The sequence below is a fragment of the Haliotis rufescens genome, unplaced genomic scaffold (assembly GCF_023055435.1).
Source record: "Haliotis rufescens isolate VD_foot unplaced genomic scaffold, xgHalRufe1.0.p SCAF_4, whole genome shotgun sequence".
Classification (NCBI taxonomy): domain Eukaryota; kingdom Metazoa; phylum Mollusca; class Gastropoda; order Lepetellida; family Haliotidae; genus Haliotis; species Haliotis rufescens.
In genome coordinates, this window is record NW_025964112.1 from 60,576,010 (window position 1) to 60,720,188 (window position 144,179).

General features: G+C 40.8%; 2 protein-coding genes across 3 annotated transcripts; both read left to right on the forward strand.

The window, feature by feature from the left end:
• Window positions 1-18,011: 18,011 nt before the first annotated feature.
• On the forward strand, window positions 18,012-115,114 carry LOC124113338 (bone morphogenetic protein receptor type-2-like). Of its 2 annotated transcripts, XM_046473623.2 has the most exons (9): window positions 18,012-18,339; window positions 37,366-37,590; window positions 87,909-88,091; window positions 90,078-90,629; window positions 98,432-98,601; window positions 99,207-99,354; window positions 100,433-100,569; window positions 101,721-101,853; window positions 106,492-115,114. In XM_046473623.2, exons 1-9 carry the CDS (start codon window positions 18,285-18,287, stop codon window positions 108,036-108,038), a joined length of 3,150 nt encoding a protein of 1,049 aa, XP_046329579.1. In that variant the 5' UTR covers window positions 18,012-18,284; the 3' UTR covers window positions 108,039-115,114. The 2 variants fall into 2 exon arrangements, with proteins under 2 accessions (XP_046329579.1, XP_048238242.1); XM_048382285.1 differs by lacking the exons at window positions 18,012-18,339; window positions 37,366-37,590; window positions 87,909-88,091; ... (3 more) ...; window positions 100,433-100,569; window positions 101,721-101,853 and adding an exon at window positions 105,066-106,244.
• Window positions 115,115-124,752: 9,638 nt separating this feature from the next.
• Window positions 124,753-136,774, forward strand: LOC124115304 (actin cytoskeleton-regulatory complex protein PAN1-like). Its single transcript, XM_048381605.1, has 12 exons — window positions 124,753-124,866; window positions 125,283-125,332; window positions 126,109-126,154; window positions 127,513-127,620; window positions 128,379-128,486; window positions 129,245-129,352; window positions 130,111-130,218; window positions 130,977-131,084; window positions 131,843-131,932; window positions 132,336-132,438; window positions 133,423-133,480; window positions 135,872-136,774. The coding sequence occupies exons 1-12, from the start codon at window positions 124,836-124,838 to the stop codon at window positions 136,772-136,774; spliced, it is 1,821 nt and encodes a 606-aa protein (XP_048237562.1). The 5' UTR covers window positions 124,753-124,835.
• Window positions 136,775-144,179: the final 7,405 nt, after the last annotated feature.

The following is a 144,179-nucleotide window of genomic DNA, read 5'->3' on the forward strand; positions in this document are numbered from 1 at the left end:
TCGTTGCCAACGTCGTACGGTCCGGGCCCATCTCAATCGCAGACGACGATGTTGCGCTGTCAATAGCTGTCCTCTGTATGGTCTAAAAGCCCTCATTCCATGAGCCCTGAGTCTCCTGGCCACTGTCTGTCGTCTAACCCTGTGACCTAAGGCATTTGTCGCCGATGACGTCACTGTCAGGAAGCGATTACGGAGGTGCAAGGTACGCAAGTATCGGTCATCATGGGGCGTGGTCACCCTGGGTCTGCCTGTTCTTGGCCTGTCAGCGGTCCGCCCTGTCTGTCTGTAACGTTGCATCAAGTTGGTAACGGCAACAGGGGAGCAACCGAAGGTTCGTGCAATATGGGCGTGGATGGCTCCCATCTGTACCATACCCAAGGCTCGTTCACGTTGTTCGACTGTGAGTCGTGGTATTTCTTTTGTGTGTTTTTTATCACTGTGGATGTCTGACTTGCCGTTGCAATCGTTTTATACCCTTACCCGCACGTGCATTTGCAGTTGTCCGTGGTGCACGTGTTTTTCACTTTTTCGCGTGTTATCTCGCAAACATGTAACAGACGATTAACAATTTCTGCATACACTATTGTTGTATTAAGCATGGGCGGATACAGCTTTTTTGAAAAGGGGGTGGGGGTGGGGGTGGGGTGTGTGCACAATTAACATCTATTTATTGTCTTTGGTGGTAATTTGGTGGTGACATGTGTTATATTGACAAAGGCCAATAGATTTACTACCAAATACCGAATACGTTATTTCCACATGCATATTACAATATAAATATATAATAAATATCATAACACGTGTAACATTGATAAAGGCCGTTGGATTGACTTCCAATATCCCAGCAAAAGCACAGCCGGGAGGGGTGGGGACAACAGAAATAAGCTTCACTCATGTGGGGAAGCAAACCCAGGTCTTCGACGCGCCATGCATCTGAAAGTGTGATGCCCATTTCTGGTGTCCCCCGCCGTGATATTGCTGGAATATTGCTAAAAGTGGCGTAAAACCATACTCACTCCACTCACTCCACTCCATGCATCTGAAAGCATACATCCTGATTGAAGCTTAATTATTATAAAGATATCAATCTTCAATTCATTTTCTACATTTCTTCTGAATGTCAAACCTGGAAGTGTCACACTAACACCTGTTGTCAGAACAGTACGCTCATCATGGGTATTCATCCCTAGCCTTGCTTCAAGGCTGTGCTGAAAGATAAGTCAATGGATGTGTAGTAAACCTATCTTCCTATTAGGCAAGTCTAGATATGTGGTGAGGTGAAATGGGGTTAAACGTCGCGTCCAAGAATATTGCACTCATATAGCGTGTGTGTGTGTGTGAGAGAGAGAGAGAGAGAGAGAGAGAGAGAGAGAGTGAGTGTGTGTGTGTGGTACTGATCCCGATTTATAGTGTTTAACATGAATACCCCACTCAGACACAGTATACCGACTCCGAGCCGACCAGTTCTTGTTTAAACCCCTTAATGTCGAGCGCCAGACAGGGTACCAACAAGTACCATCTTTTAACGACTTTTTTGTATGATACCTTCCGCTTTCCGGGCGGACGCTCTACCACTAGACCACGGAGGCGGTCCCTAGATATGTGGACAGTACCCAGTCTCTAATAGGGACAACTTGTTCTAATTATTTACATAATCTAGAAATTGTGATTTTACAACTATTGCCTTAGAGACTTGTGCAAGTCTAATTCATCCACCTCAATATTTTATTCTTCAAAACTAAGGTGTTCAAATTCTGAAGACGGTAACCTTAACAGTTTACAATATGTAGAGCTCCTCTTCCGACCGGTTGATGATGTCGCATCATCTAATGTCCTCAACATAGTTTTATCCATCGGTTACGCGATCTGCCATTTCTAATTACACGATTATAAAATCCCTTCATCTCGGGTCGTGTCCTGGTAACAGTTTTCATGCTGATCACAGTGTTCTACTCATCGGTCTCTCGTAATTCAACTCAACCAGTTACCCAATGCCTGCAACCACCCACCAGTTGGTCTGCTGACCCACCTCCAGCTAGCGCTGGTCAGTTCAACACATGTAGTGGTCAGTGCCGGAAGAGGGACATTGATTTAATTCGTCTGCCAGACGACTTAGTTAACCCTTTAACGACCAACAGCCTATTCCCATCCACCGTCTTTGTTTGTCCTTCCAATTTACCAGTGTCACCGTTAGGGCGTATACTCGTGTGTACACTAACATTTTCAAACCAACATGATTCAGTGTAATTTAGGCTCCCTCGTAAGAACCTGCTCAACAGGATAAAAAAAAAGTCAGAGGACACCGACTCACTACCTCACTCGTACACTCACTCAGCCAGTCAGAAGCCACCAACCCACTCACTCGCACACTCAACCAGTCAGAGGTCACCAACCCACTCACACACTCAACCAGTCAGAGATCACCAGCCCACTCACACACTCAGTCAGTCAGAGGTCACCAACCCACTCACACACTCAGTCAGTCAGAGGTCACCAACCCACTCACACACTCAGTCAGTCAGAGATCACCAGCCCACTCATACACTCAACCAGTCAGAGATCACCAACCCACTCATACACTCAGCCAGTCAGAGGTCACCAGCCCACTCACACACTCAGCCAGTCAGAGGTCACCAGCCCACTCACACACTCAGTCAGTCAGAGGTCACCAACCCACTCACACACTCAACCACTCAGAGGTCACCAGCCCACCCACACACTCAGCCAGTCAGAGGTCACCAACCCACTAACTCACTTAGCCAGTCAGAGGTCATAAACCCACTCACACACACACTCAACCACTCAGAGGTCACCAGCCCACTCACACACTCCGCCAGTCAGAGGTCATAAACCCACTCACACACACACTCAACCACTCAGAGGTCACCAGCCCACTCACACACTCAGCCAGTCAGAGGTCATAAACCCACTCACACACTCAACCAGTCAGAGGTCACCAACCCACTCACACACTTAGTCAGTCAGAGGTCACCAACCCACTCACACACTCACTCAGCCAGTCAGAGGTTACCAGGCCACTCACACACTCAACCAGTCAGAGGTCACCAACCCACTCACACACTCAGCCAGTCAGAGGTCATAAACCCACTCACACACACACTCAACCACTCAGAGGTCACCAGCCCACTCACACACTCAGCCAGTCAGAGGTCATAAACCCATTCACACACCCAACCAGTCAGAGGTCACCAACCCACCCACACACTCAACCAGTCAGAGATCACCAGCCCACTCACACACACACTCAACCCGTCAGAGGTCACCAGCCCACTCACACACTCAACCAGTCAGAGGTTACCAGCCCACTCACACACTCACTCAACCAGTCAGAGGTCACCAACCCACTCACACACTCACTCAGCCAGTCAGAGGTTACCAGGCCACTCACACACTCAACCAGTCAGAGGTCACCAACCCACTCACACACTCAGCCAGTCAGAGGTCATAAACCCACTCACACACACACTCAACCACTCAGAGGTCACCAGCCCACTCACACACTCAGCCAGTCAGAGGTCATAAACCCACTCACAGACTCAACCACTCAGAGGTCACCAACCCACTAACTCACTTAGCCAGTCAGAGGTCGAAAACCCACTCACACACTCAACCACTCAGAGGTCACCAGCCCACTCACACACTAAACCACTCAGAGGTCACAAACCCATTCACACACTCAGCCAGTCAGAGGTCACCAACCCACTCACACACACACTCAACCAGTCAGAGGTTACCAGGCCACTCACACACTCACTCAGCCAGTCAGAGGTTACCAGGCCACTCACACACTCAACCAGTCAGAGGTTACCAGGCCACTCATACACTCACTCAGCCAGTCAGAGGTTACCAGCCCACTCACACACTCACTCAGCCAGTCAGAGGTTACCAGGCCACTCACACACTCAACCAGTCAGAGGTTACCAGGCCACTCATACACTCACTCAGCCAGTCAGAGGTTACCAGCCCACTCACACACTCACTCAGCCAGTCAGAGGTTACCAGGCCACTCACACACTCAGCCAGTCAGAGGTCATAAACCCACTCACACACTCAACCAGTCAGAGGTTACCAACCCACTCACACACTCACTCAGCCAGTCAGAGGTTACCAGGCCACTCACACACTCAACCAGTCAGCGGTCACCAACCCACTCACACACTCAGCCAGTCAGAGGTCATAAACCCACTCACACACTCAACCAGTCAGAGGTCATCAACGCACTCACACACTCAAACAGTCAGAGGTCACCAGCCCACTCACACACTCAACCACTCAGAGGTCACCAACAAGAGGCAGGAGAGTACGGCAGTAGAGACAGGAGAGTACCGCAGTAGAGGCAGTTTAGGCAGGAGAGTACGGCAGTAGAGGTAGGAGAGTACGGCAGTAGAGGCAGGAGAGGCAGTAGAGGCAGGAGAGTACGGCAGTAGAGACAGGAGAGTACTGCAGTAGAGGCAGGAGAGTACTGCAGTAGAGGCAGGAGAAGACGGCAGTAGAGACAGGTGAGTACTGCAGTAGAGACAGGAGAGTACGACAGTAGAGGCAGGAGAGTACTGCAGTAGAGACAGGAGAGTACTGCAGTAGAGACAGGAGAGTACGGCAGTAGAGGCAGGACAGTACTGCAGTAGAGACAGGGGAGTATGGCAGTAGAGACAGGGGAGTACGACAGTAGAGGCAGGAGAGTACTGCAGTAGAGGCAGGAGAGTACTGCAGTAGAGACAAGGGAGTACTGCAGTAGAGACAGGAGAGTACTGCAGTAGAGACAGGAGAGTACTGCAGTAGAGACAGGAGATAACGGCAGTAGAGACAGGAGACTACTGCAGTAGAGGCAGGAGAGTACGGCAGTAGAGACAGGTGAGTACTGCAGTAGAGACAGGGGAGTACTGCAGTAGAGACAGGAGAGTACGACAGTAGAGGCAGGAGAGTACTGCAGTAGAGGCAGGAGAGTACTGCAGTAGAGGCAGGAGAGTACTGCAGTAGAGGCAGGAGAGTACTGCAGTAGAGACAGGGGAGTACTGCAGTAGAGATAGGGGAGTACTGCACTAGAGGCAGGAGAGTACTGGAGTTGAGACAGGTGAGTACTGCAGTAGAGACAGGAGAGTACTGCAGTAGAGACAGCATAGTACTGCAGTAGAGGCAGGAGAGTACTGCAGTAGAGACATGAGAGTACTGCAGTAGAGGCAGGGGAGTACTGCAGTAGAGGCAGGAGAGTACTGCAGTAGAGACAGGGGAGTACTGCAGTAGAGACAGGGGAGAACTGCAGTAGAGACAGGAGAGTACTGGAGTTGAGGCAGGAGAGTACGGCAGTAGAGGCAGGAGAGTACGTCAGTGGAGGCAGCACAGTACGGCAGTAGAGGCAGGACAGTACTGCAGTAGAGGCAGGAGAGTACGGCAGTAGAGGCAGCACAGTACGGCAGTAGAGGCAGCACAGTACGGCAGTAGAGGCAGCACAGTACGGCAGTAGATTCAGCACAGTACGGCAGTTGAGGCAGCACAGTACGGCAGTAGAGGCAGCACAGTACGGCAGTAGAGACAGGAGAGTACGGCAGTTGAGGCAGCACAGTACGGCAGTTGAGGCAGCACAGTACGGCAGTAGAGGCAGGACAGTACGGCAGTAGAGACAGATTCAGCACAGTACGGCAGTTGAGGCAGCACAGTACGGCAGTAGAGGCAGCACAGTACGGCAGTAGAGACAGGAGAGTACGGCAGTTGAGGCAGCACAGTACGGCAGTTGAGGCAGCACAGTACGGCAGTAGAGGCAGGACAGTACGGCAGTAGAGACAGCACAGTACGGCAGTTGAGGCAGCACAGTACGGCAGTAGAGACAGGAGAGTACTGCAGTAGAGGCAGCACAGTACGGCAGTAGAGGCAGGAGAGTACTGCAGTAGAGGCAGGAGAGTACTGCAGTAGAGACAGGAGAGTACGGCAGTAGAGGCAGTAGAGACAGCACAGCAGGGCAGTAGAGGCAGGAGAGTACGGCAGTAGAGACAGCACAGTACGGCAGTTGAGGCAGGAGAGTACGGCAGTAGAGACAGGAGAGTACTGCAGTAGAGACAGGAGAGTAATGCAGTAAAGACAGGAGAGTACTGCAGTAGAGGCAGGAGGGCACTGCATTAGAGGCAGCACAGAACTGCAGTTGAGGCAGGAGAGTACTGCAGTAGAGGCAGGAGAGCACTGCAGTAGAGGCAGCATAGAACTGCAGTTGAGGCAGGAGAGTACGGCAGTAGAGGCAGGAGAGTACGCCAGTAGAGGCAGGACAGTACTGCAGTAGAGACAGGAGAGTACTGCAGTAGAGACAGGACAGTACTGCAGTAGAGGCAGGAGAGTACTGCAATAGAGACAGGAGAGTACTGCAGTAGAGACAGGAGAGTACTGCAGTAGAGACAGGAGAGTACTGCAGTAGAGGCAGGAGAGTACTGCAGTAGAGACAGGAGAGTACGGCAGTAGAGACAGGAGAGTACTGCATGAGAGTAATGCAGTAGAGACAGGAGAGTACTGCAGTAGAGACAGGAGAGTACGGCAGTAGAGATAGTAGGGTTATGCAGTAGCGACAGGAGAGTACTGCATGAGAGTAATGCAGTAGAGACAGGAGAGTACTGCAGTTGAGGCAGTAGAGTACGGCAGTAGAGGCAGGAGAGTACGGCAGTAGAGGCAGTAGAGACAGGAGAGTACTGCATGAGAGTAATGCAGTAGAGACAGGAGAGTACTGCAGTAGAGACAGGAGACTACGGCAGTAGAGACAGGAGAGTAATACAGTAGAGACAGGAGAGTACTGCAGTTGAGGCAGTAGAGTACGGCAGTAGATACAGGAGAGTACTGCAGGAGAGTAATGCAGTAGAGACAGCACTGTTCTGCAGTAGAGGCAGGACAGTACGGCAGTAGAGACAGGAGAGTACGGCAGTAGAGACAGGAGAGTACGGCAGTTGAGGCAGGAGAGTACGGCAGTAGAGGCAGTAGAGACAGGAGAGTACTGCATGAGAGTAATGCAGTAGAGACAGGAGAGTACTGCAGTAGAGACAGGAGACTACGGCAGTAGAGACAGGAGAGTAATACAGTAGAGACAGGAGAGTACTGCAGTTGAGGCAGTAGAGTACGGCAGTAGATACAGGAGAGTACTGCAGGAGAGTAATGCAGTAGAGACAGCACTGTTCTGCAGTAGAGGCAGGAGAGTACGCCAGTAGAGGCAGGACAGTACTGCAGTAGAGACAGGAGAGTACTGCAGTAGAGACAGGACAGTACTGCAGTAGAGGCAGGAGAGTACTGCAATAGAGACAGGAGAGTACTGCAGTAGAGACAGGAGAGTACTGCAGTAGAGACAGGAGAGTACTGCAGTAGAGGCAGGAGAGTACTGCAGTAGAGACAGGAGAGTACGGCAGTAGAGACAGGAGAGTACTGCATGAGAGTAATGCAGTAGAGACAGGAGAGTACTGCAGTAGAGACAGGAGAGTACGGCAGTAGAGATAGTAGGGTTATGCAGTAGCGACAGGAGAGTACTGCATGAGAGTAATGCAGTAGAGACAGGAGAGTACTGCAGTTGAGGCAGTAGAGTACGGCAGTAGAGGCAGGAGAGTACGGCAGTAGAGGCAGTAGAGACAGGAGAGTACTGCATGAGAGTAATGCAGTAGAGACAGGAGAGTACTGCAGTAGAGACAGGAGACTACGGCAGTAGAGACAGGAGAGTAATACAGTAGAGACAGGAGAGTACTGCAGTTGAGGCAGTAGAGTACGGCAGTAGATACAGGAGAGCACTGCAGGAGAGTAATGCAGTAGAGACAGCACTGTTCTGCAGTAGAGGCAGGACAGTACGGCAGTAGAGACAGGAGAGTACGGCAGTAGAGACAGGAGAGTACGGCAGTTGAGGCAGGAGAGTACGGCAGTAGAGGCAGGAGAGTACGGCAGTAGAGGCAGTAGAGACAGCACAGTACGGCAGTAGAGGCAAAGGAGTACTACTGAGGGGAGGCGGGGACTGAGAGGGTTAATACCGCCCGGCTTCAAGCGATGTCCGGCTTCATTAACACGTCGTGTGGTCGGCACATAAAACCATACCATGTCTCATGTATAATACACTCACTTGTAGTCGCCACTTGTATCTCGACTACCGCCGTTACTTATATATAGCCATCTTAGCTGGGCTAGTTAATGTTTGGAATTAATTTTATTTCTATACATCTTCGCTGGGGCGTAAGAGCACAGTCACTCTATAATCTGCTGAATTAACTATTTAACGCGGCACGGTCTGTCTTTCAAGGTAGCGGAAGGGGATAATGACTTTCCAGATGCCGATATGTTGTCTGCACTTAGTCTTTTAAGATATTATATATTTGCAAAGTATGTTTAACATGGCGGTTATGCACACTCATTACGATCGCTGCTGATCGTGAGGTGACTGAATATTCCAAATTCTGAAGTGACCACTGTTTCATACCGGAAGTCCTATGGTCACCCACTTGTCATATATAAAGTCCAGTAATAAAGGGAGGGTTAGGCCCAGGTCAATTGTCAGTCACCCCGTGAAGATCCGGGTTAGAATTGGTCATCAGCAACCCATGCTTGTCGTGAGAGGCGACTAACGGGATCGGGTGACTAGGCTCGCTGACATGTAATCGAATTTCAATTGCGTAAATCGATGTTCATGATGCCAATCACTGGATTGTCTGTTTCAGACTCGATTATTTACTGACCGCCGTCATATAGCTGGAATGGTGCAGTGTGGCAGTTTACAACAAACAAACAAACAAACAAACACACAAACATTTAAGCTCATATTTTATGATATACATCAGTATGACAGTTAATGATTTTTCTGTCCCCAAGAGGCAGTATTACACTTTGTCACAAGCAACTATTAAATGCTGATTATGCTTAACCATGTTCTCTGCCTAGTTTAAAATAGTGTATTTCGTGCTCTGCCTGAAAGTGAGACATTGTTTCTACGTAGCCATGCTTATCATTATCTGAAAGATTGATATCCATCATGACATTATCTCGGAACACGAACACTCGTGTTTGGGGGATTTCAATCAAGTTTGCTGGGACTGGCAGTTAGACCGAGCCAAGTTCCCCTTTAGCAGCGTCTAGATCTCATACTAGACGGGTGGACCAAGAGTATACCGGGCTGCAAGGTAACCTTGACGTTGTATTTGGTGTGAAACGGACACAAAAAAACGTTAAAAGATGGTACTACTTGTTACTCTGCCTGGCGTCAGGATACTGTGTCTGAGTGGGGGCATCCACACACGCTATATGAGTGCAGTAATATTGAAGGCGACGTTAAACCCCATTTCACCTCACCACACCTCACCTCACCTCACCTCACCTCACCTCTTCTGAATTGATATACAACATAGCTGTTGGAATGTAGAGAGACGAGTGAGTGAGGGAGTTGAGATTTATTCAACTTACACTTACATTGACTTTACACATTGTATACGAGTGCACGCTACGACGTCTATAAAACCTTTAAATATTGTCTATCAGAGGTTTACCTGCATACTATAACAAAAAGAAAAATTAGAGACACATTTATTAGACTTAGGCTAGGGTTAAATGATTTGATGTGCAACAGGGGTCGCTTCTCCTCTATTCCTAAGGATATGCGTTTTTGTCCATTCTGCGAAAACCATATTGAAAACGAATTACACTTTTTGTTTATATGTCCAATTTACGACAACCTAAGATTGAAATATATGCCTGATATCACTAAGAACCACTATTCCATGAACAAAATATTGTCTTTTAATGGTATCCCTAGTCAAAAATTAAGCCTTTGCGACGTAAAACTTCATATTTCCATTCCAATCCGTTTGTATTCCTTTTAAATTTGTATTCTTTACTACTACTGCTGCCTCTGTGGTTATTACTACTGTTATTACAATACCTCTATTACATGTCAAGCATCATATTAGTTATCCAATAATTATATAATGCGCTGTACAGCTGTAAATGATATTGTTTATCTGTATGTGTATATGGGCCAATGGCCTTTCATACAATAAAGATTGATTGATTGAGTGAGGAATCGAACCCGGACCTTCGGCTTGAAGAGCAAGCGCTTTAACCACAGGCTTACCCACCACCCCTTAGTAAGTCTTCTCCTAATGCTGCGAATCCACAACCTTTACTCTTTCCCCTGTAATTGTGTCTAATTGTGAAAACAATATACCACCGTAAGCGTTTGAAGGAGTACTAATGCTACAATATTAGTCGTGTGTTGACATCCAGAAATTCACATGACTCAGACAACACGTGACGTAAAAATCTACATGCACCAGACATTTTAAGCTAATTGAAAACGCTATACATAGTAAATGTTGAAACAAAATGTCACGGGTGACAGTGTTCTGCAACCAACGATAATCACGTGTTGCGAGTCTCGTGTCACACCACCAGGTGCTCTACAGGTAGTCAGGATGATTGGAACTAATGGCGGCTATGTCTGGGCGTTTATGACCCTCACTTCTGTGAGGCAGCTGAGTCTCTGATATTCCACCCGACTGCCTGAGATACGGGTATCACGGTACGCATATCTGAGGCAGTCGGCATTGAGGCACAGAGCTGATGGATCGTGTATCTAGGGAATTGTGTGTCTGGCATGTTCATGTTAAAATGTGGCCAACCATGAGAAAAGGGACCGTGTGGGTGAAACATCACATTTTGACTTTTCATTAAATTTTAAAACTACAGCGTCTTCGGGATACAAAAATACATTTCACAAGCTTCAATTCATATTTATTACAGAGATACATGACACATATCGATCTTCACTGAAGTAAGTTGACGTCAAACGTCTTTATGACGTCATAGCACAATTGAACCTAGCACCCATAAGCTAGGTCCCCTTTCTCCTGGTGGGTCACAAATATTGTTTGGCAAAGCGAACGCGCTGATTTTATTGCTCAGGGTTTTTGTTTTATTTGTTGCATTTCGTTTAAAAAGAAGCCACTTTCATTTCTTCATAGCGTTTTTGTTCATGTATATTTTCATCGGGTTTCGATATGATCCCATAGAAAACTTATCTTGAGTTTGACATTGATTTCCATTCAGTATTTATGGCTGTAACTATATAATTGTACAACAGAAGATCATCATCCGCATCACGCTGTACCAGAAGATGAAACACGTAGCAGGTTGTACCAGTGCACACACTCTGTACCACGCTATAGGAGTAAAACACCCCTCTGCCCTTTCTGTACCAGAACAAAACACTCTCTACCACTCTGGTGGACGCAATGCGCCATTCGTGATGCTTACATACCTGCTGGTGGCGTCAGATGTGCTACTTGTGTACCTGCTAGGGGCACAACATATGCTACTTGTATACCTGCGGGGAGCGCCACATATGTTACTTGTGTACCTGCGGGGAGCGCCACATATGCTAGTTGTGTACCTGCGAGGGGCGCCACATATGCTACTTGTGTACCTGCGGGGAGCGCCACATATGTTACTTGTGTACCGGCGGTGGGCGCCACATATGCTACTTGTGTACATGCGGGGAGCGCCACATATGCTAGTTGTGTACCTGCGAGGGGCGCCACATATGCTACTTGTGTACCTGCGGGGAGCGCCACATATGCTAGTTGTGTACCTGCGAGGGGCGCCATACATGCTACGTGTGTACCTGCTAGGGGCACAACATATGCTACTTGTGTCGCTGCTAGGGGAGTCAGATGTGCTATACATGCTACGTGTGTACCTGCGAGGGGCGGGGAGCGCCACATATGCTACGTGTGTACCTGCTAGGGACGCCATACATGCTACGTGTGCACCTGCTGGGGGCGCCACATATGCTACTTATGTACCTGCTGGTGGCGCCTCATATCCTACTTGTGTACCTGCTGGTGGCGCCACATATCCTACTTGTGTACCTGCTAGCGGCGCCACATATCCTACTTGTGTACCTGCTAGGGGCGCCACATATCCTACTTGTGTACCTGCTAGGGGCGCCACATATCCTACCTGTGTACCTGCTAGGGGCGCCACATATCCTACTTGTGTACCTGCTAGGGGCGCCACATATCCTACTTGTGTACCTGCTAGGGGCGCCACATATCCTACCTGTGTACCTGCTAGGGGCGCCACATATCCTACTTGTGTACCTGCTAGGGGCGCCACATATCCTACTTGTGTACCTGCTAGGGGCGCCACATATCCTACTTGTGTACCTGCTAGGGGCGCCACATATCCTACTTGTGTACCTGCTAGGGGCGCCACATATCCTACTTGTGTACCTGCCGGCGGCGTCAGATGTGCTACTTGTGTACCTGCTGGGGGCGCCACATATCCTACTTGTGTACCTGCTAGGGGCGCCACATATCCTACTTGTGTACCTGCCGGCGGCGTCAGATGTGCTACTTGTGTACCTGCTGGGGGCGCCACATATGGTACTTGTGTACCTGCTGTGAGTGCCAGATATGCTACTTGTTTTACTCGTGTTCCTGCTAGTGGCGCCAGACATGCGACTAGAATAACACCCCAACACTTCTACCCCGCGACTAACTTAATTTCCTCAAAAACTGATCTTGTTTGGAGGGTGTAACTGGAAGACGTGTCACGTAAGTTCAGAATGGGCGCATCAGTATCAAATCTTGCATGAAGACAGGCAACAATGGCGGTAAACGTGTTACATGCATCAGTTTAATCGTAATGAAAACATTACATATAAACATTCAGGGTCTAGTTTGTGTGTATGAAGATGATAGTGTTGTCTTTGTTGATATTTCAGGAAGAAAATATTCACTGCATGCATTATGGTGAGATCTGGGATAGTGGAGATGGTTTTGCTGAAGAGATCCGTTTGGAGATACTCATTTCAAGCGCAACGGCTGTGGTAAGTCTATATGTGTTCAAGCCGGTCGTAGCACATTTAGAAGTACCTCTGAAGATTATAGGGGCGGTCGGGTAGCCTAGTGGTTAAAGCGTTCGCTCGTTACGCCGAAGACCCGGGTTCGATTCCCGACATGGGTACAATGTGTGAAGCCCATGTCTGGTGTCCCCCGCCGTGATATTGCTGGAATATTGTTAAAAGCGGCGTAAAATCAAACTCACTCACTCACTCACTCTGAAGATTATATACTGTCTCCGTGGATAGAGCGTCTTCCCGGAGAGCGCGGAAGTTGTTAGATTCCCGGTCGAATCATAATAAAAGACGTTAAAAGATGGTACTTGTTGTTACCTTGCATGGCACTCGACACGAAGGGGCTAAAATAAGGACTGGTCGGCTGTGTCTGAATGGGGTGTCCATGTTAAAACTGCGAGTTGGTACCTCCGTGGACGTAACACTTTAGGAAAACGTCATAAGTACGAACTAGCACGCCCAGACACGCGCGCGCGCACACACACACACACTCTCTCTCTCTCTCTCTCACACACTCACACACCAACATAAACACACGCACGCACGCACGCACGCACATACACTCACACACACACACACTCCAGTACATAAACACACACGCACGCACGCATGCACACACTCTCTCTCTCACATGTGCACACACACACTCATACACCAACATAAACACACGCACACGCACACACACACACACACACACACACACACACTCTCTCTCTCTCTCTCTCTCTCTCTCTCTCTCACACACACACACACACTCACTCTCCAGTACATAAACACGCACGCACGCATGCACACACACATACACGTGCATGTACATCGCAATATTAGTGCAATAATCTTCAACGCATTTCAGCTCAAAACCTCTAAAGATATGTTATGCCTGCTTTGTGGGGTGTCATGGACGGCATCGTACCTCGACCCGCCAAGATCTGGGTTGGAGTAGATCTTCAGCAACCCATACTTGCCGTAAGAGGCGACTGTGCTTGCCGTAAGAGGCGGCTATGCTTGCCGTAAGAGGCGGCTATGCTTGCCGTAAGAGGCGACTATGCTTGCCGTAAGAGGCGACTAACGGGATCGGGGATCAGGCTCGCTGACTTGATTGATGCATGTCATCGCATCCCAAATGCGTAGATCGATGCTCATGTTGTCAGTCACTGGAGCGTCTGGTCCAGACTCGATTATTTGCAGACCGCCGTCATATAGCTGGAATATTGCTGATATCGGCGTTAAACAACGAACAAACAAAATCGTAGTACCTCAACTACGTCGACTGTACTGGGGAGTGGATGGTCACATGAAGTGATTTGGCTCATTATACTCGAATATACTCGAATGGCACGGATCGTTGTTCATGGTATCAACCACTGGTTTGCCTGGCCCAGATTCGGTTATTTAGAGGAGGTTGTGATACAGCTAGAATATTGCTGAATGTTGCGTTAAATAACATTCACTCGTTGCCTTCTCTGAAGTGAGTAAATGTTGTTTAAGGCCGTATTCCCGACTAAGCCATACATCTTCTAGAACGTCACTAGCATCTGAATTCAACAACAGTATGTCATCAGACAACCATTCAGTCTGTTGCAGGCAGTTTGTTTGTTTACCCAGCAACATCAAGAGTACATCTTGGCACAGGAGAGCAATCATTAACACAAAAATACGCCATGGGAAATAACGCATCATATATCCCGATTGAAGTGAAGTTGTTTAATTATATACACTGCCTCGTGCGGGATATAACCTGTAATTCTGGATGTTGAGTAGTTGGTTGTTTACGCTGCACCAAAAACATCTCAATAATGTAAATTTGTACATAAACCCCTACTATATGGACAGATCATGTGGTCGTTCAAATCTGCACCCTGAACCGTGCTAGGGACCGTTGGTCGTGTGTTCGGATTCGCACTGATTGTGATCCTTGGTTTGTCAGCACCATACCCATGCTCGTGGGAGTCGCTAAATTGGTAAATGTTTAGGACCTGCATCACTTTGGGTTTTCCTCCCACAATGGGCTGGGGTGGCGGGGAAGCCCAGATGTTAACGCGTCCGATCGTCACACTGAATAACCCGGGTTCGATTCCCCACATGGGTTTAATGTGTTATGAGAGTTAGTGAGTGTGGTTTTATGCCGCTTTATCAATATTTCAGCAATATCACGTCGCGGGGCACCAGAAATGGTTCAAATGTGGGAAATCGAACCCCCGCCTTCGGTGTGACGATCGAACGCGTTTAACCACTAGGCTACCCCACCGCCCACAATGTGTACAGTCTGTTTCTCGTGTCCCTCGCCGTGATATTGCTGTGCAGGAATATTGCTAAAAGCGGCGTAAAACTATACTCACTTATATCTGACTGACAAAGCGGCGCTAAGCACCGACTCACTCACTCACTCACACCCAAGGCATGGATAAATGGTATGGCTATTGACCACAGGTTTGCCTGTACCGACCCTCAAGTGAGAAGTATTGATCACCGGTTTGCCTGTACCGACCCTCAAGTGAGAAGTATTGACCACGGATTTGTCTGTACCGACCCTCAAGTTAGAAGTATTGACCACGTGTTTGTCTGTACCGACCCTCAAGTTAGAAGTATTGACCACGTGTTTGTCTTTACCGACCCTCAAGTTAGAAGTATTGATCACGTGTTTGCCTGTACCGACCCTCAAGTTAGAAGTATTGATCACCGGTTTGCCTGTACCGACCCACAAGAGAGAAGTATTGACCACGTGTTTGTCTGTACCGACACTCAATTTAGATGTATTGATCACCGGTTTGCCTGTACCGACCCACAAGAGAGAAGTATTGACCACGTGTTTGTCTGTACCGACCCTCAAGTGAGAAGTATTGACCACGTGTTTGTCTGTACCGACCCTCAAGTGAGAAGAATTGACCACGTGTTTGCCTGTACCGACCCTCAAGTGAGAAGTATTGACCACGTGTTTACTTGTACCGACCCTCAAGTTAGAAGTATTGACCACGTGTTTGCCTGTACCGACCCACAAGAGAGAAGTATTGACCACGTGTTTGTCTGAACCGACCCTCAAGTGAGAAGTATTGACCACGTGTTTGTCTGTACCGACCCTCAAGTGAGAAGTATTGACCAAGTGTTTTCCTGTACCGACCCTCAAGTGAGAAGTATTGACCACGTGTTTGTCTGTACCGACCCTCAAGTTAGAAGTATTGACCACGTGTTTTCCTGTACCAACCCTCAAGTGAGAAGCATTGACCACGTGTTTGTCTGTACCGACCCTCAAGTGAGAAGTATTAACCACGTGTTTGTCTGTACCGACCCTCAAGTGAGAAGCATTGACCACGTGTTTGTCTGTACCGACCCTCAAGTGAGAAGTATTAACCACGTGTTTGTCTGTACCGACACTCAAGTGAGAAGTATTGACCACGTGTTTGTCTGTACCGACCCTCAAGTGAGAAGCATTGACCACGTGTTTGCCTGTACCGACCCTCAAGAGAGAAGTATTGACCACGTGTTTGTCTGTACCGACCCTCAAGTGAGAAGTATTGACCACGTGTTTGTCTGTACCGACCCTCAAGTGAGAAGTATTGACCACGTGTTTGCCTGTGACTATACCAAATTGGAAATTAAGATTTGACCACGGGTTTGCCTGTACCGACCTTGGGGCGGGAATTAATTATCACAATGTTGACTGCAGTCGTGTAACGTGACACATGCTACGGATACTGCTTCCTATATTTATACAGTATAATACCCATTCAATCACGTCATTACAGACACTTATCCGGCTGCGTTGGCGTTACGAAGGTATATTTTACGACTGAAGCTGTTTTGAATGTGGAATATGACACACCTTTCCTCTAGTAAAGTAGCATTGCGCTGTAATAGTCCAGGCATTTTGCGCATGCACGACGTATGATGGTATAACAGTTAACAGGTGTTCGTGACAAACTCACCAATAAGAAAATATGTGATATCACTCAGCGAGAAATCTTGTCCCTTCCCAGGTGCACCAAGACCGCCTCCGTGGTCTTGTGGTAGAGCGTCCGCCCGGAGAGCGGAAGGTCCGGGGTTCGATCCCCGACCGCGTCATACAAAAAGACGTTAAAAGATTGTACTTGTTGTTACCCTGTCTGGCGCTCGGCATTAAGGGGCTAAAACAAGGACTGGTCGGCTCGGAGTCAGTATACTGTGTCTGAGTGGGGTATTCATGTTAAACTGCGGCATGGTATTTCAGTGAGCTAGCACTATAAATCGGCATCAGTCCGGACTAGTACAAGCAGCCACACAAACACACACACGTACATGCACGTCGCTATATAAGTGCAATAATCTTGGACGCGACGTTAAACCCAATTTCACCTCACCTCACCTCCCAGGTGCACCATGAGTATGTGTGCACCCGCATCTTCCCGAGGCAAGGGAGTTAACTTTTTTCTTTGGACTTTTACAGTCAGTTAGCTCCTTGCCTCGGGATGATGCGGGTGCACACATACTCATGTCAAATAAGGATCTTCAACATTTTATGTTTATTTAGTCAGTTGTGTCTTCTAAATTAGGAAACTGAGAAGAAAACACTTGAATTTGAGTCGCCGTTCATGCTATCAACCACTGGTTTGCCTGGCCTAGACTATTTACAGGGATGTAACATGGCTGTACTGATTGCGGCGTCAATCAAAACTTATTCTGGAACTTTGTGTCGGGCTTCGTAAACAGCAGACACCTAAACGCCGATGATATTGAAAATAACAATAACATTTGAAACTAACGAAATGAACATGTATTGAAAAAAGGGGTTAATTTTAGAATAAAATGACCTTGCAGAAAACACAAATTTACAAATATGATAAGAAAGTGCTTCCTTCCCTATTCCTTTCGAAAGGCAAGTTTGCGTAATTCCGACATTAATAGTACACACAGTCTATGATAGCGCAGAATGGTTAAGTTATGTGCCCGATAATACAGGCGGAATTTGACCAGCATAATGCCGATAGATCTCTGGTCCGTGATATATACACGAAACCCGGCAATAAACAAGCGTGCAGTATGCTCCCATATCGCACGGGACGAGTACTGTTATCGCTGGTGACCGTTATGTCAGATGGGTCACATAACAGCCTTCACCCCCTATGATAATGCGCTCGCCCGATTAAGTCATGCGTGGTACAGTGGCGTCACTGGTCCGCCTGGAATAGACTGGTCCGCTAGTCTAACAGAAGACTGCAATGAGCGCCGTGTCGTCTGGCGCAGTTGTAGGTGCAGACGTCTGCACGCAGAGTATCGTCTGTTGTCAAACCTGGACGAATGTTGAGATGTAAGGAACTATGGAGTCCAATTCATATCGGAGATGTTGCGTTCAGCTGTGTTAGTCCAGCCCGCCATATTGCTAACGCCTTGATACAACACAAGTCAAATCTGATGCTGTAATGCAGGAACGACCGTCGAAATGATGGCTATAGTCGGAGTTACCTGGCTGTCAGTCTGGCTGTCCGTGCTGTCGGGTAGGTGGCCCACTTTCCGTCCCTGTTCTTGTGTGTCACAGTCGACACTGAAGCCGCGGGGTCAGGGTAACCCGCCCGTATGTCTGCTCCACATACACAAGACGATCCCAACTAACTATAACCCCTGATTTAAGCGAAGCACGTTACTTGCCGATTCACCATTATCTTGATATGATTGCATATTGTTTGTTCAGGCCATATACACGACTGGTACGTTGATTGACCCATGTAGGAATGTATAATTGTGAATTTACCCCAGGCGTATAGCCAACATAATGAGGTGCACGGCGAGACTAATTTAAAAACACTCCACATTCTGACACTGTGCCTCAACTAACAGTGCTAATCGCAATAATTGATTATGTCATAATTTATACCAATGACGCTATGCGACGCTGGTGAATAATTATTTTAACCAGCCGACCTATATATATATATCTATATGTATATGAGTCCTCAACACCTCTCTGTGTCTAGGGTCATCCTGCACTCACAAATAAACTCCGTTCCACCTCTACAACTTGCCCAGGTTATGTACCTTAAAATTGATAAAGTCAACTTGTAAATGCTACCAAACACTTGGCAATTAAATTCTTGTTCATGTGTTATGCAAAGTCACCTTTGTGTAAACATGGTAAACAGTGACACATATATTGGACAGGTTTACAATTGCTATGTTAAATGTCACCATAGACTATGATAAAATCTACATTAAGTCATATCCAATATTTTAGCCATAACATGGTCTTATATCTAAGCTTATTAGCTTAATTCAGTTATTTACATAAGTATATGCTTATCCTTTACTTTATGATATGACATAGGGAAATATGTTAATTCAGACTTTATATCTGATTATTAATTGTGGAAATAAAGGAAGATATCAATGCTATTCTATTGTGTTTGCTAAATGTGACACTTTGTATGATAAAGTTGATACTCTTTTGTACTGTGTATATCAACTAGGGCTGTTCAGGAGCAACCGTTATTTTGTGTTATAACCTGAGGTGTTATAATAGTATTGCCAATGCATATGAGTAAGAGTTTAGTTAATCCAGTGTGATACAATATTCAAAGTTTTCTTTTGTCCTTTCAAAACCTGAAGGATTGTTGCTACTTTTCACATTGTGACACAACAGTTTGTGCACCCCAGTGTGTTAAATGTGGCTTGTTTACCAAGCCTAGCATTGTTTGATAATTGGATAACACGATTAATTGATTCTGATTGTTATAATAGGTTATTTCATGTTAGGTCACTATTTACAAAGTATTCACAATTACTAATTGAGTATATGTGATCTCCTGCTGTCATTTGACCATTCAGTATTCAATCTTGTTTGATGACAGTACAAGGATGTACACCTGACTGTTGCTGTAAAAGTATAGTAAAGAAATTGTTATCCATAAGTTGTGTCTACTTTGTCATCCGTTAACTTCAAGGGATTCAACATGAAGTATGGAAAAATGTCTGTGTTTTCTTTCAAGTTTGTTGTTAAACAAGGCAAAGAATTAACATTAAAGTTGGTAGATGAAATAAATTAGTGTCATATCTATTACGTTAGTGGACAGAGAAAGAATATGAAAAGTTTGAGATTATCAAATATTTCAGGGCCTCATTTTGCAAAGCATGAATGGAAAGGTCAATATTCAGAAATCATGTCACCACTTTATGCTTGAATTCTTGCTTATACGGAAATAAGATTGAAGAGATATTATTTCACTGAAATTTGCTTTGTGTGTGCGTGTTCATAAATCATGTACAAAGCCTATGATCAGAATATTTATTTAAAGTCTGTATCTGTTTAAAATGTAAAGGTCAGAAGGTTCTTATTGTTAATTTAAAAGTAATAAAAACTACACGTTATTTCCCCATTACTTTTGTGATGCAGAAATTTCACAGATGTCTGTTTACCCTGTGTACAAAGCTAGTGTACTTCTCTGTATAGGATATATGTTCAGTAACTCCTGGTCCTTATTTTAATTTCTGTAGTTTCCCTGTTTATTTATTTTTTCTTTCAACATGGTTTGACATTTTTTAATTGACCTCTGAGTATGTCCTTCGGGTGTGTTGCTGATGTATTTGAATCTATCGACCCCCAATTTTAAATACTTTAAACATAGGGCTATGACAAAATGGACAAGACACTGTTGAATTTTATGCATACATTGTGAACAGTGTATATGCTCATTGCAACCAGGGTGCTGTAGTAGATAGAGTGTATGCTCATTGCAACCAGGGTGTGTAGTAGATAGAGTGTATGTTCATTGCAACCAGGGTTTGTTGTAGATAGTTTGTATGCTCATTGCAACCAGGGTGTGTAGTAGATAGAGTGTATGCTCATTGCAACCAGGGTGTGTAGTAGATAGAGCGTATGCTCATTGCAACCAGGGTGTGTAGTAGATAGAGCGTATGCTCATTGCAACTAGGGTGTGTAGCAGATTGAGCGTATGCTCATTGCAACCAGGGTGTGTAGCAGATAGAGCATATGCTCATTGCAGCAAGGGTGTGTAGTAGATAGAGCGTATGCTCATTGCAACTAGGGTGTGTAGCAGATAGAGCATATGCTCATTGCAGCAAGGGTGCTATAGTAGATAAAGCGTATGCTCATTGCAGCAAGGACTCACGGTTGATTGTTCAACATAATATTTGTGATCTCTCTTGTTGGTGTTCCTCTCCTGATGTCAACATTACTCACACTCTAATGTAAAGATATTCAGGTGAGCTGCAGGGCCTCCTGCCTATGTTTTTAAAAGTCAGCATTTGATTTGTTTTTGTAACAGTTTGAACTTTTTAAGCATTTGTCATGTTCTTTCATCAGAATTTGTTTATATTTCCTGCCTGTGAGTTTGTTTGCAGCTGTGTTTGTAGCCTGTCAAGCCAGCACTACCTGAGGACATTCAATCCATAATCAGATCTTGTTGTGTCTGGCTCAACCTGAGTCATGCGTCATTGCAAGAATGAACTCATGGGCTGCATACACTTGCCCAATCATTCACCTATCATGAGGGTGTTCCTGTCGTATGCCTGAGGGGGTCTTTATTAACGGACTCTTGATGGAATAATTGGAAAGCTCTGAATTGGGAATAAATGATTCAGCTAAACACCACGATGTTGGTAGTTAGACAAAAATGATATTAGGTATTTTTAAGAATTACATAAATGTAATGGATAACAAATTCTTTATTCTAATAATAATAAGGAATAGCATTTTGTTTTCATGTTTGTCCAACGTCTAAATGCTCTTTAATGACTACAGAAGTGTAGACCAAAAATAAGATAGTATGTACATTGCTGTTTGCATCTATCATTTTCTATAACTAATGTACAGTAGAAGAATAATTTTTATTATATTTTGTAAATGATCCTTTATATGTACTGATTCGGATTTATAAAATCTTTACCTCTTCTCGATATCATATATTATATTATATATAATATGGATGACAGTTATCAGTGGGAGGAAATGTCAAAACGCATCTCCTCCAAACTTGGTACGCTTCTTGCATGCAGATCTGTCACAGGGTTTGATAGAGATACTGGACCACTAGACTGGTGGCATTGATCCAGAACAGTAATTCAACGTTCATGCTGCACTAGCTGGCACTGGAAATGAAGGAGGGTTGTTGTTGAACTGCAGGTCTTCACCAAGTCCATCCAAGTTTTTTAGACTGATTGAAAACAGAATATGTTTGGAATTTTTGTTGTTGAATGTCACACTCAGTACCGGTAATATTCCAGCTCTTTGATGACGGTCTGGAAATAATTGAGTCTTGACCAGACAATCCACTGATTGACATCTTGAGCATTGATCTATGCAGTTGGGATACAGTGACATTCATGAACCAAGTCATTTGTTTGGAAAACGTTTTGCTGGAATAGTTTCTAGATTACAAAGTAGCTCTGTAAGCATACACTTCACCATTGTTCACTGACAGATGATATACCGTAATCGACGTAATATGCGCCGAGGGCGCTTCCAAAATTAGAAATAGGGGTCTCTTATTAGAATATAATTTTGGAGAGAGAAAAACAGAGTTGAAAGATCGTAAATTTCGTGTTTTATGCTGACAGCCTGAAATGATACAAAAGAAAAGTTATATTTCCAGATATATTTTCCAGAAGTGAATTGCCCATAATTAAGGGTGCATATAACACACGAGTGGGTATTATACACGAATAAATAAGTGTACACTGATCAATCGAAAGGGGTGCTAATTGGGATTGTTCACTAGCCAATATATCAGCAAATATATCACCATGGGCGCTTATTAGAGCGGGACGCTTATTACGTCGAATACGGTAGGGAAACTTGCCCTGTTATGTTATTGAAATGTATATCATCAAATGAATCGAAAGGCTGCCCAACTAAATGACATGAGTCTGCTTATAAAACACTGGGTTTGAGCCTCTTGTACATACAACAATTAAATTAATTTTTTATAATGTATATGTTTTAGAAATGTGGAAGCATGTTGTCTAAGGCAGCTGTGTGGTGCTTATTATTTATGTCTTTGAGCTGAGAAGTCCTTATGATAGCAGCAACAGAGCTATTGTCTGGAATGTTGCAGGTGTGTGTGTGTGTGTGTGTGTGTGTGTGTGTGTGTGTGTGTGTGTGTGTGTGTGTGTGTGTGTGTGTGTGTGTGTGTGTGTGTGTGTTGTTTGTTTATTACTGCACTAGGCAATAGCCTGTAAATAATCAAGTCTAGCCCAGACAATCTAGTGATTGATATTATGAGCAATGATCCCCGCTGTTTGGGTACAAGGACACACCATCAGCAAAGGCACTGAGCCGACCACACTATATACGTTGTTACCTCGTACAACCAATTTAGCATTCTGGGGACCAGTTCTCACCAATGATGTTGCAAACAGTTTACAAACTGAACGTATTGGTTGTTGTTACATCCAAACATAATTGGAGATACGGTAAACATCACTTTACACAGCTTCTATCAGGATTATATGTGCATTAACTCAAGACTTGTTTCATTCTGTCAGGTCCATGATATGGTCTGTACATGAGTATACATTTTATTGCGACAGAAACTAACTGTTTCAGTCAACTTGTCCTTATGATGATTAAGTTTAGCGAAACCCTTATTAATGGCAAATTTATACTAATCCTTATGATACCTTAACTATTGGGCAGTTTGGTGAGGACTATAAGACTGTGCCAATTTCTAATGCTCACAAAGCCCACTCCTGTTTTTATTAGCACCAAATACAGCCAAAAGTATTCTTCAAAGTAGTTCTGCAAGGATTTATCATGTATTCCAAACTAAGTCCCCTTGACTATTAAACTGGGACGGAATATGATTATTTTGTTCAACTTTGTGACTTTTGAAAATGTTTCTTTATTCATGAATTCAGAATGTAGCACTGCATTCCATGCATTTATGTAAAAGTATTATTAAATCTCTTCCACTGTGGTCCTGTTTCCAGGGTAACACAAATCATATCGATAACACCGATTACATCATGAGTAGTTGTAACTGGAACAGAATTAATTGAGAAGTTTCAAATTGCAATTTGGAACTTTATTGACATTTGTTTTTGTGTTTGAATTTCGGCTTGTGCGTAGGTGTAAATAAACCCTGGTTCCGCATTTCAGGTTCTCCATTATTCACTTAACTTTGTTCAGTATTTCACTCGGAAGAATTAGGGGACTGGTTGGATGTGTCGTCTACAGATGACTCTTGTTGATGGTTGGATTATTGTAGTGAATGTAGGTCCCAAACAACTAATGCTTTGTCATAAGACATGACAAAATGGATCTGGGAGTCAGGCTGTGACTTGGTTGATTCATGTCATCGGATACCAATTCCGAGGATTGTTGCACATGATACTCAAGGTGACTAGGAAGAAAATCTAATGTGTTTATTTATTAATTTTATTTGATGATCACACTTTTGGGGGAAAATTGTTGATGAATGTTTGGGAGCAAAGGGGTACCCTGCGCTGTTTCCAAGGTACCAGTACATTGAAGGGCGTTATATCGAGAGTTCACTGGATGTTATGGTTCCAGATGTGCAATCATGCTTGAAATTAAAATTGCAAAACCCAAATGATATAACACAAATATAATTTATTTATTTTTTTCAATTTTCTGCTGAATCAAGCCATCAGGGACTGGAGAATGCATTTTATGATTCATATTTAATTGATGAGTATGTCCGGTACACTACGTGATAAACACATGTGCTCATGGCATGAATAATTTCAAGGGCCTGATACCATGTCTTTCATAATTAGAGCAGGTTGGAAGGCAAACCATGTTGTTTGCCAGTATTGTGTCAGCTGTGTCGTAACATTCTGGTGCTGATAGGGGTGGAATGCTATGGTGAGTGTGCAATATGACATATATCACACTACAATTTGTGCTTTATGGTACATATCCCAACATGCAATATTTCATTTTTCAACAAGTTGTTCTTCAATCTGAATGTGATCCATTTCAGAGTTTTTCAGTATATATAGTGTTAACCACAGGAGACAAAATGAGCAATGTTACTAGCTAAGGAAAAATTTGATTAAACTCAAGCTTTGGAGTTGTGAATAAAGGCCCAGACTATGATGATTTCATTACTTCCTAGCCGTATGGTCTGGCAGTTGTCAGTGACAGATCAGCTATCATTTATCCTGCCAGCACAGAGACATCTGGGTAGCCAGGTGGTTAACAGTGTTACTCCATGCCGATGGCCATGTCCGGTTCCACATGGGTGCACTTTGGGAGACCAATTCCTGATGTTCTCTGCACGGTTATTGCTGGAATATTGATAATGACGTGTAAAACCCAACAAACATGCATGGAAGCAAGAGCTTCTGTCGTACCTTGGAATTGCAATAAGTAAATCATTTTGAAAATATTCACACATACTCTGCTCAACATCTGATAGACATACTGAGATATTGTATTCAGTAAACTACAGTTGTAACGAACTCAAATAGACCACTAATTTTAGTTTGTTATAACTGTAGTATGTTATAAGCATATATATAACATCTATTCAGCAAATGTCCGGGACTAAAAATTAACTTTGCAATATCCGCCATTTCATTAAAAGCGTGTTTATTATAAACACAATTACTGTGCTATTTTCGGACCATGAGAACAACTTATAGAATTTGTGCGATGTTCAATTAACTTTAAAGAAAGATGAGCATGCTTCAGTTCCTTGACAACAACAAGTACTATTTGTATGACAACATCTCTAGGTGATCAGTCACTTTCACTCCCGACCTGGACACTCAGACATTGAGCAGTAGGTTCCTTTCCACCCTCATGCCTACATCAGTGACTTCTTTGCAGGGTCTTGTCTCAGGGCTTCAAGTAGACCAACATCTAGTCTCTGAAATAACCATATTTTACATGAAGAAATCAGTTATTAAATTACCTCAATGATATTTATTGAAAATAACCCAAGGGACTTTCTTTATTTTCATAGTCATCAGGCCGAAGATCCAGGTTCAGTTCCCCACATGGGCACAATGTGTGAAGCCGGTTTCTGGCATCCCTCGCCGTGATATTGATGGAATTTTGCTAAAAGCTGCATAAAACCATACTCACTCACTCACCCATTTTCAGAGAACCTGAAACTGCCATAATCTAGACTTGACAAATATAATGGACTTGAATGGTCTGTATTCGATATGTTTGTTTCAGGGTCTGTATTACAGACTAGGGTTCAACTGTTGTAACTCCCATTCTTTGACACAGACCAATGACAGTCATAGCACTAAGATGGCTTTGCGGAAAGGGACTCTGGTCCCTCTGCTTATGAAGGTGGCTATAGATGGCTGCCTGAAATCGGAATCGGCCAGCCCCATCTCTTGTTGTCATGCTGTTGATGTGGGCACAGGGTGGGGTCCTTATCTATAGTGGCTTTCACTGCCCACTTCACACTTGCATTGTTTTCTTAATGCAGGAAATAGGCTTTAGGTGTGGACTGAAATTCACTTATATTAATCATGGACTATATTTAGACGCCTGAGAAGTGTCTGGGCAAGCCACTTGTCATTGAAGATAAATACCATCGGTTACATGTGTCAATTTAAAAATGATTTATGTTCATTTTGTTTTAATTTGTGGGAGAGTCTATTTCTTCATTTGATTATCATGGTTATGGTTACCATGATTACAAGCATAGCAATATTCCTGGGGAAAAAAGTCACAGGAACAAAACTCCTGGTATATCCATTCCACCAGAACAATTGTTCAGGGGGACATATTTATTCACAAACTTACACTGTATACCTGAAATATGCTTGTGACTGTTTTTACCATGAACTGAAATAATAACACATTAACAAAATAACACAATGGACATTATCAAAGTTTGCTTTGTAACAGGATACCAATCAACCATCAATATAACTGTTAGTCATACTTTAAATTATTAATCCACTTTTTAATTCAAACAGAATCATGTTCATATAAACAGAACTATTCTTGGAGCGCCATCACTTGATCATTTTCAATAACGACGCAGCAATTGTCACCCATATGTGGCAGTTGGGCGTATGGTTTCATATGCGAAAGAATCTTATATATATACCTCAGCAAGCATTATGTGAAGGATAAAGCATGACACCCATGTTATGGTCAAAGAAGTAAGACCAAGGCAAGAGGGTATTGGCAATGTAAGACCAAGGAGCAAAGCTCAAATGTCTTACATTGCCTATACTCGATTGCCGAGGTCTTACTTCCTCGACCATAACCAGGGAGGAGTGTTTTATCCAACTTACGAACCATCTAGATGCAAGAAATACCCGAAAAAAATAAGAAATCATAAAAATACCTTATAGCATGGACCTAGATAACGAGTCCGTGTTTATAGTGAAACAGTACCATGGACCAACTACAAGGTCACAGAACTCTTCTTTGTTCTGGAGGAGTCCTTCAGTGCTGTGAAACAAGATACTTGCCTGTTGATTCCGAATCACTAGAAAATACTTTTTTTTACCTTTGTCAAGATTAAGATAGTATCAGACTATCCTCAAAAGAAAATTCAAGGTTTACTCTAATATGTAGTTCTTTGCAGGCGACACCTACACTGGTCCATTAGCCAGGGTATCGTGGATATTCAAAAGTCTGTGACACATATGCCAGTATGCACGAGTAGTTAATAACAAGAAGGCATGTTCTGTTTTATTTTGTCAAGAGTAAGCTTGGCTATGCAAAGTCATACGATGGCATGTGGTCCAGTGTACAGTGCATAGGCCACAAATCAGGTAAGTTAAGTAGTGTTGGTTACGGAGAGTAGTTGGATGAGAGACTGTGTTTGGAATGAATACCCAGGTGGATAAGATGGTGCTGGAATGTTTAACCCATTAGCGCATCACAGGCAGTATGGATTGTAAACTTCCCATGGAGCCACTAGGGGCGTGGGGTAGCCTTGTGGTTAAAGGGTTAAATCGTCATGCAGAAGACGCAGGTTTGATTCCCTACATATGTATGATGCGTGAAGCCCATTTCTTTCTAAGGGGTCTTCTGTCTTCATGGCTGAATGCCATAGTACAATGTGTACAAACTACTACAGTTTGGTTGTTTCCAAGGTCATGGAATGTACTTTCACGCTTACCTTGTTGGAATTAATTGCTCACTCTTCCTTTAGTGTCACTGGTTGTCTTCTTTCATTCGCTGTTTGAAAACAAGACCATGTACACAAAAATGTGGTTAAGTTAAATGAAGAAATAAAAGCCTGGTCCCCTTGCCCTTTATAAAACACTAGAATTGGTGAGAAACATTTATTTTTATTGTGGTGTAATGTCCAACGTAATTTCTAATCGATACATGTAAATACATCTGCATCATGTACACCATCAAGATAGAATTGATATTAAATTTAATTGCAGTTAGTTTTTGTTTTGAGATAAATCATCAAACCATTTTTGGAGAAATGTATCATATAATTGTTACCTGGAAATAATACATGTGGATGTCGTGCTTAACCTTGTACAGGTACGCAAAGCTGCTATGAGTATTTTCCAAACTGCATTAGGGGCATGTGGATACAGACATAGGAGGGCTGTTCCTGACTGCTGATATTAGCCACCTCTATTGTTACCAATGGCAGGTGCTTGCCGCAAAATACCCTTAGCTTTTAAAAAACTTGTGGGATCATCTTACTTGAATTACTCTATTCTATTTTCAAACAATGTCCTTAAAATTGTGGTCAGACCCACAGAATTTTAAATGTAGAATCCTATTTCGTGTATGTTGTAATTATGGATGTTAAGCTCGCGTTATGAGCTGACGTAAAGGCATACATTGTGAGTTGAACAATGAATTTCAACTCAATTAGTGCAACAAGAGTTACCCAAATTTCTGTCAAAACAAAAAGTGTAATATATGGCGGCAGAGGCTAGACTGGCAGTGAAACAAGTGATTGCCAAACTCCGCTATGATTTGGTTGCCAGGGGAGATTCATATCAGGCATGTTGTTGTCGGCCATTTGTAACAGTATCTTTTTCAACCTTCATGTCATGAGAGCAACAGTGGTGTTCATTTGGAGTACTGCTTCATGGGGGTGTTATTAGGTGGTGTCTGATTCAGCTTCATCACAGATATTGCCTGAAAGCTGTACTTGTTTACTTTTAACATATTGTCCTTTTGAGAGTTTTATCATATGATCAGAACTATTAATCTTTATAGAATTACTGATAGAAAAGTGGACTCATTTTTTTGTGCTGGTGTGTCTGAGTGGATGGATATGATGAGAAGTAGCGTGTTTAGTTTTTGCAACTTGGGAACAACGACTTTGATGAAATGAAGGATTCGGGGATACTTATCTCTTGAACCAGAAAAGAAAGTGTCTTTTTGATGGAAGCACAATCAGTGAAATCATTCAACCTTTTTGGCCTGGATTCAGGGATGGAAATTAACCAAGAATGTCAACTAACCCCCAAAATATCTAAAATTGTACTTGCCCTTAGGATATCTTTAACATTAACAAAACTGATCCTGGCTGGCTGGATAGTGCTAATTTCCATCCCTGTGTTTCCCAGATATTGACTGATTGTCACCCACATTGTCTTCAAGATAATTTTCTGATTTGATAATGATCCTGATGATATGGAAGAATGTTCTATCAAGGTCGATAAAGTCATGAAAATGTATAATGCTATTAATCTCGAGCACCATCACTGAGTGGGGGGGGGACATTTGTGGTGTTAGCAGAACATGAAGAAGTCTTTGAAGTGAGCCTGTGATACGTATATGGATTAACTACACATATACATGACGCATGTGATGGATCAACTGACGCATAGCTGTGGATAAGCTGAGATACATATCTTTTATAAGGTGAGACACATAAATCAACATCAACATGTACGGATCAACTAGGACCTTCAGATCAGTATAGTGACGTGTGTGAGGATAGCTGAGACATATGGAACCACCGAGTTGTATCGGAAAATATTAAATTTCAAACTCTTTACTTCAGAAAACACAAAGTACAAAGAAGTCAAATTATATCCTTATTAACATTCTGTTACATCAGCAGATCTGGTAGCACCATGAATTAACTTTCAGAGTTTTGTCCAGATGGCAATGACTTCTGTGGCCACACTACCCCCAGGGCCTGATATTTGTAAAGGCTGCTTATTTGATTTACAACTAATTTCCTCTTGTCTCAGGCGCCACAATTTGCGTCCCCAACAGAACCTTTGATTGTGGGTTTATGTTTCTAGGTTTGTGAGCTCCATACCTGTGCTCGTAGGTTTCACCTAAGTGGTAAATACAATTTTATGGATAACAACATGCTTGCTTGACACCGGTATAAGGATCTATACCGAACATCGCTTTTTACAGTATAAAAGAAGTTGTTATCCATAAAATTGTGTCTACCTTGTTTATCCGTCAACTTCTACGTAATGCCTATCATAAATGTTTGAGACCTGGATTACTTTTGGCTTTAATCCCACATTATGCTGACATGTCATGCTAAAGGCAACTCTCTCTCACTCACTCACTCACTCACTCACTCACTCACTCACTCACTCACTCACTCACTCACTCACTCTCACTCACTCACTCACTCACTCACTCACTCACTCACTCACTCACTCACTCACTCACTCACTCACTCTCACTCACTCACAGACAGCTGCAGTTTTAGAAACCTTGACATTCCGAGTGATTAAATGTTTTAGAAAACACAATCATTTGTTTTCAATAATGTCCCTTAACTACAAATAAATGTGATTGTCTGGTCCAGACTCGATTTTTTCCAGACCGCCATCATATAGCTGGAATATTGCAGGGTGCGGCATTAAACAACAAACAATACATGTAGACATTCCAATCAGTCGTCATTCAGACATGAAATGGAAATTATTCTGTACAATCCTGAACCATGTCTGGAATTGCAGATGGTTCTTATAAACCAAACTGCATGGAAAATGTACTGGTGAATTGTTTATTATTGCACGTATTCCAGCTTGGTAATATCAAATGATAGATGTGATCTCTGGAACAAATGTGATGGTGGTTTTGTTGGCATGGCTAGGTATCCGTTTGTTTTCAAGTTTGTTTTCTTCATGAAACCAGGCACCAATAGCAGTTTTAATTTTTTTTCACTTTTCAAAAGTGGTCAATATATTCGGGACTTATCTTGGATTCCAAACTAAGTGCCCTTGGCAAGCAAACTTCGACAAGATCATTATTTTGTTCCAAATGTGATTGTTTTAATGTTCTTATTTTCGTAAGTTCTGAGAAATTGGGAATTTTTTAGTTCAATTTGTGAGTTTTTACTATCATTTGCTGCATCCTTGGGGCGAATATCGGCCTCTGAATAGGTCTAGATAAATACCTGATATTATTTATTTCTCTTCAGGTTTCAAATATCTACAGTGTTTTTCTCAGATTAGATTCTAATCTTGCTAGAAAACTTTTCACATTAACATGATTAAAACTACATTCACTCTCTTGCAACTGGACTCTTTAGTTTCAATGAGTCTTTGCTCCCATGGTAGAATCCTGTCCTTGAAAACTACAGAAATCTCTTTTGTAATTTTGTAATTGGTTATTTTTCGTAATTGTAATGAATGGCTGGAATGACAATTACCAATATTCTTCTGTGAAGACATGTTGTACCATTCAATTCTTGTTAAGCTTCTGGTCCATGATGTCCCATTCTGGCGTTGACTGAGTCATTCCGAGTATTCAAGGAACAATCTGCAAGATCTTATTTTTTTATTTTTTTTGGTACATGCTGGTGCCTTAAATATTCCCAGTGCCTCAATTATTAAGACATAAAACAAGCCAACACTACCATTTCTATAGTTGTGTGACTGACAACAGGACTGGCACTCACTTGCATAACAATCCAGAGATGTAACACCTGTTGGATAATATCAAAACAAACAGCATCAGCTCAGAACATTTCGGAGAGAACTAGCGTTTGTTTGTTTGTTTGTTGTTTAACGGTGCACAGAGCAATATTCCAGCTATATGACAGTGGTCTGTAAATAATTGAGTATGGACCAGACAATCCAGTGATTGACATCATGAACATCGATCCACACAATTGGGATATGATGACATGCATCAACCAAGTCAGTGAGCCTGACCATCCGATCCTGTTAGTCGCCTCTGACAACAAAATATGGTCGCCTTTTACGGGAAGACCTATTCTAACTGGGGTCTTCACTAAATGTACAGGGTATGTCAGATTTGATTGCAACAAACAAACCAAAATCTTTTCCTTTTAAGTCTTAAACTGCAGGATAATAAGACCAAGTGAAATCGCAATTATAATCTTTAAATGGTAGATGTGGTCATCAATGAAATGAAAACATGATGATGTTATCTCATGTATGTTTTTGCTATCTCTGAAGACCTATATTGTAGTTGTGTCTAGGCCATGGTCAGAGCATGATGGAATTATCAATTATCAATTATATTCAAATTAAAAGTATTAAAACTAAACATGTTTAAGGAGTATTTCACATGTAGTCAGTGGATTGCATTATTGTAACTTGGCATACATGTACTGATACAAGTAGTCAGAAACACACACACTAGTGTCTTGTGTATGCAAATAAGGCATCTTGTGCTCTCCTAAATTACAAAGAATACCTCCTCTTCAACTTATTTACCTCGATGCATCACGACCATTGCATCCATGACCTTTGTCAAATAGGTTGGTAATGTTCCTGTCCAGGCTCCAAACCTTCGCGATACGCTCCTTTAAGATAATAAGCAATATGAAAGAAATGTGTAGGTTTATTGATTGTTGTTGAAGTGGTTTAGCAGTTGGTTTCGCATCCGAGGGAATCAAATACACCAAGATAAATGTACATACTGTTCATTTCTGGGATTGTTATGATTCCTGGTAGTCGTAGTGTTGTTGCAAAGTAGAAGGTGAAGTTTTATTCCCAAGCAACAAGCCACAGAACCTTGGATTTGTTTACCATAGCTGTGAAGCCAGCCAGTATAAAAAGCTGTTTGGCACAAACCTGTTTATGTTAGCAAAATGTGTTTTCTGCTGATAAGAAGCTGTATCTTGAAGGTTAGAACTCTGAAAAGAAAACATTTGCTGTTTTACGCACTTGTGGAGAAGAAAATATACACATTCATTAAGATAAATTTATGTAATTAATCCTAAACAGTCAGTGGAAACTGTGCAATTTCCCTAAGAGCTATTTCTGTGATAGTGAGAATTCACTAAATGCAGATATTTTGCTTGTATCTATCCTTGTGTCCCTTTCAGACAGTCCCACCCTGGGATTATTTTCTGGTCGGCGATGACTCGCTGGCGTTTCATTGGTTGATCTGTTGTAAACGTTGATATTGTTTCTTCATACCATTCTTGATGAAGATTAGGTGCAAGAATGGCACTGGTGGTTCTGGTAGATAATTGTGGCAGCTATTTGCTGTTTTTGATGATTGTTGGTAATTAATTATGTACGTGGGGATACTTAACAGACAACTTGTGTACCTTATACATATCTGTGTGCATCTACTTGTAGAGCCCTACACCTGATCATTGTTTCATGATGCGAGACATTGAGGATTGACAAAAGTAGCATTGGTTTTTGGATGTCATCATTTTTCAAAGAAAGGTCATCCCAGAATGCCAGCTGAGATTTTTAACTACTTAAAAAACAAATGACCCACATTTTCTAAGGAACATGATTCCACTTGCACTCAGTTCCGTACACCTGACACTGGTCAGTCCACCCATGAGGATGTGTTGGAGAAAGTCCTCAACTTGGGATTAATTTGCTTGTGATGTTTCGTTCATGGACGTGTCTTGTTGATGACAATGATTGATTCAAAGCATATTCTGCTAAAGATATTATTCACAAGTTACATGTTGGAAGGAACGGACTTGTATTTCATTCTCATCCATAACACCCTCAGTGAACGGACTAGTAGTTCATTCTCATCCATAACACCCTCAATGAACGGACTTGTAGTTCATTCTCATCCGTAACACCCTCAATGAATGAGCATTCCCAATATTATGTGACCTGATGACGCTGATAAGGCAAGGCATGTTACTTCAACGTTGTAATGGCATTGCAAGACAGTGACAGCGAAAGAGTTTTTTGATTTACAGTGTATGGGCTATATTCCTGCATATAATTTTTTAAAATTTATGTATGCAGTACCATCCACTCATAGTATTGAAGCCTGCATTGTCTCACATTTTATGATATTTTACAACCAATATCGCAAATGATGAAATATAAGCTCATGCCAAAGTTCCAAATGAGACCAATATTGTGATTATTATCACATCAGCAAAATATTTTTTCACAAACACTTAAAGTGATTCAAAAGGCATACGCTGATGTTAACGAACCAATGAGATTCTAGTATTCTCCAAATTTATGTAGAATGATACATCAAACGATTCACACCCTTTAGCAATATAGAATCAAATTTGTAAAGACTTCTAAATCAATTGTATTACGTTATGTAATTTTTAGATTTTTCCATCCTTCCAGATTTATTTATGTCTTCGGACAAGCAGTGCCTAATCTTGTGTTTGTATTATGTTTGCTATTTTGTATTCAAGATTCAGAGACCCCTTTGCTGAAAAAAGGGGTTGGTGAAGGTGTTGTAATCGAGATAGACTTCAAGTGCATAGCAAAACTCCTGAGTTCAAGTGGCACAAGAGCGGTTGAAGTCGGCAAGGAAACAAAGTGTTTCAGTTTACTAATAGGGTCATGGAGGTCTTGAGTCGTGTGATGTGGGTTTAGGTAATAATCATTCATCCGCTCAATTGTGCATGCAACCAGGAAAAAAAGGAGTGGTAACATTTGAGATGTCTTGACACTTGTGTTGAAATTAAAAGTGATGGATACCGGAAACTTGTGTAACTAAGCAGGAACTCACCCTTGGTGCAGCTGCCTTTGGTCGGCCACTTCGAATTACGGATGATTTTGGAAAAAAATGATTAAAATGTTTTTTGTGAAACAGGGAAACTAGATTCAGCTGGAATGAGGTCAAACTGTGTCTTGTATATCTGGTAAATACTCAACGTTTCAACAAGCAAAGAAATGTTTTCCTGGCATTTTTTTCAGGATTTGCTTTTTGCAAACCCTAGTTGAGAACGGTCAATATCATCCATTTTAAGCAACATGGTTCATATTTGAGGTAAACAGATAAATAAATAGATGATAAAATAATATTGCTGGAAAAGTGTCAGATGAACACCACATATTCAGCTTCATTGCCTGATTTGGATGATAACTTTATTTCTCGAGTCCTTGGGTCTTGTGGCAATGAGCCTTTCATAGACAGGTAATGTTGCAAAAACTGCTGCCAATTTCCTGAAGAAAAAGTCGTTTCAGGTGTTACGATTGATGAGCACAAGCAGTGACAGGTTTGCTTCTGCCAAGTGTTTTTTTCATCAGGAATATTTCTAGAATGTTTAGGCTGTTTTGTGGTAAAAATTCCCAATTATGTAACCTTTCTGTCATTGTTTCAGAAATAATTGAAGAACAGAAAAAAAAGTCTTTAAAAAAAATGAAATCATGACATGATTCAAATATTCACCCAGAAGTGTCAGTGTTTTTACAATATATCCAGGTACACATGTATTTCTGTCTTAAATAACCGAAACAATGGGGATTCTGGATCAAAATAAGTGGGAATTTATTTGGATTCCAAACTAAGGGCTTTTGATAGGTGAAACATGTGAAATGGTGGAAAAGTGTTCTGTCTAAAATTGGGAATTTTCAAAGTTCTTATTTTCTTAAATACAATAAAGTAAAATTGAATATTTAAACCCATGTCCTCTTTATTAAGTCCAGTTATAGGTAAAGCAGAAGTAACCTTTGCACAGTGATTTTTATAACATAAGTTGTGGTTGTGATAACTGATTGTAGATTATGAATCCAAGTTTGGATTGTTTGCCAACAAGTGCTTGAAGCCTTATATATCAGCAACTGAGAATGCCTGATATCTCTGATAGGTTCATGTGGTGTAAGAGCCCACCAACATGTGGATTTGGGTCTTGTGATTTGGTTTTGTCATTGAATCCTGATTGAGTCCTTGGTAGCATGGGAGTTGGCTAGGCATGTCAATCACGGGTTTTCCTGGCCAGAGTAGATTTTTAACAAGCATATTGTCAACGATGATCAGTTTCAAATGAAATTAGTTCCTTTTGGAACAAATCATTGCACGCCTGTTCAGATCTGGGTTAGAATTAGTCTTCAGCAACCCATGCTTGTTGTAAGAGGCTTACTAACAGGATCAGGTGGTTAGGCTCGCTGACTTGGTTGATGCATGTTATCATATCCCAGTTGCCCAGACTGATGCTCATGGTGTCAATCACTGGATTGTCCGGTCTAGACTCGATTATTTTCAAACCGCAGTCATATAGCTGTAATATTAAGTAAGGATAAGAATTTATGGATGAACAACTTCTTTATTACAATTATTGCGACGTTTCGGTGTAGGTTCTAACGCCGTTATCAAGCAATTGTAATCCTTACTTAAATTCTTATCCTTACTTAGTACTCCAACTTCTAAATGCCTATCAAAGAAGCTGAAATATTGCTGATTTGCGACTTTAAAAAGCAAACAGACGAACAAACAAATATTGTCAGTATAAATGTATTATGCAAAAAGATTTCCCAGTAAAGACTGATTCATTGGAATAACTGCCCAATGGAAATATAGTACAAAGAAACAATTTCACTTCAGGAACAGATACTCTTTGACAATATAATAGTAGTTGGATGATACAACGATCATCTGTGGATCATGATTGTTTACTTCTCGATACAAGTATCGAACGCAGTCGCACACTTAGTAAAAAATATGGATTCTTACATGAAATATTTGCTTTAATAACTGTTAAACCAAACACTAATTAGTAGTGAAAAATAGCAGTGAAAACATGATTTTCATTCATCGCGCCATACTTGACACTGCCAACTGTAAATCATCACTGTGCCATGTATATGGCCATCCTGTCTATGAAAAGATGGCGTATGCACCAAAGATAAGAGCACATGCAAATATTGTGATACGTATCAGATTGTGAGCAAGGTACCGTGATACAGTTGGTGTATCATTACAACCATACAATATAACTGTAATATTGACCCAGCCTTACACTATAACTGTAATATTGTCCCAGCCTTACACTATAACTGTAATATTGTCCCAGCCTTACACTATAACTGTAATATTGTCCCAGCCTTACACTATAACTGTAATATTGACCCAGCCTTACACTATAACTGTAATATTGTCCCAGCCTTACACTATAACTGTAATATTGTCCCAGCCTTACACTATAACTGTAATATTGTCCCAGCCTTACACTATAACTGTAATATTGTCCCAGCCTTACACTATAACTGTAATATTGTCCCAGCCTTACACTATAACTGTAATATTGTCCCAGCCTTACACTATAACTGTAATATTGTCCCAGCCTTACACTATAACTGTAATATTGTCCCAGCCTTACACTATAACTGTAATATTGCTGACTGTGGAGTGAAACAAGTCATTCCAAAACCAACATTATTATATTATTGATATTTGTTTTCAGGAGTTGTGATTGGGCGAAACAACTTCTGTGCCTACTATGACAATGCTCCCTCCTCGGACACTGTTAAAAGCAACGTAAAAAATGGGGAGGCATCAGATGTTGCGACCTTGGGCGGTGAGGTCATGTTGGATAACCGTACTATACACTGTTTGGATGACAACAACTTCTGCTACACACTGTGGGCTGTCAACGTCACATCAGACAAAGAAATCATCATCAAACAAGGTAAGAATGTACAAAAACCAAAAGGTAACTAGGTTACATGTTCAATTTAATCCTCTTGTGGAAACCTCAGCATTATTACTGCAATAATAGGTAGGGCTTATATGATATACCATATTTCCTCACAGATTGACATTCTAATGACCTTTTTGTGTTTTTGGAGGCTGGTGTTTCTTGGAAATCTGGCTTCCATTAAGGGCTGGTGTATCTTTGATATCCTGTTTCAATTAGAGGCTGGTGTATCTTGAAGGTCCGGCGCCCAATAGAGGCTGGTGTATCTTGAAGGTCCGGCGCCAGATAGAGGCTGGTGTATCTTGAAGGTCCGGCGCCCAATAAAGGCTGGTGTATCTTGAAGGTCCGGCGCCCAATAAAGGCTGGTGTATCTAGACGGTCCGGCGCCCAATAGAGGCTGGTGTATCTAGAAGGTCCGGTGCCCAATAGAGGCAGGTGTATCTTGAAGGTCCGGCGCCAAATAGAGGCTGGTGTATCTAGAAGGTCCGGCGCCCAATAGAGGCTGGTGTATCTTGAAGGTCTGGCGCCCAATAGAGGCTGGTGTATCTTGAAGGTCCGGCGCCCAATAAAGGCTGGTGTATCTTGAAGGTCCGGCGCCCAATAAAGGCTGGTGTATCTAGACGGTCCGGCGCCCAATAGAGGCTGGTGTATCTAGAAGGTCCGGCGCCCAATAGAGGCAGGTGTATCTTGAAGGTCCGGCGCCCAATAAAGGCTGGTGTATCTTGAAGGTCCGGCGCCCAATAAAGGCTGGTGTATCTAGAAGGTCCGGCGCCCAATAGAGGCTGGTGTATCTAGAAGGTCTGGCTTCCATTAGAGGTTGGGGTATCGTGGACATCCTGCTTCCATTTAAGTCTGGTGTATCTTTGGGACCTGCTTCCAATAGAGGCTGGTGTATCTTGGAGGTCTGGCTTCCAATAGAGGCTGGTGTATCCTGGAGGTCGGGCTTTCATTTAAGGATTGTGTGTCTTTGAGGTCCTATGGGCCAGTGTCTATTGGAGGTCCTTTATCCATTACAATAGACATTTCTAACATGCTGTCAAACGTGGCTGCATATAAACCAATCAGTTATTTGTGAGGGGTGGAGAGGGGTTTTCTTCATGGTGGGCCATAGTGAATCTTGAGAGTGTCATGAAATGATGTGGGGTTCATCGGGAGGATTTGAGGGAAGGTCATAAAAAACTGGCAAGTTGGTCTGCAGTTAAATATTTATGGCATTGGTCTAATGGGCTGCTGTAGCAATTTTGCACTATTGGAGAGGGACATGAAATAAAAGATCAAGGACTTGGATCCAAATGAAACCTGTGACGGGCCGTGGTACACATTCTGCAAGAGCAAGATCCCTGTACATTTACAGCAAATGTGAGATGCACATTAGAGGGTTGCAAGGGTTGTATCATGTTACATTTCTTTACGACTTATAATATTCAGATATGCCATTTTTTGTCAAATTTGTGTTGCCAGACAGTTATATCTACCTTGTTGCCTGGAACTGTTGTGGACCTTGAACTGTGGTGAACCTTGAACTGTTGTGAACCTTGAACTGTTGTGAACCTTGAACTGTTGTGGACCTTGAACTGTTGTGAACCTTGAGCTGTTGTGAACCTTGAGCTGTTGTGAACCTTGAACTGTTGTGGACCTTGAACTGTTGTGAACCTTGAGCTGTTGTGAACCTTGAACTGTTGTGAACCTTGAACAGTTGTGGACCTTGAACTGTTGTGAACCTTGAACTGTTGTGAACCTTGAACAGTTGTGATCATTGAACTGTTGTGAACCTGGAACTGTTGTGAACCTTGAACTGTTGTGAACCTTGAACTGTTGTGATCCTTGAACTGTTGTGAACCTTGAACTGTTGTGATCCTTGAACTGTTGTGAAACTTGAACTGTTGTGGACCTTGAACTGTTGTGATCCTTGAACTGTTGTGAACCTTGAACTGTTGTGATCCTGGAACTGTTGTGAACCTGGAACTGTTGTGAACCTTGAACTGTTGTGATCCTTGAACTGTTGTGAACCTTGAACTGTTGTGATCCTTGAACTGTTGTGAACCTTGAACTGTTGTGATCTTTGAACTGTTGTGAAACTTGAACTGTTGTGGACCTTGAACTTGTGTGAACCTGGAACTGTTGTGAACCTTGAACTGTTGTGGACCTTGAACTGTTGTGAACCTTGAACTGTTTTGGACCTTGAACTGTTGTGAACCTTGAGCTGTTGTGAACCTTGAACTGTTGTTGACCTTGAACTGTTGTGAACCTTGAACTGTTGTGGACCTTGAACTGTTGTGAACCTTGAACTGTTGTGAACTTTGAACTGTTGTGGACCTTGAACTGTTGTGAACCTTCACCTGCTGTGAACCTTCAACTCTTGTGAACCTTGACCTAGTGGACTAGGGACACTGTAAAAACAATTAATTGAAATTCTTAATGTCAACTGTGTCTTTGTAGTTCATCTCCTGCCTCATAGCAATATTTCATTGCACATTTAGTGAACATACGTAAATACATAAACCAGCCTCAGATCAGCCTAGGCTCCGTTCCACAAAGTAATTGTGGTGTGATGACTGTCATAAGTCCATGTTAAAGTATGGGAACTATGATCGTCTTGGCACTACAGTGCTTTGTAGAAGGGGGCCCTGGACTCATTTGCAGACTCACATGCTATAGTTGTAACATCGGTGACGTAAAATGCCATTCACTCACGTCCAGAGTACATGCTGCTGTGAAACTGACTTATGGTTTCAATGATTGAACAGTTATTCCTATCAGATTTTGGTGCACGTCTGGCCCAAACACCTAAGGCACTGCAATTTGCTGTGCACAGTTGCGTCCCTTGGGCATGCCGAAACCTATGAATGTGGGTTCAAATTCAGGTTCCGCCCAATAATGTTTCTAGGTTTGTCAGCACCATACCCGTGCTCTTGGGTTGCACCAAAGTGGTAAACGTCTGAAACCTGCAACACTTTGGGCCTTTCCTCTCACATCAAGCTGACGTATTGTGATATAACTAGAATACTGCTCAAAAAGGCTTCAAGCCCCACTCACTCGCTCACTCACTCACTTATCAGATTTATTATCATGTGTATGTGGATTAATAGGCTTATCATGAAACTATGTCATTGAATTCATGAGGCCGCTGGCCAGTCCTCTTGCAGGAATAGTATCAGAACGTCCTCCCTGATCAGATCATGGTGTGCGACTGGGGCTCTCCTGATGAAATGACTTTGTAGGTGATGTCTTGTCTCCCCAGTCTGGTCAGTGAGTCCAGTACTGAGTGCCCAGACTGTCAAATTAGAGCTTGTCACGAAACTAGAAGCCAACATTTTGAGCAAGAGTTAGTAGCAGGTGGAGAGTATATTATGGACACTACTAGCATGACTAGTCACTCATGCAAATACTGAAACTAAAATAGCCAAAATTCCCAAGCAAGTCTTCAATACATTGGCAGATCTAGATTTCTTCTGGTTAGTTTCTGAAAATTAAAAGACTCGCTCTGGGTTCCTTTTTATTATACATTATAAAAATTCTTTAAAATCTCAAAAGAATTATTTCTGACTTAATGTTAGCCTCACATGTAAGTAGCTAGGGCCTTATCACCTGATGTAGCGTAACATTTAAATAAAACATTGCAAAATTGATTTCATTTTACCTATTTCCATGATTTCCTTGTGCATTTGGATCCAAATGAAACCTTAATTATTAATTAGAACGAGCTGTGTCATGGTGTCCTGTGAAGTTGTACCCTTCAACTGGGCCAAGAGCTAAGCAAGTCAAGGAATGGTGGCAGGATCAATCATCCACTCGTCTCAGGCTCAGATATTACTGTTGTAACAGGAATTCTGTTCAAAATGGCTTTAAACCCAGCTAATCAACTCTGATGAATTAATGCAATACTTAAACAGCATACCAGGGTACTCAGGTACTCAGGGTACTGAGTGTTTTTTTATTTCCCCTTTGCACAGAACACTTACCCATGCATTTAACAAACACCGGGGCCTCTCATGTCAAAAGTTCATTGTTCACATAAACAGTAAAGTTAATTTTCAAACTCTGGGATTTAGAAATGGGTTTGTAATGCCTCACAAAGTACTATGTCTTTGCAATATCTGGAGTTGACTGTTCATATAAAATATTGAATGCATTATATTTCTACTTCATTCTGCAAATATATAAAATGTCAAGATTCTTTGACAAACACCTTGTATGGGTATAGAAAAGGGTGTTTAATTTTGGAATGAGGCAGTAATATGATACAGTACTGAAGTCTGAAATTTATGTTTCATTGAAACTGAAACTCACAATTGTTTATAAGGTCTAGACTGAAAACAGATCTTCTTTCTGGGCATGAAAGAAATAAAATGTAAGTGCCAATTTGTAATTAATTTAGAATTTTTTATGTGCTACGGCTTAAAAAAGTGACTGGAATCTAAAGTGTCTGAACCTGAAATGTTGATATGGTTTAAAAGCTGTGGAAAAGACTGCTATCTTTTATCAGCCGTCCCAGACATCTGATCATGGCTACGCTATAAACCGAACAAGGGGGGCTTCATAAAAACTTTCCCACTACTCATGAGAAAATAACAAAAATCATGCTCTCCTAACATATGAGCCCTTGTCTTCTGTTGGATCAAGTGCTTTCTGATTTTCTCAGTTACAATTTCGGAATGAGATATATTTTTTTCGTTTCTGGAAATTTCACAGATCTTTTTCATATCTGCTGCTGTGTAAGGGGTTTAACATTTCAGAATAGCAGTCACACTATGGCCTCAGAACATTTGTTTTGCTGCCTATCATTGTCATTAGGAGCTACACATACATATTTTATTGATGATTAGAAAGTTTACAAACCTTAAGTATATTTGTTAACAACTGTTAAATGTCAAGTTGCCCCCAGTTATTTTTATAGAAATCTGTTTGTGTGCATTTTCAGTGCATCTACAGAATATTAATGATTTATAGAAAGGATCATAGGATGTTTGTCCAGATCTGTTGTATAACAATCAAAGAGATCTTCAGTAGATATTCTGTATCGTTTTTGGACGTAGTAGACTTTGAGTAAGTTCTCCAGTTTACAAGGTAAATCCATGTGATCAAAATGTTATTCTGTTGTTGGAAGAACTTTATTACCAGTCACTTGGGAAGCATTTTGAAATCGATGGTTCCAGTGTATACATACAGTATACATCACAGTAGGAAGGTGTGATACAATGCATATCACAGTAGGAAGGTGTGATACGATGCATATCATAGTAGTAAGGTCTGATACAATGCATATCACAGAAGGAAGGTGTGATACGATGCATATCATAGTAGTAAGGTCTGATATAATGCATATCACAGAAGGAAGGTGTGATACGATGCATATCATAGTAGTAAGGTCTGATATAATGCATATCACAGTAGGAAGGTGTGATAAGATACATATTATACTAGTAAGGTCTGATACAATGCATATCACAGTAGGAAGGTGTGATATCATGATGCATATCATAGTTTGTTTGTTTGTTTGTTTGTTTGTTGTTTAACTCTGCACTCAGCAATATTCCAGCTATATGATGGCGGTCTGTAAATAATTGAATCTGGACCATACAATACAGTGATTGATATCATGAGCATCAATCCACACAATTGGGTTCAATGACATGCAACAAGCATGGCATAGCACAGTAGGAAGGTGCAAAACAATGCATATCACAGTAGGAAGGTGCAAAACAATGCAGATTATCATAGTAGCAAGGGATGATACAGTTCACATCACAATAGCATGGTGTGATACAATACAAATGATAAAACATAAATCTATAACCTTGGAGAATTCCCTGAGAATATGTTATTTACCCTTTATCTTCACACTGTTGAAGAATCTTCATTTATGTGGGTGTATAATTTTGAATAGAATATGATGTGTAGCAATCCAGCGTAGGGCACACAGTATGGGAGTCCTGTATGCTTAGCAGTCGGCAGTGAACCTGCCATGTCACAATGTTCTCAAATGAAGTAAAGTCTGGACAGGGCAAACCAATGGTTGACAGGATGAACAATGATTCATGCCATTTTGGTAAGAGGGCACACAATGAGCCGGGTCACACCACGAACCACCCAATCAGGGCTTAACCGGACGCAAGATGCTGTGTACTATATCCATAGCAGGGGTTAACAAATCTGTAAGCCCGAGGTCACTGACCTATGAGATCACACATTTGACTCACCTAATAATTCAGAAACAAGTCTGATGACTTGCAGGTTATTTTTGCGACTTACGTGCATTTGTTTGTTTATTTCCGCTTAGGTTACAGTCAGTATTCATGAGGAGTGCCAATTGATGACTGATGCGGGTGATGAATATTATGAATATCGCCTAATATTTATTCACAATCCCTTAAATCATTTACTGTCTCATGATTACCAGTAGTGTCTCTGATACTAACTACGGAGTTGTAATCTTGCGAAATGTCCCGACTGCTTAGAAAAGTAAAATTGGTGGGGAATCAAAACAGCAACGAACCAAAAGTGAATAGACCCATAGATTCTTGTGCATGATATGCACCTCCCAACTACTAGATAGGATTATGTACAATATTATTTCTACAAAATAAAAAGTAATATTTCGGTAACTTAGTTATATGTGTGTCACAATATTATTTCCCGTTACACTAGGCAATATATACACGTATATGCAGTGCTCACTATTATTGTTTGGATTTTCGTGTATAATTACCTTGTACATATGTTACATCCCGGGGAATCATTTTAACATTCTGTGCCCAATATATTATAACTCGGGAGAAATTCGATCTGACATTGGTGTCCTACTTGGAATAAAATGTTTGATGTCTTGTTATTATAGTTCATGCTGTTATGTGTATTCAAAATAAAAATGATCCTCCGTGTCGTACTTTGATACATCACCGGTTATGTTTTTTACATGTGGCACAGTTTGATGAGTCAAAATTTGAGGTCAACCAGTCAGTGATCATCAGCATGAAAAGTCACTGACCAATGCAGGAAGAACTATTGACTAGCTGTCATCAAAGTAGCAAGAACTTTGGCTTATTTTGAATCACAGTATGGCATTTAGTCTTCATGATATACGTATCTGTTCTCTGTCCACTATGGTTCCTTTCAAGGTGTCATTTATTTAACAGCAGTAACTTAATCACGGATAATGTTAAAAGTCAGACCTGCCTCTCATTGTATTGTGAATATATGTTTCTGTCTTCTTTTTTTTAAGAATCTCAGCTAAATGTTTTATGTTGAAATCTAGAAAAACTGTTTATGTGTATATGAGATTTTTCAAATTTTGATGCAAAATGAATAGACTCACTTCACTTTAGTAGTTAAACTCCCCTTAACTGGCAAAATCTCAGAGGGGACTCGGAGAGGGATTACCCGCGGCTCGATTATTAGTTATTTCGTTCTGTGACTCACCACAAAACTCACTTGACTTACGCACAATCCTCTGTGACTTACCAAGAGAGTCTGCAGGAAGTCCATGACTTATGGACACTGCACGATATTTAACCCCTGCATACAAATTTAGAATGGAGGCAAATAACTTATGTTGAGAGGCCTGGGGGACACAATAAAGATGGCTGTTTGAATCATTATAGCTAATCAAAAATGTAGATTGAATGTTAAATAACTGACATTTCTATTCTATTAAGAAATACATTCATTGTTGAGAGTGTGTTCAATCTGGTGTTTTCAATCTGGGTTTAATTTCCCTCATCTCATGGCTACAATGTGTGAAGCCCATTGGAATATAGCAACATGCAGCATAAAGTCTCACTCACTCACTCACTCACTCACTCACTCACTCACTCACTCACTCACTCATAATCCCACCCACCCACTCACTTACTCACTCAAACACTCACTCAACCTCCCACTCAACCACCCACTCTGAGCACTCTGCAATGTTACACCATCAGTACATCCAAGCATGCTGCAGTTCACTCGTCTTGGATTCCAATGTTTATGCCTTGGAGCCCCCAATATAATCACTGAGATCCCCCTGGACTAGTTAACAGACAGACCCAGGTAAATCCCTGACCCAGTCTCCAACAGTCAGTACCAACAAACAGGAAGAACTGGAGACGTATTCAGCATCCAGACCTCCAATAGGCACAGTGTGGAATGAAGGCATGTGCCTTGTTATTAATAAGTAGTGTTTGTTGGGAACTTGTTTGTAAGCTGTCACAGATATTGATATGATGCTTCGTAAGGTTACCCAACATGACTATGAATACATTGTTTTAGATTGCCAGGGGGCCGGGTGATTGACCCCTGCAAAAATAAAATGACCGTACATATTTTAGCAAAGTGGGTCACCTGGCCCTATATTTTTTATATCTGACCCATCATTTTCACAGGTAATGGGACACTTGACCTGTAATTATTCAAATCAGTCTAAAGCTCTGTGCATATGTGACCTATTTTGTGTATTCACCACATCCAGAATGCAGTGTTTGTGTGACCTCATATTGGCGGGAGGATATGGCAACTTATACCCTGCATGAGCGTTATGATGGTTAATTGGCCTCTTAGTCCAAGGAGAGGACATACTCCTCAGTTGTGCTCTCATTCCTTCAACACCTCTTCCTGACAAAGAAATACTTGAAAGATCAAGCAGGCCAAGGCTAATGTTCGTTAGCTCACCTGACATAGGGAGCACTTCTGAGCATAATATTGGCATAAAACATCAACCATAGAAGCATGTGTGACCCGGTTATCTAAGTCGCTGCAAGCCACTGTTGTATCCTTAAAGGCTTGCAGCAAAACTATTATTTTGGGTTTGAATCCCACAATCGCCCTGATTTGGTTTCTAGGTTGTTACCCTCTACCCATGCTTGTGGTCTTCACCAAAGTGGAAATTGTTTGCAGCTGCTCACTTCCCGGCCTTCCTCCCACACCATGATATAACCGAAATACTCTCCAAAGGGGCATTAAACCCAACTCACTCACTAACTCCCTGAAACATCAGCTCTCATCATGCTGTAGATGGACATTTATTCCCAGAAATAAAGTGATCTTAGTTTAAATATGTCTCTTCAAAATAAAAAATAAAATACAATCCAAATGGAGCCCATAACAATCCTTAATTTCCTGGAGCTGAGGCCTATTTATTGACTTGCCAAATCATGCTACACTTGAGTTGGACTCCTTTTTAAAATTTATTCTTATGAAGTTTATGCTCATGAACTTGTGTGTTCATTTTCGATGCTAAAACAAAAAAATATATTGGTTACCCTAAAATGTAATATTTGCAAAATATTTAATTTATGAAACATTCACAGTGATAGAGACCCTTGGTTTGTCATCTCCAACTGTGCTTGAATCAGTCCACAATAATTGGATTGCCATTTCGGTAACTTGGTTATATGTGTGTTACCATATCCCAAAGGTGTGGATCGTTGCTCACTAAATCAATCACTGGATTGTCTGGTCCAGACTTGACTAAATACAGGCCACTATCATATGGCTGGAATACTGCTGAGTGCCGCATTAGACCAAAAAAACACCCCATACCTATGCTCACAGGTTTTATTTACCAAAGTGATCTACAACCTGAATCACTTCAGGCTGCCATGCCATGATATAAACTACAATACTGTACACTTGGACAGAGATGCCATGATATTAACTACAATACTGGTCACTTGGGAAGAGATGCCATGATATAAACTACAATACTGGTCACTTGGGCAGAGATGTCATGATATAAACTACAATACTGGACACTTTAGGCAGAGATGCCATGATATAAACTACAATACTGGTCACTTTAGGCAAAGATGCCATGATATAGACTGCAATACTGGTCAATCACACATTAAAACCCATCTCACTCACTGTTCTCTATGACCTGTGTAGATCCTGGTTAGGATAGGTCTTCAGCAACCCATGCTTGCCGTAAAACGCAATTATGCTTGTCATAAGAGGTGACTGACGGGATTGGGTGGTCAGGCTCGCTGACTTGGTTGATCCTGTCATCATATCCCAATTGTGTGGATCGATGCTCATAATGTCAACCACTGGATTGTATGGTCCAGACTTGACTATTAACTGACCGCCCTCATATAGCTGGAATATTGCTGAGTGCAGCCTTAAACAACAAACAAACAAATAAAACACTGTTCTCTGCACGTGGTGGTAATTACAGCTAACCATTAAGTTCGCTCAATCCTGTTCAAAGAAGCTGACAATTGTTTTCAATTATATACATTTATTTTATGAATCTCAAAAGCATATTAAGTAACATTTTCAAGACCGATTTAACTATGATAGTGGTGTGTGAGTGATAGTGAAATGGATAACCATTCTTGTTTGGAACTGACCAGCTGTTTTACACAGGTGGCCAAGTTGTCTGAGACTTGCTGTGCCATGAACCATAAGTCACTGGTTCGAATTCCTGATTCGCACAAATTGTCCTTGGTTTGTCAGCACCCCACATCTGTCTAAGACATGTACAACTTTGAGCTTTCATCAGACCATGTCCTGAAACACTGTGATATAAATGAAACAATTTTCAAAGGCATCAAACTCACTATTATGCTTATGAAAATGAAGATGACCTGAGGCATTTATGAATCATTCATGTTTTCCCATCAAGGTAAGATTGAGTATCAGCTGCAAGTACAAGATTGGCTAATTAGTGTTGAAGGGAAACAGTTGAAGTCTGCGATGGACCAGCATGCATCAGGTGCAGCTGCTCAGCTGGTGATTAGTGATGGAATCCCATGTCATTCAAGTTTAAATTTCTAGAAACGATGACATTTATTTTTCTTTGATTCTGATTATGGAGTGAGTTTAATGAGTTTGAACTCGTTTTGCAATATTAGGTATCCCAAAATAACTTGCTCAATTCTCTTCAACAGTGTTGAGCCACAGTTTTCTGCTACTTTGTTCGTTCACTGCGATGGTTCGACACAGGCACTTGTTCCTTTTGCAAGCAAGTGATCAGCTATATGATGGGCATGATTGTATAGCTAAGATTACATATGCATCGAGATTATCAGGGTGGTGGGGTAGCCTAATGGTTACAGTGTTCGCTCGTCACACTGAGGCCTGGGTTTGATTCCCTTCATGGGTATAATGTGTGAAACCCATTTCTGGTGTCCCTGTCATCATATTGCTAAAAGTAATGTAAAATCCTTCTCACTAACTCTGTGATTAACAAAAAGGGTTGGCGTATTGGCACATAAATCGTATTGCAATATATCGCAATACAGAGGGCTGTTTTGCGATACATATCGCAATATGTTTTAGGGTCCAAATTATACATGTTTTTTTCTGTTCAAATGATACTTCTTCACTCTGTAATCCAGACATCTGATTTACGAGATGGATTTTGACAGTATGGGTAAATGAGACTACCTATTACCAAATGTTAATGGATACAGAACGAAGTGTGCGCAGTTTAGATAGGAACACAGTCTATCCAACTGCCTCAAGACTGTAGACTTCTATGATTATATGACTCAAGACAGTAGACGTCTATGATTATGTAGTAACTCTTCTGTGACTGTTTTGGAGAATATTGATACACAAGGGTTGTAATTTTACAGTATTGCTGATGGCAGTATTGCAATGACAACATATATTTTTTTAAATACAAGATTAGTATTGTGAATTTCACTGTAAGACGACAAAGATAATCAGTTTGTCATGTTTTATGAACCGTCTTTTTTCTACTCTACAAGTTGTTTGAGGAAAGTCCATTACAATGTTGATTTTCATTCTTCAAGAGAAATACCAACAAGATTCAAACTTAAGGGTGATCACCAGTCAATCATCAGTTTTTTAAACCTTTTGTTTAATTGATCATGGTTTTATATGTGGTTTTGAACAATACTAGAAAGCGAGAACTGGGGAGTCTGCATCCTCGATGCCATATGAGTGGGCGAGTGAGCATTTTTTTATGCTGCTTTTAGCAATATTCCAGCAATATGACAGCGGAGGACAAATGGGCTCCAAACATTGTACCCATGTGGGGAATTGAATCTGAGCCTTCGGCAAGACGACACCACCCCGTTTCGGATAATGACACATAATGACATCACATGGAGATTAAAAAAGTTAACATTGAGACATCCCCGTTTCGGATAATGACCCATAATGACAACACCATGAAACGGGGATAATGACACATAATGACATCACATGGAGATTAAAAAAGTTAACATTGACACAACCCGTTTCGGATAATGACACATAATGACATCACATTGAAATTAAAAAAGTTAACATTGAGACATCCCCGTTTCGGATAATGACACATAATGACATCACATGGAGATTAAAAAAGTTAACATTGTGCCATCTCGTCCTCCTTATTAACCACAGCTATGGTAAACACATGACGACTTACAAATGGCAGTGTGGATGGTTTCATGGTCCAAGGTGCTTCGCCCAACAGTTACTAAGCCTTGGTCTGTCAGAACCATGCCAATGAGGTTGGTTCTCCCAAGTGGTGAGGTCTGGGACGTGCATCACTTCAGAATTTACTCCAACATTAAGTGGGCCTGCTACAATGTAGCTGAAATACTGCAACAAGCATTATTAAGTCTGATTCCGTTTCTCAGTGTTTGGCTTTGAATGCAAGTGACGAATTAACTTGAGGCTTTTTTCTGTTTTCTTCTTCGTTTCCACCTTTATTGGCAGTAGAATAACCACGTTTTGCCATACATGCCCATGTGGTTAGCGTTACTGGTATGGGCCACATGTAAGCATGTATTTTCAATAATGTGATTAAAACGGTGGATAGGATGGGGTTTGTGCACTAGAACAGAAGAAGAGTGAGGAGAAGTGTTTGAAATTATTTCAAAACCCAACAAGACAGTCGCGCAGGTGACCCAGAAGCATTGCATGCCCATCTTCAAAGTTACCTGCCTGCACTCAGGCATGATAAATTTTGAAAAATCACAAAAAATAAGAGACAAATCTTGTCTCGAGGAAAATGGAGGAAAATTTCATGCAGCCTGACAGAAAAGGTGTACAGGCAGTTATTTCAGACACTGGTGCGGAGGGAGGGAGATAGGATCGTAGTATCTGATCGAAGTTTAGAATTGACCCTTAGCTTAACACTGTATGAGGTATTCAGATATTTTTTTATGTTGTACTAATGTCATATCAGATATAATACTTGGGTAAAGTCAGGAGTACTATTCAAAAAAGGCAAGTGTTTATATGTTTTTAAAATAATACGACGTCAGTTTCATTATGGATGGTTTCATGGTCTTCGCCAAAGTAATCCTTAATCTGTAGGCACCATGCTTTGGTATGTCTATTTGTTGTTTAACACAGCACTCAGCAATAGTCCTGCTATTAAAATGGCCTGAAAATAATTAAGTCTGCAGCACACAATCAAGTGGTTGATATCATGAACGCCATCAGGGTATGATGACAGGCTATGAATGAAGTAACCCCACTACCCGATATGTTAACTTGCCTCAGTATGGATGGCTGGGGGCCTATTCTAACCTAGCACTCAGCAGCCACTGTGGTCAGCACCACACCAATAATGTAGTTTTGGCAGTAGTAAACAGTGAGGACAGTCATCAAATCACTCAGGTTGTATCTGAATACATGCTATGCACTCTAGTCCTGCACCATGACCTTGGAATATATTTATTTTATGAAAAAATAATAATCTAGAAATGCATACAAAAGCAAGTCTAGCCAGCTCAAGCTAGCTCTATTCCACAAATCTGAAATCAGCATAGGGAATTTTTTATATTTTTAGAGTCAAGAAGGATATTGTGTAATATAAGATTTCAGAGACTAAATGTTAGTCTATATGCACTCATGTAATTGGGACGATGTGCTGGCCCCCTTGAACCCGTTTTGTATCATGTTACTCAGCCAGCAGGGTTACCATTAGATCATTCAGGCAAACTTTCATCTCCCCCGCCCCCCCAGCAACATTTTTGTTTCCTTGGAGTTGGATTGTGCACATGTAACATAATCTTATGTCATAGTGACCGTTCCTTCTATTGACTTCATTCAGTAAGCCTCCCTGTGTTGGGATGCCAGGTTTGATGTAGGGGGGTCAGGGTGACTTGGTGGTAACGTGTCTTCATATCCTGTTGGCATAGTCATAATATCAATTGCTGGATTGTCCGGTCCATACTTGATTATTAACAGGCCTCCATCATGCATCTTGAGGATGTGAATGTGACATTAACCAATCACACAAACATACCTATTTTAGAAACGATATATAGACTCAACTACAGACTATTTTGAGAGAGGCATGTCTTTGCAATGGATTGTTTCCCTGCTAAGTCACATCTGGCCAACGTGGCAACTGAAGTCAATAAGTGACGGATCGAGTTAAGGATTATGTAACCTTGCTATGATTTCTGTTCATTGTAGGAACTGGAGACAGTTTTCTCCCTGAGTTCAGTAATAAGTCCCCTCCTCTAACGATCGTCCGTGACTCTGGCCAATACTACCCTTTTGGTAAATGATTTGTCCATAACACTAAATTGATCAGTTTCATTCAGAAGGATCTCCTGACTGGTGTTTGAATCCCAGATTAGCCCCCATAACACTTCGTCTGGCACCACTTTACCCATGGGCTTTAGAAGGTGGTAAATGTCTATGACTTGCGTCTCTGTGGCCTTCCCTCCCACTTTTAGCTGGCATGCTTTGATATGGCTCAGGGATTTTGCTAGAGACAAATGGCATTAGGACATTTCCATGATTTTATCAACTTGGGATAGGACATTCTTCGATATCTCTACCAAGTTGAAAAATGTCTGTTGGATATTTTTTATGACAATGAGTCAATGTCCAAGAAAATGAACTTATCAGAAACTCTATATGGCTGAAATACTATTCGAATACCATTCACTTACTCTAGCCCAAACATCCTTTTCAATAGATGATTTGTCCAAAAATACCAAATTGCGACTCTCAAAGGTTCAGTGTGGTTAAATGATCAATGTGCCATAAAATATTAATTTCAAGGTAGGGATGATTTATGGCCTCAAAGCAATAACTGTTGTTGCATTGAGTTCTTCATGAGGACACCGATATAAGGTGCTTTTTCAGAGATCAGTGCTTTAGTCCACTGTCTTATCCAATCAGCTACCAGCTTGTACAAGACTGTCTGAATGAATTGTTAATGGACATAATCTTTGAGTATCTTTTCAGATACCTCACAAGGGACACAATATCCAATTTTCTGTTGATCATTGTGTGACCTATACATGTTTACTCAGTTCATGATAATTATGGAACTTAGGACAGAGGATCAATGGTTAATTCCCCTTTGACAGAAGTCTTTACTTTTTTCACTGGCTTCTTCAGATAACATTCACACAATCATAAAAAAACACACCTAGTTATTGTCCAAGATGTTACATCAATAATATTCTTTGGACAAAACTTACAGGAAAACTAATTACCTTTTCTCAGACAATTTTTGGAGGGATTTGATGAACAAATTTGCTGCAAATGTATTATTTGGGTGTTCGAATTCCTCCAGAAATGTTTCACAGTGTTTAAAGCTTTCTCTAGATAGAAGCGTGCAGTGGAACCCATGGATGCAGAATGCATTTAAAGGGGGACGATGCTCCACGTTCTGGTGCCAATTGGGGCAGTCGGGTAGCCTAGTGGTTAAAGCGTTGGCTCGTCACGCCGAAGACCCGGGTTCAATTCCCGACATGGGTACAATGTGTGAAGCCCATTTCTGGTGTCCCCCGCCGTGATATTGCTGGAATATTGCTAAAAGCGGTGTAAAACCATACTCACTCACTCACTCTGGTGCCAATTTTGTATGAAGGTCTTGATGCTGTACTTAGTGACTTGTCGTTGTCTTTGATGGATTAGGGTGGATTAGTCTAGACATCATCTGCTAGATATAATTCATCATGAAATTTCAGTTTACAAGAAAAGAAAGTGGTTTTGGAATGACTTGAGTAAAATTTGCTTGAGGACTGCCATTTAACCTGGAACAAGTCCCCCTTTAACAGAGCACTGTTTCTGACTAGACATTAATAATTTACATGTTTTACCATATTGTGTTTGTGCACCTGGGGCTTCATTTTGCCAAGTAACGGTATGTAATTTTAAAGTCATGTACACTAACCCTTTAATTTATTTTTTTAAAAACTGCCTTTGGGGTGATTGAATAATCAATTTGTTGTTGCCTCAGGTGGTGAACACAAATTGTCTCTACATACCATTTTTCAACACAGGTCAGGCTTCGTTACGAAGACCAATATTTAATATTAAAGGTGGCCTGACTGTCTGGTTGAAAATATGTTATGTACCCTCAACAGAGTGAAAGAACAGAAATTGAGATATTTGAGATAGGAAGGTGTGAAAATTTACTCTGATGGTTTGAATTCTTTTTAGCCAATTTCTGTCCGACCAGTGACTTTTCTGTACGGCTGACTACCTACAATTATTATTGTCAGACCCTGCAGGTGTAGTTGTATATTCAAGTATTATACAAGGTTAGAAGCCAGACTGATTCTAATCTGGCTTAGTTCTCAGTCGCTGTAATTCAGTCTACAAGATCTTACAATGCGATATGCTAGTGCATATCGTGTTTACACAGAACTTGAAATAAATCGCTTTTTTTGTCAGTCTGAAATTTGTTTGATTTTATCACGTTGTTATATCATGTAACAGAAGGTAGATATTCTAGAAGCTAAGCTGCATATTTGAAGACTTTTTCTTGGATACTTGTCAGAAGATCGTCTGCTGTGTGACGTGACCAGTGATAAGGTGAAGGTCACTGTGAGGAATTAACATTTCTTTGGCATACAATCATACCCACTAAATTCAGTACTTGAATTATGGAAATTTGATATATGCAAAATTAGGAATATGGTAAGACGTAATAATGCGTGGGTATGCTCGTACGCAACAAATGTCTGTAGGTAAAACGGCAGCTCAATTCACACAAGGATCTGGAGTAAATACTTAATAGGCTCATGGCAGATGCTGTATTTGTACATGAGATTAGAAGTGACATTTCTTGACATATTGATCTCGCATCATGTTTATCCTATTGACAGTTCAGCCACAACCAGATTCTGTAATTTACTCCATCTACTGGTTATGAGGCCATCTATGGCGGCCAAATAAATAGCTGCTCCGACCTAGCCAGATGAAGTTGGAGATCAAGATATTCTCCAAGGAATCATTATGCTATGATTGAAACTTTGATGTAGTTGTATGACTTGTATCAGATATTATGGAGACTTCAGACACATATTTTGATGTTTGGAGAATATTCCCACTGTTTCGTCCATGGAACATCACTCAATAAATATCTTATCTTATCATATATGACTATATGATTTGATTTTCATACCAGATCAATATTTCAGTCTACTAAATTGATGTTCAAGTCGTCTTGCTGCTGAATAATTCCAGCCCAGACAGGAGGCATTTAATTATTCATTTTTCTGTAAGACGCAAAATATGCTGTAAGTATTGAAAACATGAATTATCTACAAGACATAAGGGCTGCAACGAATACACTATGAGGCGAATGGGTAACGAATACGAATATTTATTCACGAATACAATAACAAGCCGGCAGTTGATATATTATTTATTATATTCAGTGAAAAATAACAACAAATTATTTGACATGTTTGGTTAATTATCAATATATTATACATTCATATAATGCACAATTCCAGGTATTAGTAACTGCTCAAATACGACAATGACCTGTGTCCACAATACTGTCAAATTATATATATATATGAGTGTTGTCTTTAAAGAAATCTCTGCATATAATATGTTCTTATGGATGTTTTTAGGTACAGGGTATGTAGATGCACATGACTGCATATTCGTAAATATTCGATTCTAGTGACCACAAATAACAAATTCAATTCATAAATGGATATGGTTAGATTCAGAATCATATCAGCCCTATCAACAATAAGACATATTGACAGTTTTGTAAGCCTGACAATGAATGACTAACGGGATCAGGGGGTCATGCTTGCTGACTTGGTTGATGCATGTCATCATATCCCAATTGCGTGGATAAATGCTCATGATGTCAATCACTAGATTGTCTGGTCCAGACTCGAATATTTACATCTAAACACCGTCATATAGCTGGAATATTGCTGAGAGCAGCGTAAAACAACAAACAAACAAATCCGTGTTCGCAGGTCTCACCCTTGGTACAGACAAGTAAGTGAGAAAGCTTCAGAGTGTGACCATTTCATACGTATTTTCATATTGCAATTTATTGTAATAATGATTTGTGTATTGCGATACGTACCATAGTTAATTAAATGCATTCTTCCACCTGAAATTGGTTATGAACCTGAATAGAAATTGACCCATACATCAGTCTTGCCCCACACCTGTTTTTGACACACTTTGTAGTTGTCCATCATTTTGTTGGATGTTGCCATGGTCACAATGCATGTGTCTCAGACACATCATATACAGGAAGTTGGTTGAGAATAGTTTCACTTTTTCTATCACATGAATCAGTTGGTCTTTCCTAGTTTTTGTATAATTCCAATTGGACTTGTCACTAGTGTAAAAATTCGCCAACAAGATGAAATTAGGCATCATTTTCAAAAACACACTGCACTGGTATTTTCCAAACATGTTGTGATACATATACATGTATACTGTTATACTGGCACACCTCTACCACATGATATGGTGGATGTGGGGGATTTTACGTAAGCTAATTATTCTTTTGGTCACAGTCACAACTGGCATAGTTATTTTCTCTGAAATGTTGAAAGAAGGAGACAAGCAGGTTTTGTCGTGAGGCATTTGTCAGGGTAGCAACATGATCAGTGAACAATTATTTTTTAAGATACAACCTGAGGCAAAATGATTATTTTCCAGTATTATACGGATCAAAATGTTTTTAAGATAAAATCCAAGGCCTCCACAAGATTATCAAATTGTTGGGCCTTAGGCACATGTTAGCAATGTTCCAGCCTTATCATGGCAGGGGGCACAAGCAGTCTACACTTTGTAGCTCTGTAGGGAATTAAAATCAATTTTGGACATGAAAAGTTAATGCTTAACCACAAGACCTGCCCACCAGCCCTAAGTGGGAATACTTCAAAACAATCAGCTGTGTAACAACTTGTAAATATTGCATTGTGAAATAAGGGTATTTACTGAGAAGTGTTGTGACACAGTGCATGTCTTCATGCTGTGATGGACCGCCTCCCTGGTCTAGACATAGAGTGTCTGCCTGGAAAGCAGAATGTCCGGGGTTCAATCCTATGCCACGTCATACCAAAAGATGTTAAAAGATGGTGCTTGTTGTAACCCTGCCTGGCACTCAGCATTAGGGGGCTAAAACAAGGACTGGTCGGCTTGGAGGTATCTCAGTGAGCTAGCACTGTAAAATAGACATTAGTCCAGACTAATACAAGCAGCCACACACACACGTGAATCCACTTTGTTATATCATATTCCCGAGGCAAGAGAGTTAACTGACTATAAAAGTCCAGTTTCCACCCTTGCCGAACTAGGCTGGTATTATGGAGTTACATTTTGGCTGGACTAACGAGTCTATGCAGAATCCAACCGAAATCCGGTAAACAGTGTGCAGATTTCGGTCGATTGTGGGATTTGTAAAGCATGTGCACCGCCAACTAGTTGTCAGCAGATATTTTCCAAATCTTTTCATGTTTTTAATCAAGGTGCTCGCGTGATTTGATGCATTCCGAGATGTAAGCCCCATTTTATCACAATATAGATCTTGATTATCGATCAGATCGTCCTGACTCGGTGCAACCATTTTGTGTGAAGCAAATGCAAGTGATACGAGAGGTGGAATCTGATTGGTCCATAGGAGAGGCTTAGAAGGGACATAACTGGTAATAGCCACTGGTGGCGCTGTAATCGAGCCCAGTAATTCCAGCCTAGTTCGGCAAGGGTGGAAACTGGACTTTTAAAGTCAGTTAACTCTCTTGCCTAGGGAAGATGTGCTATATAAGCGCAATAATCTTGGACATGATGTTAAACCCCATTTCTTCTCACCTCATGCTGTGATACAATGTTGTATTGTTACTTAAAATGAGTGAGTGAGTATAGTTCTTTGCTACTTTTCGCAATATTCCAGCAATATCATTGCAGGGACATCAGACATGTGGGAATTGAACCTGACTCTTTGGTGTGATGAGAGAGTGCTTAACTACCTGGCTACCTCAACGCCAATCACGTTAAATGAAGTACATGGCATATGTTATGTAATTTGGTTTGGATGTCAGTACAGTTTGTCGGCTGGATTGTCAGACATCAGCAGACATAGAAACACGGACAGTGTCATAAATTACATGCAATCATTACGATTGTGTTTGTGATGGCGTCAGTGACAGCAGTTGCTTCATCGCCAACAGGATGTGCGTGGGAGATGAAAAAGGCAATTCTGTCTTTTGAAAATGCCACAAGGTGACAATGTATTTCATTATTCATAATGACAAATGTGAAGATTGGCTGTTATTGATGAAATATATTAATATTTTGTGCTATATATGTTCTTGGAATATTCTACTTTGTAATTTAGTCACCGTGTGCCTTGAATATTGATATAGGTTGTCTTTAAATGTTTCAGTCCTAATCTTACCTGATTGTGTGAACTGCAAGAAGGCCAATATCAAACGATTAAGTGGCATCGATTATTGGAATACTGTTCCATCTATGATTCAGGATTTCCGTGAGCACAGAACACAAATTTCTCCCATCCAATACCCTTGGGGGCAGCAGAGTAGGTCAGCAGTAGCAGAGGCCCCGCATATAGGCAAGCTGAGGATAATGACAGGACTAAGACTATTGTAACTTTATGCATACTTGGCAAATGCTTTCAGAAGGGCTGAGAGTAGTGAGATTGTGTTGGAGTAGTGAGATTGTGTTGGAGTAGTGAGATTGTGTTGGAGTAGTGAGATAGTGTTGGTGTAGTGAGATTGTGTTGGAGTAGTGAGATTGTGTTGGAGTAGTGAGATTGTGTTGGAGTAGTGAGATTGTGTTGGTGTAGTGAGATTGTGTTGGAGTAGTGAGATTGTGTTGGAGTAGTGAGATTGTAAGATTGTGTTGGAGTAGTGAGATTGTGTTGGAGTAGTGAGATTGTGTTGGAGTAGTGAGATTGTGTTGGCTATTGTTGGAGTAGTAAGCGAGTGAGTGAGTGAGTATAGTTTTATGCCGCTTTTAGCAATATTCCAGCAATATCATAGTGGGGGATACCAGAAATAGGTTTCACACATTGTACCCATGTCGGGAATCGAACCTGGGTCTTCGGCGTGACGAGCGAACGCTTTAACCACTAGGTTACCTGACCGCCCCTAGAGTAGTAAGATTACTGTTGAGGTAGTGTTAGAGTAGTAGGATTGGTTGCTTGTCACACAGACTTTGAAACAAATATATCCAATACAGCCCATGCATGTCTATAATGTTTGGCAAGTCTTGATTACTGCAGTATCTGAAAGTGAAGAAAGTCTCTTGTCTCCTTTTAATTATATCAACTATAAAATTAACAACTGTTTGTTTCTCAAAAAATAGTTCATTTCAGAGTCTAGTTGTTAGTTTATGAGATTGAGTTAAGGTAGTGTTAGAGTATTAAGATTGTGTGTTCAGGTAGTTGGGTCAGTGATGTTTGAAGCAATAACGATAATATATATTTGACAAAATGAGTCATCAAGCCTGTGGAAACACTCTTCTTTCCAACCTTGAAGTTTGAGATTCACTAAAACAAAGGTCATTTACAGGGATAGAAATAAACACAGAAAGACTACTAGCTTGAAAAGTGATAAGATATAGTAACACACTCAAAGTGTTTATTTAGATGCTTGTCGTAAGAGGCGGCTAACGGGATCGGATGGTCAGGCTCGCTGTCTTGATTGATGCATGTCATCGTATCCCAATTGCGTAGATCGATGCTCATGATGTCAATCACTGGATTGTCTGGTCCAGACTAGATTATTTACAGACCGCTGTCTTATAGCTGCAATATTGCTGAGTGCGGCGTTAAACAACAAAAAGACCAGCCGTAAGGATACCTTTACCCTCACTAAAACTGGCTTGGGCGAGCAGGGTAGTGTTTCTTTCTATTCCTGATTTATCCTTTGGTAATGGCTGTAGATATTATTTGTTGCTGTGGACATTTATTCACAGTGGATCAGAACTATGAGATGTGAAACCCCAACCTGGTGTATTTCTATATTATTGGAGGTACTGAGAGAACATTCTAGAATAGCATTCATCAAGCCAGTCAGCCAGTCATCACCTTGCCATTCAAAAGATCTTTATCAATCTATTAAAACAATAATCATTACTTAACACATTATGATTGAGTATCAAAGAAACAGCTGTTTCCTCTGACAGATCTAAGGGGCAGTGGGGTTAAGCCAAGTGGTTTAAGCATTTGCTTGTCATGCTGAAGACCCGGATTTGATTCCCCACATGGGTACAATGTGTGAAGCCCATTTTCTGGTTCCCCCACTGTGATATTGCTGGAATATTGCTAAAAGCAGCATAAAACCCAACACACTCACTTTAACAGATTTGATGTGGTGGTTGTCTGCATCTTGATAGTTGTGGGATGTGTATGTCACCATGGTGGGAAGCAGGTGGGCCGTACTGTGACCAGCTGTCCTATCTTACAACACGGATAGGCCCAGTGTGGATTCCAAGGCAGACTGGTCTCCAGACCCACATACTTGTCTCCCTTTAAGGATTCCAGGGCAGACTGGTCACCAGACCCACATACTTGTCTCCCTTTAAGGATTCCAGGGCAGACTGGACTCCAGACCCGCATACTCGTCTCCCTTTAAGGATTCCAAGGCAGACTGGTCTCCAGACCCACATACTTGTCTCCCTTTAAGGATTCCAGGGCAGACTGGTCACCAGACCCACATACTTGTCTCCCTTTAAGGATTCCAGGGCAGACTGGTCTCCAGACCCGCATACTCGTCTCCCTTTAAGGATTCCAGGGCAGACTGGTCTCCAGACCCACATAGTTGTCTCCCTTTAAGGATTCCAGGGCAGACTGGTCACCAGACCCACATACTTGTCTCCCTTTAAGGATTCCAGGGCAGACTGGTCTCCAGACCCGCATACTCGTCTCCCTTTAAGGATTCCAGGGCAGACTGGTCTCCAGACCAACATAGTTGTCTCCCTTTAAGGATTCCAGGGCAGACTGGTCTCCAGACCCACATACTTGTCTCCCTTTAAGTATTCTGGGTCAGACAAGATCCCCAGTGCCCCATGACTGTCTTCTTGTTCTTGTAGTAGTGTTAGTGAGCTGCTATCAACCGTACTTCAGTTATATCGCAGCATGCCAACTTGATGTTGGCGGAAAGCCTGCTGTGATGCAGGTCTTTCATGTTGACCACGAGCATGAGTATGGGAGAAATAAAATCAGGGTGAATCCACTGGTTTGCCGGGTTTAAACCTTATTATTTGTGGGCCATACTGATATAGTCAAAATATTGCTGACTGCAGCATAAAAGAATGTTCACTCACAACGTAACAAGATGTATCTTCTGTTCGTCTTTCTCCAGACCTCCAGTTTAGATCCCCAGGATATCATGTTTGTTGTAGCACTTGGCAGAAATGGGGATACGGTGGTTGGTGCCGTACATCTGTTGTAGCACTTGGCAGAAATGGGGATACGGTGGTTGGTGCTGTACATCTGTTGTAGCACTTGGCTGAAATGGGGATACGGTGGTTGGTGCTGTACATCTGTTGTAGCACTTGGCTGAAATGGGGATACGGTGGTTGGTGCCGTACATCTGTTGTAGCACTTGGCTGAAATGGGGATACGATGGTTGGTGCCGTACATCTGTTGTAGCACTTGGCTGAAATGGGGATACGGTGGTTGGTGCCGTACATCTGTTGTAGCACTTGGCTGAAATGGGGATACGGTGGTTGGTGCCGTACATCTGTTGTAGCACTTGGCTGAAATGGGGATACGGTTGTTGGTGCCGTACATCTGTTGTAGCACTTGGCAGAAATGGGGAACCAATGATTGGTGCATACATCTGTTGTAGCACTTGGCAGAAATGGGGATACGGTGGTTGGTGCTGTACATCTGTTGTAGCACTTGGCAGAAATGGGGATACGGTGGTTGGTGCTGTACATCTGTTGTAGCACTTGGCTGAAATGGGGATACGGTGGTTGGTGCTGTACATCTGTTGTAGCACTTGGCTGAAATGGGGATACGGTGGTTGGTGCCGTACATCTGTTGTAGCACTTGGCTGAAATGGGGATACGATGGTTGGTGCCGTACATCTGTTGTAGCACTTGGCTGAAATGGGGATACGGTGGTTGGTGCCGTACATCTGTTGTAGCACTTGGCTGAAATGGGGATACGGTGGTTGGTGCCGTACATCTGTTGTAGCACTTGGCTGAAATGGGGATACGGTTGTTGGTGCCGTACATCTGTTGTAGCACTTGGCAGAAATGGGGAACCAATGATTGGTGCATACATCTGTTGTAGCACTTGGCTGAAATTGGGAACCAATGATTGGTGCATACATCTGTTGTAGCACTTGGCTGAAATGGGGATCCGATGGTTGGTGCCATAAGTTTATTGTAGCACCTGGCTGAAATGGGGATCCGATGGTTGGTGCCATAAGTTTATTGTAGCACCTGGCTGAAATGGGGATCCTATGGTTGGTGCCGTATAGCTGTTGTAGCACTTGGCTGATATGGGGATCCGATGGTTGGTGCCAAACGTTTGTTGTAGCACCTGGCTGAAATTGGGAACCGATGGTTGGTACATGCATCTGTTGTAGCACTTGGCTGAAATGGGGATACGGTGGTTGGTGCTGTATATCTGTTGTAGCACTTGGCTGAAATGGGGATATGGTGGTTGGTGCCATATGTTTGTTGTAGTTCCTGGCTGAAACATTTTAAACATGGGGTTCCAGTAGTTGGTGCCGATCAAGGCGAAAGCAGGCAGACAGGGCTGATCATTTAAATTGCACTGTGCGACAAACACCGGGAACCTGTTTTAACCCCAGTGGCAGATTTTGGTTTGAGTGACGATTTTGCCTATCATTATTTCAAGCATGCCCTTTAGTGTTAAAATCTGCAAATTTGTTATGTTCTTTGTACAGTTCTTGCACACAGATTTAAGCCATAAACTGTAATAGAGTCACACATATTGAGCCATGTTAGATTTAACATGGAGGGGTTAGTTGTGAATGTGGCATGATGTATGAGTGGTGTGACATATGAACGATTCCATTATGCAAGAAACTTTGCTTTGTTCCTTGTCTTGAATCAATTGAATGATGAAAACAGATGTTCACTTTGATGATTATCATGAATATATGGATCGGGTATTTTGAGAGGCAGAAGCAAGCTGCCGTCATGAGGATAATGTGCTCACATATATGATCTGCCTGTGTTGATTTCCTCAGTCATGTACATGGTAAAATTAAAAATGGCAAAAGGATTTTTACAAGATTCTTGTAGATATCAATGACAGAAAGAAAGTATCATGTGAATAAGTACAGGGTGTGTCAGTAAAAAACTATTCATTATTGATTATATTTTTAAAAATTTAGCTGCAGTATGTATGGCCTGTGCCTTTCCCTGTCTGGCCCTGGAGGTAGAGTGGTTGACAGGTCTGCAGTGAGGGCACGGTGCAGTGCTGTTAACATTGATCAAGTGGCAAATCAATAAATGAGGGTGACGAAGGGGAACCTAACCTTACATTATGCCATATTTTAGCACTCATTACTCTCCAAATACTTGTGAAAAATATCTGAAGAAAAATACGTTTATAGGATTGAAGATGATGGTTTCAGGTTTTTAAATGGGGGTATTTTATGAGCTTGATATGATTTGGGTAAACAGTGGTTTCCTGTCTGCATGGGCCTCCTTGCCCAACCTCACCGCCTGGTGACCAATATGCAGATCTGAATCACAGCATGTGTAAGCATGTTGAGTTCACCAAGCAGATGATGGGGCTTGAGCTGCTCACGGTTATTGCATCATGGCTGCTGCTAACCTATTACTGCACCATCTTAGCTGGTCACACAGCTTCTTGTGTCATAAATCTGTTTTGATATGTATCCCCAGCCTGCAGTTCCATTGGCTAGTATTCTAGCTTCATTTGGCTTGTGCCATTTTATTCTGTGGGATAAACCTACTCACAGTTACAAGATGATATTCATAAAACAGAACATATAATAACATCTAATGATGATGATGAACTTCCTAACCAAATTAATATTTGCATCTTTACTTTTATGTTTGTATTTCATTTATATGTTTTGAATTTCAATAATGATTTTCAAAATTTACAGAAATATGACATTTTGTTGTATATTATGAGAAAAAAAGTCTCAGAAAGGTTTGTAAAAGCGCAGATTTCTAGAAGTTATGCCATCATTTTTTGTGCATGATTATTATTTTGATAATATACACTGGGAATATATTGTTTTGTTATCCAATACTTGGTGATAATATGCACATGGGAGATACTGTTAATATGCACATGGGAGATAATGTTAGTTATTTAACTGGGCTGCATTATGATTTGTACATGGGAGATACAATTAGTTATGCAATACTTTGTTTTAGTATAGTCAACACTGCTACAGATTATATCCTGCCTTTATGAGGTTGTTTTTATAGAGTTTAATACTTCCCGAAAAAACACTAAATGTTTTAATTAGAAACCTTAGCAACAAAAGAAGCAGTATCTGATAACATTAACATGGGTTTGTTTATCCCCGCCACTCCCCAAAGGTGATGAATGTCGTGGTAGCGCTTGGTGCCAACCCAGGGTCAGGCTTATCTTTGATATGCAGTCGCCATATTTAATCTGACTGGGAAGCGATTTGTTATAGATGTAAACATTATGCCAGCTGCTAATACTAACTCATTTCAATGGAGACAGCCTGTTTGCCCTCCATGGATCCTCGATAGCTATCTAAGCTGCCATGACGTTTTGTATTTGGGATTTTGTAATTACTTGTAGCCTGCTTGTTGTCAACATTTTCTTGTGATGTTGTTTTTATTTAGAGGTAAAGTGAAGACCACACTGCATAATCTTTTCAAAACAATTTAGTCAGATATTTGGCAGGTGTATTGGAAATGATTTATTTCATCTGAAGTAACTGCCAAGTTATCTGTGCATTATAGTTCTTCTTAGTCAACAAAAGTGAGAAATGTCACTTCTCATTTTAGTTCTATAAAACCAGTGTTGGTTTCTATCCCCCCAGCCACGAAGTGGGGCGGGTATACAGGAAAGGAGTTTGTCCATCCTTCCTTCCATCCATCTGCTTCTCAAAGGGGACAAATTCTCTCAAAACCATTTAAGTCAGACACTATTTAATTTTATACACTCATGTTACTGCTCATGATCTCAAATGAGTTAAAAAAGTGGTGAATCCATATTTTGCAGAGTTATGGCCCTTGCTCTGTGCTTTTCAACTTTGTGCATACTGCGTGAAATGGGGACGAGATTTCTCAGAAACTACAAGAATGAAAGTTTGCATGCTTATCTGAGAGATACTTGTCAAGATTGAGTTATTTTTTCCATAGAAGGGGCCTTTTGGATGTATTAATTTCACATTTTGTAATATTTTTCTGATGACATAAATTTTTAATGAGCCCCATGGCGGGGGATAGTGATGACGCTGCTTTCTTATTTCAAATCTTTTCTGCAAGGCCTATCAAGCCAGTCCTCCTGCTTAGTTTTGATGCCTATAAATACTACTTAAAAGAATTTAAAAAACACCCCAAATTGTCATATGACTTTTGTTAATCTGTCGTGGCCATGATAGATTAACTAGTCACATGAAAAAAATGGTGTTCTCTAACTTCTTATACAGAAGTATACAATGAGGGAGAAGACAACCAAGAACCAGTTACCACTCCGTTGTGTTTCTCAGGTTTCTGTATGTTAGCACTCAGAATCGAGTATTTGGTATCTGGTCCGTGGTTTGTCAGTGTTACTTTACCATTCCATGGAGACTAGCACTTCCACCCTAGTGGTCAGTGGGGTATTATTTGATACTCCTGTCTACAGACATGTGAATAAAGGTTTATCCCATAGAGGGGATGTATCCAGTTATAGCCTGTTTCTTACTTCCTAATTCAAGATTTCAGTTAGCAATGTGATAAGACGTAGAAGTAGAAGTGGTGTGTTATAATGAATTTATACCATGTTCATACTATGGCAGACAGATTATGGTAACACAGCTGACATGTTTTAGAATAACTGAATAACATGTTTTCTCGAATTTGATTCTTGGGAAGGACTGAACATTATTTAATTATTTTTTTCTTCATTTCCTCATGTTTTACATAATTTGGAAACAAACCTGACCATAAGGTTGAAACTCAATCTGATTGCCATAATTATCCACATTCATATCAGATTTAAAATCATGCGGTAAAATTAGCTGAGAAATATCCCATCAAATAAGGCAATTTCTAAACAAGCTATGCTTTTATTCAAATTATGTCTATCGTGCGTTTTCTAGAAACTCTGTAGTCTTTGCATGTTATAAAAGAGACTGACCTAAATCTCAAATTTACGCTTCAACATTTTGGAAACAAGACATAATAATTTTCTTTACTCAGATCAATAAGTCTGGCTCCAAACGGCTGTAGGTTTGTCGCCATCAGTTTGCTGATTGCTGCCTGAAGATGAAAAAAAAATCCATGACTTTTTGTTGTGTGTGGTGTGAAGGCAGACCATCCCCAAAGCTTGATGGTACTGAGCCATTTGAAATATACATCTCGCCTCACTCAGGCTTTTTAACAAGATGTCAGCCTCACGATACCCTGTGCCATTGTAACATTAAAAGCGCAGCCTTGGGTGTCATGGGAGTCTGTAACTGGCATTTTTATTCATTCAAAATAAGACGAAAGATTACTTGTGGATCAATACAAATATGTGGCTGAAATTGGCCAGTTTTTACATGTAGAAAGTATAGTATGTGTTACAGTTTCAGAACATCTTGATAGATGGCCGACAGAGCCAATAAAATTAGGTTGAATTTTTTATTTTCCCTAGTGATGATGCCATGGAGGATTACATATGTCGGTTAGGTTGTTGGGATGGCATTTAATTTCCTGAACCACTAACTAGATGTTGCATTCACTGAAGGAACAGATACAGTCAAGTCTCGTTAATCCGACACTCGTTAATCCGACACTCGGCTTTATCCGACATAAATGATGGGAACCGATTGATTCAGCGCTATTTAGTCCCGTTAATCCGACATTCTCGCACTCCGACTCCGACACACCTAATTTGCAACGAATTACCGAAATCACTCATTAATCAGTCTCGTTAATCCGACACAGTGGTCAGCGTACTCTGTGGTCATCTGCCCGCGAGTACACAACCCCGTGTTTTGACACGCACTGGCTGCAGAGATTAACTTTAACAATTAACACTAGATGCCGGGATCATAAAGAATTTCAAGCTTTATTATAAGAAACAAATGAAATTACACCTCGACAATGTTGATGCTGAAGAACCACCAGCCCTAGACGTCAAGCGAACAGGGGACTTTGAGAAATGTGCCTTCAAAATGTGAGAAACAGAAAACACTGACAGACTATTTTAAATAGATGAAGCAAGTTGTTAAGACAGTAGCACTTGCATTTACACGAGGAAACACACGGTTATTATCTATCGTGAAGATGTCCGATTTTCGATCACAAATCACTTAATTTCGTTAATCCGACATACTCGTTAATCCGACACAATCATGTGCAACCAACGATGTCGGATTAACGAGACTTGACTGTACTTGGAAAGGTTATTTCTACTCGAGTCATTAGTCAAAAGGCTTATTGTAAAGTTGATGATTATTGTATATTAAACTTTTGCTACTGCTTATTACATGTACTTTCTGAAATGACATCTTTCATTTTTAGGTCCATGTTCAGTTGAGTGTGTAGGGCAAGGCAAGATAATATATTGTTGGGTATTTGGGGACACAGTTAGGTCCCCCGCACCTTCGCTAGTTGAAGGCACCAACAGAAATAGGGATTGGCTCGTTTCCGATAGTGTCAGATGGTTTCTTGCTGCTTGTGCTGTCTGCCACTGGTTAGGTGGCCCAGGCTTACTGTTGCCTGCCTCATGTGAAACTCATGTTGTATTCTCAAACAAACTTTTGTGAATATGACAATGTTGATGGATGAATATTACATGCATGGAAATTAGCATCAGCCAGCTTGCCCAGACCAGTTTTATTGATGATAAAAGTATCCTGAGGGCTAGTAGAATTACAGACATTTTTGGGAGTATTGCTGAATGTTATCACTAATGGGGCTAGTAGACGATCATGGTTAATTTACATCCCTGTTATTACACTCCCGCAAAACTCCCCCACCCTCCGCCTCGCCGCCTTGGCCCGGCCTCCGACGAGCGTATAATTCAAAGCTACTCTACGCTTGGGAGGCATGGTAGTTGTGCGCGTGAAGAGCGAGAGTTTAAGAAAAGAATTTAAAACAGTTATAGATTCAAAAGTTAAACACGTTAATAAACAATGCCACGAGTGATAGTGAAGATAGCAATAGAAATTTCAGCGATAAAAAAGAGAATGCCCAAACTGATAGTAAGCATGGCACAACGCTTTGGTGGAAGGAAGTGACGTAGGGCAGAGAACGTGACGTAGGGCACGTGAACGTAAGGAAGTGACGTAATTGCCAATTGCTGATAAACACAGAAGTAAATAGGGGATTACATGTGTGAGGTTAATTTTGTCTGTTAAAGGTAGGCTTACTTATAGGGGGAAAAATGGTGGAATATAAGATAAATGCTGCCTGTAAACCCATCTAGCGAATTATTGCTAAATGTTATTATAGCTGAAGTTACGCAGCAAACATACAATACCATATGTATCATGGTAGAATAAATATCATGTGTTGTTTCAGGTTAACTTTCTTACTTTAGATAACGGTACCAATGCCTCTTTAGTTTTCATTCCAAAGTCATTCTTTGATGTCAATTGTTCTGATCTTATAAGTTGGTTGGTTTATTGCACTCAGCAATATTCCAGCTATATGACGGCGGTCTGTAAATAATCGAGTCTGGACCAGACAATCCAGTGATTGATATCATGAGCATCGATCCACGCAATTGGGATCGATGACATGTATCAACCAAGTCAGCGACCCTGACCACCCGATCCCGTTAGTCGCCTTTTACGACAAGCATGGTCACCTTTTACGGCAAGCATGGGTTGCTGAAGACCTATTCTACCCCGTAATCTTCACGGGTCTGATCTTATAAGACAAACAGTAGTAATACCTGGCCAGATTGTAAAATAAACCCACTTTTACACTGGAGGATGTAAACAAATGGAGATTCTGTTGGCTGCCATGATTCACAAACCGTCACAACACATTGGGCCCATGTTACTGGAGACAATTGGCGAAAACAATACAGGGTGGACATGGTGAATGGTGAAGCAACATGTGTTTGATTTAATTTGTACACAAAGACTTTGACTCCTTGAAACCAAACACTGCCCTGTCAACTCTGTATATATACGCATAAAAGTTGGCAACAATTGATAATTTGTTTGGTGTTGGCAAAAGAACAGATATTAATTAGATCATCCTCTTACGTTGACATAAACGTTCACGATGCAACATATACACACAGTGCAAATTTACATTTACATTTGCACCTGCTCCAGACACAATACAAATTTGCTCCTGGTGTAAATATACTTGTATGCACATTTATCATATAATGGGTAGGTTTCTCAGCAGGGTAAAAGCCAACGGATAAAAACGATATCCGTTGGGGTCATATGCGGATAGAGATGCAAATATCAAAGGTCAAGTAGGGACTACTTTCACTGTTTATAAACAAACATGGCGTCGCCCTCATCATTCGGCGATCGAGTCAGAATTAACCATCGGGAATATGGATAAACTACAGGGATAATTGCTATCATTATCAAAAGAACAGTCTAATATACTGAAAATCAGTCTCTAACTGTGACGTAGCTAAGGCATTTTATGAGTTTGGGCAACTTAAGAGATATAAATTTCGAAAAATTTTGCGAGGGCACTAGGCCTAGCCAAGCGGGATCAGTAGCCATATCTGTGCTTGTAGACCTCTGCGGCTTGAAACCTTCTCCACAAATTAAAATAGTTGGATTTGTCCGAAATATGTTTGAATTGTTACCTTGTTTCGTTTTGTCGCTGTGTGTACATCTGACTACACTTCTTAACGTTATGACAGGACAGACCGACTGTCAACGTGGCCGTGACGTCTCATAGACTAGGGTTAGAGTAGCTTCCCTTTGACAAAGGGCAGTTACTCTAGCAGACAGACAGATGGATTGCCGCTAAAGGCAATTAAAAACAATTGTTGTTTTGCGTATATGTTGCTTCGCCACTGTATAAGAAACAGATTTCAGTTGGAACTATATTGGCTACTGTCACTGTCCGACTAACACATCACTTACCCTGTGACGTAATAAATATTAATGCGCGCATTCCAGAAAAAACTCGCAATGTTTCGGTTATGTATGTGAGAGAGGGAAAGCGATTTTGAAGCACAGAATTAAAGAATGACATTATATGATAAAGAGGTTATCACGCTTGTGTGTTTGGGGATGGTAAATATCTGTATTAGGAATAAACACTATGTATTTAGCTCGCCAAGGCTCGCTAAATACAATGTTTATTCCTAATGCAGGATATTTACCATCCCCAAACACACTCGCATGATAACCTCTATATACAAACATATGTATAGAGGCGCATGTGAATGGGGTATTAGTTTCAACCATAGGACTTTCGAGTAAAATTTTTATGGCCCAAACCACCCTTTGACCTCAACATACAATATGAATATGCATGAATTTTGCCAAATAGTACTGTGGCCTCGACCGTTTGTGTTTCAATGTTTTGGATCACAAGTGCCATGGAACTCAAGTGCCATATTTCAAATATACATGTACACACGAGAAGAAAGCTTTCTCAGGTCGGCATGTTGATTTGAGGATGATATTCCATGTAGATGATAACTCAACACTTCTTTTCCATGTACATGAATTATTCAAAGTCTGAAAACATTAATGGAAACAACATGTGTCTCACAAAAATGATCATGTCTTGCTACTGGGGTTATGAAAGAGTGGCATTTCGATGGCAACTCTGTGTGCATGCGAGCTTGCCAAAATAAACTTTTGTAAGCTTGAACTTTTGAGGCTTAAAAATATATCCATTGGTAACAGAGAATATCTGATGTGTTTTGGCTGGGTGTGTTATTGTGCATAGAGCTAGGTCTGAGCCTTGTAAGCTGAGAATGCCTTACTCCAGGACCATGCAAGACAGACCATGGTAACTGATGACAAGTCCACTTCCTGGACACCCCATAGTCATGATTACATACCAAACAGAATACATTACTGCAGTAACAATAATAGCAGCTCTGTCTGACTGCTCAGTGGGAAACAACAGACAACAAAGCGGTACCGTATTTCTTATGTATAATGCGCAACATACATTCTTGAGTACAAAATTTGGAGAAAATTACCCTTTCGTATATGGTGCGCAGTCAAAAGCTACAATTGTAAACGAAGATGATTAAAAAACTTGGTTAATGAAAATATGAATTGTGTGATAAAACATCTCCAGATTTAGATTGTCAGTTGTATTTTCTGTTACGCTTGGCATTTTTTTATATGTAGAGATAAAGATAATTGTATGTAATTTTCTTGTAAATTGAGCTGAAAATTGCAAGCAGCTGTACACATTTTCTCGCTTGATCTGCTGGTGATTCAGTTAAAAAATACCCATTATAATAACTCGAAAGATTTTTGATGCAGTGATTGGGGAGAAATTATATCTATATATAAACTATTGTTGTACCAGGAATGGTCTCATCTTCCCGAGGCAAGCGAGTTATCGGACTATAAAAGTCCAGTTTCCACCCTTGCCGAACTAGGCTGGTATTATGGAGTTACATTTTGGCTGGACTAACGAGTCCAGCCAATGAAAATGAAATCCGGTTGTAAACTGTCGTGCAGATTACAGTTGATTGCAGGATTTGCAAAGCATGTGCACCGCCAACTGGTTGTCAACAGATATTTTCCAAACCTTTTCATGTTTTTAATCAAGGTGCTTGAGTGATTTGATGCACTTCGCAGTGTAAGACCTGTTTTATCACAATATAGATCTTGATTAACGATCAGATCCTCGTGACTAGCCGCCACCATTTTGTTTGAAACAAGTGCAAGTGATGGAATCTGATTGGTGCATAGGAGAGGCTCAGAAGGGACATAACTCATAATAACCACTGGTGGCGCTACGATCGACCCCAGGAATTCCAGCCTAGTTCGGCAAGGGTTGAAACTGGACTTTTAAAGTCAGTTAACTCTCTTGCCTCGGGAAGATGGAATAGTCTATATGTTAATATCTTGTTTCTGCTGTTACTGTTTTTGTTTAAGATGCAAATAATCTAAGGGTTACACACTGGAATATTACCAGATATTTTGGAACAGTTTGATGGGTCATTGTAAGATCAACCAATTAGCAATTATGACATTAACGCTTCCTGTAGTCTTGTTGTGTAGATTGCAGCAACAAGATATTGACATACAATAGTCTAATAACAACAAACATGACCTTGACGAGTCAAGTATGCTGCTTGTGGGATATGTATTCATTCCCTGACAACTGTGGTTCGTTTCAAGGACTCAGTAGTGCTAATCAGATCGTGATTGCTGTGAGTTTGGTGTGGCATGTCCATCAGCACGCATGCAATTTCACAGAAATGTCTGTAACAAAATTTGAAGTAAAATTTAAATAAAATTTATAAAATGGATTCTCTTGCTATTTCATTGTTGTCTTCTTCAAATCTAACCTGCTGAAAACTAGTAAGAATGAGAATGTTAAAAAATTCCTGTTCCTAACCAATTAAGAAGAAAAACAAGTAAGCACCAGTATATTCAGAGATAACCATTAGAGATGACGTCAAGAACCAAATTAGCCCAAACATGTCAGAATTTTTATATTAGATCTTAATCTGAACATTTTGGCTTTTATTAATGAATTAATAACAGATGCAAATAAATATGACAGAACCCAGGCTGCGGACTTTGGGTTTGAAGTCACAGACTGGACCAGTATTGCTCACAAGGGGAGGTCAATTTTTGCAATGAGGCACTACTCCCTTAGTTGATCTGTTTGTGCTATAAATGGGGTTTTAGCTGATAAGAATAACAACTGTGTGTAGACTATGTTGACTAATTGTCAACCTAGTCTATCTGGAAAGAAAACAATGTTATTGACATGTTTTGAATGACCTGGTTTAAATGTGGTAGGAAGACTTGTGTGATGACCAGAGTATTGTCGATATAATTTTTGTCTCACTCACTCACTCACTCACTCACTCACTCTCTCTCTCTCTCTATCCCTCTCTCTCTCTCCCTCTCTCTCTCTCTCTCTCTCTCTCTCTCTCTCCTCTCTCTCTCTCTTCTGGCCTCACTAAATAAACACAAAGTATCATGAAGTATAGTCATTTAAACGGGCCAAGATGAGTCTGATTATCAGTCTACAAAATGACACCATGCCGATGGAAATGTCTGATGCCATGACAACAGAGCTGTCTGACGCCATGACAACACAGCAGCCAGTGTTCCTTACTTATCAGTGAGCAGACTCTCACTCTATCAGTGACAGTGTTGAGCCATCAGAGGGTCGGTTGCCTCTGCACAAACTGTGTGACATTTAAATATTACACTGCCCATATTATTTATGTTTTCATGCCGAAGTGTAAGATTTTATCTGAATGTCAGTTAAACAAACTTGATCAGTTAGAATTAGTGTTTAGATAACACTGGTTCACAGCAGATGTTTCGTTTTCTAACCACTGGGATTTGCTGTGCAACCAGTGGTTAATGGCGTGAGCACCAGTCCATCCCATGAGGTAACAAGATTAAAAACAAACTGTTGTGACAAGGTCATGTCATCTGAGGCGTGTCACAATTCACTGTGCAGAGTTGTGTCTCTTAGGAACACCAAAAACACATGATCATGGGTTCATATTGCCCTGCGGGCGGTCGGGTAGCCTAGTGGTTAAAGCGTTGGCTCGTCACGCCGAAGACCCAGGTTCGATTCCCGACATGGGTACAATGTGTGAAGCCCATTTCTGGTGTCCCCCGCCGTGATATTGCTGGAATATTGCTAAAAGCGGTGTAAAACCATACTCACTCACTCACTCATATTGCCCTGCACAGGGTTAGAAATAAGCACTCGTCCTGTAGTCCTTGCCAAACTGCCCAATAGTTAAGGTATCATAAAGACAAGTAGAAATTTGATATTTTTAAGAGTTTTGCTATGTGTTATCATTTTAAGGACAAGTGGACTAAAAATGTCAGTTTCTACTGCTGCCTCATCACTTCTGGTTTTCCACCCACGTTAAACTGACAGGCTGTTGTATAACTGAAGTATTGCCCAAAGTGGCATTATGCAAAACTCATTCATCACTGGTAAGTCCCATATTCCAACAACACTGCACAAGCTGAGATAGTTGTGAGGTGATTATCTCTTGGGTTAAGTCAGCACACATTTTTCTTATGTTAAAATTTGTTATGATTAGGAACAAGTAAACAAATACAAGATGTCTCTGGACACGTACAAACTGTAAAATATGTTTTTTTCTGTAGACTTGTTGAACATAAAGAAGCCATTGATACTCTCTGCTCAGCCCTAACACTCTGTCCAATAGGATACCACAAGGATGTGTGAATTTGCTGTACACTGCCTCCAAGCTAAAATATGATCAACATTTTTTCAATCTTATGCATCTGACACATTTGGTGAGTTAAATGACTTGTCTATGGAAGAACAGGTCATTCATGCCCAATAGTGTAAATAAGTGGTTTTGCAAAACATGCTCTTAAAAGTTTAGGTGTCTGACTGATTACAGTGTTTGTATAAGGCTTGCATGCTTATACATCAGTGTTTATTTAAGCATGGATAGCCCCATGGTGGCACATGGTCCTGTGCACAGGTCACAAATCACATGAAATTAAGCAAGCTGGTGGCAGAGAGTAGTTGCATGGGTGACCTGTCGGTCCTGCCCTTCACTGAAGCACATGAAAAACATGTAGGTGTCTACAGTAAGGCAAGAGACTTTGTTTGAAATTGTGCCTTTGTCAACCCAGTGTTGGATGGGTACCCGGTAGAATAATATGGTAATGTGACTGTTAACCTTCTAGTGCATCACATGAAGCTTGTGTTGTATGATCCCCAGGGAGCTGAGAATTAAAATCTAGTTAACAATAATGACCAGGTTAATAATAATGCAGCGCCATGAGTCTTCACATGAGTGGAGACCGCCTCCGTGGTCTTGTGGTAGAGTGTCTGCCTGGAGGTGAAATGGGGGTTTAACGTCGCATCCAAGATTATTGCACTTATATAGAGACGTGCATGTACGTGTGTGTGTGTGTTTGTGTGGCTGCTTGTACTAGTCCGGACTGATGCCGATTTATAGTGCTAGCTCACTGAGGAACCATGCCGCAGTTTAACATGTGTACCCCACTCAGACACAGTATACTGACTCCGAGCCGACCAGTCCTTGTTTTAGCCCCTTAATGCCGAGCGCCAGACAGGGTAACAACAAGTACCATCTTTTAACGTCTTTTGGTATGACGCGGTCGGGGATCGAACCCAGGACCTTCCGCTCTCCGGGCGGACGCTCTACCACTAGACCACGGAGGCAGTCGTGTCTGCCTGGAGAGACGGATGGTCATTCCAAAAGACGTTAAGAGATGGTACTTGTTGTTACATTAAAATGATAAAATAAGGACTGGTCAGCTCGGAGCCTAAGTCCAAACTTATGCCAGATTTATAGTGTTAGTCCACTAAGATATATTGCGAAAGGTAAAGTAACATGTGTACCCCACTCAGACACAGTATACTGACTCTGAGCCGACCAGTCCTTGTTTCATCCTTTTAATGCAGAGCGCCAGGCAGGGTAACAATCTTTTCACGTCTTTTGGTATGACGCGGCCGGGGATAAAACCACTGACTTTCCACTCTCCGTACAGATGCTCTATCTATCCACTAGACCACAGAGGTGGTTTTGATAGGTTTTGACAAGGTGGCAACCCACAAATCGGATAGTAATATTTGATAAGGAGTAGTAATGATATTTTATTTTTTAATGTACATACATGCATTTCTGTGTATAGCTTCTGTGATACGGTTAATGGACATTCATTAATTAGTAGGAAGCTGTGATTCATTAGCTTCAGATCAGCATACCGATATGACATATCAATTGCATGTTTATTATCGGATAACTGTGTCTGCCCTCAAACAAGATAAATCTACATTTGAAACATTTTGAATTATAGATAACACTGTCAACAGTTATGGGTAATGCTCCTTTTTTACGATGAATTACGACTCCATTACAGATGTCACGCAGCTTTGAGAACACCATTTCTGAACAACGTACACAATAAAACCAACATTTGTTTTCATTTCAAATATGCATGTTTGAAAATATCTCGTAGTTTATGGAACTTTTAGTTCAAAAGTATTTTTTTACTGGCAGGTGAAAAAATTGTTTAATATTTTCCCTCAAATTGATGTAATAAAAATGCGAGATAGTTTACTGTTTGTCTGCTACTGACAGAGAGCAACAACATGGCATGCTGGGCGATAAAGTTTACATCCAGATAAGAAATATTTTCTACATCGCAAAAAAATATTTTATCAAGGGTTGGCATTGTGTTCTAACGATAGACCTGCTTTATGCCTTACTGGCTTATCGCTTCATTCAAACAGCAGAAAAATAATATTTAATTGATTTTTCGTACAAACTTGAAGTTTTTCAGATGCTGCGTTGACAGGCTGACGGTCTCGCCTGACAGAGGGCGCTGACATGGCGTTTAAAATTGCGGCTTATCATGCAAACTCTCTGTGATTCCCGAATCTGTACAAAGACTCCTCAGTTCCTGCCATCTAAAAAGTTAGAGGCTTCAGTGACTTGGTCCACAGTGTGTTTGGGCTTGTAGAGTCTTGATTGTAAACACATCACTGCTTTATGGGAGAGACCTAGTGAAATGGCTAGATAGGCCTAGAATGGCTGATTGAAATGGTGATAACTCAAAACAGAATATTAACTCTTTGCAGACCATTTCAGTCCATTACATGAAATACCAGATGCCAGGTTTCATTGGATCCTTTTAGGATTGGACAACATTTTCTGACACATTTTGTAGGAGTGTTATTGCATTGCTTGCTAGGCATTACGGATTCTATAAAGTGCTTTGGTGGTAAATGGTCATGATGAACTATCTGGGGGATAGTTGGATTTATATCATGTTGCTACTAATGTACACTTTTGTTTTTATCTTATCATATAATTCATATTGCCAGGCTGGAAGAAGTATCAATTATTCCAAATGTTTCTTCAGAAACTTTCAGCTGAATATTCATTCAAATAGTTACAAATCAAATACCTGTGAGAAATATCAGTTGGACAATTGAAAGTGGCTGTGAACGTATTTACAATTTGACTTGAGATGGATCTGATCATGTAGTCCTGTATATGTTTTCAAGATCACTGTGCATGATGCATTGAAATTAGGAATTGTCCAACTTCTATGTATGCAATTATTCTCATAATGTTCATAATTTGTGGGTGAAAAAGTGATATGCTATTGAAAAATATGACATTTGAGCTCAAAATATATGTTTCAAGATAAGATAAGATGAGATGTTTATTGCATAACATTCCGTGAAGAAATATTGGCAATATTCTACAAACTACAAACATAGGCACGGTAAGTACAATACACAGGTATATTCCCCATACAAATAAGGTACGTTCTAACAATTTCTTTCAAAAAGAAATGTATTATAATGATATGGAAATTGAGCAAAATTCTATAATGTACATACAAGAAAGTTAGTTAAAATTTAGATATGATAAATCATATTCATTTTTTGTGGGTGAAAAAGTGATATGCATGGGAATATAGCATCTAAGCTCAAATTGCTACAGCCTTATTATGCACTAGCTATGGTAAAATCATGTATCATCTTGGACAGATGTCAAGGTTTCTTGTCCTGGGAATTGTGTGTCAGTACATCTGATGTTAGGTAGAATTTCCCCCGTGGCAAAAATGTAATTAAAAATAGAGCTCTTCATACTGCTCAGAAATCAAGGATCATTAGTTAACCACACAAATGTGTATGCCTATGACTGTCATTTTTTTCAAAATGTCTTAAAACTTGTTACATGTGTGATCTGTCGTGAGCCTCGACATACATGTGTCCGTTTTAGTACTAATTTTGTGCAGCAGCATATTGAACAAGCTTTTATTGCCATTAAGCAGCCATTTATTTACAAAATATGAAATTTGGTACGTGTATTGTTAGTAGTGGTGCTGAACATATATGTTCTGTGTTTTACGATATTTAGAATTGGAACCTTCTTTGACCATGAACTTAAAGTCTCTGAAAAAATATGTTTTCCTCTGTATACTTCTCCTCTGAAATTTCCAGATATTGGGAGCTGAACTTTGTCATGCATGTTTCTCCTTACATCATATTTTGTTAAATTTGTTAGATTTTAGTGTTTATGCAGAAAATGTCATATATCGATGCTGATAGTAACATTTGTTCAGTGTCTTTGCTTTATAAACTGATGACTGCCTACTCAGGTGAGCTACAGTGCTGTGGCAGTGTTTCTCTCCAAGTACTATATTGTATGCAGTAACTAAAATATCTCAGGGTGGAGGGAGGGGCAGAATTGTTTGTGGTCGATTATGGACTGACTGTTTGACTGCTTGGTCGTTTGGACCTTCCGATCAATCTTTGATTAAATCAGTTAATCGGAATATCAGTTCTTAGCCCACAGTTGTGGAGTAGTGTGTTAGTCATAGTGACAACTCAGAGAGTGAATGACTGTCAGACTCTTCTATAGTACTACCCATCAGCAAAGGCTAGAGTGAGTGAGTGAGTGAGTATGGTTTTACGCCGCTTTTAGCAATATTCCAGCAATATCACGGCGGCGGACACCAGAAATGGGCTTCACACATTGTACCCATGTCGGGAATCGAACCCGGGTCTTCGGCGTGACGAGCGAACGCTTTCACCACTAGGCTACCCGACCGCCCCGCAAAGGCTAGATGGCAGGTCGATGTTGTCAGACTCTATTTCAATGCTTGTATACAAGGGTAGACACCATGGCATCATTTAAACAAGTCCACAGAGTTTTACAAAATGCAAATTACTGTATCCTGTTCCCATAACATTTACCTAGAATGGATGCAAATGATATGACTGGGAGATGCCACTGGTGGCAAAACAGTATGGCTGTTGGAATCATGAAGCTAATTAATTGAAATGTTAAGTTTTGATGATGTGTCTTTTTGTGTGATAAGACCTAATTGGTAGCAAAAAGGTATGTCTATTTGAATCATTATACTAAGTTAATTAAAGCATCTATTTCTTTTTCTTGGGATAAAACATATTGGTTGCCAAAAAAGTAAGGCTGTTTGAATCATTAACCTAAGTTAATTGATTCAATTTATTTAAAATATGTTAGATTTTAGTGACATTTGTATTCTGCTAAGAACCATTGGAAGCAAAATAGCATATATCTTTTTGATTCGTTAAGCTAAGATAATTGAAGCATTTATGTTAAGTTTTGATGACATTTCATTTTTGATAAAATCTTTTGGTAGCAAAAAGGAATTGCTGTTTGAATCATTAAGCTAAGTTCATTGAAGGATGGGTGTTAATTTTAGTGACATTTGAATTCTGCAATGAATACAATCAAAATTCAGATAGCCTATTTCCGGTACTCTTCTCAAATACTATATTTCATTTGCAACAAGAAAATCAGCATATATTATCAGCACAGGGCTTCAGAGCATGCACCATATCATGACGTCATTAGACGTTCTAAAGTCCTTGGAAGTGAAGTGTGCCCCCCAATTATTCCTGAGAGACCTCAGCACAAACAAATTGATAGACTCAGATGCATCCATGAGTGCACAATTCACTTCAGACGATGTTCGAAAAGTGGTTAATGTAACCATGGTAACATTACTACATTTTGTGCAAAAACTATGAGTCTGTCTTAATCTTGGTCACCATGATACGTGACTGCTCGAATATATACCACCACATATCTGCCATGTCTGTGATGGTAAGTCAGGGTATACAGCTCGGAGTGGATTACCAGCCGGACGAAGGATAGATTAAGAACACAGACAGAATATTGATAGTCAATCTGGCAGACGTGATATAACAAAGTCATTATACTATTTGTGTCTTTGATCTTGACTGAATATATATCACAATTTAATGCTGTATATTGGAAATTTACGTGTCACCAAATTAATGCACATGTTGACTCGATCCTGACCTAAAATGTGTCATAAAACTGTTGCAAGTGGCCCTGCCTTTGAACTATGAAAATTAATCAGCAAATGATAACACAAAGATTGTAGACTTAGAATGCCATCATATTGTAGGGTTTGATAGTAGTTTCATTGAACAATTTCAGGAACTTAGATGAAATATACTCCAACATGTCCAGATAAGCATGCATCAATTTATTAATGGATAGTCATGCATATTTGTGCAATTTACCTTTGATGTACCTCAATAATATCAAGTTTATACTACTGTATAAAACATATACTACTGCTGCTTCTTTGAACTTTGATGGGTAGAGATATTTATATAGGCTTTGCCTGTTTATCAATCCTCTTTCACTGTACCAAATGGACATAATAGTTGTTTAAAAAATATATATGATATATGTTTGTGCTTTATTTCATGCTCTAAATATTTTTATGATTTACAATATGGTATTTCAATGGAATTGTTTATGGATGTATTATTTATTTTTTATGTAATAAAGAAAAAATTAGATATTATTTTTTTCTTAATGTATTTTGTATGTCTTTATGTATACACCATGTACACTTTATTTTGAGACAATATTTACCATAATCTGAATGTTTAACAATTACGTATGACAAAGCAGTGTTTAGTTGGAGGTTCTGGATTGAGGTTTGTTCCGCCTTAAAGGGCGAATAAAGTCAACATAGCAACTTTGCAGATTCAAATCTTTAAGGCATACTTAATCACAAATCTCCAAATCTCTGGACCAAAATGAAAATTGAAAAATGGAAAGAGAGTAAAACAGACAATCAAAAAAGGCACGCAAAATCGTTCCCCCCAAATGAAAAATTCCTCCAGTAAGGGGATTCTACTTTGTGGAGGTTAAACTGGCTTCTCGGTGTTTGACGTGCTGCACAATTTCAAAGATCATGATGATCGGGCAGCAACCAGTCTACCCGCTTCTGCCTCAGATTCTGTAATAAGTAGTCTTTTTTCTGTCTGATCATCCATTAGATTACGGTGTCCACAGCTTAGGTCACCTTAGTGACAACACTGAAGATGCCTTCAGTTGTTTCCTCAGGGTATTAATCCCTGACAGGCATTTATCGTGTGGAATAGGGCCGAGGGCAGCTGGTGTTTTATTACCAAAACAGGATTTTAGTAATATAACGCTAGTTACCGATTGTTAAATTTTTTTTTAAATTATTCACGTCAAGCTTTGTCATTTAACACATTCAACAATGTATGCAATGTTGTTATTTTGGTAGGATTAACATAAATAGCAGAAACCGTATATGTGTAACAGCTGAGAATCACAAGATAGATCAGCTATGGGACACATGAAGGTACGGTGTGAAATTAACTGTTAAATATTTTCAAATATTTGCACAATTCTTAAAAGCTAAAAAAATAATATGTATATGTTTACAGCAGTTGTGTTTACAGCAGGTTATCTATGACAATGTTCATATTTAAAGCAATTAGATGAACATTTGACAAGAAAACAAATCAGGTCAACATATATATCCTTGTTCAGGGCTCAATATTTCCCATAATTCACATCAGCATGTATTTACAATGTGCAAGCGATTGGTAAAATACTAGATCAGGACCCCACAAAACGATGAAGAGCTGTGTACCATGCATTGTAAACATCAGCTTGCGACAGAGCTTGATGCACATGCAACAGCGGCAGAGAACATATTCCTCGTGCATCATGCAAGGGCGACTGACACAGCACACATGCAGTCTACAAAGAGTTCTGGTTTATTTTTCAGATATTATCCACAAAAGAATGTTTTGTCAAAGTGTAAAAGTTAAACATGTGTTTTAAGTAGGGGAATATCCTTTTAATACTGGCAACTATTGCAAAAACTGTGGCTATTATGTGTATCGTGGACATGCCAGCAGTTACTGCATGTGACCAGGAGTACATGCCTTATCAGTCCTGTCATGTAATTACTCTCTCACCATGCCACAGAAAAAAGGTAACAATGTATCTAGCATGTAAAAGTGCAACAACTGTGATGCACTTTAGAGGTAATTATGAGCAATAGCCAAAGGTGCTGATATGGTCCGTATGCACCAGTATCAACAGGTTATGGCACACATCCTGGCTATATGTGTCAGAGGCTAGGAATTAGTGTGATACAAAGGTTTGTTGGTTTGTTGTTTTACGCCGCACTCAGCAATATTCCAGCTATATGACGGCGGTAAATAATCAAGTCTGGACCAGACAATCCAGTGATTGATATCATGAACATCGATCCACGCAATTGGGATCGATTGAGAGGCATCAACCAAGTCAGCAAGCCTGACCACCCGATCCCATTAGTCGCCTTTTACGACAAGCATAGTCGTTTTAGGGCAAGCATGGGTTGCTGAAGACCTATTCTACCCCGGATCTTTACGTGATACAAAGGATTTGAACCTGCTGTTATTGTTTTTTACTGTCCATTTTATGAGTTTGATACAAAGGATTTGAACCTACTTCTATTTACTGTCCACTTTATTTGTATTACAAAGGATAATAACCTACTTTTGTTATCGTTTGCTGTCTGGTTTATTTGTGTGACACACAGCATTTAAATTAGTATTTTTACCTAAGGATCCCCTAAATAGTTCTTTTAACATTCAGAATATGCCAAGGAGCCATAGTCTTCATCCTAAAGTTTGAACACAATTAAAGATGTGAGAATGAAGTTAAGAAAAATATTAAATCCTCCCGAACAGATGTTATCATATTTAATACTTGTATTAAGTGCATTTTATGAAAAGAATCAGTTAGCAAAAGGTGTTATTGTTTATCAGCCTTTTTGCAACGCTGTATCATGAAGAATAAGTGCAATAGTTCTTGTAGAAGCTGAGAAAAGGTGTTTTGCTTTCTGGTGTCATTATTTGAGTAATGCAGATTTAAGGAAACAAAAAAAGCCCTGTAGTGTAGTTTTTGGCTTTTATTTAAATGTTAGTGATGTAACTCGTTGGTCTATTTTTTCATGGTTAAGATGGAGAGCCTCACTCTTGACTTCTACTTGACATCACAGTGATGAAGAGTCTCATTTATGTATCAGCTGTATTTGTTTCTAGTGATAGTAGTGGTGGGGAGCCTCAGATATCTTGACTATTTCTGGTTGTGATAGTGGTGGAGAGCCTCATTATTCTTGACTTTTTCTTTTGCTAAAAGTGGTGGAGAGCTTCAATGGTCTTGATTTTTTTTCTTGTGATAAGGTCATGACAATTTCTGGCCTTGTTAGTGGTGGACAGCCTCACTGCTCTTGATTTTCTGTACATAACTGGTAATAAAATCTTTCGGTTATTTACTTCACAGTCCTGATCTGTTGATACATCTTAAAAAAACCAAAGCCACTTTGCAGTGTGTGCAAGAGAGCATCATGGTTTATATTGATCAATATAGTGTACGAACAGTTGCACCGTAGAATGGTTCCATGAATATTTACTGTCATAATGATTTTTATGATAGTATTATACATTCTATCCATCACAGTCCATGTTGTACAATATGCTAGTGTAGTACTAGACAGTTTATGTGTTATATATTGTAGTGGCAATGCATACTGTTTTATGTTATCCCCCGGTGTGAAAAACGTGACGATATAGCGATCACCATGTCCGTCCTCTGTCTGTTTTGTTTCTGGAGCAAAACTCCTAAACTGTAGAATATTTCTTGTTGGAACTTGCTATACAGATCAGACAAGTGGTGAACTGGAGCCTTTTGATGATTTGGGATTTATATAAAAATTTTTTTACATTTTTATGTTTTCATGACAGCAAGTTGGACTAATGATATACTGAAAATGAGGGTAGTGCTCGTTTCTGGAGCAGAACTCCTAAACCGTTGAACATTACTGCCTAAAACTTGATATACAGACCAGCCTATTGATGAACAGGTGCCTTTGGATGATTGGGGATAGTGTTTATTTGTTGTTAAATGCCACACTCGGCAATATTCCAGCTATATGACGACGGTCTGTTAATAAACAAGTCTGGACCAGACAATCCAGTGATTGATATCATGAGTATCTATAGGTGAATGGTAGTTTTGATCTGAGATCAAAGGTGGTACATGGTCCTGTGTCACAAATCAGACAAAGTTAAGCAACATTGGTCGCAGAGGGTCCTCAGATAGTTGACCCTGTTTGTTAGCTTGACTCCTGAGAGTTTCTTGGGCATCTGTTCTGCCCCAAACCAAAGCATATGTTGTGTCTCCTGGAGCAAATGACTTTGTTTTAAATATGCCTCTGTTCTCCCAGCAGTGAATGGGTACCCAGTAGGATGAGATGGTAATGTGCCTCACAAACAGCTTGGGTTGTATACTCCCCAGGGAGCTGAGAATGAAAAATCAAATACACGTTGATCCAAGCAGTGAATGGGTACCCAGTAGGATGAGATGGTAATGTGCCTCACAAACAGCTTGGGTTGTATACTCCCCAGGGAGCTGAGAATGAAAAATGAAATGCACGTTGATCCAAGCAGTGAATGGGTACCCAGTAGGATGAGATGGTAATGTGCCTCACAAACAGCTTGGGTTGTATACTCCCCAGGGAGCTGAGAATGAAAAATGAAATGCACGTTGATCCAAGCAGTGAATGGGTACCCAGTAGGATGAGATGGTAATGTGCCTCACAAACAGCTTGGGTTGTATACTCCCCAGGGAGCTGAGAATGAAAAATCAAATGCATATTGATCCAAGCAGTGAATGGGTACCCAGTAGGATGAGATGGTAATGTGCCTCACAAACAGCTTGGGTTGTATACTCCCCAGGGAGCTGAGAATGAAAAATGAAATGCACGTTGATCCAAGCAGTGAATGGGTACCCAGTAGGATGAGATGGTAATGTGCCTCACAAACAGCTTGGGTTGTATACTCCCCAGGGAGCTGAGAATGAAAAATGAAATGCACGTTGATCCAAGCAGTGAATGGGTACCCAGTAGGATGAGATGGTAATGTGCCTCACAAACAGCTTGGGTTGTATACTCCCCAGGGAGCTGAGAATGAAAAATGAAATGCACGTTGATCCAAGCAGTGAATGGGTACCCAGTAGGATGAGATGGTAATGTGCCTCACAAACAGCTTGGGTTGTATACTCCCCAGGGAGCTGAGAATGAAAAATGAAATGCACGTTGATCCAAGCAGTGAATGGGTACCCAGTAGGATGAGATGGTAATGTGCCTCACAAACAGCTTGGGTTGTATACTCCCCAGGGAGCTGAGAATGAAAAATCAAATGCACATTGATCCAAGCAGTGAATGGGTACCCAGTAGGATGAGATGGTAATGTGCCTCACAAACAGCTTGGGTTGTATACTCCCCAGTGAGCTGAGAATGAAAAATCAAATGCATATTGATCCAAGCAGTGAATGGGTACCCAGTAGGATGAAATGGTAATGTGCCTCACAAACAGCTTGGGTTGTATACTCCCCAGGGAGCTGAGAATGAAAAATCAAATGCACATTGATCCAAGCAGTGAATGGGTACCCAGTAGGATGAGATGGTAATGTGCCTCACAAACAGCTTGGGTTGTATACTCCCCAGGGAGCTGAGAATGAAAAATGAAATGCACGTTGATCCAAGCAGTGAATGGGTACCCAGTAGGATGAGATGGTAATGTGCCTCACAAACAGCTTGGGTTGTATACTCCCCAGGGAGCTGAGAATGAAAAATCAAATGCACGTTGATCCATTGACCGGGGAAGTTATAATGCCGAGCTTTGGGCAAACATTGCAGATGGAGTTATGTGCGTTACAAGTGGACTATTAAATAGCTGCAACCATCAGACAGTGACACTGAATATGCTATACATTGTAGCAAATGTTATCACTGTATGATGTCAGTGCTTATTATGGGCATTCATGAAGAGCCTCAGTGCAAAGCAGATTGTATTTGAGGATATTATTGAGCTTATTGGTGGTATAATTTGATCAAGCTCAGACAGTTGTTAGAAGGCAGCCCTTTGGTCTGATCATCTCATATTGATTATTGCTAGGGAGGAACGGCCGACTTCTGTATTTGTGTCTTGGAGCTGTCCAGTTGCATTTGCCATATTTGAATAATTTACACAATATCATTGGTGTCCGAGTACAGTCCAAACTCAGCCTAATTTACACATTTCGAAAGGTACCACAATCCAGAATCAAAGGGAATATGTGTATAATGGTTGAATTATTGAGGACCAGATATTGCCCTGATTCTTGGAACAGGAAACTGTTGATATGACCAGCTAAATTACCTGACACTTGTTCATGGTTGCGTGATGTTATCCGGAAAGGTTAATAATATTACCATCTGGGCCGAAGTGCAACAGAGTATCTCAGCACTGCAACTATCATAAGTCTATGGTCATTACTGCATTCATAGCACTAAGATTACATTATGAAACAAGGCCCCATTGATGGAGTTTTGTCAGTAATAAATATTCAAGCATAAAAATTTCAGTCATGTTGCAGGTTATTGATCTTCATCCATCTGCCAGTCAGTTGTAATCTTTCAACATATCTCTCTCTGAAACCACAAGGTCGTTGAATTTTCAATATGGCTGCCATGACAACCATATTCAAAATATTATTTTGAATTATGAAATTTCAGATTACGTATGAAGGGTGTATGAGGAACATATTTGTTGAAGGTGGTTATATCATTGTCAGTTTCCGAGGCATTCTACTGGCATGGAACTTCATATCTACATCTTTCTCAACAAATCCCACCACATCGTATGTCAGTAATTGCATTTATGTCTGGGGCCAAGGTCACGTCTGAGGTATTGGTTCAATGTAGTTGTATCGTAATATCATCTTGACTATGATTATCTTGAAGATTATTGGCATCTGAGTATATCCCTAGTAACAATCGACTTATTTCACATGGAACTCTTTTCTCACATGCTGTGAGGTCAAAGGTCAAGGTCTTGGGTAGTGCTTTTTGGGCAGAAGGACATGGCAGTCTGTGCCTAGAACATTTGTGTGTACTTGCCTGAACTTGTATTTTGGCTTTATTTTCAGTAGATGTTAGTTAGTTTTTGATTATGGACTAGTACAAGTTGATCTTACTGGATCTTTAGAAATTTTACATGGGCTTCAAACGAGTGGATAACGATGCAAATTGCATGGTTTAAGTTACATTGTTTGGAGATTTGGTGATGAAGGGGCTGCTCCTGTTGTGCAAGTTGTAGCCAACTCTGGTTGGGTAAGGATGGGTAGTTTGTGATTTGGCAATTCTTCTTGAGTAATTGTGATAATGTAAGACCAAATTTGTTATAGTGTTGTAACCTGTTTACTGTTAGTCTACCCAATTGCCTATATATAACTACCAAATGTATGAATATTTAGTGTTTCAAAATGAGGTCCATGTATGTACCTGTTCTCGTTCCCTCCCACCTCTGGAGTTACAGAATTTTGATCTGACTTTAAACATGTCTGCCATTATTTCTTCCTAATTTGACCACCTCCGTGGTCTAGTGGTAGAGCATCTGTCCGGAGAGTGGAAGGGCCGGGATTCGATACCGGACACTCCATAACAAAAGACCTTAAAAGATGGTACTTGTTGTTACCCTGTCTGGCGCTCGCCATTAAGGGGCTAAAACAACGACTGGTCGGCTGGGAGTCAGTATGCTGTGTCTGAGTGGGGTATTCATGTTAAACTGCGGCATGGTATCTCAGTGGGCTGGCACTATAAATCGGCATCACTCCGGACTAGTACAAACAGCCACGCACACGTGTGCTTGCACATCGCTATATAAATGCATTAAACTTGGACACGACGTTAAACCCCATTTCACCTCACCTCACCTTCTTCATAATTCAGGTGAGCTACAGAGCCTCGTGGCTCTCTATTTTACAACAGGGCATCAGTCACAAGATGAATCCAGTCCTATTTATATTTTTAGTAGAGAGTGTCTGAGCCACTCCAGGCACCAAGGGGAGGAGGCAGCTGCACAGTGTTTTAAGTGTGATTGTTTGTTTTCAGGATGTTGGATTGGAGAACAAAACCAATGCTTTGACAAGTCTTGCCGGTCCAATACCCCTCCCAAGCGGGTGTCTGAGGCGTACTCCAAGTTCTGCTGCTGCTCAGGCGGGGAGAGATGTAATGAGAACGTCACCGATGTTTACAAGCCTGATATGCACACCTCAGAAGCGCCCCATATACAACGTAAGAGTCTTTACGTAACAGTTTACTTGTGGTTGAAACATATGTCTGAAATGAATTTGGTATAAGATGTAGCAACTTAATAAGACTATGGTAAAAGTAGCAAAATATACACGTTTTTAGCTCACCTGACAGAAAGTCAAATGAGCTCATATCATGGCCCGTTTGTCTGCTGTTGTGCGTTGTGAACGTCTTCGCAGGATTCACTGGAACAATGACGCTGAAACTTCACACACTTGTTCCCACCAATGGTGACACCTAATTTTTTTGTTCAAGAGATCTGAATTTGATTTTCAATTAGGTTGCTCAGGCAGCCATATTGAAAAACCTGACTCGGTTGATGCATGTCATCGATCCCAATTGCGTGGATCGATGCTCATGATATCAATCACTGGATTGTCTGGTCCAGACTCGATTATTTACAGACCGCCGTCATAAAGCTGGAATATTGCTGAGTGCAGCGTTTAACAACAACCCAACCAACCAACCTATATATATGCCAATTACTCAGACCTTGTTTTTCCTGATGTCATGAAATTTGTAGTGTGTAATACAGACCCTGATATATTCAATACAGCCCATGCAAGTCAATAGTGTGTGGCAAGTCTAGATTACAGCAATATCTGAAAATGAAGAGTCTCTGGGCTCCTTTTTATTATATAATTATTAAGATAATTTAAACAACTGTTTTTTCTGTAAGATATGTTCATTTCAGAGACTAGATCTTAGTCTATGAAATTTGATGCGTGTGTACCATGCATTTATCAACATGATCAACATGTGCTCATATATACTATTGTCTGGATGATTTATTTCATGTATTGACATTATTTAAACATGGGGTCATTTTAAATAATGTTTCTTCTAACATCTGTGATACCTGACAGTATGACAAATGTCATTTGTGTAACTGAAGAATTCATGATCATGTTGCACGTGCTGTTTAGGCGATGGCGATTTCTGGTACAGTTAGTCGATACTGCAAAGATAGAGAATGAAACTCTATCTTTGCAGTATAACAGAAATCAACTGAAACATTTTCAATGTACTAAAATAAGGAAATTCGCAAACAAGGTTTCTCAAATTATTCTGAACATGGGATTAATCCTGCTTTTTTGCACTTTGCAGCCACTAGCTGCCTTAGGTCACAGGGCTGTGTACACATGGTCATGTGACCAGAGAGTAAGCTGATCACGGTGTCGGATTAACGACACTGATACATGAGTGATTTCAGCAGTCCGTTGCAAATTAGGCGTGTCAAAGACGGAGTGTGGTACTGTCTGATTTATGGGTATTGGTTCCCTTCATTAGTGTTGGATAAAGCCGATTGTCGGATTAACGAGTGTCGGAGTAAGGGGACTTGACTTTATGTGTCCTGTATTGTGAGGTATTTTTAGTATTTGACCGTGCTCGTAATTCTCTCCAAATACATTTCCCCTCACAGTAAAGATCATATGCTGAGAAATCACTGAGCCAGTGAATCTCACATCCTTAACCCACCAGTCAGATCACACCTGAATTTGTTGAAGAGGTTTGAATCCAATTTTCCATAAAGCTCCCTTGACAGCCATGTTTTCCTATAATTTTGTCAAAATGCATATTTGCCGTTAAACTTCGCCTCTGTAATTGCCCGCCTGAGCAAGCTGTGCTCTAGCATGTATGGTCCTCCTAATGATGACATCACATTTTGTTCATTAGATTTTAGCGTTAGTTATTATTATCCATGCAGAAAATGTTTGAATATCAGTGATGACAGAATCTTTTGCTCAGTGGACGTCTTTATTTAAAAACGTTTGACTACATATCTCGGTGAGCTACAGTGCCATGGCACTATACAGAAAATACAGCTGTATGTGTGATAGAGCTGGAACATGGTCAAGTATTAAGCCATAAACGCACAATTGTACACATGCTTAGTGCCATGACCCTATATTTGGGGCACAGGAACACTAATTTGTATGTTGTTATGAATGACTCTTTTTCTTTCAGTTCGCCCTACACCCGACCCAACTTATCGTGAGAAAACGATTATCATCTCCCTCGTCTCCGTCTGCTCCGTGGCACTTGTTATCTTAATAGTTTATTTAATTTATCGAATGTTCGTCACCAACAAACGTGTCATCCATGACCCTCTTCAACACATTGAAGCCCAGCCTCCTCCTGGGTTTGAAATCGACGACTTGAAGATGTGCAGCATCATTAGCAAAGGGCGATACAGTGAAGTATGGAAGGGCCTGCTCAATGACTTGGAGGTTGCTGTCAAAATATACACTCCACATTATAGACAGTATTATCAAAACGAGGGGAATATTTACAGGTTGCCATTTATGGAACACGATAATCTCTTGAAGTTTTTTGGAGCAGACGAGCGCCTGTCCCAAGATGGACTCATGCAGTATTTATTGGTACTGGAATATGTTCCTGTTGGTTCGCTCACGAATTACTTAAAAAATAACACCTTGGACTGGCCGACGCTGTGTAAAATGGCCTACTCCGTGTGCAGGGGCTTGGCTCACATGCACACAGATATTACAAAAGGAGGTGAGTTGTATGGACTGGAAGTTGTATGGACTGGAAGTTGTATGGACTGGAAGTTGTATGGACTGGAAGTTGTATGGACTGGAAGTTGTACGGACTGGAAGTTGTACGGACTGGAAGTTGTACGGACTGGAAGTTGTATGGACTGGAAGTTGTATGGACTGGAAGTTGTATGGACTGGAAGTTGTATGGACTGGAAGTTGTACGGACTGGAAGTTGTATGGACTGGAAGTTGTACGGACTGGAAGTTGTATGGACATTATTAGCTGAATGTGTTTCTGTATCCTAAATGTCACATTTTTGGAATATAAATTGTTTATGCAATGTTTGGCGAGATTATGACATATATTTTATTCCTAATATATGACATTTGTGATGCGGACACACACAAGGGTCATAATCTCTTCATCCCATAATTTTGTTCTTAAAATAATGGATACTTATGTTTTAATTTTAACTCAGTGAAGAGTTTTCAGATGACAATATACAAATGCCTAGCTTTGCTCCAAGGCTGTACTGAAAGAAAAGTCCATGGACGTGTAGTAATTCTATCCTCTTTATAGGCAAGTCTGGATATGTAGACAGTACACTTCTTGTTTTAACTTTATCAATTAATCCCTATTGATGCTACACTTATTTGGATATCAACGATGACAGTAACCTCAAGATTCCCAGATATTAAGCTGACAGGCAGTGATACAACTTAAATATTGTTGCAAGAAACAATATTTGATTGATGGATTTATTCATAACAGAGAGATCATAGCTAATCCTTAAACACTTTTACATAAAACCTAACATGTACAGAATTAATGTCTTTTATAACAGTTCAAAATTAGGTATATTGAGAAAACTGAAGTTTATTTAATAATCGTATCTACATTTTAATCATGCTGAAGAGTTATCCATTGTTAGATGTTACCTGTGTATATATTCCCTGTAAGCCATGTTGACACCCAGATGAGTGAGTGAGTGAGTGAGTGAGTGAGTATGGTTTTACGCCGCTTTTAGCAATATTCCAGCAATATCACGGCGGCGGACACCAGAAATGGGCTTCACACATTGTACCCATGTCGGGAATCAAACCCGGGTCTTTGGCGTGACGAGCCAACGCTTTAACCACTAGGCTACCTGACCGCCCCGACACCCAGATGAACCATTTTATATGTGTTTTATACTTCTATGCTGTCCCATGAAGATTCCGGGAAAGAATAGACCTTCAGCAACCCATGCTATCGTAAGAGGCGACTAATGGGATTGGGTGGTCAGGCTCGCTGACTTGGTTGATGCATGTCATTGTATCCAAATTGCGTAGATTGATGCTCATGATGTCAATCACTGGATTGTCTGGTCCAGATTTGATTATTTACAGACCGCCGTCATATAGCTGTAATATTGCTGAGTGTGGCGTTTCACAACAAACAAACAAACAAACAAACAAACATTGTGGCCTGAGTGAATACAGTTAAGCTTATAGCTTTGAGGGGCGGTCGGGTAGCCTAGTGGTTAAAGCGTTCGCTCGTCACGCCGAAGACCCGGGTTTGATTCCCGACATGGGTACAATGTGTGAAGCCCATTTCTGGTATCCCCTGCCATGATATTGCTGGAATATTGCTAAAAGCGGCGTAAAACCATACTCACTCACTCACTTATAGCTTTGATATTAAACCAAATAAGTACTTAGGGATTAGATTTGCCTGTTGCATAAACAGATGGATAAAAACTAATATTTTATTCTGGACATGATTTGTTTGTCTCATCTCTTTTTTAAAAGGTCAATAGATTGATTTGCAATGAGCCATATAGTTTTCTGTCTAGAACTTTACATTTAGATGAACGAACAATAGATGCAAAGCTTGTTGTTGAAGTCTCAAATGGCAATTGCCTACATAGTCAGCACACAAAGTAGATACAAAGCAATTAGTGCTTATATATATTTTCCTTTCTATTTGATCTTCTTCCTATGTAAAAAATTCAAGGAGTGGTCGGGTAGCCTAGTGGTTAGAGGGTTCGATCGTCACGCCGAAGACCCGGGTTCGATTCCCGACATGGGTACATGTGTGAAGCCCATTTCTGGTGTCGCCCGCCGTGATATTGCTGGAATATTGCTTAAAGCAGCGTAAAGCCATACTCACTCACTCAAAAATTCAATGACACTGGCCAACTGAGAAACAATTTATCTTGGAGGACATTTGGTCCTATGGAAACATTTGAATAGCAGTTATAAATACTTGGTGTAATATATCTTCAACCTTTTGTGTATTCATAAAATAACCAATAAATATTAAAAGAATAGATCTTCCAACATGAAATGAATTCAAATAAGTGATGATTTTTAAAAAAATTACTGGCGATAGGCAAAAAACCCATTGGAAACATAGCAATAGCACTAGGCCTCCTTGAAGGTTGTCTATTAAGCCAAAATACATAATTAATTACATGTCAGCCCTGTCTGCCTTACTACCAAGCACTGCTTGTCACATCATTGTGGTGTGCCCTCTTTCTTTCCTCTGTGAATACACCCTATAAATAGTCCAACCACATACTCATGCGTGTTGGAAACCACTAGCCTTGCTTCAAGGCTGTACTGAAGGATAAGTCGATGGATGTGTCGTAATTCTATCCTCCTAATAGGCAAGTCTAGATATATGGTCAGTACATCTAAGACTCCAGTCTTTTATAGGGACAACTTGTTCTTATTATTTACATGATCTAGAAATTATGATTTAATAATTATTGCTTTAGAGACTTGTGCAAGTCTAGTGAACCACCTCCTTCAGTTAATTTCTGATGAATAGTTTTTTTTATGAAGAAAAAACAGATACCTCCCACCTTACGTTTCTTACAAGTTTGGCTGAAAATCTAATTAATAATTAATTGTGGCCTAATGAGACAGCTCTTGAGGTGTTGGGCTCGGCTTCATTGTAACCCAATAAATTCACTGCAGTGTAATTGGAAATATTTTTGGTCTCGGAATCTGTGACAGATTTCGAGGTGGGAAACTGAAGCCAAACAATCACTGTTGAAGCAGAATTAGAATCAGCTTTGTCCATCAAACACCTACTGAGCTAGTGCCTTTTGGTGTTTGGGTACTTCCTGCAAAATATGTTTTGTCTTGGAATAAGTTTTCTCAGGAACTCTGAAGTTACATGAATAAAACTTTGCATGCTTATCTAAGACATACTTGTCAAGGCTAAGTTAAAAAATTGATGCCGTAATTATTATTTTTTCAGGAGTCACTCTCCCTTTCTCCATGCTGTAGATTTTGTGCATTCTGTTTGAAGTGCATGCTTTTCAAAAATCAGCATTGACGTAAACAACTCAAATTCTAAAGATGTTTTCTTGTTTCTTTTACAAACTGGAGATAATGTTATGTTATGAGTTGAAAGTGGAGAGTTAATGTATAATGTAGCAAGCCCACTTCTAACTGTAATCAGACATGCCATCAAAGTCTTCACTGATGTTTCTCAGAGAAACAAGAATAAATGTCATGACTTATGAAGACAATTATTGCTAGACAGGGTGAAACTATTGGAGCTGAAAGTATTGCAGAACAGAGTTAACAAGAACTAAATATAAATACAGCATATTTCTATAGATAGCAACTTCTTTTACTCTTTGTCACGACATTTCAGAGCTGCTTCTCACTCCAACATCAGGTGAATGCTTAGTTAGTGCATAAAGTTAATATATTTATATATTGATCATGATATATACCGGTTTACACAATACAAGGTGGGATGAATGTACAAAGATAACAATATAATGACAAAGCCAAAGACTGGACTTACGAAGATAACAATATGATAACAAAGCCAATGACAGGACTTACGAAGATAACAATATGATGACAAAGCCAATGACTGGACTTACGAAGATAACAATATGATGACAAAGCCAATGACTGGACGTACAAAGATAACAATATGATGACAAAGCCAATGACAGGACTTACGAAGATAACAATATGATGACAAAGCCAATGACTGGACTTACGAAGATAACAATATGATGACAAAGCCAATGACAGGACTTACGAAGATAACAATATGATGACAAAGCCAATGACTGGACTTACGAAGATAACAATATGATGACAAAGCCAATGACTGGACTTACAAAGATAACAATATGATGACAAAGCCAATGACAGGACTTACGAAGATAACAATATGATGACAAAGCCAATGACTGGACTTACAAAGATAACAATATGATGACAAAGCCAATGACAGGACTTACAAAGATAACAATATAATGACAAAGCCAATGACGGGACTTACGAAGATAACAATATGATGACAAAGCCAATGACTGGACTTACGAAGATAACAATATGATGACAAAGACAATGACTGGACTTACAAAGATAACAATATGATGACAAAGCCAATGACAGGACTTACAAAGATAACAATATAATGACAAAGCCAATGACGGGACTTATGAAGATAACAATATGATGACAAAGCCAATGACTGGACTTACGAAGATAACAATATGATGACAAAGCCAATGACTGGACTTACAAAGATAACAATATGATGACAAAGCCAATGACAGGACTTACGAAGATGACAATATGATGACAAAGCCAATGACTGGACTTACAAAGATAACAATATGATGACAAAGCCAATGACAGGACTTACAAAGATAACAATATGATGACAAAGCCAATGACGGGACTTACGAAGATAACAATATGATGACAAAGCCAATGACTGGACTTACGAAGATAACAATATGATGACAAAGCCAATGACAGGACTTACGAAGATAACAATATGATGACAAAGCCAATGACGGGACTTACGAAGATAACAATATGATGACAAAGCCAATGACTGGACTTACGAAGATAACAATATGATGACAAAGCCAATGACAGGACTTACGAAGATAACAATATGATGACAAAGCCAATGACGGGACTTACGAAGATAACAATATGATGACAAAGCCAATGACTGGACTTACAAAGATAACAATATGATGACAAAGACAATGACGGGACTTACGAAGATAACAATATGATGACAAAGCCAATGACGGGACTTACGAAGATAACAATATGATGACAAAGCCAATGACTGGACTTACAAAGATAACAATATGATGACAAAGACAATGACTGGACTTACGAAGATAACAATATGATGACAAAGCCAATGACAGGACTTACGAAGATAACAATATGATGACAAAGCCAATGACGGGACTTACAAAGATAACAATATGATGACAAAGCCAATGACTGGACTTACAAAGATAACAATATGATGACAAAGCCAATGACTGGACTTACGAAGATAACAATATGATGACAAAGCCAATGACTGGACTTACAAAGATAACAATATGATGACAAAGCCAATGACAGGACTTACGAAGATAACAATATGATGACAAAGCCAATGACAGGACTTACGAAGATAACAATATGATGACAAAGCCAATGACTGGACTTACAAAGATAACAATATGATGACAAAGCCAATGACAGGACTTACAAAGATAACAATATGATGACAAAGCCAATGACTGGACTTACAAAGATAACAATATGATGACAAAGCCAATGACAGGACTTACAAAGATAACAATATGATGACAAAGCCAATGACTGGATTTACGAAGATAACAATATGATGACAAAGCCAATGACTGGATTTACGAAGATAACAATATGATGACAAAGCCAATGACTGGATTTACGAAGATAACAATATGATGACAAAGCCAATGACTGGATTTACAAAGATAACAATATGATGACAAAGCCAATGACGGAACTTACGAAGATAACAATATAATGACAAAGCCAATGACGGGACTTACGAAGATAACAATATGATGACAAAGCCAATGAGGTTAATAGGAGAGGATTAATTAAGTACACTGAAGGTGCACTGATGACAGGGCTGGCTATTGTGACACAAGCAACGAGGCAATCAAGATGTCCATTGTGGTTGATGATGTGATTATGGCACAGTGGAGTACACAGTGGGAAGGCAGATACCTTAGTCTCTTTTCATGGCTGGCTTCTTTTGTGGATTCTTTTTTTAAGTTTCCTCGTTTTCCAATGACGGATGTCGGTATGGAGAGTCTTGGTGTGTGGCCAGGAAATATGGTGGTCAGGATTTTAACTAAATATAACTTTTCAAATGAGAAATGGTTGTTCATTTTCCAATGTCGAACTGATAAATTTCATATCCTATTAGCATAACAGAACTGTTAAATCGAGAGAGATATGCTGAGGTGAGGTGACATGGGCTTAAAACATCACATTCAATATTATCTCGCTTAAATACCATTTTTTATATATTTATTTCTGATAATAAGAATGCATAATACACAGAATAACATTAAGTGCAATCTCATTAAAATCAGATCTTAGTTCTCGCTACCACAAAACAAAGATCTGAGGACATCCCATTACGGATCACATCAGAACGACCTTTCACGAATTTTGACCGACCGATGAAATGACTGACAAGAAATCAACATTAGCCAATCAGAAGGCAGCTTTCTCAAGCTTTACGACACTAGCTTCAAACTGACGACTACGCTTCGAAACACATTTTTATGTATTCTAGATTAAAAAGATTAAAACTGATAAGAAGAAAATTCTGGAATGGCTTATAGATGGCCTAGATTGTATGGATATAATCATAAAACCCGTAACTGTCGTTCGGAATACCCCATGTTAAATATTTCGTGGTTGCATGATAAGAAAACACATTCTGACTGTCACTTTCATGACCTGGTAAGCGACGCCCCGATTGGTTGGATGAAAGGTCGTTCTGACATGACCCGTAATGGGATGTCCTCAGATCTTTGTTTAGCAATAGCGAGAACTAAGATCTGATTTTAATGAGATTGAGATTAAGTGTCCCTTGTGAATTAATTGTGTAGCTTGTTGGTTAGTCCCTAATTCTGATTGCTTGATCGATCTTATATTATGCTCTGTAGAGTTGCATCCCTTGGGTATGCCAGAAACCTATGATCATGGGTTCGAATCCTGGTTCCCCTCGATTATGTTTCTAGGTTTGTCAGCACCATACCCGTGCTCGTGTGTTTCACCAAGGTGGTAAACGTATGAGACCTGCATCACTTTAGGCTTTCCTCCCACATTAAGCTGACACGCCAAGATGTAACTGGAATACTGTTTAAAGCAGTTTGAAAGTAAATTTACTTTAATGAGGCTGTCTCTGACCATAGCTATTGTGTTGATGATCTGCTTTCAAGTCAGGCCAGTGTAAGAGTATTCAAGAATCAGAAGCTAACACAAATGCAATGGCCAGAATAGATTAAATGTACTGAAACAAAAAAAATATTTAAACAAACAGTACAAAGAAAAAGAGGTTTTGATGTTGTTTTGAATGCTTCATAATATGGACTTCTGTATTTTTTGCCTTTAAAATCTCTCATTACAAAAACTGGCAATTTCATCATACCATCAACATTGAGAACAACTTCACAAATTTTGAATGTATAGAAATGATTTTAATAAACTAAGCATTTATGAATAATTCGAATGCAGTGTAACGTATTGGCAAATATCTATATCCTGTTATACTTTTCAAAAAGACAATCCCTTCTGCTAGAGATTCAGGAATTTTCATTGAAGACACAATTTGTTTTTGACAAATAAGCAATGAGAGCATTTATGCAGAATCCAAGCTTTTGCCTGATTTGTTATTTTATATCCAAATGTTCTATGCCAAATTATTTTATCCAGGCATGTTTGCTATTTGATGATGTTTCTATTACAACTTACACAAGTGTTTATTCAATTACAGACAAGTTCAAGCCTGCAGTAGCTCACCGCGACATCAACACAAGGAACATCCTGGTGAAGGGAGATCTGACTTGTGTCATCGCAGATCTGGGATTTTGCATGCCTATCATGGGCTCCAAACTCATTAAAAATGGCCATGCAGAAAATGCCGAACAGTCAACACTAACAGATGTAAGTAATACCTGTTGAAATTTGGCATGAAACGCCAGGGGTTCATGTCATAACACTCATAATAAATGTTGGAGAATAATACTCTTGGTTTAATAACTCCCGGTTTGTCCCGATTATGTTTTTAGGTTTGTCGTCACCATACCTGTGCTCAGGAGTTTCACCAAAACCTTCCTCCCACATTAAGCAGTCTTATCTGAATGTCATGAATTATGTATACTACTGAACTTTGGATAGGGATAATCAGTTGTGTATTTCTGTCTACACTAGACATATTATGAGAATCAGTGTTTCATGTGGAAAGATAAAAATATCCAGTCGAAAGTGGAGTGGTATAGATTTTGGTTTTGTCTAGTGATGGTTTTCCATGTTTCAGTGTTCATTCCATTAGTGGGGCGGTCGGGTAGCCTAGTGGTTAAAGCGTTCGCTCGTCACGCCGAAGACCCGGGTTCAATTCCCGACATGGGTACAATGTGTGAAGCCCATTTCTGGTGTCCCCCGCCGTGATATTGCTGGAATATTGCTAAAAGCGGCGTAAGACCATACTCACTCACTCACTCATTCCAATAGTGACCAATGTGCTATGTTGTTGATGTTATGTCATCCAGGTTGGGACAATACGCTATATGGCACCTGAGCTGCTTGATGGTGCTGTCAACCTTCGCGACTGTGAAGCTTCATTAAAACAGATAGATATTTATTCTATTGGCCTGGTTTTGTGGGAAATATCCATGAGATGTACAGATTTATACCAGGGTAAGTATTATTTTTTGACGAAGTCTTAATTTTGTCAAGGGTTGGATAAATGTAAGTAGGCTTCAGCTTGTGTTTAGGTGCAGCTTGTTCCAGAATACATGTATCCATGTCACAGTCTGCAACCTTTCCCACTTGTTCGAAGCCTGGGTCTAGTCAAGTTTCTTTCAGTCTAATAAGATTGGATTATGACAGCCCAACCATGTGTCTTGTCACATGGAAAAAACGAAGTAACATCGACTGATAAATTGATGCTGACACCACGGTCTTAAGTAGTGGTGTTTTGTTTTGTTGAAGGGGTACCTGTTCTAGAAATACATTTCTGTATCAGGATTGCAGGAGTCTCTGACATATTTTGTCAAAAGGGCAGCTGTTCCAGAATATATATGTTTGCATATCAGCATGCTCAGGCTGAGGTCAGCCTCCTAAGCAATGTTATTATGTTTTGTTAAAGGGGCACCTGTTCCAAATTATATGTTGCCATATCAGGCTGAGGCAGTCTACTGACCAATGTTATTATGCTTTGTTAAAAGGGCACCTGTTCCAGAAGATATGTTTCCATATCAGGCTGAGGCAGCCTCCTAAGCAATGTTATTATGCTTTGTTAAAGGGGCACCTGTTCCAAATTATATGTTGCCATATTAGGCTGAGGTCAGTCTCCTGAGCAATGTTATGTTTTGTTAAAGGGGCGCCTGTTCCAAATTATATGTTGCCATATCAGGCTAAGGTCAGCCTCCTAAGCAATGTTATTATGTTTTGTTAAAGGGGCACCTGTTCCAAATTATATGTTGCCATATCAGGCTGAGGTCAGCCTCCTAAGCAATGTTATTATGTTTTGTTAAAGGGGCACCTGTTCCAGAATATATGTTGCCATATCAGGCTGAGGCAGTCTCATTAGCAATGTTATTATGTTTTGTTAAAGGGGCACCTGTTCCAGAATATATATGTTGCCATATCAGGCTGAGGTCAGTCTCCTGACCAATGTTATTATGCTTTGTTAAAGGGGCACCTGTTCCAGAATATATGTTGCCATATCAGGCTGAGGCAGTCTACTGAGCAATGTTATTATGCTTTGTTAAAGGGGCACCTGTTCCAGAATATATGTTGCCGTATCAGGCTGAGGCTGGTCCTCATCCCTCATTTGAAGACATGCAGCTCCTTGTTACCCGCAGAAAAAGAAGGCCTCGTTTCCCTGATGTATGGAAAGACACAAACCAGGTGTGTGACAGAGCCACTGCAGTCTCTCTAGTCATGTTTACATTTGTACAGATGAAAAGCTATTGACAAGTAGAGCTCAAATGACACTTGTTGTCCATTGACGGTCTGTAGCCTCTGATGGTAAATTACTAACAAATCTAGTATTTATTGAAATGTGTGTGTTTGTGTGCATCTCAGTTCAACTATGACTGTAACTTATTTCGGATTAATTTGGGTCCACTAAGAATTGGTAAGGCTGCACATTTATCTTAAAGGGGAGGACTTTATATTATTTTTATTGAACACAAAAGAGATGAGGGATGAACACATTTTTCTTTACTTCCCAACAAGGATTCCAACAAACACAACTTCCAGCAACATTGATAAAAGTTCTAGTCAACATCATACGCTTTTCGTGTAATTGTGAGAATGATCTACATGCAATAAAAATTTAAAGGAAAGCAACACAAAAACAAACACAATATTAAAGGAAAGCAACACAAAAACAAACACAATAGACACCGAATGAATGGAAAGCGTTTGTGTTGATTATATGGATAACAGAGCCAGCTTCATGGGACTCGGGGAATTTGAGGTGGCACGCTGAAGTCTGGGATACATGTCCTGTTCTTCGTCTACTCAAGTTTGAGTCTTAATGGTACATGAACCACTCTGGTCAATGTGAAGAGTGAGACTTAAAGAATACTCTTCTCCCCTTTGAAACAGAGGCCCTACAGAAGCTATGAATATTGTATATGCTTACAGAAATAATGCTCATCAATCAAGCAGTCTCACACTCCCCCATGGAGATTCCTGTTTTGTATAGGCCCCTACTAACATGTCCTTGTACGAGACGACAACATGGTCAGGCTCCATGACTTGGTTGATTGTGTGTCATCATACACTGACATGGTTGGACGTTGCTCAAGATATCACTCACTGGTTTGTCTGTCTCTGAAAAGTTGGGTTACTACAAACACTCAATGAAGTGAATCTGGTGTTTAAAGCGTTCAGGCGTCATGTTGAAGACACAAGGTTGATGGTACAATGAGAAATATATATTTGGTGTCTCAAATACACTGTCTCATTCATACACTTAACAAGGAAAAGTTTTTGGAATTAAAGACGAACCTAGAGTGTTTACTTTATCATGTGAAATAATACTGTTGCAGGCTGTTCGATGCCTGAAAGAGACAATAGAAGATTGCTGGGACCCTGATGCTGAGGCACGACTGACTGCCCTCTGTGTGGAGGAAAGAATCTCAGACCTGATGACCACATGGGCACAGGACACAAAACACAGAGGTATGTCTACATGGGCACCGGGCACAGACGTATGTCTACATGGGCACAGGACACAAAACACAGAGGTATGTCTACATGGGCACAGGGCACAGAGGTATGTCTACATTGGCACAGGGCACAAAGGTATGTCTACATGGGCACAGGGCACAGAGGTATGTCTACATGGGCACAGGACACAGGACACAGGGGTATGTCTACATGGTCGAAGGACACAGAGGTATGTCTACATTGGCACAGGGCACAAAACAGAGGTATGTCTACATGGTCACAAGGCACAGAGGTATGTCTACATGCGCACAGGGCACAAAGGTATGTCTACATGGGCACAGGACACAGGGGTATGTCTACATGCGCACAGGGCACAGAGTTATGTCTACATGGGCACAGGGCACTGGGGTATGTCTACATGGGCACAGGACACAGAGGTATGTCTACATGGGCACAGAGGTATGTCTACATTGGCACAGGACACAGAGGTATGTCTACATGGGCACAGAGGTATGTCTACATGGACACAGGGCACAGGGGTATGTCTACATGGGCACAGGGCACAGGGGTATGTCTACATGGGCACAGGACACAGAGGTATGTCTACATGGACACAGAGGTATGTCTACATGGGCACAGGGCACAGGACACAGAGGTATGTCTACATGGGCACAGGACACAAAACACAGAGGTATGTCTACATGGGCACAGGGCACAGAGGTATGTCTACATTGGCACAGGGCACAGAGGTATGTCTACATTGGCACAGGGCACAAAGGTATGTCTACATGGGCACAGGGCACAGAGGTATGTCTACATTGGCACAGGGCACAGAGGTATGTCTACATAGGCACAGGACACAGGACACAGGGGTATGTCTACATTGGCACAGGGCACAGAGGTATGTCTACATGGGCACAGGGCACAGAGGTATGTCTACATTGGCACAGGGCACAGAGGTATGTCTACATTGGCACAGGGCACAGAGGTATGTCTACATGGTCGAAGGACACAGGGGTATGTCTGCATTGGCACAGGGCACAAAACAGAGGTATGTCTACATGGTCACAAGGCACAGAGGTATGTCTACATGCGCACAGGGCACAAAGGTATGTCTACATGGGCACAGGACACAGGGGTATGTCTACATGCGCACAGGGCACAGAGGTATGTCTACATGGGCACAGGGCACAGGGGTATGTCTACATGGGCACAGGACACAGAGGTATGTCTACATGGACACAGAGGTATGTCTACATGGGCACATGACACAGAGGTATGTCTACATGGGCACAGAGGTATGTCTACATGGGCACAGGGCACAGGGGTATGTCTACATGGGCACAGGGCACAGGGGTATGTCTACATGGGCACAGGACACAGAGGTATGTCTACATGGGCACAGAGGTATGTCTACATGGGCACAGGACACAGAGGTATGTCTTCATGGGCACAGGACACAGAGGTATGTCTACATGGGCACAGAGCACAGAGGTTTGTCTACATGGGCACAGGGCACAGGGGTATGTCTACATGGGCACAGAGCACAGAGGTTTGTCTTCATGGGCACAGAGGTATGTCTACATGGGCACAGGACACAGGGATATGTCTACATGGGCACAGGGGTATGTCTACATGGGCACAGGACACAGAGGTATGTCTACATGGGCACAGAGGTATGTTTACATGGGGACAGGGCACAGGGGTATGTCTACATGGGCACAGGACACAGGGGTATGTCTACATGGGCACAGGACACAGAGGTATGTCTACATGGGCACAGGGCACAGAGGTATGTCTACATGGGCACAGTGCACAGAGATATGTCTACATGGGCACAGGGCACAGAGGTATGTCTACATGGGCACAGGGCACAGAGGTATGTCTACATGGGCACAGGACACAGGGTATGTCTACATGGGCACAGGACACAGGGGTATGTCTACATGGGCACAGGGCACAGAGGTATGTCTACATGGGCACAGGGCACAGAGGTATGTCTACATGGACACAGAGGTATGTCTACATGGGCACAGGACACAGAGATATGTCTACATGGACACAGGGCATAGGTATGTCTACATGGGCACAGGGCACAGAGGTATGTCTACATGGGCACAGGGCACAGAGGTATGTCTACATTGGCACATGACACAGGTATGTCTAACTGGGCACAGGACACAGGTATGTCTACATGGGCACAGGGCACAGAGATATGTCTACATGGGCACAGTGCACAGAGATATGTCTTCATGGGCACAGGACACAGGGGTATGTCTACATGGGCACAGGGCACAGAGGTATGTCTACATGGGCACAGGACACAGGGGTATGTCTACATGGGCACAGAGGTATGTCTACATGGGCACAGGGGTATGTCTACATGGGCACAGGACACAGAGGTATGTCTACATGGGCACAGGGCACAGAGGTATGTCTACATGGGCACTGGGCACAGAGATATGTCTACATGGGCACAGGGCATAGGTATGTCTACATGGGCACAGGGCACAGAGGTATGTCTACATGGGCACAGGGCACAGAGGTATGTCTACATTGGCACATGACACAGGTATGTCTAACTGGACACAGGACACAGGTATGTCTACATGGGCACAGGGCACAGAGATATGTCTACATGGGCACAGTGCACAGAGATATGTCTACATGGGCACAGGACACAGGGGTATGTCTACATGGGCACAGGGCACAGAGGTATGTCTACATGGGCACAGGACACAGAGGTATGTCTACATTGGCACATGACACAGGTATGTCTAACTGGGCACAGGACACAGGTATGTCTACATTGGCACAGGGCACAGAGATATGTCTACATGGGCACAGTGCACAGAGATATGTCTTCATGGGCACAGGACACAGGGGTATGTCTACATGGGCACAGGGCACAGAGGTATGTCTACATGGGCACAGGACACAGGGGTATGTCTACATGGGCACAGAGGTATGTCTACATGGGCACAGGGGTATGTCTACATGGGCACAGGACACAGAGGTATGTCGACATGGGCACAGGGCACAGAGGTATGTCTACATGGGCACTGGGCACAGAGATATGTCTACATGGGCACAGGGCATAGGTATGTCTACATGGGCACAGGGCACAGAGGTATGTCTACATGGGCACAGGGCACAGAGGTATGTCTACATTGGCACATGACACAGGTATGTCTAACTGGACACAGGACACAGGTATGTCTACATGGGCACAGGGCACAGAGATATGTCTACATGGGCACAGTGCACAGAGATATGTCTACATGGGCACAGGACACAGGGGTATGTCTACATGGGCACAGGGCACAGAGGTATGTCTACATGGGCACAGGACACAGGGGTATGTCTACATGGGCACAGAGGTATGTCTACATGGGCACAGGGGTATGTCTACATGGGCACAGGACACAGAGGTATGTCTACATGGGCACAGGGCACAGAGGTATGTCTACATGGGCACAGTGAACAGAGATATGTCTACATGGGCACAGGGCACAGAGGTATGTCTACATGGGCACAGGGCACAGAGGTATGTCTACATGGGCACAGGACACAGGGTATGTCTACATGGGCACAGGACACAGGGGTATGTCTACATGGGCACAGGGCACAGAGGTATGTCTACATGGGCACAGGGCACAGAGGTATGTCTACATGGACACAGAGGTATGTCTACATGGGCACAGGACACAGAGATATGTCTACATGGGCACAGAGCACAGAGATATGTCCACATGGGCACAGGGCACAGAGATATGTCTACATGGGCACAGGGCATAGGTATGTCTACATGGGCACAGGGCACAGAGGTATGTCTACATGGGCACAGGGCACAGAGGTATGTCTACATTGGCACATGACACAGGTATGTCTAACTGGGCACAGGACACAGGTATGTCTACATGGGCACAGGGCACAGAGATATGTCTACATGGGCACAGTGCACAGAGATATGTCTACATGGGCACAGGACACAGGGGTATGTCTACATGGGCACAGGGCACAGAGGTATGTCTACATGGGCACAGGGCACAGGGGTATGTCTACATGGGCACAGAGGTATGTCTACATGGGCACAGGGGTATGTCTACATGGGCACAGGACACAGAGGTATGTCTACATGGGCACAGAGCACAGAGGTTTGTCTACATGGGCACAGGGCACAGAGATATGTCTACATGGGCACAGGGCACAGGGCACAAAGGTATGTCTACATGGGCACAGGGCACAGAGATATGTCTACATGGGCACAGTGCACAGAGATATGTCTACATGGGCACAGGACACAGGGGTTTGTCTACATGGGCAAAGGACACAGAGGTATGTCTACATGGGCACAGGACACAGAGGTATGTCTACATGGGCACAGGACACAAAACACAGAGGTATGTCTATGTTGGCACCGGGCACAGAGGTATGTCTATATGGGCACAGGACACAGAGGTATGTCCATATGGGCACAGGACACAGAGGTATGTCTACATGGACCAAGAAGCTGATTTAGTGTGACATTGTAACACATCATCAGCCGTCGGTTTGTCTGTTACAGGCCAGATTTTGTATTTGAGACTGTGGTGATACAAACTACATCATAAAAACGTCTAACTCACTCACTGTTATTTCTTCCGCCAGGTGTTACACCAACCATCAACCCCACAGTGAACATCACCTCGCAGGACTACTTGGGGAAATCCTCACAGGGACTGAATCATGATCAAAGTCACAACGTAGATCTGTATGCTGCCAACATGGTCGACTATCGATCCTCTGTAAGCTCTCCCACAGAGAACAGCAGTGCACCTCTCTTGGGAAATGGTGTTGTCAGAAATGGAGAAATTCCAAACTATAGTCAAAACCACAGAAGCTGGTACCAGGATCGGAGTGTGTCCGCATCCACCACGGAGACTGTTGTTCCAATCACACCAAGTGAATCAGATCCTCCACCAAAATCAAACAACATCACAATGGCCAGAAACAATGTAATCCTGCAGCCCCACCAGGGTCGGAACCCTACTGTGGCGAGGAACACCCACAAGCGAAGTGATGAGGAGCTGGCCGTCTCCGGCAACACACTGCTCGGGCCAGGGATGGAGGTGGCCAGTGTGAATCAGTTGAGCGAGAACACATATGACTCTGTCGGTGACAACCTAGAGACATCCTTGGTTCAGAATGATGCCCTGAACCAGCATAGAAATCCGCCAATTCCCTACTTACAGAATCAGGTTCAAGTCCCTGCAGTTCGACCCAAAGTTGCCAATGTGCCCGGGAACGGAGTTCCATATAGACATCTTAATGAGGGAAAATCTCTTCGTGAAAAAATTGGTAAATTTATCAAACCGAAAGAACTTGGCTTAAAACTAAGTTCCTGGAATTTCTTCGGACTCAAGAGTAATTCACGTAATCAAAGTTCGATGAATCTGGAACAGGATCACAGCCAATCAAATCACAGTGTCAATGAGGACAGCTCTGGTCTCCTGAATCAGGCAAATACGCTGCCCAAGACAGTGGTGCAACCAGTGCAGACAGAAATATGCTTACAAAATGGTCACGCGTTTGTCCGCCCCAGTAATCTGGCCCTGCAGGAGATGCCCTTGGCTCACAGGCAGAGTGAGGCCGCAGGGTCCTCATCGGAGGGGAGGTACCCTGAAAACAGACTGGGATTTGCAGAAGTAGGGGTGGCAAAACTCAAAAACTCCAGTGTTGGACAGCAGTCTGTTGTCCGACTGAAAGGCACCGGGCAGTCAAAGAGCACATCAGACTTGAGCCCTGCACATAATGGCAAGTCAAGGTGGCAGGAGACTAAATTATATGACATTGCTGATGGACAGAAGAGACGTCCAACTTCTCTGTCGTTGCGTGGACATAACTATGCTTCACAACCAAATCCTTATGTCGTAGTTGGACCTACTAGCATGGGCAGTTCAGCACCAAATGTTGCCCTGAAACCGCCTGATGAAAACTCAGATCCCAGTGAAAAAATCAAGAAGCGTATCAAAACGCCAGTGAATATGAAGAAGGGGCGATTTTCTCTGTATGATGATAGGCTGATGTGTCAAGGCATAGATGAATGTGTACAAAACAATACAGGCAATGGTTTAAAGAAGACCAGTCTCAGTCTTCATCAGTTGAAGCAGTCAGATATCATAGAAGTCACAGGATCCCAACCACAGCTTGTCTGATTGGATTACCTCCCATTAATGTGGATTATCTCCCTTGGATACATGTAATTCTGAACTCAGACTGAAGAGAACTTAAGTGTCAGTCATTTATGACTCATTTGGCCTATTATGAATTGCTATAACTATTCTTAGATGCATTTTGAACTAATTTTTCTTGTTCAAGTATAACAATTAGGTGGTTAAGACAGTTACATGACTATTTATCTGTTGAATTACTGATTGTATTATTCTGCTTGCATGTTAGATTTTCTAAAGTTTTATCATATTTTTGAACAAACAATTAACCACGGTATTATTCAAAAGATTTAAGTTTCATAAATACTATTCTTAGTTGTAAATTATCAATATTTGCTGAGGTATGTGTTTATTTTTTCAGTGTGGAGTGATTAAAAATATAAGTCACACCTACCACTAGTTTGACAGTGTAGCAAATAATGATTGTCTCAGCAAAGGAAGCAACTGCAATCTTTTTCTCAAATTGTTTAATGTTTTTCAACGCACATATTAACTGCTGAATAGGAAATATATATGATGTAAACTTAATTTTATAGGATGATATCATGTCTCTCATGGCTTCGATGTTTTAGGGGAGGCTATCATTGTTCAATGCAATTCTGCATGTTTGAAGCTAGTTTAGATCTGTATGGACCATACACTGTCAATGTTCCAAATTAAGTGGAGCCTGGGGCACTAGAAGTTTGTTCCCATAGTGATCTGTTATATTTAAAATAGGATTACAACAGTTAAGGACCCCGTGACTTTCATTCTTAGTTTCGAGCACTGACTGTGAACTACCAGGCAAATTGAATGTAAGTTTTATATCATTAGTCTTACCATTGTATACCCTGATTCAATTTGAAATATATAGTTCAATGTTGCGTTCATTTTTGTCTTGACAACAACTGTCTTGTTTGTGTGTGGAATAAGGTCTTATTTATTTTCGATCCCTCTGTACTAGACAATGTCTGTAACACAGCATACCTTTTGAGACACCATACCATGATGAGGATGTGGGATGACCCAACTTCATTTTGAAAACATCCACCATTTGTATGATATTTGTATCACATTCATAAACTTATTATGATTTGTTGCAAGGAATCTGAAAATAACTTATACTTGTCACAATTATATACTCTTAAAATGATAATGGTATATAAATGTCTTTCAAGCATGGCATTAGATGTTATATGTGTTTCAAGTTGAAAGTACGTACAATAAGTCACATACTCATGATTATCTTGTGCTTATTATGGCATTGTCTGCTGTGATTTCATCTATTTTATTCCTTTGTACACAATTTCAAACCACAAAAATACAACTTCCAAATTTCACCGTTATTTTGCGTTTAGTTTACATTTTACACGTTTCTGTCCGTTCAACATATACCTTTAAAACCACTTGGATGTCTATTGCTTATAATTACATCATCTGGATTTACATGCACCCTTCTACAGGAGAGAAAAATACAAGCAAATCTTTATACATATCTTAATCTGATAATCATTGTCTTGTTACTTGTCCTGTTTGGCAAGAATGTAAGTTTATGTAGCAAGTAGGGCGAAGTATCAGTCCAAGAGCCAGATGAAGGGTGTGCTCCCATGTTATGAACCATTATGATGATGCCACACGATTGTTCTTGCCGTTCACTCTGAGCCGGGGCTTTACTGGCCATTCTGAATGTGCATTTTAAATAATTAACCCTGATGCAACCACACATCATTATGCAAAATTATAGAGAGATTATGTGTCAACCAAAGCATGGTTGAAGTCTCAGAAATCAGTTGAATCTGTAGATTCCAGGAGTACAATCAGCTCCCGGAATCAAGGTTCTCATGATTTCGCACGAGTACTGGGTAAATGTGGAATGCTGACACCGTAATAGGTCATCTTAAGCAGTTACTTTGTGTTTCTAAAGCCAGACCAATATATTTTTTGTGGTCAATCGTTTATTTGTTAATAATGTAATTACGATTCATTTGGTTAAAAGTTAAGTTTCTGTAAGCAAAAATATAATCGTTTACAAAAATGTGAACTCAGAAAGATGTGAAAGAAGTACCGGTATGTCAATCAAGGATATTTAATTTTCTTACTTTCAAAATATGTTTGGAGTTTCTGTTTGAGAATATATATGTCTGGCATTGTTACATTATGTCACCTCAGAAAGAAGGGAAATCATGACATGACTTCAGTATGAAAGAGTATCATTTTCCGTTAATCTTAGGGACAAGGGCTAGCTAGTTTCAGTTTCTAAACAAATCAAAAGGCTGGGAATGTGTAATATGCGTAAGCGATACTGTGCTATTGCTGACCCTGCAAATAAATGTCTATCATATTGGATACGTTCAGAAGATAAAAGGCACACTGTTAGTGATACTATCATTCAGGTATTCCTGGAAGCTGGACATGGCAGCTGTATAACAATTTTAGCAAAAGACAATATCTCAAACACTTGGGTCTCTTAAAAATACCAAATGAAGGGGAAAATTGGAAATGGGAGTCCCATCTCTTTTGTTGCTGACTGCATAACATTTCTGCCCTCTTTAGCTCATTCTGTTTGGGATCATGACTCTATGGCTCTCCTGCCCTACCACATACAAAGCTGAGAAATTGAAAAATTGCATTTAGTTTTTTTCTCGCCGACCCTCCAGACTACCATATTTGCCGTAGGAAGCGCCCTGCTCCAATAAGCGCCCCCTGACCCAATCCCAGACCAATCTGTCAGTTATCTTGTAAACCCTCCCATCCAAGATAGAAAATGTACTGGATGGTCCATATTTTCTTGTTTGCATTATAGATTTTTTATAATTTGAATAATAGATTTGTTTACTGCATCTCGATCTCTGAAAACATATTGAAGTTATATATGTTATTTATAAGTGCCCCGGTCAATATCTAGGCACCCAAGATGCTTATTACAGCAAATACGGTAATTCTTTCACATGCGAGCATTGCAAAATAAGTGACTTTAGAAAAAATGTTTTTTTGCCATTTTGCATGCAAAACAAATGAATTCTAGCAGTGTGTATGCAGGAGTTTAGCCATAAAGATATGTTAGATCATAGACAAGGACAAAGGTAAACATTGATTTGTGTAGTCCTCTTTGTGTCCAGTTTGTGTTATTGTGTGTCCTACAAAGGGGACTTTGTTCTCGGAGTGTTCATGCTTCAGTGCTATATTTATCATTCCTCTCTCATTTCGTGACCAATCACAGGTGAAATGTTAAGTCATTGGAGGACGAATTACTATTGACACGAAAGTCATATCCACTTGGTGTTAGAGATTATTTTAAGGGAACAATACGAGATATATTGGCCACAAGTACCAGTCTCTATCTGTCCCATGTTGTTTTATGTTTATGTTGCAATGTCCTCTGCTTAACAGCATCAAATGAGGCATCTTGTTATGGTTTAATTGCTTGTTATAATGTGGCTGTAAGTCATTGTATGTGATTGACTGACTTGATTTTCATTTTTAAACAGTTAAAGCCTAGCTTTGTTAGTTGTTTATCAAAGAAGACGACACTTGGGATAAGTGTGTATACTACTGTTGGGAAATATGCATCTTCAAAGATGAGCATGACCAATATGTTCTATAAATTTGTCACATAGATCTGCCTACTCTAATGTTAATTGAGTGGGGAAAAAACATTTATTTTTGGTGAGATCTCATTATGACTTAATACACAGTTTTTTCAACTTTATTACCTAACAAGCAGACCACACAACATGCATTATTGCTCTCTAATTACGATTTTTTATTTAACGCATATTTCAGGTTTGCCCAAAGTACTCAAAGCTCAAAAAAAGTCTTCATTTTGGAATTCTCAGAGAACGCTGTCTCGTCTCCTCAGTTGTTTGCTCCTGCTTGTTAGAGAATACTATAACAAGGATCAGCCTCTGACTGGCTGGATTTAAGTGTATGTGAGCCGTACTTCAATTATGGAAACATTGCTTTCCCATAATTTGCATTCAAACTATTCTGGACTATGCTGAGACATTATGGTGAATAATGGAGTAGGCGCATGTGGCTGTATTAGGGACCAGTTTAAAAGTTCCATGTCAGATAAAAGTCTTAATTCTGTAAGTTAAGTTTAGGGGTGGGCGGGGGTAGGGTTGGGGGCGGTTGATGGCCCTGCAAGTTTTCTATCCGACAAAATCACCTTACCTGATTACTCAGTGTTTTATATAGTAACTAAACTAAACCGATCCTATTTTCACTCCTATGCTGTTCACAAACACAACCAGTCTTCCACAAGGTAGGGTTTTGTCATGGCCGGCAATAGTGGTAAGTCCATCTAGTACAGTAAATAAACTTCAGCTGATAAACATTCTGAAAAAACAGAGGAAAACACATTAATGCATGACAAAAGTGGCCACGAAACTCCGGACAATATTTTCTGAGTTTTTTGGGGGGTAAGGGGAGGTCTGCTTCATAACTTGAGGAATGAATTTTTTACCCAACATCAAACTTTTGAACTGGTCCCTTATTTTGGCTTCTTCAAGATCTTATTATTAAAGAAATTAATAACGAGGAATCTGGAATATCCTTTAAGTTAATTGCAAGCAAAAGCAAACATATTTTCTCAAAATTCATTGAACTGAGTCAAATGTAATTTTCGTTACGTAGATGTGTTTGGTAGTATACAATGAATATTTTGGTGTGCACTAATACCATGGATGCCTACTTCCCATTTTCTGCGTTGGTCCTGTGTTTAGAGGGTTCATTGCTAGAAGTATCGGCAACATGAAACTGATTTACCCCCTGCTATTGGAGGGGGGACATGCTGGCTATATATTTGATGCATGTATGTGTAGTCTAGTCACATAGTGTCGATCATTGTTTTTGTGTAACTGACAGCCACTGCTAAGCGGTTATTAACATTGTTGTGTAATATTATTTATGTATAATGCCTATAGCTTTCAATGGCGTGTGTTACAATTCGTATCACATGTTTGTCTATGCATTATAATGTATATGTTGATAAGCATATTTCTTATTTCCATATGCATTTTAATAGTTTGCTATGTGTATTCCATTGTGCATTATACATACCTTATCCACTGACAGGAAACTACATCAGTGAGATTCTTCACAATAACCATGTCCTTTGTAAATCTTGTACACATTAACAACCATGTTGATTCATAACATTTCATTATTACCTGATGCACTTGAGGTATATCAATGATGTTGTATAATAATAATTATCATGAAGTACTTGTCACTGATCTTAATCTATGTATTTGAAGGAAATATATCCACTCTGAGAACATTTTCAACCCAAGCATGTGGATAATTCATAGTGCCATGATTTACAATATAGTGAAAAGTAATTGTTTGTGCTGTTTAATCAAAGTGTTGATATGATGATGTGGCATTGGTAAGTTCCAATTGTTTTGTGTTCTTTCCAAATTACAGTGCTTTATACTGAAAGGGAAATATGATTTTATTATGCTTTCATAATTTGTTTAGTTTTGTCCTTCATTGTGATAAATGTTGATGAAGGCAGACTGTAAGAAGGTAAAATTGAATAAGCACTGTTAAACAATAGATAGGTATATGATAAAGATTATGTAAAGAGTTGCATTTGTATGAGTGTTGATTAAGCACTGTTAACCATATAGATAGGTATATGATACAGAGGTGATTGTAAAGAGATACTTTGTATAAGCTCGTTGTAAGGTGTTTTGTGTTTCTGATGTTTGAGGATAATGTCATTTGTCAGACTAGAACAAACTGCTTAATAGAAGCACTCCTCTCAATGTCTGGGAGTGATTAAAAACATGTTTAATCTTTTAGGAGATTTTTTATTGATTTTTTAGACCAAAGTCCAAATTGTCATGCCCAAGAATTGCCTGCTGTACTTTCAGTTACACACTAAACAAGTTCATATGCAGTACTGGTACTCCTATCTTTTGAAAAGGGATGAAGTATTTCACATCTGGATTAAACCTAGCATAGTTATGCAATCTAAACCTTTCAGACATTGCTTCTTGTATTCCAAAGTAAGATATTGTTGAAATTAGTGTTCCAATCAAATTTGTTCTCTTTCGTGTTCATTAAGCCATAATCATGTGATGTTATTGTTTACTTCCAAGTCGTGAAAGTCAATACAGTCAGTTTGAGTTGTTGAATCATGTAGCTGCGTTGAATGTAGTAGGTTGACTGTATGTAGATAATGTTTTGGATGTGATCCAGTTACAGTTAGTCATCAATTGAAAGAACCATGAAAATGAAACTAATATTTCTGAAAAGATCTTTTTAGGGACTTGCAAATAAATATCAGTGGAGGATGGAGAGAATTGGAACAGTATCTCCAAAGGGTTGGTAGGGGTTGGGATAGAATAAAAGGGAAAGTCTCTTTATCTTAACATATTGGTAACATTTGTAAGATTTAGGTCCCAGGGAGAGAAACAATGAACAAGAATGCCTTTGTACCTCACCCTGTATCAAGAATGACCAGTCCCTGACCTCCTCAACAGAATCCTTTAGGCCTACAGTATTTCCTATACAAATATATGAATGGGAAGGGTTCTACGACCATGTCTGGATTTAGAAGTATGGTTGAGGCGATATGTAAGAAGTGACATGGCAGTAGTTATGATATTGGTAGAAGTTCAAAATGCACCATTGAAATATGGATTTTGTACAGATTTGAGAGCTGGGATGTGATATTTTCCTGTCAACTGTGTTTAGCTGGAACACAGAATAGTATTTATATGTCTGATTACCTAAATTCATTCTTCACAATGGGGGTTGTCTCAAAATTTGCCATGCTATTTAGGAACTGTTATTTTCAGTTACAGAAAAGAACTCGTTTGTATAACATATTTAGAGATTATAATACCAGGTTTCATCATTAGACCACACCTGTATTCATATTCTTACATCCACATTAAATGCCATGGTAATGTTTGAGATGACCCGTGGGTGCTGTGACCTGATGGCTGACATGTTGACCATCATCTAAGCTGTCAACATTTGCATCTATGCTATGTACCTTACCGTGCTTCTTATGCTTCTCTTTGTCACAAGTGGAGCATTTTGGCAATAAAATTGCATCTTCCTGAAAACTGTGTTTTTTGTCATTACTTGTCTGTTCATTGATTAATGGAACACTTAGGAATATTCCATGTACATCGGATTGGCCTGTTGATGTTTTAGTCTGGACCAGACAAACCATTGGTTGATATTATTAACCACATCCCAGATTGATGCATTCATCATCCACTTTCTACCAAGTCATTTAGCCTGACCAACCAATCGAATTTGGTAACCAATTGTGACAAGCAATAGAGTACTAAGGATCTGTTCTACTGGAGAATACACCAAGAACCATCAACTTTACAAATAATATTCTCTGAAAAGCTCTGAGACTTGTGACCAGTTATTCAAGATTATCAATGGGCTATTTTGCCCATTTATTTCTCAATTCATTATATACTGGGATTAACAGTGTATATTGTAGCTGTCTTCATGTCATTGGTGAGGAATACAACCTTTGTCTATCTTCTATTCAGAATTGGAAATTGTGTGTGTGAAAAGTTGCAAGAAAAGCTAATCAGTAGGTACTGTGATTGACTCTTGTCACAGGTCAAAGTCACCAGAGTTACAAGGATGTTTTGTTGTTGTTTAAATCGGCACCCAGTAATATACCACCTATGTTGTCAAAGTCTTGCCACTCCTGAGTTAATCTTAATTAATGCATCCAAACCTTGTACATGTCATGATAGTGAAATCTAAAAACATCTTCCTCTTTTCAAAAATTGTTTATTATTTGTTTTGGAACATTACTTCCCTCCAAATGTAATAAGATTTTGCCATTCAACGTTAATGTCACTACAAGCTGCTCAGACACTGTCACCATATATAAGGTATATGTGAATTCTGTCAGAGACCGTATACCAGTATATGGTCTCAGAGTCTGTATATTGACAAAATATATGTAACTGGGTGGTATTCGGGATTTCAAAGCTTAATTCTGTAAATTGAAAAAAAATTCGATGTTTTCGGTTAATATACTGGAACTGGATGGTATTAAAAAACTCAGGATATCAAAGTATTTTCTAAATTGAATAGAAACGTGACCAACCAACATTGTTTGTTCATAAAATATACTGAACCACAAGAGAAACGTCACCCCATGTAACATTGCATGAAAAGTTGTCATTTAAATATGTGTAATTTTTGTTAAAAAATAAGTTTCTAAAATGTAACATTACCTTGTCCGAAAAAATGAAATTTGATAATAAAAAAACAAAGCAGATGACAATAAAACCGATCGCCCAGACGCATCACAGCAACGGCCATGGTAACCCGATGCACGCGAGTTCCGTGCAAATTGAAATGCACATGCGTTCCCCAATTTCTTGTCTTATAAAAATCCACCCAGATCAGATAATATTCATTCCTTATTGAATTGCAACCACATGCCAAGATTGACAAGAAATCAGCGACACCAAGCCCTTGAACGATTGCAAGCTGGACAAACCGCCCGGCAAGTAGCCAATGCATTTCAAGTCCACTAATTACTATATACAGGATCCAGCAACGGTACCAGACCACAAACACTACAGATGACCAACCACGTAGTGGAAGACCAAGGGTCACCACCCGACGTCAGGATCGTCAGATTGTGCGACAGCATTTTGAAGATCGCTTTGTAACTGCTGCGGAAACTACTCGACAGACCATGGAGACACACCAGCGACACATTAGTGCGGACACCGTGCGTCGACGATTGACTAGCAGGCACCTCCACTGTCACAGGCCACACCGAACACCCATTCTGACACCACGTCATCGCTGGGACCGGTAAGTGAGCAACACAGCACCAGCAGCGGAGAAGAGTCCTCAGATGAGAGCCGTTACTGTACCTCAACAGCAGATGGCAGAAAGAGAGAGAGTCCGGCGACGACAGGATGCTTGTATTGTTGAGAGAGACTCGTGGGGTGGTCCGAGCATCATGGTGTGGTGTGGAATTGGTCTTGCACTGAGGGTCAGTCCTGTGGTCTTCCAGAACATCGGTCTTTGGAGAGGCAATGGTGTCACAGCAGCTCAGTACATTGATCAAGTCTTGAGCCCACACGCCATACCTCATTTGGCACGTCGCCGCACTCAGTCCCAATTTAAATCCCATTGAGCACCTGTGGGACGAGATTCAAAGACGGCTGAATGACGCCCGACCAAGGCCAACAATTGCAGCTGTACTGCGTCAGGCGTTCCTCAGAGTGTAGGCTCAAGTGCCTATGGCCTTCATCAACCGCCTCATCCATTCCATGTATCGACCTTGCACGGCAGTCATCAATGCACATAGCGGACACACGAGATACTGACTTTTGATGCCATTTTCTCAGAGACAAGTGTTGTGTTTCACTTTAAGAACATTTGACACCTTAATTTCAACCTTGATGATCAGTGTTGCCAAGTTTCATCTTTTTAATGTCTCAAAGTATGTTAACATTGTTTGGACAAATAAGGTTTCTCATATATCTATCCATGGTGACGTTTCTTTTGCGGTTCAGTATGGAACAGGACCAATAACAAGGAAGATACTTGTATTGTCAAAAGACAATTAATTAACAACAACATTACAAGTTATGTCCTGACTTGGTTGACGCATGTCACCGTATCCCAATTGCGGGATCGAGGGCGAGGCAAGGGAGTTAACTGACTATAAATGTCCAGGACGTTTAATAGTCAGTTAATTCCCTTGCCTCGGAAAGATGGTGAAGATGGTGCCGTAAGAGGCCAGCTGCTTGACATCTTGACGTCTTTATCTCAAGTTTGCCTCCCGAAGCCTATTCCTAATATTCTAGTTACTATCGTTAGTGTAAGCAGCGTTCCTAAGCTGTATTCTTAGTGCATTTGCGTGCGTTGGCGTAGTGCCGTCAGGACGATAAGTCGATCCTGTGCTATTGTTGTGTTTTGTGAACGACCAGGGCGACGTGGTTCCTGCACTTGTCCTGTTTTCTGAAAGCGTTACTACAGTCTGTGAATGACAGATGGCGACACATTAAGACGCCGTGCCACATCATGCAAACTGATGCCTTCCTGAACCCACGCCACAGCCCTCCTTCTGTCAACATTACTCAAACGTCGTGTTTAAGGCATGATTTTCAGAATGGGATAACCTCAGTGCGCATATTCAATTTTGTAGGGAATGAGTGAATGAATTTCATAAGGACTTCGTCCAGCACAAGCAACATGCTTCTGTGACCCTATCGGCCGTCTATGCCCTTCGGAAGGCATTTCAGACTATCGGGGTTTTTTTCAGACAGAAATGTCATTTTTTGGTTCAAAGCACCTGGCAATGAATGTTGAAAGATGATTAAACGCCTGTCGAGTACAAACGTAACGTTATAACTCGATATGAACCAATTTGGACATCGACACATTCAAATGCTGGTGTACATGGTACAATGAAAATACAAGTAATATTTTTTGGTGACCCTTGATTCTTTTGAGTAGTATATTTCATTAACTGCACTATGAACAACTCCTTATACCTACAAGATTGACTTGATGGAAATAACACTTTGAAACCGGATGGCAAATTATGACTTCAGTGCAAGACACAAAACGTTATCTCGATTTCTATATTGTTAATGTAAATTTTCCGCAATTCTATGTCTAGCAGCATGCATTGATTTGCACTTCTTCAGAGTTATGTTAACCTAGATCAAATCACAAATCAAGGGAAAATAGAAGAGTATGAGGATATTTTCACAGGGCTAGGACGTTTTGAAGGAAAATACAACATCGACTTGGACACAAATGTAAAACCTGTCATTTAACCTCCTTGGTACCACCAAGGTACCATACAGTATGCATCAGAAACAGGGAAACTTTAGGCGGACTTGAAGATCCAACGTGGTTGCAAAGGTTGAACAAGCGACTGACTGGGTAAACAACCTTGTCATTGTTGGGAAGGCTCATCCTTCCGAACATGCCTCGGCACGAAAGACCTAAACCTGGCCATAAAACGAGAGCATTTCAAGATACCTACTCCTCAGGATATTGCCAAAACTCCTGGCGACGTGGTCATGCGTTGCTCCTTGACGGTATATTTCATACCAAAGGCTTCTTCTGTGGATTGTAGCTTTGATCTTGGCATGCTATTTGTCACTGTCCAACGGTTTGGGTGTGAATGAACAGTACCAGTAAATTGTTCCTTTTATATCTGTATCTCTGGTGCTTGGTATATTGCACGTGCAGTATTTCAGGTAACGTTTCTTTTGCTCGTCAGTTTATATTCACTATTGCAAGCTGATCATGCAATATTTCAGGTAACGCTTCTTTTGCTCGTCAGTTTATATTCACTATTGCAAGCTGATCATGCAATATTTCAGGTAACGTTTCTTTTCCTCGTCAGTTTATATTCACTACTGCAAGCGGATCATGCACTATTTAAGGGACCGTTTCTTTTCCTCGTCAGTTTATATTCACTATTGCAAGCTGATCATGGAATATTTCAGGTAACGTTCCTTTTGCTCGTCAGTTTATATTCACCATTGCAAGCTGATCATGGAATATTTCAGGTAACGTTCCTTTTGCTCGTCAGTTTATATTCACTATTGCAAGCTGATCATGGAATATTTCAGGTAACGTTTCTATTGCTCGTTAGTTTATATTCACAATTGCAAGCTGATCATGCAATATTTCAGGTGGATTGACCTTTTTACTTTTGAATATTAATGAGTCTGATTTAGGAAATGACATGATCTCATGAAATACAATATGTAAATTTTGGCTACGTATTTCGTATGATGTTAGGAATTAAAAACAAAACAAATTTGTCTGTTTGTCAGCAGTTTTGAGTCTTGTGTTGAGGGTGTATAGTCACCCCTTACCTGGTCAACTGTTGAGCTTCAGAGCTTCGTGACAATAGTTTGAAGCACATTTAGCTCTTATACAAAACACCCTCTTTATAAATAGAATCCTGAAAATGACACGCATTTGTGATATTGCTGTACATGTACTCGCCAACAAATGTAGGGGATGATTAAATATAAATATTAAGATCGGTCGTCAGATCAGCTTTTAAAAACGACTGTCAGAGAAAACCTAATGCCCGAACTCAACACAAAACATTGCACTTGCACCACGCAATTAGTCCGTGCACGAGGGTTGGGTCATTCTTCATTTTGAGTCTTCAGTAAAATGTCGTCAAATCGCTCTGAGACATTAGCTAGTATTGCTGATTATCATTTTTCCACAGTGACACGTTTACAAGCTATCTACTCTTGATTTAATGAAGTATTTATGATCAGATTGGGAATGCGTTGTCTCAAACGTGATGAACGCAAAAGGGCTATTGGCATGCGTCAAACTGATAGAATTCAGTGTGTCTCAGATTGTGATTTGCTGAATGTAGAACAGGTTTCTGCAGACACAAATTACTAATGATAGGCCCTGCACAGGGCGCCCTAGGTCTAGGATGGATTAATCAGAAACCATGCTTTAGGAAATCGAGCCCAAACAGCCAATCAAATCGCTGTTCACTTGCGACAGACCACCGGAGTTCAAGTTCCTGACCAGATGAGTAAAAAACGTCTGCATGCTCGGCTAATACGTGTTGTACCACCGTTAATAAATCGACACATTCTGGCCAGACGCCAATTTTGTTTAATGCGTAGAAATTGGGGAGATGCTCTCATTCACTTTGAACTTTCTGTATAGGCGTGGGCGCGTCTAACGAACGTCAAGGCAAGACAACATGACTTATTTCGGGGTGGGTCTGTAATGATATGTGGCGTGGTCACTCAGACTCCCCAACCGCCACTGCATATGTCTGTGGAAGGGTCACTTGACATTACCACCAAGACAATATACCGGCGCCATTGGTTTGCCAACTGCGCGCCATGCTGATCCACGTATTGTTTTTCAAAACGATAACGCTCGTCATCTCAAACGTAATTGTTTCTACTCTCCCCTGTCGTCTTTCTTAGTTGTTGCACCCTTGCAATGCACCTCCAGCATGTTCTGGTGATTGTCGTGTGACACTTATATTAAGTCTTTCTTAACACCAATTACCTCTTTGCCTTTCTGTAATCATCTGTTATTTTCGAATACCCCCTACTCTTTGGTGGGAGCATATATGAAACACATCAGTGGGTCGGTAGGATAGCCTTGTGGTTAAAGCATTCGTTCGTCACACCGAAAACCACGGGGTCCCCTACCGTGCTATTGCTAGAATATTTCTAAATGCGGCGTAAAACAATACTCTAAAAAGCATCAGCACGTACACGGTATGTGAAGTATGAATAGCATGTCCTGTGACTTAAAGCAATGTCATTGTCGTAATCGGCAAAACCCAGCGCAACCAAATGCTGTACCCAAACGTAGCAATGCCGAAACGGAACGCCACACGGTCGATGCACGTTATGGGTAGGCATGTGAAGGTGGGGGTGTTCTCGGTTGCCAAAAACATTTGTTAGAAGCTGTAAAACTGCGATGACCAACTGAAGCAAAACGGATCAACGTCGTCGTCGTCGCAGTCGCCTGTTGTCATGTATGTTGTTTAACGCCGCACTCAGCAATATTCCAGCCATTTGACGGCGGTCTGTAAAAATTCGAGTCTGGACCAGACAATCCAGTGATTAAGATCCGGCAAATTGGGATACGATGACATGCATCATCAAGTCTGCTAGCCTGACCACCCGATCCCGTTAGTCGCCTCTCACGACAAGCATAGTTGCATGGGTTGCTGAAGACCTATTCTACCCCGAATCTTCACGGGTCTGTATTTAATGTGTCGCAGAACACCAACTATGTGCTATGGTACCAACCAACATTGTAAGTCACATTAACGGCCCAGGCCATGTGGATTCAAATATAATGTGACGACTTTCCTTCGGGTATACATTTACTTTCAATGAAAAAGATATATATATATATATATATATATATATATATATATATATATATATATATATTTGCTATAAGGGATATTTCACGATTCTCCAAAGGAAATATGTATATGATGCAGTGATCGAGTTACATTCTACTTAACATTTTCTAGGAAGAAGATGCGTCACGTGACACGATGAATGCGAATTTCTATGGCCATCTACAGTACAGATTATCAAACGCTTCATAAATATTACCTTTATGGCATTTTAAATATAAAACAGTAAGAGATACATATACTTATATTGCATTATTGAAATTTATTGGGTTAAAAGATATGTAAGAGATTATAGATCAAGATTGAAAGTGTAAAATAATTGTTGTGTAGATCCCGCACCTCAAAGGATATACTAATATGTACAACCATGTTGACGCACGACATCGCAACCGGTTACCTATTTTCACAATATAGCATGTTCACTGATTGCAATGTGTAGGATGTTTCATTTTGTGCCCAAAAGAACTCCCATTTTGTTCGACTTATGTTGGCATTTGGAGCCCTTATTATTATTTTTATTATTATTTTCTGCATTTACATTATTATAACCAAATGCCTCATTTTGCCAAGTGCAAAAACAATGTGATTATAAACTCAACAACAAAAGTTCCGGTGACACCAATATTTTAGTATATTTTTCAAACAAGTAAAGTTTGGTTTTCAATATTGCAGTACATGTATGGAATCACAAAAAACGCAACTGCTACAGAAAAGCATGCATTCCGTGCAAAAGTTGACTTTTATGCAAGCCCCATGCATTTCACTACCCAAGAATGGGTATAAAAACATGTGCGTTAACGGGATTCCATATGCATTGTTTAGCATCGTGCTGACAACAACCACTCTGGAAAACAACAAAATTACGCAATTATTCAACATTACGAAATACCACGCCTGTCCGAAAATGAGCGTCTGCGAGCCATTGGTATGCTTGAAGCAGAATCGAGTCAACGTGATGTTTGTTGCAAGACAATTTAACGTCCACAGAAACACCATTTGGTGTTTATGGCAACGTTGGCAACAGGCGAATGCAGTCAGAGACCATCTTCGGAGTGGCAGTCCACGCGTAACCAATAATCGACAAGACATCTGGATTCGAACAACACACATACGAAATCGATTCCAGCCAGCAACAGTGACTGCAAGAAGCATCCCTGACCTTCGACGAATATCTTCACAAACCGTACGTCGTCGCCTTTGATGTGCAGGGATTGTCGCCAGAAGACCCGCCAGACGTCCCATTTTGACAGGAAACCACCGTCAAGCACGTCTACAGTGGTGCAGACCATGCAGTGGGGACAAGTTTTATTCACTGACGAGTCTCGTTTTCACCTCAGCCACAGCGATGGACGGAATCGAGTGTACAGACGTCGAGGTGAACGTTACGTCAATCATTGTGTCGGTTCGGGGGCGACAGCGTTATGGTATGGGGTGGGATTACAGCAACACAGAGGAGCCGTTTGATAGTGGTAGAGGGAAATCTCAATTGACAGCTCTACCGCGACGAGATCATCGGCCCTGTTGTTCTACCGTTTTTCCGTCGTCATGCCCCAGGGATTACCTTTCAACATGACAATGCCCAGCCTCATATTGCTCGACTTGGATTCTCTTCAACAAAACAACGTGAATGTCATCGCCTAGCCGGCTCGCTCCTCTGATCTCTCAACAATCGAGCACATGTGGGATGAGATGGATCTGCGCCTTCGACGTCAACCACGTGTTCCACTGACACTCCAGGAACTTTGAAACATGCTCCAGCAGATATGGACAGATGTCCCACAGGACTTTGTGCGACGCCTGGTCCATTCCATGAGACGAAGATGTGTTGTTGCATCGTAACCAGAGGTGGACACACACGCTATTGACTTGGAAATTGACATTTGGGCATGTTCATGGTGTTTTTAAAAAAATGAAATCACGCATTTTCTGAAGTCAGTATGGCAAATTAAACCATTTGAATACTTACATGAGTCTTATATCTGTTGCAAACCGAAATTGTTACAGATTTGGTAAAAAACATAACTTTGCATTAAATCTTATTCAATGTCACAGGAACTTTTGTTGTTCAGTATATATCAGCGGTAGAAACTAACGTACAGGTTTAAACCACTGTTCCTTGTAATGATAACATATAGCAAAACCCTTTAAAAGGGCAAATCTCTACTGGTCCTTATGATACCTTAACTCTTGGGCAGTTTGGCAAGGACTACAGGACTAGTGCCAATTTCTAATGCTGTATATTATTTGAGTATGTGCATCTGCCATTATTACTGGCAGTGTTGAAGCTTTTTCTACATAATTATTGTTTCAATGTCATACGATTTACTTCTTCTTCGTTTTTAAATACAGATACCCTATGCAAATAGAGCAACTGCATTAGGAAAGATTCGTGATATCATATTTGTTTTTTGCATTCCAGCCTTGTTTCATGTGATGAAAATATAATTAGACCCAATGGAGCTTCGTGCCCTTCGCTTCTGCCATGCAGGACCTCCGGGGGGTAGCCTATATTAAAGCTCGATTTTCTCCCGTATAATTTGCCTTGCATTAATTTTAATTCCTTACATCAGTAGCATCAAAATTATGCATTTCTTAGGCATCACATGTGGCGGAGAACTTTGATGCTCTGCATCAACTTTTTGTTGTCTTATCTTACCCTTTTTCATGCACGAAGCCTTGGAACTGCAGGACTACCAGCGTTGTCTCCCTTGGTGTCCTTTCTGTCAAACTCCACACAGCGATAGCTCATTAAACGGGAGGTTACGAAGACGTCACGCGCTGAAATGGAGTTTGTTTTTCTCTACAGATGGCGCTTCTAAACATGTCTGCCAATATGTATTTTCTAACCTTAAAGAATTTCTTGTTTTAGACTACAACTTTTGGGAATGTTCTTGTGCCCTTTCTCCAGCCACGTTTGTAAGTTCTGATAAAGGGAGATTTGTTTATTTAAACTGAAAAATACATTACGGCAGATGAATTCGTAGCTGTGCGTTCATAACCTGTGCAGAGCTATTCTCTGATTCTAGGCTAATGTGTCTCCTATTGTGACCTTCTGTCTAAATATAACTACTTTTACAAGTTGCATAATGTTGCGACACGTTACATGAGACATAATATCAACTATATCGTTGTATATTACTATATTCTTAAGTCGCTATTCTAAACACAAATGTCCAGTAGTTGGGCCTATCGAATACAACCCCTAAGCAGGTCTGGATGCTAGCGCAAAGGTGTGTTATTTATCGGCGATATTGCTACACTAGATGTGTACACTTTAATACCCAACTAATTACTTTGAACAGTATACAATCATTAACTCATTGTTATTGCAGATGGAGGTGTCGTATGGGTGTTAGTTTTGCTGTCATATGGCCCATGTCAGGTTGGTGACAGTATACACTAAACAGGATTTCAATGGTTGGCTCTCAAGAAAAACTGTGTTGTATGTTTCCCTATTTACACAATGCCTTTGTTTATACGTATAAACGTAGTAACAAGGCGTCGTAGATATCATCAAATGCATTCGAAACTTGGTCGGAAGTGAGAACAGGTAGCTTTCAAATATACACATGAAGGTAGATATGTTCAAGAAGAATATGCATGTTTACTAATATAGTGGTAGTAGTTTTGGCACCCTGGAGCTTCAAACCTAAACAAATAAAGATCAAGTGTAAGGGTGGGAATCTGACATGGATCAATTAAGTCATAAATATAAGCCATAGTAATATAATACAGAATGACAAAGCTAGACAGCTGGTGAAAGATGTGTGGCAGCAAATGTACAGATACGCAATAGGGATGAGTATTATCACCAAGGATTAGCATCAAACAGTGAATGGAAAATAAGGATTTATGCAGGGTTTATGTGGGCGTTTATTGGAGTGATGGTGTCAAAAGATCCATGAAACTGAAAATAAATGACTGTGTGAAAATAATGTATGTGTGGTTGTATGTTCTCACTTCACTGAGATAGTTATATCTTGATCTCAGAATTCTTGTGTAAACAGATTAATGACATTTCAAGTAGTACCCACTTCGAAAAGTTGTTGCCCTAAGAATTTCTTCCTGTTTTCCCTGTGTAACATTGGTAGTATGTATTGCTATATTTGGGGGATTGAGATGTGGATAACGATAAAATGCTGATTCTGTGTTGTTTAGGACATCGACTATGTGTATGATGAAGGTAGAGAACCAGCTGCGGAAGGTAGGTGGAGTTGTTAACACAAGTGAAGAACTCATTTTGCATTTAGCATGATTTGGCATTTAGATAAACATGTAGGTCTACATAAAAAAAAGCAGATAATACTTGTGAATTTCATCTATTAAATCATTGCTACAATCCTGTATTTTGGCTGTTCTCATCCTTACTAAATCTTTAGAGCTTGAACAGAACTCCTCTTCAGTGTCAACTATACATTGGTAGTTGTACCCATATTAGCACACAGCTGCCTACAGCTCTCGGTGCTTGTACAAAACAACCATAGCATTACGACTGTGGTAAGTCTATGTGAAGGTATGGGAGTTACAATAACCTTTCGCTTTTTACAATTGTACCATGGCATGTGCAAGGCTGAAAAAAACTCACTGCTTTCCCAAACATGCTAACCAGATGCCAATGCCAATGTTAAAGAGGTAGTATTCTCAGAATTATTAACAATGAAACTATTGTTTTGATACTGTCACAGCATAGCATAAGAATTTTAGCATTGTAGACACAGTAACTAGCTAAACCAAGGATGCTATGAATTCCATATATACTTTCCTGATGGAACTGTGAGAATAAATACTTCTTTTAAAAATATTTAACACCATGAACTTAGCATCTATCTATCTATCTATCTATCTATCTATCTATCTATCTATCTATCTAATCTATCTATCTATCTATCTGTCTGTATGTATGAATGTATCTGTTTGGTTTTTTTATCTTTGTATCTGTCTGTATGTATGTATTTATCTGTTTTTATCTTTGTATCTGTCGGTCTGTCTATCTATGTGTATATATCTATCTGTCTGTATGTATCTAGCTAGCTTTATGCATGTATGTATCTGTCTGTCTGTATGTATGTATTATTCTGTGTCTATGTATGTATCTGTCTGTCTGTCTGACTGTGTATGTCTGTGTCTATATGTATGTATGTCTCTGTCTCTATCTATCTATCTATCTATATGTCTGTATGTACCGATCTATCTGTCTGTATGTATGTATCTGTCTGTCTGAGTCAGAATTATTATCAATGAAACTATTGTTTTGATACTGTCACAACATAGCATAAGAATTTTAGCATTGTAGACACAGTAACTGGCTAAACTAAGGATGTTATGCATACCATATAAACTTTCCTGATGTAAGTATAAGAATAAATACTTCTTTTAAAAATGTTTCACACCCTGAACTTTGCATCTATCTATCAATCTATTGAAAAGAAAGGCCTAGGCCCTCTTCAATAAATCGATTCGGGCCCAATGTGTCTCTGCTTTGATTTGTTGGAATATTGATAAAAGCGGTGTAAAACCATACTCACTCACTATTACTGTTCTATTCGAAAATATTGCTAACAGACGAGAAACCTATCAAGTCAAAGCATGCCATGGAAGAAGAGGAACGATGGACAAACAGTGAGAGTAAAATATCCCCGACGGATGAAAAACACAATGGAATTCATCATGGTAATACTGACATTCTGACCTATACGTGTATATATGTTTGTTAGTATCCTTTAGGGACCGACTATTTCATATTTGGGGATCAGAGGTGGGGTGGAGAGGAGATGGGAACCTTTTTGGCAAAAAGATACCTGGTTTTGCCGCCGTGCATGTAGCATGATTTCGCATTTAGAGATACATGTAGGTCCACATTAAAACCAGACAATTCCTGCGAATTACATCATTGACACAATCCTGTATTTTGGCTGTTATCGAGCTATAACTAAATCTTCAGAGTTTCAACAAAAGTCCTCTTCGCTGTCAACTATACATTGCTAGTTGTATCCCAACTAGCACACAACTGCATACAGCTCTCACTTCTTTCCAAAACCTGCAAACTATATGCCAATGATAGGGGGTTGGAAAGGAGTGCTTATGATGTAATAGAGGTAGAATTCTCAAAATTAGTAACAAAGATAACTATTGTTTGAGAGCCTGAGAACTTTACTTTGTAGACAAAGTATCCAGCTAAGCCAAAGATATAAACCTATACATTGAAAAGAGTAGCCCGAGCCTTCTTCTATAATTCATTGGGGTGGTGAGGTAGTCTAGTGGTTAAGGAGTTCGTAGGTCACGCCGTACATGTGGGTTTGATTCGACAGGTGGGTACATTGTGGGAAGACCATTGTGTAATGCTTTGATTTTTGTTGGAATATTGATAAAAGCGGTGTAAAACCATACTCACTCACTATTACTGTTCTATTCGAAAATATTGCTAACAGACGAGAAACCTATCAAGTCAAAGCATGCCATGGAAGAAGAGGAACGATGGACAAACAGTGAGAGTAAAATATCCCCGACGGATGAAAAACACAATGGAATTCATCATGGTAATACTGACATTCTGACCTATACGTGTATATATGTTTGTTAGTATCCTTTAGGGACCGACTATTTCATATTTGGGGATCAGAGGTGGGGTGGAGAGGAGATGGGAACCTTTTTGGCAAAAAGATACCTGGTTTTGCCGCCGTGCATGTAGCATGATTTCGCATTTAGAGATACATGTAGGTCCACATTAAAACCAGACAATTCCTGCGAATTACATCATTGACACAATCCTGTATTTTGGCTGTTATCGAGCTATAACTAAATCTTCAGAGTTTCAACAAAAGTCCTCTTCGCTGTCAACTATACATTGCTAGTTGTATCCCAACTAGCACACAACTGCATACAGCTCTCATTTCTTTCCAAAACCTGCAAACTATATGTCAATGATAGGGGGTTGGAAAGGAGTGCTTATGATGTAATAGAGGTAGAATTCTCAAAATTAGTAACAAAGATAACTATTGTTTGAGAGCCTGAGAACTTTACTTTGTAGACACAGTATCCAGCTAAGCCAAAGATATAAACCTATACATTGAAAAGAGTGGCCCGAGCCTTCTTCTATAATTCATTGGGGTGGTGAGGTAGTCTAGTGGTTAAGGAGTTCGTAGGTCACGCCGTACATGTGGGTTTGATTCGACAGGTGGGTACATTGTGGGAAGACCATTGTGTAATGCTTTGATTTTTGTTGGAATATTGATAAAAGCGGTGTAAAACCATACTCACTCACAATTACTGTTCTATTCGAAAATATTGCTAACAGACGAGAAACCTATCAAGTCAAAGCATGCCATGGAAGAAGAGGAACGATGGACAAACAGTGAGAGTAAAATATCCCCGACGGATGAAAAACACAATGGAATTCATCATGGTAATACTGACATTCTGACCTATACGTGTATATATGTTTGTTAGTATCCTTTAGGGACCGACTATTTCATATTTGGGGATCAGAGGTGGAGTGGAGTGGAGATGGGAACCTTTTTGGCAAAAAGATACCTGGTTTTGCCGCCGTGCATGTAGCATGATTTCGCATTTAGAGATACATGTAGGTCCACATTAAAACCAGACAATTCCTGCGAATTACATCATTGACACAATCCTGTATTTTGGTTGTTATCGAGCTATAACTAAATCTTCAGAGTTTCAACAAAAGTCCTCTTCGCTGTCAACTATACATTGCTAGTTGTATCCCAACTAGCACACAACTGCATACAGCTCTCACTTCTTTCCAAAACCTGCAAACTATATGCCAATGATAGGGGCTTGGAAAGGAGTGCTTATGATGTAATAGAGGTAGAATTCTCAAAATTAGTAACAAAGATAACTATTGTTTGAGAGCCTGAGAACTTTACTTTGTAGACACAGTATCCAGCTAAGCCAAAGATATAAACCTATACATGGAAAAGAGTAGCCCGAGCCTTCTTCTATAATTCATTGGGGTGGTGAGGTAGTCTAGTGGTTAAGGAGTTCGTAGGTCACGCCGTACATGTGGGTTTGATTCGACAGGTGGGTACATTGTGGGAAGACCATTGTGTAATGCTTTGATTTTTGTTGGAATATTGATAAAAGCGGTGTAAAACCATACTCACTCACTATTACTGTTCTATTCGAAAATATTGCTAACAGACGAGAAACCTATCAAGTCAAAGCATGCCATGGAAGAAGAGGAACGATGGACAAACAGTGAGAGTAAAATATCCCCGACGGATGAAAAACACAATGGAATTCATCATGGTAATACTGACATTCTGACCTATACGTGTATATATGTTTGTTAGTATCCTTTAGGGACCGACTATTTCATATTTGGGGATCAGAGGTGGGGTGGAGAGGAGATGGGAACCTTTTTGGCAAAAAGATACCTGGTTTTGCCGCCGTGCATGTAGCATGATTTCGCATTTAGAGATACATGTAGGTCCACATTAAAACCAGACAATTCCTGCGAATTACATCATTGACACAATCCTGTATTTTGGCTGTTATCGAGCTATAACTAAATCTTCAGAGTTTCAACAAAAGTCCTCTTCGCTGTCAACTATACATTGCTAGTTGTATCCCAACTAGCACACAACTGCATACAGCTCTCACTTCTTTCCAAAACCTGCAAACTATATGCCAATGATAGGGGGTTGGAAAGGAGTGCTTATGATGTAATAGAGGTAGAATTCTCAGAAATAGTAACAAAGATAACTATTGTTTGAGAGCCTGAGAACTTTACTTTGTAGACACAGTATCCAGCTAAGCCAAAGATATAAACCTATACATTGAAAAGAGTAGCCCGAGCCTTCTTCTATAATTCATTGGGGTGGTGAGGTAGTCTAGTGGTTAAGGAGTTCGTAGGTCACGCCGTACATGTGGGTTTGATTCGACAGGTGGGTACATTGTGGGAAGACCATTGTGTAATGCTTTGATTTTTGTTGGAATATTGATAAAAGCGGTGTAAAACCATACTCACTCACTATTACTGTTCTATTCGAAAATATTGCTAACAGACGAGGAACCTATCAAGTCAAAGCATGCCATGGAAGAAGAGGAACGATTGACAAACAGTGAGAGTAAAATATCCCCGACGGATGAAAAACACAATGGAATTCATCATGGTAATACTGACATTCTGACCTATACGTGTATATATGTTTGTTAGTATCCTTTAGGGACCGACTATTTCATATTTGGGGATCAGAGGTGGGGTGGAGAGGAGATGGGAACCTTTTTGGCAAAAAGATACCTGGTTTTGCCGCCGTGCATGTAGCATGATTTCGCATTTAGAGATACATGTAGGTCCACATTAAAACCAGACAATTCCTGCGAATTACATCATTGACACAATCCTGTATTTTGGCTGTTATCGAGCTATAACTAAATCTTCAGAGTTTCAACAAAAGTCCTCTTCGCTGTCAACTATACATTGCTAGTTGTATCCCAACTAGCACACAACTGCATACAGCTCTCACTTCTTTCCCAATCCTGCAAACTGTATGCCAATGATAGCGGGTTGGAAAGGAGTGCTTATGATGTAATAGAGGTAGAATTCTCAGAATTAGTAACAAAGATAACTATTGTTTGAGAGCCTGAGAACTTTACTTTGTAGACACAGTATCCAGCTAAGCCAAAGATATAAACCTATACATTGAAAAGAGTGTCCCGAGCCTTCTTCTATAATTCATTGGGGTGGTGAGGTAGTCTAGTGGTTAAGGAGTTCGTAGGTCACGCCGTACATGTGGGTTTGATTCGACAGGTGGGTACATTGTGGGAATACCATTGTGTAATGCTTTGATTTTTGTTGGAATATTGATAAAAGCGGTGTAAAACCATACTCACTCACTATTACTGTTCTATTCGAAAATATTGCTAACAGAAGAGAAACCTATCAAGCCAAAGGAACCGGTGACGAACAATGGGAGTCAAACACCCCTCGGGCATGAAAACCACGCCGGAATTCTTCATGGTAATACTGACATATACGTGCATATCTCTTTGTTAGTATCCCTTAGGGACCGACCATTTCATATTCGGAGATGGGAAGGTGGGGGTGGGGGAGAGAAGATGTGATTTATTGGGAAAAAGATACCTGGTTTTGCAGCTGTAGCTGAAACATGTCTTGTCTCCATACAAAATCCAACCTTCCCAGCCACCCCCGGCTGGGTTATATGGTGGTTATCAGTAAAAGTGAACGGAATTGGTTATTTTTCATTCATATGCTTATAAATAATGTTACATAAATGCTTATTCGGTTTATTATATCAGCAATGAATTTCAATGTCTAAACAAAAACGTACACAGTGACAAACCGATTGCCATCAGCCTTCATAACAGCGTAAGTTCTGTAAATCATTACCATCTGTTTACAGACCTGGACGCATTTGTGAAACACCACGTGGCACTGGTCCTAATGGTTGGCGGTGTTGCTTTGGTCGTCCTCTTCCTGATGCTTCATCTCACCCTAATATATATGTAAGTAGCTGTTGCGGGGGAAATGGAACAGTTGGTGAAGCACACATAAAATATGTATTAAGGCAGTGAAGACCATGGTCACATTTTTATCAACGTCGGCTGAAAAAGATCAAGGGAGAAGCAATTTGATTCTCTCGGAGGGTTGAGGTTGAGGCTAAAATGTTACAAATGCCTTGCAGTGTAGGAAAATATGAATGTGCCTGCCCTATTCTTGCAGACTCTATCAAAGTGTCAAAAGAATACATTTCGCTATTTACATTTAATTTAAAACGGTATTAACTGAGCACCTTTATGTTGGAAAAAACACTGAGTTCCTGAACGTTAAAATAGTGTTGATTATAAACCAAAATAACTTGTTTACGTCTTTTAAATTCACACCAACAACTTGACCAAGCTATGCGCAATAATATGTTCAGCTGGATCATGTCAATGATATTATTCTGAGAGACCATCATCATATAAGGTTGATAAACTTAAATATAAGTGTATTTTTCTTACCAAGTGAAAGCAGAAATATGGCAATGAATATGTCTCCATTCAGTTGCGATAAATAATATACTAGTACATAAAGTACACTGTATACACCAGGAAATGACGTTTCATTGCAACATGACTGATTGGCAAGTAGTAAAGGCGATCACAATTAAAAAAGTTTTTCATGTGTTGTGTTACTATTTTACAATGGATTTCACTTGCATTACTATATTTGCAATATATGTTTTTCCCTTTTAGCAAAAAAACCAGCATCAAATCGTACTCTGTGGTCACTGTTTACTTTACTCATAAACTAGTTCAATCTGACCATTAGCAAAGTAATTTTCAACCAATATGTAAAGCGACTGACACAAGTTAGTCACTTGACCAAATTACTGAATTTAGACATTGATCGTTGCCTATGAACCAACTTCATTATGTTTTTACAAGTCGTTTGTGTTACAGTTTTTTTTATGTGTGTTGATTTAAGTTCAGTGCCTTTTCTTTCAGCCATTGCAAATCCAGAGGTTGTGACAGGCGCAAGCCAGCGAAACGCAAACGGAAGAAGGCGAGTACCTTTCTAGACTTGTAACATTGTTGGTGTTGTAGTTGTCCAAGATGTCCGCTTGTTTGTTGCAAATGCCACTGAAATCCTTACCCAATATCTTCTTGTCCGCCTCATGAATGATTGGTGGTTGGAGAACATTCAGTAATTTCTAAGAATACCCTACCTCTATTGCGCCATTGCAAGTTGGCTATCATCACACTAAAAAAATCTTCAGATTTTCAACAGACGTCCTCTTCACTGTCAGCCACCCTAATCAGTTGTTAGGAAAACCGCATGCGCGGGCAGGGGGCGCCACTTCTTTCCATAACATTTATGTTCATTTATCTATTTTATGGTCTCTGCTGGAACAAATCATGTGTTTTTAGATAAATTCACCACTAGTATTCTTAGGTTTACAACAAAAACAACGTTTACTGGTAGTACCTGTCTAGTTAATTAATGACGTAGGTATTAATTGAGCGTATTGTGGAACGGAAGAAGATGGCTATGGACACACCTCACCACATACCGTCGCCTGCCTGGGGTGGGGTTCAACATGACCGCTCTCACGGAGTCGTCATACCACATACCTGAACGACCGAGTTTGCCGACACTCAGTCTACAGCACCGTGGCACACTCCGCCTTACCCATCCTGCATAAAAATGTCTACTCATGGAAGATCCACTCCAGCCACAACTACGCCACGATCTACAACGTCAACCAAGAACGGACCTTCTTCATCTTCACATACACGCCTGGAAACAATCAACCCGAAGAAGCAGACTTCCGGCTTCTCCAAGTCTGCCTCCGATACTGTGGCAAAGTCTGGGAGGCCTTCCTCCGCCATCTACGATATCAGATGGAACAAGTTCGGCGAGAGGAAGAGGATTGGAACGCATGGATGTAACTATCCACATGGTGGCGGATTTCTTACTACATCTACAACAGGAGAAGGAATTCCAACATGGAAACATAGAAGAATACAAGTGAGCTCTGGCATCTGTACTCCAACATGACGGGCTGAACGGCGACTTCCATCCCGTACTCATGAAGTATTTTCAACTGGAGGAAATCAAAACACCACACACATTCCCGCGAGATTCGAGCATTTTCAACATTCATTTTTTACCTGATTGAGATATATCTTATTCAGAGCGGGTAAATTCCTTCGGGCCATTAGTGGCCTCACAGGCTAGAGTGTCTCAGTTGCCGGTCACCATTTTCTAGGTAAGTTGACTATTTGATCATATGTTGGCCTTGGTTGGACAGATCATACCAGTTTACACCTGGTTTCGCACTAGAATATCTGGAACGGGTCTGACGAGACATTAAGATGTGAGGTGAGGTGAAATTCGGTTTAACGTCGCGTCCAAGATTATTGCACTTATATAGCGACGTGTATGCACGTGTGTGTGTTTGTGTGGCTGCTTGTACTAGACCAGACTGATGCCGATTTATAGTGCTAGCTCACTGAGATACAATGCCGCAGTTTAACATGAATACCCCACTCAGACACAGTATACTGACTCCGAGCCGACCAGTCCTTGTTTTAGCCCCTTACTGCCGAGCGCCAGACAGGGTAACAACAAGTACCATCTTTTAACGTCTTTTGGTATGACGCGGTCGGGGATCGATCCCCGGACCTTCCGCTCTCCGGGCGGACGCTCTACCACTAGACCACGGAGGCGGTCCGAGACATTAAGAAGTCGCCAGAACCAGAAGAGATCATGGATGGTAAAGGATGTGACGTTAATCACACCCGAAAGTAACGACATTGAAGTGCCAATATAACGTTATTTCCAGTGGGAGTATCAAGGCATTATGCTTTTGCCTTACGTTACTCTGTTTTCATATCAGCTATCCTGGATAACTCTCTGCTAGACCCCACCAACCGTCAAGCAATGATGTATCAGAGGAAGGGTTTTCAAAATATTCAAACAATAGTTATCGTGTATTGTTCCAAGAACACTAGGGGCGGTGGGGTAGCCCCCCCCCCCCCCCCCCCCCGATATTGCTGGAATATTGCTAAAAGCGGCATAAAACCACTCACTCACTCACTCCAAGAACACTTTTTCAATTACATCAGAAGTAGTCCCTCCCACCTCCCAAATATATCTGCATCTAGTGGATGTAATTTTTGTAAATAAGTGACGTTTGTCCCTGATTGAGATGGCTAAGGTGAAGAGGAAGTCAAATTGAGTGATGATAGCCACATTGCAAGATTATTGGCAAAGGTGTAATTGAGGAAGTATTCTTAAAATGATGCACAGCGAAACTATTGTTCGATTTTTCGATAGTTTTTTGGCATTGAACAATCACGGCCTATTACCAATACCGAAAGAATTGTTTGTTTGTTTGTTTATTTGTTTTTGGTGTCTATTTGTGAAGCTGAAATCTCATTCACATTTCAGAAGAGTCGACATTCCGATGAAGATGAAGACCTGGAGATGTCATCCCTCAGTCTACTACTTTCTGCCGCCAGTCGCTCCTCTCTAGACAGACAAAAGAGAAAGAAACACAGGGAGAAAATAAGGAGACGGGACAGCATAAGTGAGTCATCCTCTGATGATTCTTCATACAAAGGCCATGGAAGGAGAAGGGAGGAAAATAGACCTGATAAAGACAGGGGTCGTTCTAAATCAAGGCACAAAAGCCCGAAGAAAAGCTCTAAACCTGTTGCAAAAGTACAGCCGTCATCCAGAACACGACTATTGTCATCTTCTGTTCATTCTGCCACTAATACATCAGAACAGGTGCCCCGACCTGCCCCTGAGAAACCTCCCTTGGGCCCACCCCCAACTATATCGGCACCAACACCACCAGCAGTTGCAACCTCAACCCCGCCATCTGCAGCCATAGCCCCACCCCCAATCCCACCCCCTCCCGCACCAGCAGCTATGGCTCCACCTCCTCCCCCACCATCAGCCATGAATCCACCCCCTCCCCCACCTGCGGCCACGGCCCCACCCCCACCAGCAGCCATGATTCCACCCCCTCCCCCACCTGCGGCCATGGCCCCACCCCCACCAGCAGCCATGACTCCTACCCCTCCCCCATCTGCGGCCGTTACTCCACCTCCGCCATCATTTGGTGTGCCTCCTCCACGGCAAGCAGCCCTGTCCCCACCAAAGCCACGCCGACCTGCACCTGTTTCACACGGAGATGCACTGGCAGCTGCATTGAGTGCAAGACGACTGAAGATAAGTTCTTCCACCACGGTGAATAATAATGCTCTTGTCTTAAACAGATCAAATGTGTTTTCAGCGCAAACACTCACACAAGCATTCCCAGGAATATTCTCGCCACAAAAGTGAACTTTAGTTAAGGTCAGTTGAATTGAGGATACATGTATCCCAAATATAGAATGGATCAGCAACACGATCATGACACTTGTATGCGTACTGTATGCAATATTTAATTCCTCGTTTGGTCAGTCTTAAAACAAATGTCAGTTCTTCACATGGATATTCGAAATAAATGTCAAATTTCAATTTGTAATAAAGCCATCGATTGTAAGACCTAGTTCATACATTAGTCAATGGATACCAACTAGGAAAGTGTTTAATGACATCATTTTGGTTCCAATCTGTCCGATTCGGTACAACTTTGGAACAAAAGGTCATGCCTATAACTACCGTAATACTAAGTAATAAGCTTCAAGATAAACAACATCACTTCCAGTTTGGGAGAACATACGCCCAATTAATGGATTAGAAAAATTTGAAACAGAAACTCCTGTGCTGCCTTAAATCACTGTTATAAGCACTTCCGACCATTTTCTGTTTGCGAAAACATGTTTAATGCAGTAAATTAGTGAAACAGAAAATACCATGCCCTTAGCATCAATAAGGAAATGATATTCACGTTTTACATGCCATATGCCGTGGAACCTAAAAACAAAACGTTCCATGTCTTTAGTTAACCTTTAATAATAAGATAGTGATACCCACTTCCGGTTTAATTACCTTGACACTCAATTGAAGCCTACTAAATGCTTATTTTCATTGTAAGACCGAGAGTCAATTTGACCTTCAATATATGTGATACATGATATGATATCCCAGAGATATCCAATCACCATAGGTTTTAAAAAAATATTTTTACACCAAAATATTGTCATTAGTATTCGTATTCAAAAAGTATAAGAATTAAAAAACACGTCTGCACAAAAAGGCATATGAGTGAAAACCATTTCAGATTCGATCCCGTACCAAGTACCAAGTTTTATTCACATACAGGAAATGCTGTTAACGGACATTTCTCCAGGCAATCACCTTGACCGTTGACATGGCTGGTAAATGTGTCAAAAAAAAATCCCAGGGCTGTAAAAGAGATATACATAACATGATGGTTGGTTGGTTGGTTTGTTGTTTAACGCCGCACTTAGCAACATTCCAGCTATATGACGGCGGTCTGTAAATAATCGAGTCTAGACCAGACAATCCAGTGATTAATACCATGGGCATAGATCCACGAAATTGGGATCGATGACATGCATCAACCAAGTCAGCGAGCCTGACCATCCGATCCGGTTAGTCGCCTCCTACGACAAGCATAGTCACCTTTTACGGCAAGCATGGGTTGCTGAAGATCTACTCTACCCAGAATCTTCACGGTTCACATAACATGAAAATATCCCTGGGATGTCCAAGCATCACGGTGGTCAAATTCCAATAAAACCCTAAAGTAGGGTTGGCGTATTGGCACACAAATCGTTTTGCAATATATGGCAATACGGACAGCTGAATTCCGATACATTTTGCAATACGTTTTGGGGGTCCTAATGATATATATGTGTACTATTCAAATGATACTTCTTCATTCAATAATCCCAACTTAAGATCGCGAGATGGGTAGTATGGATAAACGAGACTTCCTATTTCGTCATCAATGCGGAATGTTAATGCAAACAGCGTGAAGTGTGTGCTGTTTACAGGGTTTAGATAGGAATATCATTATGCAAGGGTTGCATTGCGATACGTGTATTGATGACGGCCGTATTGCAATATACCGGTATACCAGTTATGTTGCACACCCCTACCTTAAAGCATCCTCACATGCGGGCTGATGAAGAATCGGTTATAGAAACATAACCTCGTACCTGTTTGTCCGCTAATACATGGTATTTATATAGGTCCACTGCCGGAGCGGTTTCGCTTGCTTTACTGCTTCCATTCATTGTACCAATGAGTTTGAATCGAACCCGGGTCTTCGGCGTGGCGTGCGAACGCTTTAACTATAAGGCTACCCCACCGCCCCATTTGGGGTAGAATGAGTATGGTTTTACGCCGCCTTTTGCAATATTCCTGTAACATCGCATAAGAAATGACTTCACACATTGTACCCTTCTAGGGAATCGAAACCAGGGCCTTCGGCGTGATGAACGGACGCTTTAACCACTTACTACCCCAGCTGCTTCCCCGCAGACCATTTGACACTATTGATCTACGAATCGCTTGTATGGAACGAAGTATATACGTATTCCTGACAGTGATCGCTCTGAAAGCAGTATATATGATTGTAATATTCCTATGACAATCTGAAGGTTGAATTAATCCATATATTAATGCATATAACTTCACGATGAGGTTGTATGATGCATATTGTTAGCTTGACGGTTTGAAACGTGCACGACCTTTGTGAGCCCAGGGCGATCGTTACGCTACGACTGTCCTTAAAGTAGTTGAAGTATGATAGTCTTGTGGAACATGGCGCTGGTCTTACGCGTTTAACCGTTCACCAAACAATATGCATTATACAACGTCCCCGTGATGTATCGTGATGTTGTTTTTATAAATGAGCATATAGCCGGTCCCTATTCCACCACGGATGACTTGTACACAGTGATGCCGTCTTCTTTTGGCGAAGACTTCGTGGCCTTGTTTCGCTTGCCAATAGTGACTGATCAAAACAGGCGGGTGAGGGTTTCATCCTTCATTATTGAAGATTGTCGACCAGTGCACCGGGCACATTCTTCAGAGGTTGTGGTGGCACGTGGTCCTGTGCACAGCGCACAGCGCACAGGTCACAAATCAGGCGAAGCTACGCATCGTAGGTCGCAGAGGGTAGTTGGATGGGTGATCGCGTTCGGCAGCTTGACTCCTGTGAGTTTCTAGGGCTTCGTACTGCCAAATACTAAAGCAGATGTACCACATGTGGTGTCTCCTTCGGCAAGTGACTGTTCGAAATAGGCCTATGATCACCGAGCAGGAAATGGGTACCTGGCAGTATGAGATGGAAATGTGGCTGTTTACCTTATATCGCCTCACAGGTAGCTTTGATTGTATACGCCATTAGGAGCTGACAAAGAACAAGATCGAAAGAACAGCGCATTACTAATGTTCTATTTATATTATCCCGTGTTTGCGTAACAGGCCCCTGAGCGTGCAAATAATATTGTCTTCCTTGTTGGTTCAATATTTATTAAACCTTCAACAAAAAGATTCCAGTGTTGGATACCATTTTAACCATTAGCAATATAGGTCTCTATCTCCTTCATCAATGTTTGTGCGAACGAGTATATGTTTGTCAATGGTTTTCTCCTGACAACTCCATTTGTGAACAACTGTTTATGGGTCTCTGCGGTAGTTCACTCCTTCAATACAAGCCTTGCCTATTGATGATAAACATGCACTTAGATGCTTGATGGTTCCGTTCAATAAATCCTGACATATATCATGTGTTGAGTGTGTGATTGCGTTTCCAGATCTGGAAGGACGAGTTCACCACCGTATTGTGTGCAACAGGTGTTTCTGAGAGATTGGTTGTTTCACATATGAATGTGTAATGAAAGATGGATGATAGTGTTCTGAATGTGTTTTCGTGTTGTGTTCCTGTCACATTTGGCATATCAAGAGATACTGTCTTGTCGTTAATCAACGAGCAACGAGGCACATTGTTATACAAAATAGCATCCCGTCCATGTGGAAGGTGCCGAACCAAAGCAGTGAAATCGCAAGGATTACCAAATTTCCAGATTAACGAAATATAATAATTATGAATGCGCAGAGCAAAATGTCCTGTACGCGTTGCTAACCGCCAGGAAATGGCGGTGTTTCCTTTAAAACGGGATTCATTTCATGTAGAAACGCCCACGTGCACTTGTTTAATAAACAGTTTTAAGCCTGTTCCAAAATGAATATAAAATTCCTTTAACAAAAATCAAAAACAGAAAAGAGCTTTGAGGAATATGTTACAAAACGTTCTCTATTCCAGAACGGCAAAAAGTGGATACTACGGAGAAAAAAGTGTAAGAATACCCACAATTGGAAGGCCGTGTTGCAATGGCCAGCATACATAACAGATCACAGATATGAAAAACATAACTTTTTTTATAAATTGAGGGGCAAAAGAAAGAATACCGAGTTTGTTGCTTACGTAATTGAAAATTGCACTAAATTTTGTTTGATTATTTTTGTTTGACCATCACTCATTCCTGTAACTGTTTGAAAAATATATTGATTTTCAAAGATCAGTAAATTGTGTACTATGCGACATTATTTTAATTTCTAAAGGTTGGAAATCTTATAGGAACACACAAAAAGTGGTCATATGTAACAAATGTTATATTTGGGAAAACACTTCCACAGTAAAGTACAGATTCTCGTACTTTTTGGGGGTTGAGTCCTGTCCGGGATTAGAACCCACATTGCCAGAGTGAGGCACCTAATCGCCAACACAATCTAACCCACTCAGCCACCTCGGTGCCTCACTCTAGTAATCTGGGTTCGAATCCCGGATGGGACTCAACTCCCAAAAAGTATCGTTACTTTACTGAGAAAGTGTTATCCCGAATATAACATTTGTTAGAAAATCAAATATGTGATAAAATCAACTGAGAGGTTAGTTTCTTTGCCCCGCTGTTTATATTTATAATGAAGGTTAATGGTTACACTCAGTCGATGTATTAACAGTCATGCAGGCAACCTCTAGAACAAGAGGGGCGGTCGGGTAGCCTAGTGGTTAAAGCGTTCGCTCGTCACGCCGAAGACCCGGGTTCGATTCCCGACATGGATACAATGTGTGAAGCCCATTTCTGGTGTCCCCCGCCGTGATATTGCTGGAATATTGCTAATAGAGGTGTAAAACCATACTCACTCACTCACTCTAGAACAAGAATGTTTATTGTACAGCTGCTGTCAGAGCTCAGATATATATGTGCTAAAATACCTTTCGATTTCTCTTTGACACGTATGACGTGACAGTGCCATCTGTGTGAGAGATTCATGTTAGGGTAAGGATATCTTCTTTTATGTCAATTGCCAATGTGTTTGTATGAACTCATATCTTTAGATCTACATGTGTGAGACCGATTGAAAAGTGCTGTTTGATCTTATTCTAACACATGTAATTTCAAAGCTTGTTAGGTGTTATAATGTACCGTAAATCCTTGAATAACACCTTGCTTAAATAAACGCCGGATCCAACAACCCTCTGCTTTATTATAAACGTCTGCATTATATGTAAACATCACTATATTAACTGTCCACGGGACATTCCGAAAGATATAAACGCCGGGCGTATATTCTAGGATTTACGGTATTAATATCGTGAAGTGTGATGCTAACCCAGTTCTGCATAAGTCTTAGGCCAGGAACACACTTTTATCGTTTGCGATTGTGTCTGCGTCTGCGATTGTAGAAAGGTCATGTATGCGTTTATATTTTGCGATTTTTAATACCACGTGACTGACTTCAAAATGGCGGCTGTTAATATGCTGATGGTGCTGGGAGAAGAGGAAGAAGAAGACATATCTCAACTATTACTGTGGTAACAGTTTGTAAAAGGCGACAACGTCCAGAATCTCTATTTGTTTTCCGTTCAGAGGAGGTCTTTCAACCAACTACAACAAAGCTTCCATGTGGACAGCTGCTGCTTCACCCTTACAAATTTTCGACTTTGTGCCATTTTCAAGTATGGCCTCTTACATGTGCTTTAAAAACTGCAAGGAGCATCAAAGTCACATGACTAACCACATGAAAAAATGTGTTATATTTAGATACGACCGCTGCCGCATTGGACGCGATGCGATTTAACTCTTCTTTAGATTGCATATATGGACTGACAGCTAAAAATGAAAGAAAGCCATAATGACACAGAATATAGAAGCCCTGCACCGCTATCCTGGGTTCGAACCCACTACGAACATGTTATAGAAAGAAGCAGAACTCAGGCCTTCAGATGCCACCCAACCGGAAACCATTTCTGCTATAGAAAGAAGAATTTGGTATGGCCGACGAGTGAAAGTATCTGAACTTTCTAGGGAATTCCAAATATCAGTTGGAACTGTTGGAACCATTATTCATGAGCATCTTGGTGTCTTGGTGTCCAAGGTATCTGCAAGATGGGTACCTAGAAACCTCAGAGCTCAAGATCGCCATCAGAGAACTGAAAGTTGTCGAGACCTCCTGGATCTCTTTACTGCTGATGAAGCCGGATTTCTTTCTCGTCTAGTGACAGGTGATGAAACAGATCTACCACTGGGACCCAGAAACTAAATTGGACTCGATGCAATGGAAGCACCCCAATTCTCCCCTCCGAGGAAGTTTCGCACTTAACCATCGGCTGGCAAAGTAATGGCCACCATATTTAGGGATGCAAGAGGCATATTACTGATTGATTAAATGCCACCAAAAACTACAATCAATGGACAGTATTATGCTAATGTAATGAAAGAATTGCGAAAATCTATTCGCCAGAAACGCCATGGGATGTTAACACGTGGTATTCTACTTTTGCATGACAATGCTCCGGTTCACAAGTAGGGATTTGCACAGGCCGCCATATGTGAATGTGGATTCAAACTGTTAAATCACCCATCCTACAGCTCAGACTTAGCCCCCCAGTGACTATTTCCTGTTCCGGCAAATGAAACTGCCCTACGTGGAAGACGCTTCCAGGATGACGAGGACGTAAAGGCTGCCACAGGGGCGTGGTTAGAGGGCCAATCTGTGGATTTCTATAAAAGTGGTATTAAAAGCTTGGAGGACAAATGGAATAAGTATATTGAGGTGAATGGAGATTATATTCAAAAATAAAAGTGCAAAAGATATTCTGCGACTTGGTCTTATATTGAAGTTGCAAAACTTATTGAACGCCCCTGGTATAACGAACTGTTTCTTGGTGCCGTCCATTTTCTGTTCAGATGTTGTACATATGCTTATAACGAACTACGGTTCTAACGAATTAAGATTAGTGGTCCCTTTGTGTTCGTTATAACCGTAGTTTACTGTAGATCGAAATTACTTAAATTTATGGTCAAACGGGTAATTAAAGTGTCAAATATATAGTATTGTAACACGATTCATGCAATGAAACAATCGTCACTATGATGCATGTATGGCTCATGACGGGATCCGTCATTCCTGTTGATTCATATATAGAATAACACCGAGTATAGCCTATTGGCAAACTTTAATAATGCATTAATTGGTTTACCTCTTTGTTAAAGAACAGACACCAATGCTCGTACTTCCATAATGTGCTTAACGCCGCTCTCGGTGATATTCCAGCTACATGATGGCGGTCTGAAAATAATCAGACAAACCACTAACTGAGATCATGTGCAACGTCTCGCGCCGCCGAGGTACGAACAGGGCGTGAACCAAGCCGCCGAGGCTGGCCACCCGATCCTCTTATAGGACAAGCCTGGTTAGCTGGGGGCCTATCCTAATCCGGGTTCCTCTCAGGGCGATACAAATACAGGCACTGCAACCCACG

Coding starts and splice junctions, on each gene's coding strand:
- LOC124115304 (XM_048381605.1), top strand. CDS start 124,836: ATGTTCTTGTGCCCTTTCTCCAGCCACGTTT. Junction 124,867..125,282: donor CCCTTTCTCCAGCCACGTTT/GTAAGTTCTGAT, acceptor TTGTTATTGCAG/ATGGAGGTGTCGTATGGGTG. Junction 125,333..126,108: donor TGTCATATGGCCCATGTCAG/GTTGGTGACAGT, acceptor TGTGTTGTTTAG/GACATCGACTATGTGTATGA.
- LOC124113338 (XM_046473623.2), top strand. CDS start 18,285: ATGATGGCTATAGTCGGAGTTACCTGGCTGTCAGTCTGGCTGTCCGTG. Junction 90,630..98,431: donor CACAGATATTACAAAAGGAG/GTGAGTTGTATG, acceptor ATTCAATTACAG/ACAAGTTCAAGCCTGCAGTA. Junction 98,602..99,206: donor AACAGTCAACACTAACAGAT/GTAAGTAATACC, acceptor TATGTCATCCAG/GTTGGGACAATACGCTATAT.